Raw genomic sequence first — 143,307 nt, 5'->3', positions numbered from 1 at the left:
CAGGGAGATGTTCACACGCGGCTTGAACTCACCCCTGCCACTCAGGTTGCTCAGGTGGGTGCGCAGGTTGGGGACCGTCCAGCTCCAGGCCCCGCTCGCAGAACTGCCTTTGCACCTCCAGTCAAGGTCACTGACATGAGTTCAGGTTCTCCTCTTTTTTCCAACAGGCCTAAATCACCCAAGCAAAGAGGTGAATCCTCCCCAAATCGGAACTTGAGTGATTTTGCAACACCCGATTTAAGTTCTCTGCACTTGGTCCTTGTAGGCTCCCCCCCCCCCCCAGTGGGTATAAAACTATTTATTTATTTATTTATTTATTTATTTATTTATTTATTTATGATAGTCACACACACAGAGAGGGAGAGAGTCAGAGACATAGGCAGAGGGAGAAGCAGACTCCATGCACCGGGAGCCCGATGTGGGATTCGATCCCGGGTCTCCAGGATCGCGTCCTGGGCCAAAGGCAGGCGCCAAACCGCTGCGCCACCCAGGGATCCCAAACAATTATTTTATTAGTCGCCGACCACAAGTAATTCATTTTGCAACCACGACATCACCTACTGAGTCAGCTCCACCCCAAGCTCTGGGCTGCGTGACTTGGGGGCCACCTGCCTGCTTGTTTGCATGTGTGTGTGAGTGTGTGTGTATGTGTGAGTGTGTGTGGTAAAATACACGTAACATAAAGTTTACCATCGTAACTATATATTTTTTTAAAGATTTTTGTTCAAGGCACCTGGGCGGCTCAGATGGTTAAGCATGTTCTGCCTCTGGCTCAGGTCATGATCTCGGGGTCCTGGTATCGAGCCCTGAGGCCTGCTCCCTGCTCAGTGGGGAGTCGGCGTCTCCCTCCCCCTTCTCATGCTCTTTCTCTCTCTCAAAGAAATACATAAAATCTTTCTAAAAAAATAATAAAATCAGGGCAGCCCGGGGGGCTCAGCGGTTTAGCACTGCCTTCAGCCCAGGACGTGATCCTAGAGACCCGGGATCGAGTCCCACATCAGGTTCCCTGCATGGAGCCTGCTTCTCCCTCTGCCTGTGTCTCTGCCTCTCTCTGTGTCTCTCATAAATAAATAAATAAATAAATAAATAAATAAATCTAAAAAAAATAAAATCATCTATTTATGGACGGAAGCATTTAAACTATCCTGCATTTATTTACTTTTATTTTTATTTTCTTTTTACTATCCTGCATTTAAAGCACATTATTGATATTAGACTTTTTTCTTTTATTTCCCTGGACCCTCAAATAAGTAATAGTGACCTGGACTGTCGGACTCTGAGAGGCCCCTGACAGGCTCCCCTCCTGAAAACACGAGTCTCAGCTGCCATTGTCACGCCTCCGATCCCCTCTCTGCCCCTCCCCCCCTTCCCCAGCCCCTCTGTGCAGGCCTTCATTCTCTAAGACTCCTGGGCCCCCTTCATCTCCCATTACCTTGCCCCACTGCCCCACATCCACCATTTTTGTCCTCAAAGCTCTCTCTCTCTCTCAAATAAACTTTCCTCCCCAATCCAGATATCTACTTCCAACGGTCTGGAGTTGGTTCCCGGAAGACAGACTCCAAGATGAAAATCCATAGGCAGGAAGGAAGTGTATTGGGGAGGGCTCTTGGGATCAGCGTAAGTGAGGGAGGACGGGAGGAAGTAGACTTGGGCAGATGAAGGAACTGAATGGTCAACACAAAAGTCACCACCACTCTCATAAAGCGCTCTGGAATCCAGACGGTCTTCAGATTTGGGGGACCTGGCTCTGGTCTGTCTCTGAGGTGGATTGCCCAGGAAGGCCATGTGACCTTGGGCCTCTTCAGCTGAGGACAAATATGGAGAGGGATTCCGCTGGGAGCCCTCAGCCACAGACACTTCCAAGAATGAGGGAATGAGTGTTTTGGCCCAAAAAAGGGATCTGGGTGATGTGCCGCAGCATGTGGTACACCTGCCACCACTTGGACATCCTTGGGTAGCTCAAACTTGATATGCCCCAGACTGAACTGTCCCTGCTCCTTTTCTAGGTTCTCATGTTGTGGCCCAATTCCTAGACTTGTCAGGTCTGAGTCAGTTATCCCCCACTCTCCTTTTTTTTTTTTTTTTTATAATTTTTTTTTTTTTTTTTTTTTTTATGATAGTCACAGAGAGAGAGAGAGAGAGAGAGGCAGAGACACAGGCGGAGGAAGAAGCAGGCTCCATGCACCGGGAGCCCGATGTGGGATTCGATCCCGGGTCTCCAGGATCGCGTCCTGGGCCAAAGGCAGGCGCCAAACCGCTGCGCCACCCAGGGATCCCTCCCCCACTCTCCTTTACATCCAGCTGATACCTCATAGAGGGTGTTAGACTCGGCCTAAAGCCTCATGAACTCATCCCCATCTCCTCCTTCCCCATCACCACGGACCTGGCTGCTCGGGCCCCCACAACCTTGTTAGGGCACCGTACTTCAGTTATCTTTGAGTATATTTAGTGGAAAGAGCCATGTAGCTCAGAACAAGTGCTGCATGAAAGATTTATTGGGATGCTGTTAAAAAAATGAATGAGGGGCGCTCAGGTGGCTCAGTTGGTTAGATGTCCAACTCTTGATTTTGGCTCAGTTCATGATCTCAGGATTGTGGGATCGAGCCAGCCCCCCAGCCGCCTCCCCAGGCTCCATGGTCATTGGGGAATGTGGTTGAGATTCTTTCCCTCTGTTCTTCCTGACTTGTGCGCACTCGCATGCGTGCTCTCTCTCTCTCTGTCTCAAATAAATAAATCTTAAAAAAAAAAAAACCAGTGATTACTCGATCTCATTAAAAATCAGGAAGGAAGGAGAAAAGGAGGAAAATGAAAATAACAGTTTTCATAACATATTAATTCTAATATACATAATAATACAGAGTATATTTTGCTAGGTATATATACAGTTATATCTGATAACTATTGATTTTATATTTATTAAATTTGCAAAGAAGCCTTCATTTCTCAAGAGCAATAGAGACCCTTTGATCCAGAAATCCTGAGACTCTACCCCAAGCACATGGTTTGAAATATGAGGGGAAATATGAACAAAGATGTCAATTATAGCATTATTCGTGATGGTAAAAAAAAATTGGAAGGATCTTAATTATCTAACACTAGGGGATGAGTTAAGTATGTTGTGGTTTGTTCTATGTAACATGATAAAATTATCAAAACTAATGGTCAAACAGTCAATGTAACAGCATGGAAAATGATTACTGCAATGTTGAGTAAATAAAATTGGGATTCATCATGTTTACACATCATGGTTGTGATGATGTAGAAAATATGGTTGGGGAAACAATCTGAAAGAAAATACACCAGCATGCTGAGTCATTGTATTAGAACAGAAGAGTCATTCCTGGTAGCGTTAGCTCCTCTTCTTTCACCATAATCTCTTCCTCATCCTTGGAGATTGATATTATTTTCTTATATATACTAGAGGTGAAATTAGTGGGTTGTGGAATTATAGTAACTCTATTCCAACCTTTTGAGAAATCCCTAGATTGTTTTCAAAGTAGCTGCATTATATTACATCCCCACCAGCAGGTCATGAGTTTCAAGTTCTCCGCATCCTCACCAACACTACTTATTATCTGTTGTTTTGGTTATAACCATCCTTGTGGGTGTGAAGTAACATCTCTTTGTGGTCTGATTTGCATGTTCCTGAGGGCTAATGATGTTCACTATTATTCATTTGTAACTGAAAAGAATTTTTGAACAAAATAAAGTTGAAATGTTCCCGTTACAAAAGTAATTCATGCATATTATTAGATATTTTGGAAACAGATTTTTTAAAAAAAATTTAACTGCATCCAAACAGCACCATCTAGAGGGCATCAGTGTAAAAAGTTCAGTATTTCCTTTGATTTTTTTTTCTTTCTACTCTTTCTAAAATATGGCTGAAGTCACATGACGTTTGCAATTTTGCTTTAGGCATTTTTACCTAATACGATAAAATGGAAACTTTCCCATGACTGGGTGAACAATTTTCTTAGCCATTCCCTTTGATGGACCTTGGGCCTTTCCAGTTACGTATAATATTGTAAACAATGGAATAATACAGTGGTTTGATGCTGTTTTTTGATCTGTGTTCCATTTATCCAGTATGGCTGAGATCTTTGGGGGCAAAGAACCTGTTTTCTCTTCCCTTTCCATTCACTCACATCCTCCTGGGACATTACTTGGTACAGAGGACTTACTGAGTCTTCACTGCAGGACAGGCACTGCTCTGAGCACTTGACACACATCAATGCATTTAATCCTCACAATCTTCCCAGGACTAAGTAATACTATTATCATCTCTATTTTCTACGTGAGGAAGTTGAGGTAGAGAAATTCGCCCAAAGTCATCAGCAAGTAAAGCAAAGAGGTGGAATTTGAATCCAGGCAGCCTGGTTCCTGAATCTGAACTCTTAACCAGCAGCCAATACTGCTTCCCTGTGATGCTGGAGGCAGAGGGAACTGGTGATGGGAGACAGTCATCTGGGCTTTGGGGGCTGGTTGGTTTGATGTGTGAAACCTGGCACCCAAGCTTGTCTCTTAATTGGGAAGGGAGGGTGAGGAGGGCTTGGGGGAGGGAAGTGATTCAGATCCAACTCACAGGCCAGGCGCTTCCAAGTGTCTCCAGCCTCGCGCCTTTCCACTAGCCCACAAAGCGCCAGTGGTCTTTCTTGTTGCAAATCCCATCTTGTCACTTCCCTGCTCAAAGCTCTCTACCACCCTCAGGATAGAGACCCCAGCCCACACCCAGCGGCTGAGCTTCTCTCTAGCTCCATCTCTCTCCACTCTCCACCTGGCCTCTCTTCTCTGCCTTACCCACAGGCCCTACAAACCCCCACCACACCAGGTCTCACTCTCGTCCCTATTGGATTAGTACCCTGGACAGCTCTTTCTACCTCACCCGGATGACTTCGGCCCCCTCAAAGTCCGCTTCCTCGCTGCTTGCTTCTAGAAGGCATGCTCCGAACCCCTTGACTGGATTCTGTTCCACCTTCCCTCCACAGACCTCTACTTCTCTCTTATAATTGCTTTTCTTAAAAACAATACTTTTTTGTTATAGAAAATTCAAATATGAGAAAAACAAAAGGGATATGCTCACCCACAAACTCCAATTATCAGTTCACAGTCAAGCTGGTTTCACCCGAGCTTCCAACTACCTCCCTCCTCCTGTATTATCTTGAAGCAATTAATATAGAGCATTTTATTTCATCTGAAAACATTTAGCAAGCGTCTCTAGAAGATAAGGACTTTAAAAATCATAAGTACAGTATCATCATCATGCTTTTAAAAGCAAATTTTCTTTTTTCGTCTTTTTATTTTGAAAACTTTCAAACTACAGTAAAGTTGCAAGAGTAATTCAATGAACAAACCCTACGTTTCTCACCTCTTCACCAATTGTTAGCACCTTGCCACATTTGTTCTCTGAACCGCCTGACACTAAGCCACAAATATCCTGGTCCTTTATTCCTATACATTTCCGTGTATATTTCCCCCGAACAAGGAGATTCTTTTTTTTTTTAAGATTTATTTATTTATTTATGATAGACATAGAGAGAGAGAGGCAGAGACACAGGAGGAGGGAGAAGCAGGCTCCAAGCCAGGAGCCCGACGTGGGACTCAATCCCGGAACTCCAGGATCGCGCCCTGGGCCAAAGGCAGGCACTAAACTGCTGAGCCACCCAGGGATCCCCCAAGGAGATTCTTCTATGTAACCATAATACGCTTTTCATAGTCAAGAAATTTAAGAGGGATATGATAAAATATGTATAATGCAATACATGTTCACATTTTTGCCAAATGTCCCAAAGCTGTCTTTTACAGAATTTTTTTTCCAGTTCAGTATCTGACCCAGAATCATGCTTTGCATTTAGTTGTCTTTTTACCCCGTTTAATCTGGAACAGTTAATTCTTCTTTCGTGTCTTGACTTCAATGTTCCTAAAGAGTACCTGCCTGTTTCCTAGCCTGACCTTGAATTGGGGTTTGTCTGGTGCTTTCCATGCTAGTTCTGCACCCCTCAGGTCCTGCACCTTTGGTAGACGTGCTACCTAGGTGGCAGTGTGTCCTCGAGGCTTCATACCAGGGGGTGGAGGGCCATTTCTCTCACTACGATGATATTTTGATTGCTTGATTAAGGTGTCCTGTAATTGCTTTTAAGTGTTTAAATAATCTGGGGGTTTTTTGTTTGTTGTTTTCCTGCCAGACTGTGAGCTGCACAAGGGCAGAAGCCATGTCTAGATCTCCATCTCCATCTCTGGATCCACCAAGCAAAGCAGGTTTAAACTGGGGATGTGCACCTGCCCTGCCCCCCCTTCAGCCTCACAGAGCCTCTGCAAGGGACTGAGACCTCAGATGAAGAAAATGAGGTTTAGAAAGGGCCTGGCTCCCTAACACAGTGATTTCCTCCCACTTTCACCTCACCTGAACTGTCCCTCCCTTCTAAGACTCTCTCTAGGGCTGGCACCTGGGAAAAGCTCCCCCCCCCCCAGCCCCCCCCCCCAATAAAAATTGGTTTCAATGGAAACAGAAATTCCCCCAAAGAAGGAAATCACATTAGCTGTCCAGAGCCTAGGGGCTGGAGGAGAGAGGTGGGAGGCCCTATTTGCATTTTTTCCATTAGCAAGCTAGAGTCAGAGCTCGCTCGCCTGGGGAGATAATTTGAGAGGGAAATCTTTGCATATTTTATTTAAAAGCACGCTGCATTAGGCGGGTAATAATGCGGAGTGCGGCGATTAGGTGAGGCCTGCGGGCGCCGGGGGTGGGGTCTTTTCCTCCCTGGCTCCCACCATCCAGCCCACCCCCAAGTCCTGGAACCAGCCTCCTTGAAAGAACAGCCTCCTTAGGCCTCAGAGGCCAGTCGGGGCTCCAGCCTCAGTCGCCTGGACACTTTCTTGCTGAGTGAACCCAAGAGGAAGGGCTCCCAAACGGGGACACTGGCCCTGCGGTTCTCAGAGGCTGGGGTGGGGGTGGAGTGGGGGTGGGGTGGGGTGAGGGATGGGAGTGGGGGTGGAGTGGGGTGGGGGATGGGGTGGGGAGGGCAGTACCGGGCTCTAGGGGGGGCTCTGAAGATGTGAGAGAGGTGCGTGGGCTCAGCCACTGCGGGGGGCCCTAGTGGCACCTGGCGCCTGGGGACAGGATGCTAAAGCTGCCCGGCGCCGCGCAGACACCAGCCGCCCGGGGCACGCCGTCCCGGCGCGCATGAGCGAGCCTGGTCCCTAACTCCTGCCGGGGCTGCTAGGGCCTCTGCCCAGCCCTGCGGTCGCGCGTGGGCCGGAGGGGCGGGGGGGGGGGCTCCACGAGCTGTCCCACTCTGTGCAAGTCACTTCACCTCGCTGGAGTCTGTCCTTCCTCTTTTTTTTTTTTCTTTAAAGCTTTTATTTATCTGTTAGAGGGAGGGAGAGCGTGCAGGAGGGGGGCGGGAGGGTGCAGCCTCCCGCTGAGCTCACAGCCCTGCGCGGGGCTCCTCGCAGGGCCCCGGAATCATGACCTGAGTGGAGAGCAGATGCTTAACCCACTGACCCCCCGGGCGCCCCTACTGCCTCTTTTATTAAAAAGGCACAACAGTGTCTCCTCCTCGGCGAGAGCAACGGGGAGAGAGGAGGAAAAGGTTTAAAGTGGGGGGGGGCGCAGTAGGGGACGTGAGGAGCTCCTGGGGGTTAGTGACCCTTCTCCCCGCCCAGTTTGCGCGGCCAAGGCGACCCTAACCGGTCCCTGCTCACCAGGGGGGACTCATCAGGTCACAGGTCGGTTAACCCTGCTTGCCCTGGACCGTAGCTTCGCCGCCGGAGAACGGCCTTCGCTGCACCTGCCGAATACCAGAACCGGAGGCGACTTGAGACAATCTCAAATGTTATGAGGCGGCCCGGTGCTAGAGGTCCTGCGGGTCCAGCCGGGCCAGAGCAACCTGCCTTCTCCTCCCCCCCCCAACCCGCCTCGTTACCCTCCTCCGTTAGGTGAGGGCAGGGCCATTGACTCGCCTCCCCCAAAATGCATTTGCGTGCGTGCACCGCCCCCACCCCCCATGACCTAGAAGTTCTTCTAAAGAATTAGGGGAGTGTCTGTGCGTCTCACACAAAAAGAAGTCTCATTATGGAGAAGAAGGTGATGATTGCACCTGAGACAAATTGGGGGGAGGAGAGGGGTAGTGGGGAATCAATAAAAGAGCCTGTTCCTGTCTGCCTGAGTTTGGGGATAGGAAGGAATTCGGGGGGGGGGAGGCTGGGGGGCTCTATGGGTATCTGCCTTCTGCTTGGGTCAGGACCCCGAGGTCCTGGGATGCACATTGGGCTCCTTGCTCAGCAGGGAGTTTTCTCCTCCCTCTCCCTCTGCTCCTCCACCTGCTCAGGTTCCCTCCCTCCCTCTCTCTCTCTCTCTCTCTCTCTCTCTCTCTCTCTCAAATAAATACAATCTTTTTCTCCTAAGTCACTTAAATAAACAAAATCTAAGGAGGAAGAGGAGGGGGAGGGGAAGGTGGCTTGTGAGTCCTGGGAGGACCAGGCCCTCTGGGCCCAGGAAGCAGAATAAGTAGGACCTTCCCTTCCCTCCATTTTCCCCTAAGAAGGAGGAAACTGTCATTTAAAGCATTAACTGGGGGAATCCCTGGGTGGCTCAGCAGTTTGGCGCCGCCTTTGGCCCAGGGTGTGATCCTGGAGACCCGGGATCAGGTCCCACTTCGGGCTCCCTGTGTGGAGCCTGCTTCTCCCTCTGCCTGTGTCTCTGCCTCTCTCTCTCTCTGTGTGTCTCTCAAGAATAAATAAATAAAACCTTTTAAAAAAATAAAGCATTAACTGTATAAATAATAATAGTAAAGCATTAACTGTAGGGGCGCCTGGCTGGCTCAGTCAAAGAAAAAGTGACTCTTGATCTTGGGGTCATTAGTTCGAGACCCACATTCCGTGTACAGATTTCTAAAAATAAAGAAGTCTAAATTTTTTTAAAAAAATTTAGAGCATTAACTGCAAAAGTGTACCAGGAGGCAGACACCAGCTATCATTTCTCCCTCCCTCTTCCATTCCAATGGCAAGCTCCCCCTCTTCTCTGCTCAGAGCCACTTAGCCCCAGGTGGGCTGGTGGGGATGTTCCCTAACTTACAGAACCCTTTCTGAGTGCAGATGAGCCTGTTTCTCGGGCAAGGAGTGTGTAACCTCGCTTCTTCCTGCCCAGGGTTTGAGGGGGAAGGTGAGAATGCAGAATAGTTTGTGGGGTCCTACCAGCAATGGAACCCACATAAAGTAACTTCTGTTTATTCACCTGTAAAATGGGAAAATAGAGAAATGGCCCCTCGGAAGGCCTGAAAGACACCCATGCCCTTCATCTGCTCTTTATCTCTACCTTATTCCCACCCGCTTCTCTGTCCCACCCCCACTCCCATCTCCCCTCCTTCCCACCCTGTTCCCCAGCTCCTTCATTCACAAATATTCCACTTCCAGGAATCCTAAAAGTAGAACCTCCCATGGAAAGTATTCCCAACCTTGATGAATAAAAGCAACCTTCACTTTTCTTTTTAAAAGTTACTAATCAGATAAAAAAAATAAAAATAAAAAATAAAAATAAATAAAAAGTTACTAATCACAAACGATAAAGGTGACCATTTCAGTAGACTTCATTACAATGAATTTCAAAACAGCATAAAAGGGACACCTGGGTGTCAGCGGTTGAGCATCTGCCTTTGGCTCAGGGTGTGATCCTGGTCCCTGCATGGAGCCTGCTTCTCCCTCTGCCTGTGTCTCTGCCTCCCTCTGTGTCTCTCACAAATAATAAATAAAACCTTAAAATAAAAAAAGGTCAGCTTCTGAAATAACATTTGCTTCTAGAAAGGGTGAAAAATCATAGCAAGACCAATTAACAACAACAACAACAAAAACCACAATGCATTGGCCTGTAACAATTTTGCAATTTATAAAGCAATTTCAAGAGCACTTTTTTATACTTATAATAATCCTGTAAAGTAGATGATACTTGCTTTCTTACCCCCTTCTAACAGATGTGGGAGCTGAGGCTCCAAAAAATTAAATGACTTCGTCTCTTGGTCACAGGGCTAATGAGCTTGAGAACAGAATGGAAAGCTAGTTTTCTAAGGGCCACACAGAAGAGGAGGGGAACAGAGATGGGAAGGCCCGAGGGGCCTGCTCCAGGTGAATGGGATGAAACCAGACACCACCGAGTAAGTGGGGGTGGGAAAAATACACTCAGGACAGGATGCTAATGGCATTTGGGCGCGGAGACATGCACCTGCATGTTCTAGATGGAGCCTGTGTTGGGCTCTTGTGGGGCTAAATTCAGTCGACACCAAGCAGGCCCTTTTGAGGGACTTGTAGGCTCCCATGATGATACCCAACGACCCTGGTACAGAAGCCCTCTTTCCAGAGGACTGGCTTCTGGGGTGCCCAGGCTGCACCCATTACTACCCCATATGCCACCAAACCATGAAGGTGCTGGGTGCACCGCAGACAGGTATGCCTGGCGCACAGACGAGTGGGGTATTTTACCAACCGTAATACATGCCCCAGCATCCCAGGAAGTGACGTGATGCCAAACTGTTGAGAGTGAACATTTGTGACAGTTGTACAGACAAAGCCCCTTTCTGCACCGCAGTTGCTGGCTCAGAAGGACTCCTCTGTCTTTGGGGCAGTGGCCTGCTTCTGAACCCTCCGGGCCCCGGGCCTGGCTCCCCAGGGCGAGGCCCCTTCCCTGTTCCTACAATGCCCTTCCCCTCACCTTCTTTCACCCATTCTCCAGGTTGACACCAGCTCCTCTGTGAACTCTTTCTTGATTGGCCCTTACCTCCCTCATTGCGCTTTCCACCCCAGATACAATCAGTCTTTCCATTCTCCACATTCCCAAATCTGATCTCCGGAACACTCAGTCGATAAAGAGGATCTATGGAAAAAGGGTTCCCTGCTCAAATAGGTTTGAGAAGCCCTTTTCATACAGCGCTCTCTTCTCAGGAACTCATAAGACATGCGGGCACAGTAAAGGCCCTGAGGAGTCCTGCAGTAGAGGAGAAGAGGTCCAGTTTGCATGGTTAAAGCCGGTGTTTTCCAGGCCCCTGTGATCTCGGAAATCTTTTACTTCCTGTCTATTATTCTGGAAAGTGTTTCCATAGCCCTGTGTACACAGTCCTATTAGCACTTGTCACACTGCACTCTGATTACTTATATCTTGGCCTGCCTCCCTGGAGAGACTGTGACATCCCTGCGGCCGGGACTGTCTCTGCTCCACCTGAGTCCCCAGTGCCTAGCGGAGCCTGGTGCCTAGTAGACAGCAACAAATATTTATTCAATGCAGGGATTTCCTGTCTGGGACTAAGATGAGGACCTGAAGGCAGCTTCCAGGCAGTGCCTGGGAGGAGGTCTCTGGTGACAGTGGTGACGGGAGCAGGGTGACACAGATCCACTTGCAGACTGTGGGGTTCTAGGCCTTCTGGGGATATGATCCATCCTGAGGGGTCTGGGACAGAGGGTGTCCAGCATCTCTGGGGGTTCAAGCCCCTCAAGTGGCCTCTGGGGCTGCAGTGGCCCAGGAAGGGCAGGACCTTGTCCCCGCGCGGTGTGGGTAAGGCAGGGCCAGCTTCGGGCGGGGGGGGGGGGGGGGGGGGGGCGGGGGGGCGGGGGGGGGGGGTCCCTGACTCAGCCACTGCCCTGTGTAGCTCCCTAGACCCCGGGGCACTGAGGGCTGGTTCTGTGAGGAGTGAGGCCAGGCGGGGGATTTCATTCCTTCTCCTGAGAGGAATCAAAATCCCCGTGAGGGCTCTTGAGGGAGGTGTTTGTGGACCAACCGAGAACCTGCAGCCCAGCAGGCGCTGGGGAAGCAGGGAAGACCTGGCCTGGGGAGTCAGCGGAGAGCTGCAGGGGGCGGGGCGAGGGGAGCCCAGCAGGAGGGCCTGGTGAGGCCCTGGAGAGGAGGACCCATGCTGAAGGTGGGGAGGGGGGGGGACGGGCGGGGGAGGACAGGGGTGTGGGGAGCCCAGCAGGAGGGGCTGGAGAGGCCCTGGGGAGGAGGACCTGTGCTGAAGGTGGGGAGGAGGGAGAGGGGGGACAGGGGTGGGGGGAGCCCAGAGGAGGGGCTGGAGAGGCCCTGGGGAGGAGGGAGCGGCATCTGGTGACCCAGGGCCCAGGGTGGCTGGTGGGATGGGAGGCAGGCTCAGCTTGGGGCTGGGGGGGACTGGGTCCTGCGCACCTGGGGGTTGGGGCCTGAGGACGCGAGGCCGGAAGGGCGGCGCGGGGTCACCGGGAGGGGCCCCGGGGGAGGTGGAGAGCCCGGGTGCTGGGGGGGGGGCAGGGGGCCAGGGCCCGGCCGGGATGGGCGGTGGGGGGGGCGCCAGGGGCCGGGCCACCCCCGAGTTCTCACCTCCGCGCCCCAGCGGGGAGCCCCGCCCGCCCCGCTGCCCGGGTTAATTAGACAGCTTAGGGGCGCTGCCCCGCCGGCAGGGGCGCGGGGAGGGGCGTGGGGGACACGTGGGCGAGGGGCGGCAGCTGTCCCGCGGGGCCGCGACAAAGGGCCTGCTGGCTGCGGGGCCGGGGCCGAGCCATTTGAGCCATTTTCAAGCCTGTTGGGATTAGGCGCCGGCCCTGCCCCCCCCCCCCCCCCCCCCCCCCCCCCCCGCTTTGTGCTGGGGCGCGGGCTGGGGAGGGTGCCAGGTGTCGGGCCACCAGCCGTCTCTACCCCGCTGCTCTGCTCACATCCCATGGCCCCAGCTCTCCCTCCTCCCCGGTGGGGGGTGCAGGCATCCGGGGAGCCCCGACCCTATAGTGGGATGACCCCCCTTTCCTGGAGCGGTTAGAGGGACCTAAGCCCGAGCCCGGCGCAGGGGTGAGGTGGGCGGGAGAAGCCTCCTGGCCCAGGGTAGAAGCAGACCCCCTGAGGGGGGCACCTCTCCCAGGCCAGGCACTCTCTTTCCCCTGAGAGGGGGGAGCACGCATGCAAGGTCTGTGGCCAGAAGTGTGCATTTGTGAACGTGAGTGGGTTTGTGTGTGTGTGTGTGTGTGTGCTTGTGCATAGGTGTGTGCCTCTGGCCTCTATGTCTAGGGGCCGCCTGGGAGGTATGCACTTGTGTATGAGTGTGGGTTTGAGGTCTGGCTCAGACCCCAGAGCACCCCCATCCCCTGCTCCTCTGCTCAAGGCCACTTCATTAAACTCCAGGGGTCTGAGATTCCAGGCCCTTCAGCAACACTTTTCATAGACAGCGCATGGCCCAGCGGCTCCTGCTACCTCACGCCCCCATCCTCTCCAGCTCAGGAGCAGCTCCCAGTGGGTGGGCTGCTAAGGGCTCAGGTGTGAGCCCTTTCCATGTGTAAACTCCTTTATCTCTCACACAATCCTGTGAAAGTACAAATTATCCCCATTTGAGAGCTGACAAAAGTGAGGCACAGCTAGTAAGGGAGGATCCGAGACAAATGGGTCCAGTCTGCACTAGACATCACCATCCTCTGTGGCTCCAAACTTTTACTCCTTCTCTAGGCCCTTCTTCCTCCAGGGAGCCTTCCTGGATCAGGGGCTCACAGGTTTCACGGCTTCCTGGTCCTGTCACCTATTCACAGCGAGATTACGAGCCGCCAAAGGCTTATGGGGCCCGGAGACAGGTCCCAGGCTGCCACCAGGGGGGTGTTGGGCCTCCAGAGCCCCGCGGGGGTGGGGGGGGCGTCCCCAGCACGTGCTGCAGCCTCCTTATGCCCCCAACTCCTTAGGCTCCTCCCTGGTGCATGCTTCCGTCCCTGCACCCCAGGCTCTCACCGCATCTGCCACACATAAGGGCAACGACCTATTAGGAGACATTGTGGTCACAGAGCTGGGCCTCTGTCTCTCCCCGAGCACCCAGGCCAGACTTTCTCCCCACCAGACCCTTCCACGCCTCACCCTGTCCCTGGGGCCTGCTCAGGGGCGGCTGTGGCCCTGCCCCTGTGGGTCTGGGGGGTGCACCCCAGTTCGTCCCTCCTTCCTCCTACCAAGCAAGACTCCTCAGGGAGCCCCAGAAACCCGGTTAGACGTCCCCGCTCCTGGTCATGGGACTGGCTGGCTGGTGGGCGCGGGTGGCTAACTGGCTAATTCGGTCCCTAGAGCACAAGCCTTCCCTCCTGTCACAGTCCCAGGGACTAATCTCCACCCAGTGACTTTAAAACAACCTCCCAAGGAAAGAAGCTTCTGGCAGAGATCTGCAGAGGGGCCCGCTTCCCCTTCCGAGGCCCAGGGAAGCTTGCGTCACCCCTGGGGTGTTAGGCTCCTCTGTGCGCTCAGGCTAGGCCTGCTCAAGGGCGCAGCGGGTTCCACAGGCCCCCGGGCTTCTAATGCCCACGAAGCACCTCCAGGTTCATTTCCTCATTACAGTTGGCACCGTGAAGAGTCCGAGGCAGCCTAGAAGGCCTCTGGACCCTGTCTGCCCTACACCAGAAGTAGAGCAGAGGCGCCAGCACTTCCCGCCATCAGGCCTCCAGCCTACCTGCTGGGCGACGGCATCCACTGGGGTCCTGCCTCAGTTTCTCTGCCCCCACACTCTGCTGGCCTGGCTGCGGCTCTAACTCCCTGCTCTCCAGTTTCTCCTCTCACTTCCCCCCCACACCAGGGGCTGGACCGACAGGGGCCCCATGCAATTCACCACACTGGTTCCTTGGTCTGGCTTTATCTTTTTCTTGGTTCAGACAGCTTTTTTATGGAAAGGAATACTAGGCAGCTTTATTTTTAAAAAGCCTTTATTTTTTTAAAAATGCCTTTCAAATTTTAGACTCTAACTCCATAAGGAAAAATTTGATTTCTGTAAAAGAAACATTTAAGTGTGCATCACAAAAGCACTATTTATAACAACTCTCATTAATGCGGTTTACTATGTGCCAAGTAGAGTTCTGAGTGTTTTGCATATTATATATTCATCTAATCCTTGCAGCAACCCAATGAGGTAGCTGCTACTATTGTCCCCATTTTAAGATGAGGAAACTGAGGCACAGAGAAGTTAATTCACTGTGACAGAAAGCAACGGTGCCAGTATCCAAATCCAGGGCCTGTGCTCTTAACCCCTGCCTGTGCTCATGAAGAGCCTTCATACATTGAAGAAAGACCCCCTTCTAGAAATTCACTATCTTGTGCTCTGAGAGCTTGACTCTGTCTCCTTGTTAAGAATCTCCACAGTTAAAGTTGCTAACCTTAAAAATAAAACTGTCAGTTTTTTTCCCCAGAAAGACGGGCCTATTTGACAACAGCAAAGAATTGCCATTCAGAATAAACAAGCTTCAGCAAACCGTAGACAAGTTCAGAGACCCAAGGAGAAGAATGCTCCTTTATAGAAGAAAGGGGGGAGTTGGGTCAAGACCTGTTAGAAACAGATAATCCGTTGGCCTCACTCGGAAGCTTGAAGTGCAGTGGCAGCCACTGGCTGAGCGGTGACAGTCTCTCACTGGCTGGGCTGTTGCCAGACAAGGAGAAAACCTTTCTTCCTTCTGCTTGGGCAGCAAAGTATAGGCTTCTTCCTGTTGGGAAAGCCCGGTAGACCCTTCCTGTTGGTGATGGAATGGACTAGGAGAGATGGGGGGAGCTCCCCCTTCTGGCCTCCCTCCTCCATTTTATTTATTTATTTATTTATTTATTTATTTATTTATTTATTTTTAAAATATTTTATTTATTTATTCATGAGAGAGAGAGAGAGGCAGAGACACAGGCAGAGGGAGAACCGGAGAAGCAGGCTCCATGTAGGGAGCCCAACATGGGACTCGATCGTGGGACTCCAGGATTACATCCAGGGCCAAAGGCAGGTGCTAAACCACTGAGCCACCCAGGGATCCCCACCCTCCTCCAGTTGAAATGAGGTTTCCCTTATTTTTATTTTTTAAATATTTTATTTATTTATTTATTCATGAGAGACACGCAGAGAAAAACGCAGAAACACAGGCAGAGAGAGAAGCAGGCCTCCATGAAGGAAGCCGGATGTGGGACTAGATTTCGGGACTCCAGGATCATGCCCTGGGCTGAAGGCAGGCACTAAACCACTGAACTATCCAGGGATCCCTAAGGTTTCCTTTAATTCATTTTCAATTATTTCGGGATGCCTGGGTGCCTCAGTGGTTAAGCGTCTGCTTTTGGCCCAGGGAGTGATCCTGGAGTCCCGAAATCTAGTCCCACATCCGGCTTCCTTCATGGAGGCCTGCTTCTCTCTCTGCCTGTGTCTCTGCCTCTCTCTCTGTGTCTCTCATGAATAAATAAAATCTTAAAAAATTTTTTTTCAATCATTTGAATTTAGCTGTAGCTCTCTGCTGGAACATCATCCCTCAATAAGTGGAATTTGTTAAAATTGGTTCAATAATTTTGTTTAAATGGCAAATGTCAAGGTGACAAGAATTATTAAGAGTTACTAATACCTTGGGGCTCCTGGGTGACTCATTCTGTCGGTTGGCCGACTCTTGATTTCAGCTCAGGTCATAATCTCAGGGTCCTGGGACCAAGCCCCCATCAGGCTCTGCACTCGGTATGGAATTTGCCTAATATTCTCTCTCCCTTTCCCTCCTACTCTCTCTCTCAAATGGATAAATAAAATCTTTAACAACAACAGCAAAAAATACCTTGAGTCATTGTTTCAGTGAAAAGTACACTTTGTGAGGTTTATTTATTTATTTATTTATTTTTATTTTTTCTTTGTGAGATTTAAAATACATGTATCTTGTTGGGGAGAAGTATAGGGGAACATTAGATTTCTCTGAAATGTTTCAGTTTACATAAGTAGAACATAATTTTTATTTGTGTAATTAAAAAGCAATAAAATGTGCCTCTATTTAATCAATCAAAAAATGCCTTCATGGGATCCCTGGGTGGTGCAGCGGTTTGGCGCCTGCCTTTGGCCCAGGGTGCGATCCTGGAGACCCAGGATCGAATCCCACGTCGGGCTCCCGGTGCATGGAGCCTGCTTCTCCCTCTGCCTATGTCTCTGCCTCTCTCTCTCTCTCTCTGTGTGACTATCATAAATAAATTTTTTTAGAAATGCCTTCTGTGATAGGCAGCCTCAGTAATTGCTTCCTGGCGATTACAGCCTTATAGACCCTCCCTTTGAGTAACTTGCTTTTTTGAAAAAATTATTTATCTGAGAGAGAGAGAGAGAGAGAGAGCAAGAGCATGTGAGCAAACGTGGGTGAGTGTGAGGGAGGAGGGCCCGAGCGAGAGAATTTCAAGCAGACTCCCTGCTGAGCACGGTACCCACGTGGGGCCCCATTCCATGACCCATGAGCTCATGACCTGAGCTAAAATCCCGAGTTGGATGCTTAACCAACTGAGCCACCCAGCCACCCCTTGAGTATCTTGCTTTTAACCAATAGAATATGGCGACATTGAGAGGTCATCCCTTCCATGAGTAGGTTGCAGAAAATCCTGACCTCTGCTTGCTGTTGCTCCATCACCTTCTTGGCTTGCACACTTTGGTGGGCGAGCTGCTATGTTGGAAGAACCCATGTGGCAAGGAACTGAAAGTGACTTCTCTTGGAGAACTGAATGCTCCAACAAATAAGACCCCAGACCCTGGGCTGACACTTTGGCTGCAGCCTTATGAGAGATTCCTACAGAAATTGTGAGATAACAAATGTGTATTATTTTACGTCCCTAAGTTGTGGGGTAATTTGTTAGGCAGCAAGAGATACTTTATACAGATGAATTTTTGAGAAGCTAATTAATAAATCATCATACAAACCAATGTAAGACAGAAGGTCGGGTCTAGATTGGCACAGTGAGTCTCGGAAATCATACGCATGTACCTAACCCCATCTGTCAGAACCATCTGAGGAGCCTAACTCAGTCTTTTGCCCTGACTAGGGCACCCTTCAGGGAAGTGGTGGCTCTAGGGCAGGGTTGAGTAGGAGTGCTGTGGGGAGGGAGGGAGCATATGTATCCCTCACCATCGATGCCTACCACCCCCTATCTTCAGGCCCAAAGGTGCCTTAGGACAAGGGTAATCCCATAAGGTGCTGTCAGGCTGAGGCCAAGTCTCCTCCGTCAGACTGAGAGGCCTCTGAGTAGAAACTCCTTGCCACCCCCATCAGCCACAGCAGGCTGGATTCCTCCTCCCTGGTGGCTCCCCCTCCATCGGTCTCCTCGCTCCCAGCCCAGAACCCTGCTCATAAGGGCAATTCAGATGGTGTCGAAAAGGGGCCACCAGACACTGAGACACAAACTCAAGAAATGCATTTCGCTGCCCCAGTTTATTCACCCTGGCTTGGCCCAGAGACCAGGTTCATACTCAACATGCAAGGGTGAGACACAGAAGTCCCCAGGACCATTGCTTCAGCTTCAGTCCCAATACCCTTCACCCCCCCACACTTGTCAGGGATAGAACTCCTGAGAGGCAGGAAGAGTACCGGCATTTTGCAGACAGGGAGACTCAGCATCATGCCTCTGCTCATCCACCAGGATCCTGCATCCTCATGGCTCCCAAAAGCAAAGCAGAGGCCCCGGCTGCTTTAGTCCTTGGTTGTCCCCAGAATTCACCCACTCTCCGTTTCACGGGAGCCTGTCAACCACTGCTGAAAGGGCCATGCAGTGACCGAAGGGTGATGACCCAGTATCCTGAGAGTTTCCAGGGGCTGTGCTGATGCCGGCCCCCCTGCACGCCCTGGAAGGCCGACCACGGCTCCTCTGGGCCCAGGCAGCCCGACCGCAGGAAACAGGCCAACCGAATCTGACATCCCGCGTCGCTAAAGCCGGAGGGGGACAGCAAGTAGAGGCACAGAGACGAAAGGAAGCTTTCCTTCCCCGGCAGTCTTGGAACCCCTCGTCAGGCCCTCACAGGCGCATCAGCACATTCGCTGTCATCAGAAGCTTCTATCGATATGACCTGCAACAGCTCCTTGGACGTGGAGGACGTGGAGAAGCTGATTTGTCTCCAGGTGGTGGTTTAGAATCCACATTCTCCTAGTCCTCACAGGGTCTGCGGCTGTCATCTCCCCTCCCCATCTCCCCCCCCCATCTCCCCCATGCCCTGAGGCAGAGTCCAAGGGGAACAGTCCTTTATCTTCTCTGATCCCCATCCCCCCGTCCCTGCCCCAGTGGCCATCACCACCCCCAGCGCCCCTCCCTCATCCTAAGTCTCTACCAGTTGCCAAAACTGTGGCCAAAAAGCTGTGGCAGGCCGGAGCAGCCCCCACACCTCCCACAGCAACTCTACCATCGGGGGACAATGGCCCTAGTAGAGTGAAGTCAGGGGGAGAGAGCAGGGGGTGGCCTGGGAAATCTCAGGGGCCTGAGTCATCCACACCCGCACATATGACTGCAGGTGCCCCTCCTCCAGACCGATGGGACCCTGTGGAGAAAAGAAGGCTGGGGTTGGCTGGCGATGGGAAACACAGGGTGGGGAGGCCCCAGAGAAGCAACTGAGTACAGATCTGTAGACACCTGCTTAGGAGTTGGCCTGCAAACACGTGTGCTCCAACTACACACTTCCTGGGCCTGGCCCTGCACACGCAAAGGCACTTTCACATACACCCACCACAAGCCCACACACTCAAACTCACTCATCTACACACACACCTTTTGCATATATATCCTCGCTCACATACACATATGCACACGCATACCTGTTCACGCCTACATATACACACTCACACCTTCCTACACGCGTGCTGTACACACATGTGTATGCATTCACAAGTAGGCCTGCACCTAAGCTGGCTTTGTGGACACACGGTACACAGGTGCTGATTCACACAGGCCTGCCTGCATGTTAGCACATACGTCCTCACTTTCGCTTACCTGCACTCACGCCAGCCAAGGATCGTGTACTTACTTGTGCGCAACCCCACACATGCCTGCAAATATATCCATGTACCCCTGCCCCCCTGTGGAGGCACACCCTTAGCCCTGATCCTGGGGCCCGGATGGGGCCGCCCTCTGTTGGAGGCAGCGGATGAGCTCCTTCCGGTTGTCTAGGATGGTGTCGAAGCTCTCCTGCAGACGGGTCTGCTGGTCAACCAGCTGGTGCTGCAGGCCGCGGATCCACTGCAGCAGGGCCAGGCGACGGTACATCACCAAGTGCACATGGTGCTTCTCCTTCTCCTGCTCTTTGTAGCGCTCCTGAGCCTGCAGCTGCCGCACCGCCTGGGCCACGGAGGGCAGAAGAGGATCCTGAGGGCCTGGGCCCCGAGGGGTGCCGCAGGCAGGCTCAGGACTGCTGCCACGGCTGCCGGTGCTCAGGGAGCTGCTGGCGTAGCCGTTGTCCTCCAGCGGGGAGCAGACGGTGCTGGCCCCACTCATCTTCTCAAGCTCGGCCCTGGGGATCTCCGCACCCTCTGGTGGGCTGCGCACCTCCCCCTCGGCGAGTCCAGGGGCCTGGAAGGCCTGGTTGTCAGAGGGCAGCTCGGAAGAGCTCCTCATCAGCACGGGCTCCCCTTGGCCTGGCATCCCATGCCAATTCTCATTGGCGTCTTTGGCACTCGCCAAGAAGTTCAAGTTGCTGTCTGGCTGGAGCTCAGGCTGACATCCTCCAGGCGGGGCCCCGAGGAACTGGGCCCCCTCAGCTACCCCTGGCCGGATGGCAAACATCTGGTCTGCAAAGGTGAAGCAGGAGAATGAGTTAGAGTAGGACGGGGTCGGGGGTGGGGAATGGGGTGCCCCAAGTCGTGACAATTTAGCTGCCGGGGTGCGGGAGCAAGGCTGCGGGTGGGGGCCAGAGGCTCCACTTCAGTCCCTTTCCCTCTGACAACACCTCCCCTTGTGGCTCTCCTCCCCTGCCCTCTCTCTGTTGGCTCTGTCTCCAGCAGAGGCTCTTCTCAGCCCCCTGAGGCAGGTTGTCTGCCCAGGACCTCATCTTCTGCTGGAGCTTTAAGTACCATCAGGTGTTGGCGACTCTCAGATGTGTCTCCAAGCCCCGATCCAACTGCTATCCGACTCTGCAACCAACCACAGGCTCCCCCAATTCTGCATGTCCCAACCAGCTCTCCCTCTCCAGTGTCCTCAGCAAAATGGCCCACCCTCCATTCAGTCACCCTAGCCAGAAACCTACGTGCATCCTGGGCTCCTCACTCAGCTGCCTTCCCCCATCTCGCTGGCCACCAAATGCTGACAATTCTTCCTCTAAAAACCTGTGTGTCATGGCCAACATGCACATGACAAAATGCTCCACGTGGCTTGGCATCAGGGAAATACACATCAAAACCACAACGAGATCCCACCTCACACCGGTGAGAATGGCTAGAATGAACAAGACAGGAAACCACAAATGTTGGAGAGGATGTGGAGAAGGGGGGACCCCTCTTGCTCTGTTGGTGGGAATGGAACTGGTACAGCTACTCTGGAAAACTGTGTGGAGGGTCCTCAAGAAGTTATAAATAGAGCCACCCTATGACCCAGCAATTGCACTGCTGGGGATTTACCCCAAAGATAGTGATGTAGTGAAACTAAGGGACAGCTGCACCCCGATGTTTATAGCAGCAATGTCCACAGTAGCCACACTGTGGGAGGAGCCACGATGTCCATCAACAGACAATGGCTAAAGAAGACGTGGTATGCAGACAAGGGAATATGGCTCAGCCATCAGAAAGGATGAATACCCACCATTTACATCGACGTGGATGGAACTGGAGGGTGTTGTGCTGAGTGACATAAGTCAACCGGAGAAAGACAATCATCATATGGTTTCACTCGTATGCAGGGACCATAAGGGAAGGGGGGGAGACTGAGTGGGGAAGATTTAGGGAGGGAGACAAGCCATGAGAGAGACTCCTGACCCTGGGAAACACACAAAGGGGTGTGGAAGGGGAGGTGTGGGGGCATGGGGTCACTGGGTGACGAGCACTTGATGGGATGAGCACTGGGTGTTATACTTTATGTTGGCAAACTGAATTTAAATAAAATAAACAAAAATAAAAAATTGTATGTGTTCGCAGAGGTCAACCCTCACTTTCTCTTGGTTCAGGCCATTTCTTACCCGGACCTACTGACTGCCACAGCCTTTTCACTGATTTCTCTGCCTCCAGTGAAAAATGTAAACGTGGTTTGTGTAGCTCCGAGCACGCTCTCTAAACTGCTAACCGTCCAGGTGGCCTATGGGCTGCGCTTCTAGACCCTTGCTCACCCCTCCAGACCAGCCCCTTCCACTCTGCCCCCCTCACCACCCAGACTGCTCCGAATATGCCGTGAATATGCCGTCATCCTCATCCGCTTCGCAGGATTCCCTGGCCTCTGGTACCCCACCCTTCCCTTCCCCTGTAAGCTCCTCCCTTGTCCACCCAGCAAATTCCTTTCTGCACCTGAAAGCCCGGCCCTCCTCCCCGCCCCTCTCCAGGCTGCAGGGTCAGCCTCCCCCACCGCCCCAGCAAACAGAGACAAGCCCAGTTAGCCAGCTCCGCACCCCCCCCCCCCGGGGGTCCCCGCCGCACCCGAACACAGGGCTTGGTTTCGTGTCCCTGGAACATCGTTGATGGTCAGTAACTGCCTCTATTTAGTTGTCTCAGTTTTGGACAATCTGGAGCTAGCAGCCCGAGGGCAAGGCCCCCGGACACGTGGGTTCTTCTATGTGCCATTGTCCCAGGAGTCAGCGAAGCCGCACCAAGCAGGTGTCCGTCCTCGCACAGCTGCGAAGGGACTCAATGGGGGAGGAGGACTGCAGCCGGAAGAGGGAGCCAGCTGAGCAGGAGTCTCCAGCCCCCACCCCCATTGCCAAAAGCCTCTCTCCTGACCTTGTGCACGTCCCTCCACCTCTACTATCTTGTGACCCCCCCAGCTCGCCCCATCCCGAGGCCCCAGAGGGAGGGCGTATCACCCCACTCTTTCCTCCCCAATAACCACTTTTACCAAAATTAGGGTTTCAATTGACAAGAGGTTTCTGTCCACCGCGAATTGGCTGAATTGGCAAGGATTAGAAAGCTAGAGGATGATGGGCAGCCCAGGGCCTGACCCTGGAGACCTGGGGTCGAGTCCCACATCAGGCTCCCGGCGTGGAGCCTGCTTCTCCCTCTGCCTGTGTCTCTGCCTCTCTCTCTCTAAGAATGAATAAATAAATAAATAAATAAAAGAGGATGAGTGAGAATGAGGGCCAGTATAAGTACAGCGGGCACTAGGAGGTCTGTGTGGGTGGCAGGGCCCTCCTTACACCCGGGGGGGGTGTAGGATGGTGCCTTCGACCTAAGCCCCCGCCCCCAGCAGTCTTGGAGATCTTCGCCGCCCAAGGTTTTCTCTTTTCCTGGGCTGGGCAGGACCACGGGGGAGGCTGAGAGGCGGTGGCTGCAGTGCTAAGGCTCCCGGGGTTCTCAGAGATGGCAAGATGGGAACCCAGACAACCCAGGATCAGGCTTCCCTCCAAGCTAATCTGCCAGTCGGCGGGTGTGGGGGGGAGACAGGGGTGGGGGGACAGGCGCTGGGCTGGGGGCGGCCTCCCTTCCTGCCCCGCCCTGCGGGAGAGGGCCTCCCCGTGAGTCCGAGGAAAAAGACCACCCTTCCCGAAGCTTCCCGCGGGAGGCAGCCTGGCGGAGGCTGCGACCCCGCCCCCTGGGGCTGGGCCGCCAGCCTCCCCTCCCCACTCCTACCCCCTCCCTCCCCCTTCCTCCCCTACCCCCCTCCCGGAGCTGGGCCCCAGCCTCCCCTCCCCTCCCCGCCCCCCGCCTCACCCCAGGGCTGGACCCCCAGCCTCCCCTCCGCGCCCTCTCCCTCCCCACCCCGGGGCTGGGCCCCCAGCTTCCCCTTCCCTCCCTGCCCCCCCCACCCCGGGGCTGGACCCCAAGCCTCCCCTCCCTGCCCTCTCCCAACCCACCCCGGGGCTGGGTCCCCAGCCTCCCCTCTCCGCCCCCGCCCTCCCCTCCTCCCTCCTCCTCCTCCCACTCCCTCTCCATCCCTCCTCTCCCCCCCTCCCTCCATCCCCCTTCCCCCCACCCCGGGGCTGGGCCCCCAGTCTCCTCTCCCCTCCCCTCCTCTCCCCTCCCCTCCCCCAGACTCACGGCCTGGACGCGCGGCCGGCGCTGCAGGCTGTGCTCCCGGGCCGGGCGGCGGAGCTCGTCCCTCGGGGCTGGGGGCGCGGCGGGGGGCGGGGGTCCGGGGTCAGACCTGGGGGGCCCGCGGGGCCGGGCGCGGGGTGCGGGGCTGCGGGGCGGCGCGGCGGCGGCCCAGGCCGGGGCTCGGGAGGTGGGGGGCGGGGGCGGCGGCGTCAGCGCGGCGGGGCGGGGCGGCCCGGCCCACGTGGGCGGTTCGGGGTTCGGAGTTCGGGTTCGGCCGAGCAGCCCGCGCCCCGGAACCCACTCCCGCGCTGCCGCAGCCGGGCCGGGCCTCCCGCGCGGTGATGCACGGGCTGACTGCGCCCCCGGGTCCCTCGTCGCTGGCGTCACCGCAGATACAGGGACATCTTTCAAAAGGACGATGGGGTCACGTCAGCAGCCTCGCGGCAAAACCGGTCAGACCGGGTAAACCGAGGCGCAGCTCGGGCGGGCGGCAGGTGCGCGCCCGGTCCCTCTGCCTCGACCTCTCCTCCGCTCCCCACGTGCGCAGCCCTCTCCAGATAGACCCCTCTGACCTCCTGGGCCGCAGCTTGGGCCTCCTGGACCTCCTTCCTTTTTTTTTTTTTTTTTTAATTTTTTAAGTTGGATTTTTTTTTGACATTTTACTTATTTATTCATGAGAGACACAGAGAGAGAGAGAGAGAGAGAGAGGCAGAGACACAGGCAGAGGGAGAAGCAGGCTCTGTGCCCTGAGCTCTTCCCAGCTTCCACCTGCTGAGGCCTGCACCCCCTCACTCCCCTCTTCCCAGGAGGCCACGGGAAGGGTTGGGACCTGGTTTCCAATCCGAGAGGGTGGAGCTGGATGGAGTTGGTGCTGACTCTAATGACAAAAAAGCACTAGCAGGTGTTGGGGAAGTTCCAGCTCCTCAAAATAAGTCCCGGGACACATTTTGGCCTCTGGGCATCCATCTGAGATTCTAGGGGGTCCCTTCCATACCCCACTTTACCGAGCAAAGCAAGCAACTGGCTACACCTCCTTCATGTCCTCCCCTATTAAAAACAAAATAAAACTAATATAGATTCATCTTTAAATCCTAATACCTTTTAAAATACTCTTGTCTTTCCCTCATCTCTATGACTCCCTCCCCCCATCACCCCTCCATTGTTTGCTATTTTTCAGACCTCAGCCCCATTTCTACATCAGGTGCTGAAGCCTAAACTAGTCTTGTTTATTCCCTCACTCACTGCAAGCTCCCCTTGCCTTTAGCCAGGTGACCAAGGGGTCCTCGCTCCTAAAGCCACTCTGGGCCTCGGAGGTCTGGAGTCATGTGGGTCTTCCCGCACCATACAGCTGTGTCAGGTAGGTAGTTGTTCCGTGGGCCCAGGGCCACTCCCCCTGGCCTCTCCCGTGGATTCCATCTCTCCCAGATCTAACCGTGTGGCTCCAATGGAAGCCTGATGAGCCCAGGGATGGGACCCCCACTCCAGGTGGGTTAGTGTCCCTCTCTGGGACTTTCTGAAATAAAAGGAAGAAGAAGCGGGGAAGACATGAGGGCAGGGCTGCAGCAATCACAGTCCCTGTGTGGGAGTCAGTGGGCAGTAGGAGAAAATGATGCTCGCACATGGAAGTGGAGACAAAAGGTGGAAGTCCTGGTGATGTTCCGGTCCCTGCTTCCTGAGGCCTTTCTATATATTCCCATAAGGTCCCTCTTTCGCCAAGCCTAACTTGAGTGGAATTTCCTTCACTTGGCAATCAAAGAATCCTGAGTAACACAAGAGCACACGGTGCTCAAGGGGGTGCCCCATGGGTCCCTCTCATGGACCTCTCAGCCCTCATTCCAGGGTAGCCACTCTGCTTCCCCATGGGAGCCCTTATCAACCCAGCTTACACTGGGACCTTCTTTGAAATGCAGTGGAATCATGGGGGTGTCCTGTCCTTAGAGACATTTCCTCCAAGCCACTGAAACCTCCTGGTCTGTAGGGGCTACAATGGTGTAGGCAGGAAGCAAACTCTTGGAAAAAGTCATCAGGTACAACCACACGTACCTCTGCCTTTTCATACAGACTCTGGCTCCAGATGACGAAGAAGTCTATGCCGATTGTTGATGTAGAGTCTACTGTACTCTGTGGGGCAGCACACGGCCTGGCTCAGCTGACGCAGCCATTGGCCTTTGCAGTGTTCTAGAAAGCTACTCCTTCTAGAGAACACGATCTCTGCACAGTCGGGTAAATTCCAAGGGCATCGGATTGTGGTCTCTCTCCTTAGTCAAGGGTAAAGCTGTGGGACAGGCCAGCACCGTGTAGTTAGGGCCGCAGGTGCTCAGTGGTCCTGGGCAGTCCATCGTTTACAAAAGCCGGGAGCCTTGAGAACCAAAACCCCCAGGAAGGCAGGGCAGCCACGTCTGCGGGATCACAGACAAGCAGATGTACACGTGTGTGTGATTCATTCACCAGAAGATTCCACAGTCAGGATGCCGAGGCATCAGTCATTCGATGTTAAAAGCGAGCATCTGTGGCTGTGTCCCCCCGGCTACATAGATGGCAGGGGGCTTGATGGGCAGGGACACAGAAATCCCCAGAGATGGCCAGCAGCGGCCCGAATAGGCCAGCCTTGGGCAGTGGGGACAGGTCCTGGACAGGCAGGCAGATGTCAGAGCCAAGAGAGGCTAGCAGGGGGTAAGTAGCCAGATCCAGGTTCGAAGGGCCTAGAGTGTCAGGCAAGGGTGGGGAGGAGTATTTCTATCCCCGGAAATAGGATGGGAAATAGGATGGGAAATAGGATGGCGTAAGAGCTCCTCCTGTGGAGGGTGAGGGTAGGATTAAAGGGTTTCAACCTCCAGGACTTTACTCCTCTTATCCATTCACCCCCTGCAGCAGGGTGCTCACCTTTGTGGGGGGGGGGGGCTGTGCTGAGGGGGGACTGGGAGCAGAATCAGAACTGGCAGGTCCCCCCACAGCTCCAGGAGAAAGGAGGGAAGGAAAGGCTCCACAGAGGGCCTGCTTGAGCCAGGCTTTGAAGGATAAGCAGAAGCTCCCCAAGAGAGAGCAGCCAAGGCCCGGGAGACCACATGGTGTGTACACCCGAAGTGTGGCCAGGGTGGCCCGGGCGGGAGGGACGTGAGGGGAGGACGTGAGGCTACAGTGGGCCCAGGTGTGAGGGGCCTGGGCCCCCGTTCCTGCAGGCAGCAGGGGAATACCCCACAAGGCCGCAAGGATTCGGTGTCCCAGCAAAGGACAGGCATCTGTGGGGCGGGAAGCTGTTGCTTCCTGCCTTGTCCTGTTTCCCTGGGCCCCCATCACCCCCCTAGCCGCCCTGGGGATTCGGCAAATCAAAGCATTTTCAACTTTGCAGATTAAATCAAGACGATGTGCCTTGGACACGGTAAAAGCACTGTGATTGTGAACATCGCTCCTTGCACTCCCTGGCTAGGCCCGGCCGGGAGGACCGCTGGACCATCGATGTAGGATGTACCTACCGGGGGTCAGGAAGGCACATGAGAAGGAAGCTCTCAGTCCCCCCAATTAGCTCGTCCTGGGACAGAGGCCCACAGCGCTGGTGACCTCGTTGTTCACATCTCTCTGCTGCTTCTTAAAGCTACAGCGCTGCTCTCCTGTCAGGAAGCCGCTGTGTGATCACTTTAGGGAACTCCTGGCCACCTCTCTAACAAGGCTGTTTTCTCAGCTGTCAAGTGAGGGTCAGGTACCTCAGATCTGAAGTCTTAGGGCGCTTCTTTTTAAGCCTTGGAATCCACCCCACCCCCCAGAAAATCTATACAGTAAACCCAGACGGAGATCTTGTCCTCTCCCTGAACCTTCCAACCTAAATGGCTCCTGAGGAGGCTCCCCAAAAGCTTCTAAAGCTCCCCGGGGCACAATTTCAGATTCCGGGCCCCACAGGAACCAGGAGACCCGGCACTCACCACCCCTGCCTCCCCTGGGGCTGGGTAGTGGACACTCTCTCTTTAGGGCACCCCAGGGCTGACCGGCCTCTTGGGAACCCTGCTTCTGAGGGGGGGGGGGCGGGGGGCAGCCGGCCACATCCGAGGGCCCGTGGCTGTGGGAAATCCCAGAGCCCACGCAGAGGGGGCGAGCTGGAGAGGAGGGGAGGGCTGGGAGCGCTGGGAGGACAGGGTGCACGCTCCACGCCTCCCAGCAGCTGCGCGGGGCCCTAACCCCGGCCTCCCCCCGTTCATCAGCCGGTCTCGCAGGGCCTCTGGCGGGGGGGCGTGCAGCCACTTAGGCCCCTGAACAAAGGGCCTGGCTGGGTGTACTGGGCGCCAGCGGCCTGCGGGGGGGGTGGGGGGGGCTCAAGATTGGGGGGGCCGGAAGCGCTCCGCTCCAGCAGCGCTCAATGCTGGAGCGGGAGTTAGGCGTGGGGCGGCGGCAGCTGCGTCCCCCCTCCCCCGCCCCACAATGATTCTTTCACGCTGGGGGCACACACCGGAGGACCTGCGGGGGACGTGGCCCCGCTAGTCACTGAGTCAGGCGCCCGCAGCAGCTCAGAGCGTCCCTCCGACTCCTCGCTTGGTGCTCCCGCCGGCCCCCCTCCGACTCCTCGCGCAGTGCTCCTCTGACTCCTCGCGCAGTGCTCCCGCCGGCCCTCCTCTTCCCCGCCCGCTGGCAGGTCCAGGGCCCTGTGACCTCCAGAGACCTGAGGTTCGGGGGCGCGCTCTTTGAATTGGCTCCACCCAATGTCAGCAGCTCTCCCTCTGAAACCGTCCTGGTCAGGTTTTGCTCAAACCCATTGCACAGGCAGAGAAACTGACGCAGAAAAATAAATAAATAAATAAATAAATAAATAAATAAATAAATAAATAAATAATAAAAGGCGCGCAGCTTGACCGCAGGAGGACTGCCCCAGGGCAAGGGCTGGAGAAGAAGCCGGGCTTGGGGTTCAGCCTGGAACCAGCTGACGGATGAGGGGCCGCCCTGAAGTCTCACGTGGTGAGCTAAGGGCCACTAACCAAAGGGGTCCTACTTGCTGTCCAAGCTGCTCCCTTTAGTGCCATCCTCCAGCCACATCTGGCTGACTCCTGGAACGATCTGAGGGAGAAATCGGGGATCAGGGAGAGAATGAAGACAGCTAAGTAGAGGTGCTAAAACCACTAGGTTAAAAAACGTGTTGGGGGCTCCTGATGCAGGGTAGAGCCCACAACCCTTGATCTTGGGGTCATGCATTCAAGCCCCACGTTGGGGGGGGGGATAGATTGTACGTAAAAAAAAAATCTTTAAAAAATGGTGGTGGGTCAGTGGTTCTGAGAAGCTAAATTGTGCCAAGAATAAATTTGTTTTTGCCTTCTGGCCTCCACACCTCCTGTCGCCAAAGCCAGATCAAAAAAAAAAATCATAATAAATAAAACTAAAAATCAATAATGTTAGCAGAACAGGGAGAAGCAGATTGAAGTGACCATCCTCAGACAGCCCCAGGCCTCCTGGCCCCGAGCTCATAATTACCCTGTCACCCAGAAAACAAATCTATTGTGGGAGTTAAACGTGGAGAGGCGGGGGTCCTGGGCGAGGAGCTGGCCCCGCTGGGAGGGGAAGGGAGTGGGTGGGAAGACAGGTTGGCCTTGGGTGCTGGGGGGGGACGGGGAGGGGGGACACTAACCAAAAGTAAGGCCTTGAAAGTTTCCAAAAGTTTTTTTCAGACGGGAGGGTAGACACATTGAGGGAGGTGACGCTGCCTCGTAGGGGTCAGTAGTGGTGGGAAAGCAGGGGGACAAGTCCCCAGCCCTCTCCCACGCCCACAGGACGGCCTGCTGTGCTGCTGCTGCCCCCTGGTGGGCCCAAGCCACAGCAGCAACCCCTCCAATGCCAGAAACCTGGAAACACCAGGGAAGTCTGTCCTTTCCCAGGCTGAGGCCTAGGCCGCCAGGACTAGCAGGCTCCAGGGAGCGGACGCTGAGGCGGTTTACAGGCACGACACTCGCTGAGAAGTGCCCTGGGGTCAGGGGGGCTCAGTCGCTTGAGTGTCCGACTCTTGATTCCAGCTCAGGTCAGGGTCTCAGGGTTGTGGGATCGAGCCCCACATGGGGCTCTGTGTCCAGAGCGGAGGCTTCTTGTCCCTCTCCTTATGCTCCTTCCTCCGCTCTTCTCTCAAATAAATAACATTTTAAAAAAGGGGGGGGGCAACCTGGGTGGCTCAGTGGTTTGGCACCACCTTTGACCTAGGGTGTGATCCTGGAGACCTGGGATCGAGTCCCAAGTCAGGCTTGCTGCAGGGAGCCTGCTTCTCCCTCTGCCTGTGTCTCTGCCTCTCTCTTTCTGTGTCTCTCATGAATAAATAAAATCTTAAAAAATAAATAAATAAAAAATAAAAGAGATAGAGAGAGGGCCCTTGGGATCAACACTGGTGGAAGGGCTGGGAAAGAAGCTGAACAGCCATTCAGGGCCCCCAATAGCCTCGGCCAAGCCCTCCGGGAGCTCTGAAGTTGGACGGCCCCTCAGGATGGTCCCAGAAGGAGCAGACAGGGCCAGCCCTTCATCCCCCTGTCACTGGAGGGGAGGCCATGCTGCAAGGGCCCTGACCTCAGGCAAGGGGCTGCAGAGGCGGCACCCCCAGGGGCCAGCCCTGAAGTCTGTCTGCAGACGGTGCTTCCAGAAACTAGGCCAATGAGGTCTTCCTGGAAGGATGACAGGGCAGCGCACTGCACACAGCACCGATGCTCATTAAACACGTGCTGAATGAGCCGCCGGGTTAGACCATGCGTCAGGCTCCCGGGCACAGCCTGCGAGTCCATGATTCAAGCAAGCGGCCTTGGGAAACGGTCAAGGGAGCCTTGATGCTCGAGCCCATGGAGCCACTCGCTCAACCAACACTCGTGGGCTTTACGGCGTGCCAGGCCTGGAGGGAGGCGCTTTACCCACGTTTTTCTTATTTAATGCAACTGTGGGGCTACTATGAACTTAGATTATTCACATGAGATCAAGTTGTTCAGTGCCTTGCACGGGGCAATGACACTTTCAAAAACGACACAATGGGGGACGCGTGGGTGGCTCCGCAGTTGAGCATATGCCATTTGCCCAGGGCGTGACCCTGAGGTCCTGGGATTGAGTCCCACGTCGGGCTCCCTGCGTGGAGCCTGCTTCTCCCTCTGCCGGCGTCTCTGCCTCTGTGTGTGTGTATCTCATGAATAAATAAAATCTTTTAAAAAATAAATAAAAATAAATAAACGACACAATGGAACACGTGCTCTTGCTGCTGTCAAAGGTCCTTCAGACCACAAAGGAGTCTTGGCTTTGTGTGTGTGTGTGTGTGCACGCAGAGAGGACTCTGCCTCCAGCCAGATGCTTCCTCCCCCACAGGCAAGAGTCATGCCTCCGTGGCTTCTTGCTGCAATTCCTTTCTTTCTTTTTCTTTTTTTTAATAGCAGAAAAGTTTATTTCTCATTTTTGACATGATCTAGTGCAGTTTGGGCAGCTAGCCTGGGCAGCTTTCCACTAAGCCAGGGGTTAACAACATCTTTTTGATTTGTTTTAAGAATGTATTTATTTATTTATTTATTTATTTATTTATTTATTTATTTATAATATATATAATTTTTTTTTTTATTAAAGTGCAATTTGCCAACGTATAGTATGACTCCACTTCCTTTCTAAGCACCTTGCTGCTCCGGGGTCACAGGAGCACGGGCTTAAGCATTCCCAGTTGTAGCTGCCGAGCTAGCGCCTTCCCTAGGTATTTATTTATTTATTATTTATTTACTTATTTATTTATTTATTCATTTATTTATTTATTTATTTATCTTCCCTGAGTATTTAAAGAACACTCTTCACCCCCTGCTCTTCGGCCATCGGATCATTAGAAAGTCATGAAAGGATGAGTCTGCCCCTTGGTGTCCAACGTCCCCATGTACATGGTCATCTGCGGATCACTTTGATGGGACGGGTGGCGGAGGTTTCTGCTCCAGAAACTTCTCTGCACCCCGTACCTCTTACTAAGCTGGTTCTGTGGGAGGCGAGGGCTGGAGGGAGAGCCTGCTCTCTAACAGCCCTGCCGCCTTCTGTCCTTGGCCCATTGAGGCTCCCAGCCGCCAACATACACATGTTAGTTTTCTCACTTAGATTCCAGTCGTAAGGAACTTGAAGGAAAAAGAGTTGCGTGTGTGTGTGTGAAGGGGGAAGCTTGGATGTCATGGGGCAATCTCTGGGTCTGACCACAGTGCCCTCAATATTTCTCACCCCCCCGCCCCACACGCACACACACGTGCATACACAGGCCTTTCCTCCTGGGCCCCAGAACCTAATTTTTCACGTTTGGAAAACCCAGATGATTTTTGCCTGGGTCCATCTGGTTTTCCAAATAACCTGTCTTTTTGATAAATAACATAAGTTAAATTAGACAAGACAGAGAGAGGGGTCGGGCAGTGTGCAGTTTCCCCTTCCATCAGCCTCAGAGAGCAAAACCTTGGCCGTGCCCCCGCCACCAGGCCTGCCCCAGCGCTTGGCAGCTGTGGAGCAGGCCCAGGGGTCCCCCAGGCCGAGCAGGCCCCCCGCCAGCCACGGAGACTGCCCGGCGGGGCCGCTTGTCCCCAAGGAAGGGGGGCCGGGCGCTCCACCCGGGCTGCCCCCCTTCCTGGCCACAGCCAGCACCAGGCGCCAATCAATAAGCTGAAAATGAAACCGTTGAGGTGAGAGGAGAGGACGGAGGGGATGGGGACTCAGACCGACATGGCCCTCCCCGGGACGGAGACCCAAAGGCGACCCAGCCTGCTCGAAGCCAGGCCCGCCCACTTGGCCCCCAGGCCTGGCCCAGCTGCTTCCAGCCCGCAGGCCCAGCCAGGCTGGGGAGGGAGAGCGCCCACTCCACGAGTGCCCCACACCGTACCTCTGATCCCAAGTGCAACCCTGTGATCCAATCTCCTCCTTTCGCTCAGGGCTCCTTTTGGTGACAAAGTTCAGAGAGTGGCTTCTCCGAGGTTGTGCCACTTGCAGGCTGCAGAACGGGGACGGAAGGCTGCATACCGCTGCCGCTTCTATGTCCAGCCCACCCTGCAGAGCTTCCTCGTGGGCACTTCCGCTCCAAGCTTTTTTCTTCTTTTAAAGATTTTAATTACTCATGAGACACACACACACACACACACACACACACACACAGGCGGAGGGAGAAGCAGGCTCCCTGCGGGGAGCCCGATGCGGGACTCGATCCTGGGACCCCAGGGTCACACCCTGGGCCGAAGGCAGACGCTCCACCGCTGAGCCACCTGGGCCCCCCAACTCCAAGCTTTTCACCATTAGCTCTTCCAGGCTTCAAATCAATCACTCCTTGCTCTGTAAGTATTTATTGATTCTATGTGCCAGGTATGCTGCTACCTATAGTTTTGTTTTATATTTTTTTTAAATAAGACTATATTTTCATAATCTTATATTTTTTATATTTTAAAATATAATTTTATATTTTTATTTTTCTCTATATCCAACATGGGGCTCAAATTCACAACTCCAAGAGCCACATGTTCTATGGACTGAGCCAGCCAGGCACCCCTTTATGCTTTTTTTTTTTTTTTTAACAAAACAGATATGGTCAGTGGATCCGCTGACTGCACCAGCCAGGCCCCTCCCAAGGAAGATCACATTTTTAAGATCACATTTTTAAGATGTTTTTAAGATCTCACATTTGAGACACATAGGAGAGTACGCGCCTTTTAAGGAGTTGTCCACAAAGCATGATACAGTTGGGACGGTGGCGACTTCTTACGCTTGTGGAGCAGCACTTGACATAATGCATTCATGTTCATTTTCCAACTGAAGCCTCAAAGCAACCCTGAGACAGGCATGAATTACGGTCCTCATTTTATTTTTATTTATTTTTTTAAAGATTTTATTTATTTACTCATGAGAGAGAGAGAGAGAGAGAGAGAGAGAGAGAGGCAGAGACACAGGCAGAGGGAGAAGCAGGCTCCATGCAGGGAGCCCGACGTGGGACTTGATCCCAGCTCTCCAGGATCAGGCCCTGGGCCAAAGGTGGCGCCAAACCGCTGAGGCACCCGGGCTGCCCACGGTCCTCATTTTATAGCTATAAATGGAGGCTCGGAAAGGTGTGGTGTTATCCATTCAGTCTTCACTAGGCAACACTACCTTCCAGGCTGCCTATCAAGGAGTGAGTAGAGGGGGCATCTGACTGGCTCAATCGGTACAGCGTGCAACTCTTGATTTTGGGGTTGTAAGTTTGAGCCCCACAGAAGGGCATAGAGAATACTTAAAAATGTAAAAAATCCAAGACAAATGGGTAGACTACAAGGCAGAAACAGAATGGCATCTCAAGTGTGCTATGATCGGATGGTATCATGACACTCCTTCCAGAAATGAGCTCCGCATCCTGGGGCGAACGAGTCTTACGACAGGAAGCTTCAAGAGTTATTAAACACGTATAGGAGATAAAGAGCAAACATGCCCAGTGTGAAGCACGGGAGATTCTCAGAGGGTACAGTTTGTGGAGAAGCAGTTGAGATGAGGGATTGCAAGGGAGCTGAGCAGCTTGTCCCCACAGCTGCTTTGATGAACAGAACCTAATGCTTTATGCAACAGGCCGTAGGACGGTTTGTACAACTGTGGACTGAATTAATGAGATCAGAGACCTGTTCGCATGAAGTAAATACACGTGTCCCTACCCCGCGGCGTGGAGCTAGGAGGGGGTGAAAGGGCTGGCACGGAGCGAATCTATCTCACAGGCCACGAGCTCTTACCCCTCTGGGTACATCGGGTTCCAAGCTGGCAGAGCTGAGCCCTAGCAGGAGCTGCAGCAGCGGGCCCCGGGGCCTGTTTCATCAAAATGCAGCTGAAGCCGATGGCTCAACGTTTTGGGCGCAGGCATCTGGGTCAGGAGGCGACTCTCCACGTCAGTCCTGTTAGCAAGGTCAAGGCTCAGCTTGCCGTCTGACAGCTATACCGGCGAGGGGAAAAGTGACCCAGAGCTCAAGACCCAACTTCTCTTTCTCCAAAGACTACTTTCTTTCCAGAGCCCAGAGCCTAGGACAGAAACCATTTGCTCCCTGGAATTTCTTTTGCATTGCATTTCTTTTTTTAAAAAATATTTTATTTATGAGACACAAGAGAGAGAGAGGCAGAGACACAGGCAGAGGGAGAAGTAGCCTCCCTGCGGGGGGCCCGATGTGGACTCGATTCCTGAACCCTGGGGTCACGACCCGAGTCAAAGGCAGCCACCTAACCGCTGAGCCACCGAGGCACCCCCCTCGCACTGCTTTTCTTATCCTCAGTGGTCAATTCCAACCATCTTCTCCCTCTCTCCCCCCAGAAGGGATATGGGAAAGCAAGAGGGGAGAAATATGTCACCCTCCTTCCCAGTTCTGTGTGGCAAAGGCTGCCCACCTGGGACACCGTTTAGAAGGCTCCGGGGGAGGGGCAAAGCCCTCATCTTGGGCCCAAGGCTGCTGATCAAAGAGCTCTGACAACAGGTACCTTTCATGTAAACTCCCTGCTGAGAGGCCAGGGAGGGACAACTGCAGCAGGGGGCTTCCCTGGGGGAGGGGGGGCATGCAGCCTGAACATGAGGCTCATCAACATCAGACAGGCAATGACCTAAGAATGAGCACCCGATCTGGATGGCAAACCCTGCCTTCAGGCCTGGAGATTTATTGAAACACTACATACATATTAAAACATCTTTATATACATTTTCCCCTTTCCAAGATTACAAATATACAAATCCAAAGCATCTTGCGTATTAGAAACAATTGTAGAGAACCTACACCCTAACTGCAGCAATTACACTGGCGTTCCCTGTCTGCCAATAAAAAGCTGGCATGATTCGCCCAATTTCTCAAGTCCAGCTCCTGACGGCGAAACCACAGGATTCACATGGAACGTGTTTCCAAAGCAGCAGTGACACTCCGTTTGGGGCGTGGGGGGATGGAATCGGTCTAGAACTCTGAAAGCTTCATAATTGTTCGGAGAAAACTGGAACTGAGGGCAATTCTCTTCAACAACGTTTTGATCAACTCAATAGTGGTCTTCTTTCTAAATAAGTCACAAAGTATTGTGCTCGGACTGGTCAGGGCAATAGACCCAGGTGAATGCAATAAATAATGGTTATATTTCTGTCAGGAGGAGAAGGGAGTCCTTGAGCAACACTGCTGCACAGTGAGAATTTAGTTCCAGAAGAGAGCTCTCCCTGCCCCATGGAATATGTACTTGCACAGGCACCGGTGGGTGTAAACCCTTGTCTTCATCCTCATCGTCCAGAAAATCCGGGCCACGGTCTTTCTGCCTTGAGTACCAACGTGAGCCCTTACTCTCAGGGAAGCAAAGGTCAACCGGCAAGCTGCGGCTGCCTTAGGAAGAGGCAAACAGGGAAACAGAAGGGGCAAGACAAATATAACGGCCTGTCTCTTGGTTCCGAGGTCCTCCAAGACGCTCTCTTCCACGGAGTCCAGGTCACTGTGGGGCACATCTTCGGGTGTGAAGGATTCATTCCAGTATCGACATCCCTTGGGTTCTCTCATTTCCATAACGCCACGCTTTTTCCTCCTCCTCCTCCTCCTCCTCCAACCACCCCTTTCACAAGAAGTCTATCAACCCAGGAGGCTGCTAGGATAAAATGTCAGATATATAACGGAGGACGTGAGCCTTCACTCAAGCATCTATGCATTGATTTTGTAAACGCTGCAGAATTAAGGTTAGTGGCCAACCCGGGAAATAATACTAGGAAAGGAAAAAGATGTCCAGAGCCATGCAGTGGGAAGAGCTGGATGGAATCTCTGTCCATAACCTTAATGCGCGGACTATAAAGGAAGGGGAGGAGGGGAGATCAATCATCCCCACGGGCATCGATTCCAGCCTTCAACACCACAAACTTCTCAAAGTAGTCTCAACAGGTGCCAGCACCCTCGACGATGTTAACTTTCCAAGTATCTGAAGATGCTCTGCTTCAATCCTGAAGTGCTATCATCTGTCTTGAGGCGCTTAGGTGAAGGGGATGTCTTTAAAGATGGACCCCTTCTCCTTACCTGGAGAGCAGAGAAAGAGTCAGGACCAGCTCAAGACTCCCATACAAGTACTTAGGTTCAGTTAGCTCTTAAAGCACTCATAGTCAAATCACGGACATTTAGGAAAAAAAGAAATACGAACTTTTTAGGAAGCTTTCAACGCTGATGACCTCCTGGGGGTAGCAGTCCTCTTATATTTTATTGGGGAGTGCAAGAGTGAACACCACACCCTAAGCCTTTAAGCCAGAATCCTCGATCTATCTTATCTATCTAATTTTTTAAAGATTTTATTTATTTATTCATGAGAGACACAGAGAGAGAGACAGAGACAGAGGGATAAACAGTCTCCATGAAGGGAACCCGATGTGGGACTTGATCCCAGGATGGCAGGATCACACCCTGAGCCAAAGACACACACTCAATCGCTGAACCACCCAGGAGTCCCTAATTTTTTTTTTTTTTTTTTTTTTTTTTTTTTTTTGAGAATCTATCCATCAATCTTGCTGGGGACGGCCACATCAGTTCTCAAATTCCCTACCTGAGGTTTAGACGGTTCCTTCGCTGCCTCAGCCTTGACAGGAGAAAGTGTATGAAAGACAAAGTTTCTTAAATTTCGAGGTGCATTGGGGTTTGGGTCAGAGAGGGCAGCCAGTTTCTGAAGCACAGCTTTGGGCTGGTTTAGCAGGGAGCCTGTTTTCAGCTGAAGAGAGAAGAGTCATCAAATCCCAAATGCCAAGGGAAGAATGAGAAGTCCGTCCATCCCTCCCTGGCACCCCCAGATCCTGAGGGGACATATTCCTGCCCTACTCAAGCAGAAAGCAATAGCAGGTGCCCTTGACACCTACTGTCTCCTGTAGCTGCCTCCTCCCCCTAACGACAAAGTAACTCCTCCCTTAGCCTGACCTGGGCCCATGTAACCTCGCAGATCCTGACATCAGGGTATCCATGTCCCCAACCAACCTGGCGGGCACTCTCTGGCCTGATGGCTTCAAAGGGATTTCTGAGTAAAGACTTTGGTTCTTGAATAACCACAGTGCGATTGGCTGAAAAGACAAGAAAGGGAGGTTTGTTCTGGGCAGAGCTGGATAGAATTACCTTTAAATCTAAACAAGCTAAGAAGCCTCTAACTAAACTAATAAACTAAGGCTTAAGAACCCGGATTATTTTAGCATGGTGACTTGAAACTATAGTAAGGAGTGGCAGGAAGATAGACAACCAGCTTGAATGTTGACCATTAACAGTAATAAGCAAAAGCAAGCGTGGTAGGCTGAACACAGATGGTGTCTAAGAGCCCCATTCTGGAATTAGCGCCGGGTTCAATGTCCAGCTCTAACACAGTCTTGGGCAACCAAATAAATAAGCTAAAATTCCTACTCTGAGTTGCCTTAGAACCATCTACGTCTACTCACAAGTACAACGTCCACTGCCCAAAAGTCTAAGATCCAAGAACACTGTCCTTTTCCATCTTGGAGGGGCCTCTTTAGCACAATGTGAGACCAAGGCCCCGGCCTACAGGGCAACAGTCCCTGAGGCTGGAGTCACTTCCAAGGCTCCTGCATGAACCATCCAGGGGACTGGGCCCGGAGGAGGATGAGAGCTCACCATTTTTCTGTAGTGCTTTGGCTGTAACTTTCTTGGCCAGCATCATAAACTGACTGTCTTCCCCGATGTCTTCTTCTTCAGCTGCAATTTTCCCCTGCTCTGCCTGAAAATAAAAATCAGACCGCATTAACATCAGTCTACTGCACCCCCAAACGGTTAGCATGGCCTGGGTTGTAAAGCTAAGGTACCTGGGATAGCCTTGGTTTTCCCTTCTGCAACCTTTGTTGCTACAGACCAAAAAAAAGGATCTTGGACAAACAAACATGAATTGAACTGCCCGTCGTAATCTTCTCAGAACACAAAAGAAAACTCAAGGATTAAAAGGGACAGCAATATGCTGCCCAGGATCTTGAAACTATCCTGACAGGTGAGGTGAGTGGGTCCCCTCCTCCTCAGCAGCCAGGAACACAACAGAGGACTTCCTACCTGGTCCCGAAGCCACTGTTCTCGTTCAATTCGCTCCTTCCTCCAATGGGCTTCCGTCTCATCAAGCTGCTCTTCCATCTGATCATCATCAGAGTCTCTGTGGAACAAGTCCATCTGGGAAGCATCATCTAAAGCAAAGAGTCAAGGCCATGAGCATTCTGCAGTCTCCTAGGAGAAGGCGCTCGGACAGACGCAAGGGACTCATCATTCATCACACACCGACACAAGCTTTTCCGTTCACTAACAGAAAGTCACAGTTACAGCCAAGTCCTCCTCAGTAGCCTGCTGTGGTGTGGATTTCCACTTGTCGTCTTAGACAGGACACACACGTACACCGTACCATTTGTTTCTGAAAGCAATGACCAAGATACCTATGTTTTTCCATCGGAATTTCCTCATTCGGCCAGGACCGTCACTGTGCAGATCCCCATCGGCGAGGTACCTCTCTTGGTATAAACGTAGCTGTCGCTTATCATCATCCAACATCGTTTTCCTGTAGGAAAGATACAGGGTTCAAAGCCAGGACCATTCTGGCTGGTTGTGGAAACGTCCCATCACTCAGAAGGGCCTGCTGGGATACTGACATGTGTATTTTCTTGATTTGATTCTGTAGCTCCTCATCAGAAGGGAGTACTTCCTCAATTTCATCCTGTTCATATTCGTCGATATCTTCCCCATCATACTCATCTTCACTTCCCACATCACTCCCCGACACCTCTGCCTCATCCTCCAGGTACTTCTTCAATCTCCTAGGAAAGAATTTTGAAGATTAGAAACACAACAATGAATACAGACACAGACTATGGATGCAGTGAGAAAAGCAGAACACGGAGCCACTTAAATTTTAATGATACACTTCGGTAATACTTAAAGTCTATCATTTAATACACACCGTATGCCAATACCTATGCTTCCCAGGCTTCATGGCATTATCTCAGGAGGGAGGACTATTATTTCCCTTCAATTTACAGTTGAATGACAGAGACTCAGAGAGTAAATAAATGACCCAAAGTCACACAGCTAGGAGGTCAATTAGGTTCTCTAAAGCCAGAACTCTCAATCTCCTCTGTATATCTGGGACATACCTGCTGGAAAGTTCAGATTATTTTGTTCCGTATTTAAGCTCACCAGGATCGGGAGACAGGTTAGAGATGGTATGGTAATAGAAGGTAATAGCCTGGGATTTCTTAGCAGCTGCCAAGTCTTGACCCTCAAGTTAGAGGCACACCTGAGGCTCAGAGTAACTGGTAGGTAAAACCACTACTTCCTAAGTTTTTGTGACCTCAGTTCCTACTGAGAACAAATCTGCTGTCACTTTGGGTTCAAAGTCCTGTCATCTATCATCACAAGTGGCAAAAGTTTGATGGCTTTCTGAAGGATGATTTTTATCAAAGACTTACATTATTTTTTAAAAAGCTGAGTTCCTCTAAATGCTAGGGATCCCAGGGAGTTCCTTCGAGGGCTAAAAGCCACTGAATTCTCTAATCTTCTCATTTACCCACTTGGAACAGCACAACTTTTAGCTGCCATTCTTTCTAAGATTTCTTTTGGACAAAGGATTCTCCAGTTAAGTAAGGTTTAAGAACCACTACCTTAGAAAAATCTATAGATGACCCCAAGCTGTAAGAGACAGTTAATTTGACAGGTGACAAATTAGAACCCCAAACTGATCCTAATAGAATGGAATGACAGGCTAGAAACAATAATATAAAGCTAGTAGGGATCAATATGATATCCTATATGTGAATTCCAAAAGTCATCCGTGTACAATATAATAATGAATGCCTATTAAAATGGTCTTTATGAAACTTTTAATATCATGGGAAAATCATTATGGATATTCCAAGTGGGAAAGCAAGACGCAAAAATATACATACGAAAAAAAATTGCACAGATCTCAACTCTATGAAAACATATGCATAAAAGTGGTTATGGAGCAATCTACCATCCAAAGTTTCATTAGATACTTGGATGGTGAACACAGATGACTTTTTATTTGTAGCTTTATCTTCTTTTAAATATTCTAAAATAAGTGGTTTACTTTTATGAGAACAAAATATTAAAAAGGAATAAACGGGAGGTCATCTGCCTAAGACTAGGATGAGGAAAACCTGAAATGACAGTAATCCATAGGAAAAAAAACCCTATTCCTTAAAAAAGGAATTTTCATTGTCTACTAACTCCTCAAAATCTACAGCGACTCAGCTCTTAGGATCCCTGGTTACTTGACGAGTAGTATGCATCCAGAACAAGGACGTGGTTGTACCACCGTATACAGCAGGAGGTGGACCACACCTGAGGATGAAGAGAATATCCGGTATGTGAGGAGTCAGGAAGCAACGCCGTGTGAGAAATAGCTGAAGGAACCAGAGATATTTAGTACAGAACTCACCTAAGGAGTATATAACCATTTTTGAACACTCAAGAGATACCACGTGAAGGGGTGTATTGGATCTGTGTTGACTACAAAAAGCAACAGAACCGGCAGACTGAGGTAAACGGTGGCAAGCTACAACTCAACCATGAGAACTTTCTCCAGCAATGGGAGGAATGGACATAACACCTACATTTGCCTTCTCAACTTCTCAGACTGCTTCAGGACCTCTTCCTCGTCGTCATCTTCAGGGTCTTCCAATGCCAGATCTTCATTATCAGAGTTACTGGGTTCATCCTGAAAAATCAGGGAGTATCACACACAAAGTTAAGCTGAACAAAACGTGTCCTCAACTAAGACAGGATTTATGAACTTCTGCCCAAACATCTCAATCTAGGAAATGGCTTCTGATAACATGCCAAACTTAGAATCCTCGCCCACTCAGATCAGGAAAAAGACAAGACGGCAGCAGCAGTACCTGGAGTTCAGTTAGGATTACTTTGTTCCCTTCAAGACTCACCTCATCGCTATCCAACTCGTTATCTTTTGGGACAAGCTGAAAGTCTCCAAATTCTTCCTCTTCACCTTCTTCTTCCCTAAAGTACAAATCAAACCAATAGGTTGCTGAAACAAACTATGGGGAGTCAGCCAACTTACAAATTGAAAATATTTTACTAGCACCAAGCATCTCTTCAAGAGATAGGAAACAAGAGACCTTGCCTTTAGAAAAAAAATGTGATAAAATATACATAACACAATCATGTTGTGCAGTCAACCTCCAGAACTCTTCTCATCTTGCAAAACTTTTTATTTATTATTTATTATTTTAAGGCAGGGAGGGGCAGAGAGAGCATCTTAAGTACGCTCCATGCCCAGTGTGGAGCCCAACATAGGGCTTGATCGATCTCACAATCCTGAAATCATGACTTGAGCTGAAATCAAGAGTCAGACACTTAACTGAGCCACCCAGGTGCCCCAAAACTCTATACCCTTCATTTTTTATTTTTAAAAATATTTTATTTATTTATTCATGAGAGACACAGAGAGAGAGAGAGAGAGAGAGAGAGAGAGAGAGAGGCGCAGAGACACAGGCAGAGGGAGAAGCAGGCTCCACGCAGGGAGCCTGATGCGGGACCCGATCCCGGGTCTCCAGGATCATACCCCGGGCCGAACCCGGCACTAAATCGCTGGGCCACTGGGGCTGCCCAACTCTATACCCTTTAAACAACAATTCCCCACTTTTCCTTCCCCTCAGCTCCTGACAACTACCCTTCTACTTTCTCTATGAATTTGACTACTCTCAGTACCTCATCTAAGTGGAATCCTACAGTATTTGTATTTTGAGGACTGGCTTATTTCACCGAGCATAATGTCCTCAAGGCTCATCCATGTTGTTGCATGTGTCAGAATTTTATTCCTTTCTAAGGCTGAATAATCCATTTGTGTGTGTGTGTGTGTCCACCATATTTTGTTTATCTACTTGGGATGCTTCCACCTTTTGATTATTATGAATCATGCTACTATGAACATGGGTTTACAAATATCTGAGACTCTGTTATCACTGCTTTTGTGAATATGCTTGAATCATATCATATTGTTTTTAATTTTTTGAGGAACTGCCATTCCGATTTCTAGAGAAGCTTCCCACCAACTGTGGATAAGGGTTCCAATTTCTCCATATCCTCACAAAAACTTATTATTTTGTGTTTTTGTGGGGTTTTAAAAATTTTTTATAGTAGCCATCCTAATGGGTATGAGGTAGTATCTTACTGTGGTTTTGATTTGCATTTCCCTTGAACACTTTCATGTGCTTATTCTTTCCCTTAAAAAAGAGAGAGAGAGAGAGAGATGTTGTGTTTAATGGCGAAGCTTAGCACACTTTTAGCACCATATACGGCCTGAAGTTGAAGCAGCAGGGACAGGTAGGCGACTCCCATTAAGTCTCACATGGCAAAGAGGATGAGGAAGGCAACCAGCACACAGAAGAGCCCCGTGTCCTCAGGTCAAAGCCCAGAACGGCAGAGAAGAGCTGCTGCTTGAGAGACGGGTTCCTGGCACAGCCAATGATCAGGATGCCAAACACTGTTCCAATGCTAGCCCCTGAACCAGCCACACCAATAAATGTGGCTGCTATGGCAATATCCCAGGAGACGACACTGGTCTGGAACTCCATCGGGCTACCTGGAGTTGGGGAGCTGCTCTAGGATGGCTGTGTAGATGGGATCACTGGCCTACTCAAGGAGGCAGACACAGGCCTGATTGGGCCCCTGGTACAACCTGAGATCAGAGCCAGAGGAATGAGCCCCAGTGGGCTGCACTGTCTGCCTCCCAGCTTTAGCTCTAGGTCTCTATTCTTGGCTTTTTTTCCTTTTTCTAAAAGAATTTATTTATTTGAGAGAGAGAGAGAAAGCACAAGTGGGGGCAGAGGCAGAGGGAGCAGCCTCCCCACTGAGCAGGGAGCCCGATGTGGGGCCCGATCTCAGGACCCTGGGATCATGACGGACCCAAAGTCAGACACTTAACTGACTGAGCCACCCAGGCTCCCCATCTTCTTTCTTTCTTTAACCCTGTTTTCCACCGACTAAAGGAAAGCATTATAATTTCCTTACCTTGCAAACAAGACTCCAACGTATCGCAAGACTCCCAGACGGGATATAAAGCCCCTAAAATGGCTCATTATTGTGGACCTCAGGATTTTATCAGAAGACGAGGCCTTCCTAAGTTCCCTTCAATCACTGAGACTCACCTGTCTGTGGGGAAAGATCCTGAGCAAAGAGCAAGTGCTTCTTCCATGGGATCACCCAAGCTGCTCTCCTTCTCCGGCTTATTTAACTCTGATGGAGCCAGAGTGGAGGCATCTATATCACAACAAAGAAAAAGATTTGTCACCAAGAAATAACAGCTTTATCCTCTCTCCCCAGCCATCTATAGACACTCCAGCTCAATACAGTTCTAAGGTAAGCTTGCCAAAAAGAGCTTACCATCCATTCATTCAACAAATCCTTATTTAGTGCTTACTATGTGCCAGGCACCAGGGATACAGTAGTGAGCAAAACAAAAATCCCAGCTCCCACAGAGCTGACATTCTAGCCATCGGGGAGACAGAAACATGAAGATGAAAATAAGTAGGCATTTATAGGAAATTTACTATTACAAGAGCACTCTTCTAAGCTCTGCATACATATTAACCATAAATGAGAGATCGCATGGCAAAAACTGAAGCTTAAGTTGACATTTTACCACCTTAAGAAAGCAAAGGCTCTAAACATCAGGAAGCTAAGAATTCAACCTACACACAAGAATATGTCACACCCTTGTTTTCTGTGAACTTTTCACCCAAGGGTAACAGACTTCTTCTCAAGGACACTGACAAGATATTTGGTTGTGGCGAGCCTGACACTCTCTGTTGGCTATTTACCCTGAGAAGTGAATTTTCCTGAACAAAGATTCAGAAGTTCCTCCAGGTTTTCTTTCTTGTCGTTCTTCCTGGGCAGAGTCTTTTCAGTTTGAGATGTGAACTTTCCAGTACATAGATCCAGTAGCTCATCCATGTTAGCATCCATGGCATTCTCATCCATACTGGCCAATGGCAATCCAGGCTTCAAAGCTTGGTACTGATTTCTGTGGTTTCTAACATTTAAGAACCTACAAATGCAATGAAGAATATAAGAAATTCTCTAGGAGAAACAACAAAGTAGTGGCTAAAGAGGTTTTTTTTTTTTTTTAAAAGAAAGAGTGGGGGAAGGGGCAGAGGGAGGAGAGAGAAAATCTTAGGCAGGCTCCACACCCAAGACAGAGCCGAAGGCAGGGCTCGATCTCATGACCCTGACATCATGACCTGAGCCAAAATCAAGAGTTGGACATTTAATCGACTGAGCCACCCAAGCACTCTGGTATTTCTAATAAAACCAAACTTAAAAGCTGAATCTCAGGGGCACCTGGGTGGTTCAGTTGGTGAGGCGTCTGCCTTCAGCTCAGGTCACGATCTTGGAGTCCTGGGATCAGGCTACTTGCTTGGAGGAGAGTCTGCTTCTCCTTCTCCCTCTGCCCCTTCGCACTGCTCATATTCTCTCCCTCTCTCAAATAAATAAATAAAATCTTAAAAAAAAAAAAAAAAAAAAAGGCTGAATCTCAAACCAGCAAAGGATCCAAACTGCAGCCTTGTGATAATCTGAAGAGGGAGGGAGTTTAATAAAAGAATAAGTGCTATTTGAAAGGTAAAGGGTAAAGGATCATTTCTGCTTTCAGACAGTGTCAGTGTTATGGCCGTGCAACGTGCCACGGGTCTGTCAATCCCCAATCCACACAACAAGCCTAACACAGCAGGACAGGTCATCTGATGCCCTTACACGAGCTGTGCATTTCAAGTAAAGCAGAGATCAAAGGATCAGAATGTCAGGAAAGACTATTTACGTTTTACTTTCTGGAGAGCTTTTGTTCAAACTTGCAGAATGTAATCCTAATGGTCTGTACACCTTCTCTTTCTCAGAAGAAAGAGCACAGATGGAGTAACAGAAGCTCACTTTATTTTTAAACAAAATTAGGCAGTACCCAGCACCATCCCACCCACAGAAACATAAAACTACCTACCCATCTGCATCCAACAGTTGGCTCTGAGTGTCATCTTCTAAACAGAACTGGAAGTCTCCTGCTCCTAGGAAAAGTGTCTTAGGCTCTGGGGAGGCGTTATACAGATCCTGGGAATCCTCTACGGGAAGTGAAGGCTCAGACAGCTTTCCTGAACTCTGGCACCAAAACAAAACCAAACAAAAACAAAACATTTTATAATTGTCATTCACTGTCATGACAACAACAGAAGTTGCTATTTCCAAGATTTTATCTCTTCTCAAGCAATTGCAGCTGAGGAGGACAATGCATAGCCAAGAGAAGGATAAAGAAAAATATATTCAGGAAAGTAAGAACACTGGATGAGGCTTGTTTTTAATACACAAAGGGGGTGGTTTCTTTAAACTGAGCACACATAACGTGGTGGGAGTTGGTTGGCTCAGACGCATTTTATTTAGCAGTGTGGGAAGTAAAAGGGGGAGGAGATTAGAAGACCATTACCATCTTACCTTCGAAGCTGAGCTGACCAAACTGGCTCGAAATAGCCCAGGGGAGGGAGATCTGAATCCTCCCACTGCAGGGAAAAAACTGGTCCCCCGGCCTGTCTGTCTGTTGCAAGGCTGATAGGATGGAATCGTGGAGCCAATCAGCTCAAAGCTGCTATTGTGGCTGCTTTCCTTTGTTAGCAACGAGCATGAATCATCTTCATCTAAAGAAAGAGAAATAACTTTTAAGTGTATGATTCCAGAAATAAGGTGGATCTGTTTAGGAAAAAGAATTGAGAATGCAACTGTCAGGTAACATTCATAGGCAAACCCCTCAAGTTATGTGTCTAAAACATGAAGTTGAAGGTAAATTACAGTAGCAAGAGAGCATTATACAGTCAGGGTTTATCACTCTGAGCTACGTGACACCTGAAAGTTCCCAACTTTCTCTCACCTTGCCTAATGCCTATGATCACACTCCCCATCATCCAATCATGTCTACATCTTCTTTTTATCTACTGTAACATAAATGTTCTCACGGCTCAGTTAATCAACACACACTACTAAGGACATATTATATGTCCATGTTCAACTGTGAAGAAACGCAATACAAAATTTCAAAACCAGACCCGAGAAAAATCTTCTAATTCGTTAATTCCTTTCAGAAAAATTTTCTAACTCATAAATTCCTTTCATTGCCACAGGGAAGATGGAGAAAAGTCTGCTGGGTTCAAAAAAATGCAAATCTTATGGAATTGTAGGCCTTCAGTACCAAAACTAGAGGAGCTAAGAAAAGTCAAGTTCTGCATAAGAGTCATGACTTACCCAGTTTGCTAGACCTTTTGCCTGAGATTTCATCTGTTTCTGATTTTTCTTCACTAGGAAAGTAACTATGAAACAAGAAAGAAAATTGTTTACCTGTTTCTGCTACTTATTTTTTTTTAAAAGATTTATTTATTTGAGAGAGAGAGAGAGAAAGAGGGAGAAAGAGAGAGAGAATGCACACAAGTGAGGGAAGAGGAAGAGGAAGATTCTCAAACAGAATCTCCACTGAGCCTGGAGCGAGATATAGGCCTCGATCTCACCACCCATGAAGTCATGACCTGAGCTGCAGTCAAGAGTTGGACGCTTAACTGACTGAGCCACCCAGCCACTCCATGTCTCTGCTTCTTATGAGAGAGGCAAACCCAAGGGAGTCTTATCTTTCCCTTGAGAGAATTACTTACCCCATCTTAGAAGAGTTGTCCTTAAATAGAAGCAAGGTAGAATCAGATGACAGAGGCTTGGGGACAGAGAGGCCAATGGACTTGCTAATGTCACTACTGCCATCACTATTGTCTTTATCCATTTCTTTCTCTTCTTTGGTTTCTATTTCTTCACCACTGAGAAGGAATTCTGCATTCTTCACCAAACACATTGCCCCAAAACAGAAAGTCAAAAAATTTAAAAGCAAATAGGCTGTTAGCCTGACATACGGCTGCTTGGTTACAGTTCACATCTTAAAGCTCAAACGGTAGACCTGAAGGAAGCTTGGTGTAATCACTGTCAGTAACATAATTTTCCCTGACACTCCAGGAGCTCTTTTGTACTTATTTTACCTTTTACCCTCCTTAAATTGCTACGAGATTATGAAAGAAGACTGGGTTATCACTTTACCGAGGCAATGAGAGGTTAAACAAGTAGCCTGAGATTGCAGGACAACTAGTGGCCTCAGACCAAAAACAGGCTGTGACATGCTGCCCAGTTCAGCCCCTGCTTTCTTGCTTTACCCAGGGATAAACGTGAACCAACTCTTACAGTGACTGCAGAGTTCCAACAAAGGGGCTTATCTGTTTCATTATTATTTGTTTTTCTTAGTGGTTTTTTTCTTTTTATTATCTATCTTACCTAAGCAGAAAACAACACGATGGAAAAAGGGCAAGAGGCCCTTTTACAAATACCCTTCTCAGTGAAGAAAGAAAGAGACTCAGGAAGGTCTCAGCCTGCCTGAGAACTTATTCCAGACCTCAACCTGACCAAGGTTAAGACTGCTGTTCATTCTGAATAGAGAAAACTACATAAACAACGAAGATAAAAGTATCTATTAATATAAAGCCACTTCCATTTTAGCCTTAGATTTCAATAAGTAGACTAACAGGTAGAGCCAAAGGTAGAGCTCCGTGAACTGCAGGTAGCCAAAGGTGCTGACGGAACTGAATGCACTTGAACTTTGGTACATATGAGCTAGTTACGCAATCTCTGCCCCTGAAATCTCCTACACAATTCAACATACTTACTCTACTCTTATTCAAATCCGATTTTCTCTTTCCCTTATCTACCTTGACCAAGTAACAAAATTAAATAATTGTCAGAACCTCCTGATTGCCTTCTTCCTCCTCTTCTTCCTCTAAATCTCCCTCTTCCTCCTTTTCTTCCTCTAAATCTCCATCTTCCTCCTCTTCTCCATCTTCCTCCGATTCGTCCGTCATTTCTTCCTCCTCCTCCTCCTCTTCTTCAAATCCATCCTCATTGTCTAATTTAAATAAGGCTTGGCGCTTTTGGCGTTCCTCATGCCTACGGAGTTTCATCGCTTCCTGCAGTTTGGCTTTCAGCACCTGAAGCTTTTCACCTGAACAAAAATATGAAGAAACACGTTAGACATAATGACCGATTACCTACTGCAATCATGGAAGTGTGCATTTCAGGGAACTCCAGAAGTGTTGCAGTCACATCTTCAAAGGAAAATCAGAGACCTTAGTACTCTAAGCTTTTGTTATCTTAACAAATAAGATTATGAACTAAAGTGTAAAAGAGAACTTCCATAGTGATGTCCTACACCCTGGGTCAATAAACTGTACAGAAATTATAAAGTTATTAAAGAAGGCAAAAAAGGGGCGGAAGAGTAGGACTCTGAAAATCTCCGGCTCAGAAGCCATGAAGGACAACACTGATAAACTTGCCTGTATTAAAGAAAAGAAGAAACAATTCAAGAGTAAAATGGGCAAAGGGTATGTTCAAAGAAGAAACGAACATATGTGGTTAATAAACAAAAGTAATGCTTAACCTCATTTCTTTCTTAAGATTTTATTTTTAAGTAATCTTTATACCCAACATGGCACTTGAACTCACAACTGCAAGATCAAGAGTCACATGTTCCACCAACTGAGCCAGTTGGGCATCCCTCACCTTAGTTCTAATTAAAGAGATACAAATCAAAATAAGAGATCGCATTTTTTAAATATCTGGCAAAAATTAGGTTTGATAATATCTCTTGCTAAGAGGAAACTGGAACTCTTTTATACTGTGATTCAGCAGGTAAGTTGGTGCAGCTATTTTGGAGGACAATGGGATGCTATCTATCAAAATCTGACTCCATGATTCCACTGTAAGTAACTCTGCATCCACTACACCAACTACCTGATACTGAGGTGCAACACTGTATGAAATGCCAAACACTGGAATAAACAAGATGCCCAGTAACAGCAGTATGGTCAAACAAATCCTGTTACAGTAGCACAGGGGAATATTATGCGGCTGTTTTAAAAAAACCCTCAAAAGCAAAATAATGTGTATCTGAGCTCTGAAGTTAGGTACTATGGATAAGGCTGCTGGTTCTACTGCTTACGAGCTGTTTAATCTTGAGCAAGTTGTTTAAATGCTTTGCCTACCAGTTTCCTCATATATAAAATAAAGATACTAATATTATTTACAGTAAAGCACCTAGAGCAGTGCCTGGCGGAGAGTAAGTATCCAATGTCTATCCGTCTGTCTGTCTCTCTCTCTCTCTCTCTCACACACACACACACACACAATGGTGTATGCATATTAATTTTCTTCCTAGGACACAAGAAATGGTTAACAGCTGCCTTTAGGAAGACTAATGTTCCATTTCATACATTTTCCTCAGTGTCTCAATTTTTTCTATGTGACCTATTTATTGTACTTTCAAAGTGGGAGTGGGGACAACAGACATTGTTAAAACAAAAAAGCAGATTAGAAAGCAGAATGCATAATATGATCAACATTATTGTTTGTTTCTAAAAACATATATAGGGCAGCCTGGTGGCTCATCAGTTTAGCGCTGCCTTTGGCCCGGTGTGTGATCTTGGAGACCCGGGATCGAGTCCCACGTCGGGCTCCCTGCATGGAGCCTGCTTCTCCCTCTGCCTGTGTCTCTGCCTCTCTCTTTCTCTCTCTCTCTTTCATGAATAAATAAAATCTTTAAAAAATAAAAAAATAAAAAAAAACATATATATACATACATGCAAAGAGTTTTTTTTTAAAAGATTTTATTTATTTATTCATGAGAGACAGAGAGAGAGAGAGAGGGGGGAGGCAGAGACATGGGCAGAGGGAGAAGCAGGCTCCATGTAGGGAGCCCGACGTGGGACTCGATCCCGGGTCTCCATGATCATACCCTGGGCCAAAGGCAGGTGCTAAACCGCTGAGCCACCAGGGATCCCCCAAGATATCTTTTTTTTAAGACTTTATTTATTTATTCATGATAAACAGAGAGGCTGCCTGGGAGCCTGATGTGGGGACTCAATCCCGGAACCCTGGGATCATGACCTGAGTCAAAAGCAGACCCTCAACCACTGAGCCACCCAGGGGCCCTGCAGAAGGAGATTAAAAGGATACACAATAGGGATGCCTGGGTGGCTCAGTCGGTGAAGTGATAGACTCTTGATTTCAGCTCAGGTCATGATCTCACAATCGTGGGATCGAGCCCCCTGTGGGGCTCTGTGCTCAGCAAGAAGTCTGCTTGACATTCTCTCTCTCTTTGTCTCTGCCCCTTCCGCTGCTTGCACCCATGCTCTCTCTCAAATAAATAAAATTTTTTTAAAAAAGGATACACAATTATAGGTGCCTGTGATAGAGGATAGTAGAGTTTTTTCTTTATTCTTTCTTTGTATTTTCTTTTTTTTTTTTTAATTTTTTTTTATTTATTTATGATAGTCACACACAGAGAGAGAGAGAGAGAGAGAGGCAGAGACACAGGCAGAGGGAGAAGCAGGCTCCATGCACCGGGAGCCCGACGTGGGATTCGATCCCGGGTCTCCAGGATCGCGCCCTGGGCCAAAGGCAGGCGCCAAACCACTGCGCCACCCAGGGATCCCCTCTTTGTATTTTCTACAATGTTTATAGTTTTTTATCTTTTAATTAATTTTTAAAAATTATTTATTTTTACTTATTTTTTTTTAACAATTTTATTTATTTGAGAGAGATAGAGTAAGCACAGAGGGAGAGTGAGAGGGAAAAGCAGGCTCCCCACAGAGCAGGGAGCCTGATGAGGGATTCGATCCCAGGACCCCAGGATCATGACCTGAGCTGAAGGCAGACGCTCAACCACTGAGCCACCCAGGGGTCCCCACTATAGTGTCTTCAGTAGCCACAAAGATCATCAGTATACAAAGCATAAAGCAATCAAATAAACAAAAACATGAACCCAAATACCTGGCTTTGTGCGGCTTGTTCCATCCAGCTTCTCAGACGCCAAAGTCACAGGCACCACGTCTGCCTTCAGCTCTTCCTTCCCATCAGTGCCCAAGCCTTTCACTATGATGTTCACATTCACCTTCTGACCAGCCCTGGGTTTGACTGCTGGATTCGCATGCTTCCAGAAACGCTGCTTCAAGGCTTCCAGTTCTAGATCCAAACACCAACCAGTATGTCAGTTTTCCACGCTTAAACTCTTTCCTTTAAGATTCCAGTTAAGACTCATAGCTTAAGTTTTTAAGATCAACAAAGTTGTAGGGGGAAAAAAACATCCAAAGACACCAAAAACTCCTTTGCTACTAACACCTCTGTCAAATTCATGTAAGTTAACCCAGACTAATGAAATGTTGCAACTGTTCTTCCTCAAAAATCATTTTAGGGTAGAAATTTATAACTGATGTGTTTTTTTTTTTTTTTTTTAAATTTATGATAGTCACACAGAGAGAGAGAGGCAGAGACATAGGCAGAGGGAGAAGCAGGCTCCATGCACCGGGAGCCCGACGTGGGATTCGATCCCGGGTCTCCAGGATCGCGCCCTGGGCCAAAGGCAGGCACTAAACCGCTGCGCCACCCAGGGATCCCTATAACTGATGTTTCTAAATGTATGCAATGCTTTTTTTTTTTCTAAAGACTTTTAAGGGCAGCCTGGGTGGTTCAGCGGTTTAAGCGACGCCTTCAGTCCAGGGCCTGATCCTGGAGACCTGGGATCGAGTCCCACATCAGGCTCCCTGCGTGGAGCCTGCCTCTCCCTCTGCCTGTGACTCTGCCTCTCTCTCTGTCTCTCATGAATGAATGAATGAATGAAATTTATAAATAAATCTTAAAAAAAAGATTTTTAATTATTTATTTGATATAGAGAGAGGGAGCGTGAGCAAGCACAAGCAGTGGGGGTACAGCAGGCAGAGGGAGAGGAAGAAGCAGGCTTCCTGTAGAGCAGGGAGCTTGATGTGGGGCTCGATCCCAGGACTCCAAGATCATGATCTGAGCTGAAGGCAGATGCTTAACTGACTGAGCCACCCCAAGCACCCTAAATGTATGCAATTCTTGAAAAAAATATATTAAACTGGTAGGACCATTAATAATACCATAATTATTAATCATCCAATGGCTTAATTTTTCATAAGTTCCACCCTTTTAAAAAAAATTCCCTATTCTGAACATTTCACTATTTATTAGCAATCTTACTAAACACAGGGAAGGTCAATTAAAAAAAAAGGGGGGGGCAGCCCCGGTGGCGCAGCGGTTTAGCGCCACCTGCAGCCCAGGGCATGATCCTGGAGTCCTGGGATCGAGTCCCACGTCAGGCTCTCTGCATGGAGCCTGCTTCTCCCTCTACCTGTGTCTCTGCCTCTCTCTCTCTCTCTGCATCTCTATAAATAAATAAATAAAATCTTTAAAAAAATTTAAAAAATATATATATATTAAAAAAAAAGGAAAAAAATGACAATTCATCCAGTGATGTAACCTAGCAACAGGACTAGAAAAGTCTGTTGGTGAGACTGTTAAACTTGTACAATCAATATAATCAGAAAGGAAATTCTATTTACAGGTGGCCTCTATACCACACTTATCTTACGGAGGGGACTATATATACTGGGAGCAGTAGGTTCAGTGGTCCAACGGCAATAGTGCCTCTCCTCACTTCCCCATTGCTGTAATAGCTCAGAATTTCTTTCTCCTTTCTCCCTCAGCTAGCTGCTATCTGGCACCATCACCTGCTGCCTCTGTGGGAGACATCATATCACTGTGGGCTGTTTTAAGAGAGCTGACAGTTACAAACAGAAAAGATTCCTTTGGGGTCGAGGGATCCTGGATATTTTCACAAACTTTCTCTTCTATATAAGATGTCCAGAACACTCCACGTTTGGTTCTTTTTCTAAAATGCACTCGAATTGTATTTTAGTGGTTTTACAGTTACCAGCTAGATGTGGTACTTCCTTCCTTAAAAGGGAACAGAAGAAATGGAAGGAAACCTTTTCATTCTGAGTTCCTAGTATAATCAAGTAGCAAAAATCCAGCTCCAAAGGATGATATGTTTACCTAACAAACAAAAGTGTAAGGAGAGAAGATGTGAGTTTGCACCCGCATGGTGGTTCAGTGAGGCTGGAAGCAATGGCGGGATGGAAGTGGAAAGCCAACAGAAATAGGCAGGTCGTTATTGGCACTAACAGAATAAAACAAATGGATGTGGAGCAAGATTTGCTTGGGACCTAAAATAATAATGAGGCAGAGGAGTTGCCTTCATTCTTCTAGAGAAAGCCAGGGTCCTTAGAGCTCTTCCTCTCCAACACATCAGGACACCTGCTTTCCTTGCCCTTTACTACATGACTCAACCATCTTCCTCCTTGCCCTAGAAATCCTGCTCAGGTTCCTCTCCGTCCACCAGTCTTTTTCCAGGATCCATTCATGTCCTAACTGAAGGGTCTCTGCTCCAGCTTAGGTTTCCACCAGCAGCATGAATCTAAAACTATGCTCATCCCCATTGTTCTTAGTCCAGAAAAACAGAGGAATTAAGGGCAGAGATGATCCTCTACACTATTGCAGGCAGCAGGAGTTACACATTTCTAGTACCCCGATGTTTAGATCTACATGCGTTTTCTCATGGAAACCCTACTCTATGTGAGGTTAAGGAAACTAAGCTGTTCCTACTACTTTTATTCTTAACTCCTTCCAATGTGTCCACCATACTTGCCACCAGATTGACCTCCCCAAAATGAGTATCTGATTGGGTCATTTCCTTTGCTAAAAGTTTTTCAGTGGCCCTCTACTAACAAAAGGCAAAAGTCCAAGCTCCTACCATGGCCTCAAAGCCCTGTATGATCTGGCCTCCAGTTACCCATCCTCAATGCCTTTGCAATCTTCACTCCAGCTCACCAGAACACCCTGTACTTTCTCTTGTCATTGTTGGATCTTTTGTGGGTCTCTTCCCTCTGCCAGGAATGCCCTCCCTCACTTGTCTGCCTTGGTATCTCTACTAGGCTTTCAGGACTCAGCTCTGGTATCAGTTCCTTTCGGAAATGTTCCTGACTCCCCAAGAGACATTCCAAGTGAGGTACCCTTCCTCCAGGCTCAGAGAATACACGCATTTCCTATCCAATCGTGTAATGAATGCTCTGTTTGCCTGTCTGTCACTACTACCAGGCTTTAACTTCCTTGAGAGCAGGGACAATGTCTTGTATACAAAGCATCCGACACCATGCTAAATAAAGGTTTATTGCACAGATAAATAAAAGTTGATCCTAACTTCAGAAATATGGAACTGGCTGGTATGGAAATCCAACTTCGATGTCAAATACTATTTCTGAAGGAAAACATATTCCGACCTAAAAATAAATGCCTACTATGTGCCAGGCACTGTGCTAGTTCCCTATATAAGCCAAGTAATGTTGGAAAAATTACCCAGCCTCTCCAAGTCTCTGTCTCTTCACTGCAAAATAATACCTGGGGCTACGAGAATTAATAACAATAATAGAGAATCTATCAGTGTCTAATGTAGTAGGTACTCATGAAAAAGGTTTCTTCCCTTTCCTGTCTCAGTCCAGAACTGTTTAGAGAGCTTCAAGTCCCAAATAAAAAAAATCTCACAGTGTTTAGTATTGTTAAGTACTCAAGAAATGTTGCTTCCCCCTTTCTTACTCTGGAGCTGTTTAGATAACTCCCACACCACAAAACTTTCCCTCCGTGTTCCGGGCAACAGCTTATTTCCCTGCTTCTTTGCTAATGGAGCTACGTTAGTTCTGTTACACAAACCTTTCACTCCACGTCCTGCTCTGGTTAAACTGACTCACACATCCTCCCAATATGTACCATGCAGAGCTCTTCTTGTCCCTTCGAAGAGTGTCCTTCTCTCCACTTCCAAAAAGCCCACTCATTCAATCAACAGAATCTCTGGGCATAATTTACACACCAGATACTGTCGATGACAGAGCACCTGCCAACCATAAGCTGTTATGGTTACGATGTAAATAATTTCACTAATAATAGAAGTAGGAGCCACTATTTGAGTGCTTCCTTATGCATTTCTATGCCTTACTTCAACAAATCTTCACTATAGTCCTGTGAACTGGATTTTCTTTTTTCTTTCTTTCTTTTTTCCTTAAGGTGCCTCAGAGAGGTCAAATGGCACACTCAAGGTTAAACAATGAGTAGCACAGTCTAGATTCAAACCTTGGTCTTGCTACAGAGTCTAAGCTCTTATCACGCCATATGGCCTCAATGCAGAGGAGGGAACACCCAATTCCGCCTACTAATCAGGAAGTCTACCTAATATGGTAATATTTAAACTCTGTCTTGAAGGAGCATTCATTCATTCACTCATCCAATATAAACGCCTATAATATGTCATCCACTGTGGAAGTACTGGTGATAGAGTAGGGAATAAGCTAGAAGATCCCTATTCAAAGTATAAAAGGAAAGGCAGTGAACAAGTAATTACACCCACCTACTCTTCAAGCCTTCTTCTACCCACCTATTGGAAGAAACTAATCCTTCCTCTAAACTGCCCCAGCACTTTATTCTAAATGTTTCTTTTGGCAAAGACTACTTTTCCCTTTTGTTCATTTAATTTTTCCAATTATCAGTGACACACATTCATTATAGATGTCAATTTCCACCTTCTCTCTGGTATTACTGTTACTTGCATACTTATCTCCCATACGAGAGCGTAAGTAGCTTAAACGTACAATAAATGTCAGATTTCTCTTGGTATGCCCTACAACACCTTGCATGTCATGGATAATTTAATATTTGTTAAATAGTAGGGGAAAAAATAAGCTTTTTGCAAACAATTTACCAAACTAAAAGGTCTCCCTTTAATGGTGAAAACAATGAATAATGCTTTTTTGAATGTCATGCCATACACAACAGCCAATGCATCTCTTTTGTGTACTAACCTATCAACAAGCTTCCTGTTTTAAACAAGGTTGAGAACATTCTGATGGCCTGCCAGATTTATCTAAATAGAATTTTACCAATATCTGGTACAACTACAGCATAAGATCACATGTGGTTATCATTTCCTCCTGCGTTCTCTAGCCTCCACAGGAGCAAATACTAGAAAGCTGCCAGAATAAATTACTCTGGAGGCTCCCCCACAATTCAAAGGATTACCTCTGTTGGTTTCAGGTTCTTCAAGTATCACAAAGGAATCTTCATCAGCACCCAGCCGAGGTTTAATGGAAACATCTACTCCCAGTTGCTTAAGTCTATCCAGTGTGAACCTCCTCACTTTTTCAGGTTGCATAATTATGGATTTAGTTTGCTGCCTGGGCTCTTCCACCTTCTCATCTGCTTCTTCTGTTTTCTTCAGGCCTTCTTCTCCCTCCAGAGAATGAGGTTCAGGTGCCACAAGCCCTCCGGCCTGATACTCTTCATTGTCCTCATTCCCGAGGGAGCTGGATTCCTGCTGAGCCACGTAGCTGTCCTCAGGTGAAGGTCTGTCGTCACTCTGCTTCTGTTTCTCCTGAATTTCTTGCTCTTCACTTCCCATCACATCCTTACTGCAAGACTCCTCTGATCCAGTAGTGATCTGGGCTTCATTTGAAGCTGCAGGGAGTGCATTAATGTCCATTTCATATCCCGCACCTGTTGTCTGCTCAGAATCTTTGCTTTGGTGGTCATTATTCTTCTCGCTTGTATTTGTGGTGTCTATGGATGCTTTGTGATGGCTTGACTGATACTTAGATGACCTAGAGAAGGGAAAATGAGCTGACGTTGAAAATTATCCTAAGTGGGAAACTCTCATCTCAGTATATAATGATATTCAGCTAAATCAGTTTGATGAGTTAGGAATCTGAACTTTTTACACCAGATGTTTATTATAAAACTGAGTATTTGCAAAAATTATAATCACAAGGAAAGAGAGTTCTTACTTCAGTAGTGCCATGGCATTCCCCTGGCAAGTGGGTCGGGGTTTACGTTTGAAGAAATCATGAATGGTTTTATTCTCAGGCATATGATATGGAAGATTAAGCGCAGACTCTATAAAATCAAACAAAAGAAGCAAATAAATTTACTGTATATTCTGAAATGTCACTTCATATCCAGTTAACTAAACAGTACAGTGAAAGCCATCACCAGAAATAGAAAACAATCCTGGCTTTAATAGACAGGATTTTTTTTTTTTAAGATTTTATTTATTTATTCATGAGAGACAGAGAGAGAGAGAGAGAGAGGCAGAGACACAGGCAGAGGGAGAAACAGGCTCCATGCAGGGAGCCCGACATGGGACTCGATCCCGGGTCTCCAGGATCACGCCCTGGGCCAAAGGCAGGCGCCAAACCGCTGAGCCACCAGGGCTGCCCTAATAAAGACAGGATCTAAGTACAAAAGAACTCCCTGAAGACCGGTGGCTTTTAAATCTGGTTGTGAAATCAAACTGATCGTGAATGGCTCACTTGGTTAAGCATCTACCTTGGGCTCAGGTCATGATCTCAGGGTCCTGGGATCAAGCCCCGTGTTGGACTCCCTGCTCAGTGGAGAGTCTGCTTCTCCCTCCACCCCAACTCCGCCATTTGTGCACTCGCGCTCTAACAAAATCTTTAAAAAAATATTTTGCCACGGCCAAGTTGAGCCTACAAAGAAATATTGTGATTTGCCTCAAAGTTACTGTACTCGCTTACGTTACCTCGAACAAGGCGCTGAGTCTCACTATGCAGTCTTTTTAATGCTTCCTTACTTAATCGGGCTGCCTTCCTTTCCTTAAAGAAAACAAAAAATGAGACTACATTAATGCTATTATTCAGAAAGATATTCATCCTTCAAGAGTTTGCCCTTTCCAAGAAAAAGGATGGAGAGGGAAAAGCAAGCACTAATAGATTCAGTACAATATAAACTCAAAGATATCATTTATTTGTAGATCACATAGAATTAATTCAATACAGTCCATATTTGTGTCCCTACCACGTACAAAGCAATATCTTGGGCACCAGGAAACTGTGACAGATTTGATAAAATATTTATCCCTCAGAAATTCACCATCTCCTGGAGAAAGAAAATCAACATGACAATTGTACAGAGCTCTATCTCACCTTCCTTATGGTGCCTTTGGATAGCTCAGTCTCTTCTTCAAATGGATAGACTCCACTTTCCAAAGACAGTTCCTTTTCCTAAAAGAGAAGATTACAAGCTGAAAAATATGGACAAAAATTATACCTAAGGGGCGCCTGGGTGGCTCAGTCGGTTAAGCGACCAAGTCATGATTTTAGCTCAGGTCATGATCTCGTGGGTTATGGGATTCAGCCTTTGTGGGGCTCTGTGTTGAGCAGGGAGTCTGCTTGGCATTCTCTCTCTCTCCCCAGTCCCTCCCCCTACTCACTCGCTCTCTCAAGGAAATAAATCTTTAAAAACATTATTAAAAAAAAATTAAGCTGAAATAAGAGGAAATTGCCTACTCAAAAGATTGCTTTTGTATCCCAACATCACATCACGCTACATTAATAACAAGTCAATAATTATTAAATAGAAAGTTTTAAGCATATAGCATCCCGGGTTACCTAGATAGCTCAGTGGTTGAGCATCTGCCATTAGCTCAGGTTGTGATCCTGAGGTCCTGGGATCGAGTCCCACATCAGGCTCTCCAAAGGGAGCCTGCTTCTCCCTCTGCCTGTGTCTCTGCCTCTCTCGAGACATATTTAAAAATCTTATTTATTTATTTATTTATTTATTTATTTATTTATTTATTTATTTATTTATTTATGATAGACACAGAGAGAGAGAGAGGCAGAGACACAAACAGAGGGAGAAGCAGGCTCCATGCCAGGAGCCCAATGTGGGACTCGATCCCAGGTCTCCAGGATAGCGCCTGGGCCAAAGGCAGGCGCCAAACCGCTGAGTCACCCAGGGATCCCCATATTTAAAAATCTTTAAAAAAATAAACATATAGCATCCCTATAAAGCTTAGAAAAAACTCTGCTGCCTCAAATGGAGCTTGAGCTCTCATTTCTTACACTCCTTTATTATCTTTCCCAATAACTCCCAGGGAGCTAAAGATAATCTTAGCAAGAATAATTGTACTTCCAAACACTCGGGACAATGATGTTTCACTACTGATACCTTCCCAGAAACACTTTTTTTTTTTTTTTTTTAGATTTTATTTCTTTATTTGAGCACACGAGAGAGAACATGTGTGCACAAGCAAGGGGAGAGGCAGAGGGAAAGGGAGAAGCAGACTCCCCACTGAGCAGGGAGGACCATGCGGGACTGGATCCCAGGACCCTAAGATGATGACCTAAGCCAAAGGCAGGCAGTTAACCGACTGAACCACCCAGACGCCCCACCAGAAACACTTTAGGTTCATTTCTTAGAGGCCACAGGATAATAAAACTTATATCTCTGTCCCATTCATACCTGTTTCTTATACAATATAAAGGCTCACTTTTTTCCCCCTGACATTCCTATGAGGGTAGTCAAAATACTAGCTTCCACACAAGTTAGCACGTCTATCACTTGTACTGCCTAATTCCAAAATTAACGGCCAGAAAACTTAAATCAATTGCCACATGTTTTTCTTCAGTTAAAAAAAAAAAAACTTCCAACAGTAAATCAGAAAATAAAGCAAAGGTTAGAAGCAGTGAGTTAGCTCTTACGCAATCATCTTTTACTTGCCTTGTGCTTTTTTACTTTGTTTTTCACAGCTGCCCTTATTGATTCCAAAGACTCTTCGTCTTCCAATGCAGAGTTAGTTTCCTCCTCCTCCAACCCAGTTTCAAAAAGGTCTTTATCCACGAGAAGACAGCCACTATCATTAAATGGCTGTTTCACATCATCTTCCTGGATAATGCATAAAGAAAAAAGCTAAATCCAATCACTCAAACTCCAATATTCCACAATATAATAAGCTAATTTGGATCAGGCAATGAAAAGCCCATAGTACATCAATAGACAAATATATGGCATTTTGTTTTTTATTTATTTTATTATTATTTTTTAATATATGGCATTTTTGAACAGTCTCCTGGGCCCCTACCCACAGTCATCCTTTGAGGTCCATGCTGTGATTTTACTGCCCAAAACCAACTTAATAAACAGTATATATATTTTTTGCAAAATCAATTAAATACTTATTAAGCAACTACTTTATAAAACTTGAAGATGGTTTCTCTAGGCAGCAAACCAGACTTGACATATGGATGCCTAAAAAATTCTCCTCTGAAAGTTAATTTTCATCAAATCAGAAGCAGCAGTTATTCCATACGCTTGCAAAGAAAATCAGAAATCTACTTTATTTGGAAGTGTCCCCTATTTATCTAAAATGGAGAATGAGACCAGCAAGTTTTAAATTCCATTATCTCAATACTTGCAACGCAAAACAATCAACTCAAAGCTATATTCTGGGTGCAGAAACCTCAAGAACTAAAAGCAACTTGCTCTAAGATGTTAAGTTCATCCACCTTAGAAAGAACAAATTTGTTCTTTTAAACATACCTCACTTTTCATTTCCTTCTTTTTTAGCTGCCTGATTTTTTCCATCTTTTTTTCCTCTTTCTCAAGTCTTCTCTTTGATTTTACTTTTGCTTTTCCTTCAATTCCTTCTTTATCACGTTTGGGTTTTTTGGAAATCTTTCTGTCGACTGTGAAGTCCACAGAGTTTTCAGATTGGAGACTCTGCTCTAAGCAAGGCATCACCTGGGTTTCAAGATTTTCCTGATACAAAGACTCCTCGATGTCACTTTCAGCACTGTCTGCCAGAGTTTTGTAAATCCTTCTGACTTTTCCATTTTTTCCGGCATATAAATTCTCTTTATTTTCCTCCTCAACACTATCATAGGGAGTTTGCTCTGGGGAGGCATTTGTGTCCTCTCTCTCAGAATCACTGTCTTGTAGCACCTTCTTGCTTTTCAATTTCTTACTCGTGAATATCTCTTCATCTGAATCTGGAGGAAACAATTTTTTTTAGAGGTCTACTGTCATTCGGCCCTCCTCCTAGTCCCACTGCTCTTCAAAAATATCCAATTATCCAAGTGCTATGTCACCTTGTGAAATTATGTAACTACCACTAAGAACTGATTGTAGCAAAGCAAATCTAAAAATAGGTTTTGAAAAACATTTTCCCTAGAAAAATGTCTCTTACTGAGAAATGTAATTATATATATTTACAAAGTGTAAAGTTGTTCTAATTCTTCTGGCAGATGTTAAAAATCCTTTTATTAAAGGATGAATGCATGCAACAAGGCAATGTGGTAGCTTCTAGACATTTTATACATTTAATAACATAATAGAAATAGCTAATGTCAAAAGGCTACAAGCACTATTATTTTGTTTATATAATAAATAAGACAAATAATACGGTTAAGAATAATTTAACGAAACAAAAGGATAATGAAATTAATCCAGTCCACTTACAACCCAAGCTCCTACATTCTATTCTTAAAAATAAATCACTATTTACAAACCTCCATCACTCAAGGGCACAATTGTTTCACAGCTGCCTTGTCCACTGTCTGAAGGACTATTGGCTCCTTCCTGTGAAATGAGCTTTGGATCACTGATTTCTAGGTGAACCTAGAAAATGAGAACACACTTTGCATTAACTAGCTGATGACAAAAAGCTCTAAATATCTAATGATTCACAAATCATCATAGGACCATAAGACTCAAGTAAGGAAAAGACCAATACAATGGTTCAAAGAAGGGATGACATTAAGAATTACTGCACAAGGGGTGTCTGGCTGGTTTGGTTCAGTGGAACATAAGACTCTCAATCTTGGAATTGTGGGTTCAATCCCCAGGATGAGTGTAGAGATTACTTAAAAATAAAACCTTAGGGGCAGCCCGGGTGGCTCAGTGGTTCAGAGCCACCTTCAGCCCAGGGCGTGACCTCGGAGACCCAGGATCGAGTCCCACGTTGGGCTCCCTGCATGGAGCCTGCTTCTCCCTCTGCCTGTATCTCTGCGTCTCTATGAATAAATAAATAAAATCTTTTAAAAAATAAAATAAGGGGATCCCTGGGTGGCTCAGCGGTTTGGCGCCTGCCTTCAGCCCAGGGCATGATCCTGGAGTCCCGGGATCAAGACCCACATCGGGCTCCCTGCACGGAGCCTGCTTCTCCTTCTGCCTGTGTCTCTGCCTCTCTCTGTGTGTCTCTCATGAATAAATGAATGAATGAATGAATAAATAAATAAATAAATATTTAAAATAAATAAATAAATAAAATCTTTAAAAAAAGGAATTATTGAACAAAAAAATTCATTGTTCATCTTTGAAGAGTGCTACAGAATCAATGCTTTGAGTAAGGTACATAAACCAAAAGAATTAAGCATTTATTACACATTTTTTGTTTGAAATGTTTCTCAGTATATCCAAATGACATGTTAAATAACATCACAGAGATGCAATCCAGATGTGAAAAACTCTGTAGTACAAACTGTGGATTTCCTTAACAGTAAACTGCAAGAAAAAAAGACAAATGGGGAGATCTATATGGAGTTAAGATACACACACATCAACAATTGCAATATGCAGACTTTGGATCCTGATTCAAATAAACTGAAAGTATATGTATATGTGACTCAAAGAAATCTGAACACTAACTAGATATTTAGTATTAAACAACAATTGTGAATTTTTTAGGTGTAGTAATAATATTTGTGGTTATCTGTTTTGGGAAGTCCTTTATCGTAGAGATTAATAATGAAATATTTGTGGATGAAATGAGGTCTGAAATATGCTTCCAAATAATCCAGTGAGGGGGAAAGTGGGTGAGACTATAAATGAAACAAGACTGACATGATTTGATAACTTGAAGTTAGGTGATAGGTTCTTTTTACCAACTTTGCTGTGTTCATGTAGGTTTCAAATTTCCCAAATAAAACCATTTTAAAAGTCACAAATAAAAAACATGAGCAGGACGGTGTTAGGTGACTTGACTAGTTAGCAACCAGGCTGACCCTAGAGGCCAGATCTCCTACATACTTGGCTTTCTTTTCTTTTTTCTTTTTTTTTTTTTTTAAGATTTTATTTATTTATTCATGAGAGACAGAGAGAGACAGAGAGAGAGAGAGAGGCAGAGATACAGGCAGAGAGAGAAGCAGGCTCCATGCAGGGAGCCTGACGTGGGACTCGATCCCAGGTCTCCAGGGTCTTGCCCTAGGCTGAAGGCGGGCGCTAAATCCCTGAGCCACCGGGGCTGCCCATCCTTGGCTTTCTTAGGGCTCTGAATCCAATTAAGGGGGGGTGGGGTGTGCATGTGTGTAAATATTAACATCTGTACTGTAGTCGGGCAACTTCCCACCTTAATGATTTCTCAAACAACTATTAAATTGATTTAAATGTCTGGTACAGTTATTTGAATAATAACTAGGGTAACAGGCACTGAGGAGCCCCTGAGGATCATCACGCATGTGCTGAGTTCTCCCAACAACCTAAACAGTTAAGATTCTTTGTGGGTGCAGAAACTGAGTTTGGCAACCACATAACTCAGCACATGGTGATGCTCCTCATCACCGAATTCCGGGCAGTTTGTACCAATATCAGCAACAGCCACCGCCAGGAACAGGGTGAGGACAAAGTCCAGTCTCAAAACCTCGGTCATCAAGATTAATACCTTAGTGCAATATTTTTTTTTTGTCGTTATTTATTTATTTTACAATACTTTTTTCTAAAAATAAATGGAACTGGCAAGCTATGGCTCACGAGGTCAGCCAACCACTTTTGCTAAATTTTTTTTTTTTTTTGCTAATAAAATTTTTATTGAAACCAGGGCCAGGATTTAGGGGGAGGTGCAGAAGCGCAAGCGCAGGCAGGGGCTGGCTTGCTTGCTTGCTGTATCTAAGATTTTAAAATACTGGATTAGGGATCCCTGGGTGGTGCAGCGGTTTGGCGCCTGCCTTTGGCCCAGGGCGCGATCCTGGAGACCCAGGATCGAATCCCACGTCGGGCTCCCTGCATGGAGCCTGCTTCTCCCTTTGCCTGTGTCTCTGCCTCTCTCTCTCTCTCTATCATAAAAAATAAAATAAAATACTGGATTAAAACACTATCTCGATTACGGAGTTTTGGGTAGCCCTCTTAAAGGTGCCCCCAAGGCTGGTGACTCCCCTGGTCCCAGCCACACGACCTCAGAGCCCCAGCGCAGACCCCGCCTCCCGGAGGCCCCGCTCCGGAGCAGACCCCGCCTCCCACTTCCGGGGAACCGCGCCCCGCCCAGCAGCCCAGGTGCTTCTGCGCCTGCGCCGTCCTGTTGGGGGAAGGGAGACAGACGAGGAAGAGCCCCCGCAGCAGGAAACGCGCCGCAGGGGCGGCCGGGCGGGCGGAGGAGCTGCGGGGAGGCCGGCTGCGCTCGCCGCAGGAGTCAGGAGCGACGCGGCCAGCCCGGCGCCCGGCGGGAGCGGAGAGCCGCGAGCCCGCGGGGCCGTGGGAGCCTCCCAGCAGCCTGAGCGCGCCGCCGCCGCCGCGGGGCACGCCGGGAGCTGTAGTCCTCTCCGCCTCCGCGCTCCGCTCGGGCCGGCTCGACCCTTACCCATCCCCGCCCCTGGGCGCCGGGCCTCGGCAGCCGCGGACGACGGCCTGTGCACTAACTCACCTCAGAAACCACTTCGCCGGGCATGACTCCGGCCTCTCCCGCGCTGCGCTGTGACGGGGCAGGTCTCGCGTTCCCGTAGCGCGGGCGCAGCGGCTCCCGCAACGCTGTTCGAGCTTTCGCGCCCAGCCAGCGCGGAGGCCCCGCCCCAACGACCTGCACCAATCCGGAGGCGGCTTTCTGCGCGAGGCCACGCCCCCGAGCTGTCCTACCAATCAGGAAGCGGCGCCTGCCAGACTCGCAAATAGAACCCGGGTCGGCTTGGCGGGTCCCGGCTGCTCCAGTCCCTGCGAGCTCAGGGCGGCCGGTGCCCCGTCTGCGGGACGGTCGGGCCCTCTGGCCTTGCAAGGCCCTACCTGGGGAGCGGTGGCTTTGACCTTTGGCCCTTGCTGCAGCGCATGTTGAGGAGTAAGCCCTTCAAGCGGGAAGATCCCTGGGCCACTTCTAGAAGACACCTGCGGGGGTTTTCTCCGGGACCTCCATCCCGGGAGCAGCTGCGTCCCACTGCTCCTTGTACACGGAGCATTCACGCCCCTGAGCATCGACGAAAGTTCTATGGGCTTCTCAGATACCAAAGAATATCCTTGGATGGCCTTTACAATTTTATTTTTTTTTAAAGATTTTATTTATTTATTTATTCATGAAAGACACACAGAGAGAGAGAGGCAGAGACCCAGGCAGAGGGAGAAGCAGGATCCATGCAGGGAGCCCCACGTGGGACTCAATCCCGGGTCTCAAGGATCATGCCCTGGGCCAAAGGCAGGTGCTAAACCGCTAAGCCACCCAGGGATCCCCTATAATTTTATTTAAAGTTAATTTGAGGATGTAGGAAAATACCTACCCATCCACTCCTCGACTCCTCAGACAAGGCAGGAATGAAGAATAAAAGGTCTGGAGTCAGACTAATCCCAGACGATTCTAATTCCTTGTGACTATGCTGGTTACCGTCTTTTTGCCCCTCCAGGTCCATTCTCATTCCTTATCCTGCTCTGCCCAGGCCAGGCTGACCACTCCCGGCTGTACTACCCAAGCCCCCTTGCCCTCTGGCTTCCGGTTGAGTCAAGTTCCTGGAAGGGACTTTACAAGATGACTGTAAGCAGGAAGTCAGAGGGCACCAAGAAGGGAAGGCCGCAGTAGTTACCATCCTTCCCTACTTCACTCTCATGATCTTATCCATTGATAGGTGACCAACTCATCTGAATTTTCCCACGACTTTTCCAGTTTATTTTTTTTAAGATTTTATTTATTTATTCATGAGAAACACAGAGAGAGAGGCAGAGACACAGGCAGAGGGAGAAGCAGGCTCCATGCAGGGAGCCTGATGTGGGACTCGATCCTGGGACTCCAGGATCACGCCCTGAGCCAAAGGTAGATGCTCAACCACTGAGCCACCCAGGCATTCCACTTTCCCAGTTTTAGCGTTGAGAGTCCACCTCCCGAGAATCTCAGTCCCAGGCAAACCAGGATAGTTACCTTAACTCCTGGCTTCCTCTTCCAAGTTTCCAGCTTTAGCTGGATTCAGATAAAAATTCTCTTTCCTCATCTTTATTTCTTTACCTCCCCACCACTTCTCAACCCACTTTTTCTCCCCACATCAAGACCCCGCTATACATCCTCTTCTCTCCTATCCATCTAGCCACATTTTCACCCACTTTGCTATTTCTACACTGATGATTTCCAAATATACATTTATAGCGCTCCTCCTTCATATCTACAGGGCTAACATTTATCGGAGGCTTACCCTGAGACAGAAACGGTTGCAAGAATTTTGCAAACATCTTATTTAGTCTTCAGAATAAGTTTGTAAGGTAGGTAATGCTACTGTCTCTACTTTAGCGGGACAGTAAACCTTTAAAAGGCTAGTAACTGATGGAGCCAATATTCACACCCTGCTCAATCTGACTCCAGAGCTCATACTCTTCAGAGAGGCCTTGCCTGAGCCACACTCTCCACTATCTCTCCATCCCCTGCTCTGTTTTCCCCAATAACAAGTCTGCCTGAAATTTTATTTTTATCTATTTGTATATTGTTGCTCCAGGAGGTCAAATACTTTCCTTTACCACCATATCCTCACTATCTAGAATAGTTGGAGCATGATGAGAATGATCTGAAGAGCTGGTAACAAGGTTACTGAACCCCACTCACTCCCAGAGTTTCTGATTTAGTATGTCTGATGTGAGGCCCAAGAATTTTATTTTTTTTAATGTTTTATTTATTTATTCATAAGAGAGAGAGGGAGAGAGAGGCAGAGACACAAGTAGAGGGAGAAGCAGGCTCCATGCAGGGAGCCCGACGTGGGACTCGATCCCGGGTCTCCAGGATGGTGCCCTGGGCTGAAGGCGGCGCTAAACCACTGAGCCACCGGGGCTGCCCGAATTTTCTTTTTTTTTTTTTTTAAAGATTTTTTTAAAAATGTATTCATTTGAGAGAGAGAGCAAGAGAGCACAAGCTGCGGGGAAGGAGCAGAGGGAGAAGCAGGCTCCCTGGTGAGCAGGGATTTCCCCTATGCAGGGCTGGATCCAGCACCCCAGGATCATGACCTGAACCCAAGGCAGGTTCTCAACCGACTGAGCCACTCAGGTGCCCCCAACACCCGAGAATTTCCATTTCCAACAAGTTTCCAGATGATGCTTATATGCTGGTATGGAGACCACACTTTGAGAACCAAGGGCTTAAAACATACCTGGTTCATGATAGGGAAATCAATATTTCTTTTTTTTTTTTTAAGATTTATTTATTTATTTATGACAGACAGAGAAAGAGAGGCAGACACAGGAGGAGGGAGAAGCAGGCTCCATGCCGGGAGCCCGATGTGGGACTTGATCCCAGGACTCCAGGATCGCGCCCTGGGCCAAAGGCAGGCGCTAAACCGCTGAGCCACCCAGGGATCCCTGAAATCAATATTTCTTGAACTAATTTGGTCACGATAACTATATTATTCTTGAACACCCTTTGGAAGTGAGACAAGACTCTTATATTAGCATTTTCAGAAGTAATTAGCATTTTTCGCTTTGAAGAACACCTATTCAGTCACCAGAAAAACAAAGAAAGAGAGCTCCGATTTGGATAATGAGCAGAATGGTGAGTTGGAAAGGGGAAATCTTTTATCCTATATATTAACTTCCGCTAATCTAAAGCAAGTCTGTATTTGGACTTAGTGATCTTTATTCTCAATTTTGATCTTTGGCACCATAATCCATCACTCACCAATTTAGAAACCTGGGAGTCACATTGACTCCTCTCTGTCTCTTGACTCTCAAGGTGAGTCATCCAGCAAACTCTGTTTATGAAGCTGATGGCAGTAAGAGAAATCTCTGCAGTGTTCACTTCGTGGAGATTAGCCTGAACCTGTCCAATAAAGGGTTTTGTAAACTGAGACAAGTCGTTTAGTTTCTCAGAGCCTTGTTTTTATTATTTATAAGTAGAAAACACTGGCTGCAGTCCAATCAGATCAGATGGATTCTCAGTGGGCTTAATTGGCAGATCACCTGGACACTCGGTACAGGAAATATTTTGCAGTACTGACCACGCCTAATCTGGTCATAGGAATTAGGAAACGTTTTCGCCACTAAAATCTATCCTTATGTCACAGAAAATCAATATTTAAAAAAAAAAGGAATTCTGAGATTACATGTCTATGAAAAAATGCCACAGGATTTAACATTCCAAAGTTGTATTTATTTGCTCACTGGAAGACAAAAGCAGACTCCAAAGGCATATGGAAGTTTTGGAGGGAGAAAGTTAATTAAATTATATGTATTTTATTTTCACCTTTTCTACAAATTGAGAAAGCCTCCCATGTTAAAGTTTTAGTACTACTATTCCTCTGGAGTGTGAGAAATGGCTTGCTTTTCTCAAGTCCTGGACGGCTGAATCTTTATTCCTGGAGAAGCACTGCCACCAAGTGGCAGGCCTTCATCGTGTCAGTCCATCTATTGCCTGCAGCCACTCTATTCAAAAAAACCTTTTTTTTTTTTTCATTTTGAAATTATTCAAAGAGTTGTTTAACTTTTTTTTTGGTGCAGTGAAATACTTACATCTCCCAGAATCTGCTTTCAAAAATAATTTCATCCTGAAATTCCATACAGTTTAACCTTCTCCTGGGGAGGGCTGTGCTGTAAGGCCAGGGTTGTTTTTATGGCTTAATTTAAGTACCCCCCTGACCCTGAGAAAGGGCACAGGACCTGACACATGATGGGTGCTTACTAAATAATTGTTGAATGAATGAAATACTGAATGAATTAATTTAATGAATTAAAATACTGTGGCCTAAAAAACAGCAACAACAACAACAAAAAACCTATCAGGGCATTTTCCCAAGGCATGACAGCATACACACCATCAGCTATTTTGCATGCAGTGGCTCCTTGAGTGCAACTTTTGGCAAGCTCAAGTGTCTAGCAAATATTCCTCTGCTCCTTGAACAAACCTTGAGCATCTATTTTGAGCCTATCCTAAACACAGAGAATATAAAAATAAATAAAATACAGTCTTGTTCTCAGAGAACTTCCCATTGTTGGTTGGAGGCAGGCAAATAAGCACACATGTGTAGTTGTAGAAGTGCATAAGAGAGGGACGCCTGGTGACACAGCGGTTGAGCATCTGTCTACAGCCCAGGATGTGATCCTGGAGCCTGGGATCGAGTCCCACCCACATTGGGCTCCCGGCAAGGAACCCGCTTCTCCATCTATCTCTCTGCCTTTCTCTGTGTGTCTCTCATAAATCAATAAAAATATATTTTTTTAAAGTAGCGTGTATGAGTAGCTGTGGGGCCCCGAGAAAGGCCCCCGACTTTGCCTGGGGTAAGCCAGGGGGAGTTGACTACTGGACTGAGTTTCAAAGATGGATTGGGGTTCTCTAGGCTGGCATAGGGAGGAGAAGGCATTTCAGGTATGCGTAGGGGCTTGATAAAGCATGTTGTGTTTGGGGAACTGAAAGTAGGACAGTATGACTAGAGCCCAGGGTATGTGTTAGGGGGCAGGGGAATGGCCAGGATGAAGGCTGAGAGTTAAACAGGGAATGAAAAAATCTGGAATGCTATGCTTCCAATTCAGTTTTTAGACGATATAATCTGGGCATCTGGGGGTGGGGGTGAGGGTTGCAAAGAAGGAGAGCAACGTGGTTAGATACATGTTTGAGAAAGATTATTCTGGCAGGGTATGAAGGCTGGATTGGAAGGGAATTAGAGGCAGGGAGACCAGTTGTCTAGGTGGGAGATTATAGAGGCCTGAAATAGGTCAATGATAGTAACAATGGAGAGGAGATGGATTGGGAAAGAAGCAATTAGGAGGAGGGCTTGTTGGATGATTCACTTTGAGGGGCGAGGGACAGTAGAATCAATATGCTCCACATGACTCCCAGGTTTTCAGATAGGTGGCTGACCAATTACGGGGCCATTCATCAAAAGTAATAATATACATAACTAATTCCAAATAGAGGCTCACTTTACCTTGACCCCAAAGCTTGGTTAATATGTAGAGCAAAAGGTTTCCCCCTCTGTCCACACATCGTCCCAATTGGAGCTCTCTCTCTTAGCTTTCCTGGTGATTGAAGAAGTGCTCCCCAGGCACAGGTCCATCTCTCTGCTCCATTTCCAAATTGCTCTCCATGCACTACCCAGAACCTCAGCTCAGCAGCTTTTTGTTTCCTGCTCATATATTTTGTCCTTAATTTTCTTTCCTTTCTGGGGGAAATGTGTAAGAAAAATTCATCTGCTCTGCCTTATTATCCTTTTTCCTCAGGCTTTTGGCCTCCATTTTTGTAAAAACCAAATCTTTTCATGCCCCAACCCTTCCCTAAAGCCCTATAGACACTTAATGACTTGGTGGTATGAAGCGTTTATTGAGACATCAGTATCCTCAGCACTTGGTCAATTGTATCTCAATCACATATTCCTCAACCAGCCTAGGAAGACTCTGCCCATATATGTATGTCCAGGGAAGGGGATTCCATCACAGAAGGACAGAGAGGATCTGCTCCACTCCTGCTTTCTTTAAACTTGAGCACCTGCTTATGTGTAGGCAAATGCCAACTGCAGACATGTCAGATAATTTGACTATACCTAGGAATGTAGTAACTTATAGGAATGTAGTAACTCCTTCAAGCACAATATAGTTGGGGAAGAAACACTTCCTAAGACAAGAGGTGGTACTGGACAAACAACATCGTTCCCACTATAGGCCCAAAGGAATGGTTTTATTAGTGGCTAAATGTCAGTGAGAAACCCCGAAATGAGCATAGAGGAAAATTATTATTTTATTTTATTTTTAAAAATGTTTTATTTTTAGGTAATCTCTACACCCAACATGGGCATCAAACCTACAACCCTGAGAGCAAGACTCTCATGCTTTACTGACTAAGCCAGCCAGGTGCTCTGAAGGAGAATATTTTCGACAGGGAAGATGGAATGGGTAAGGGTGCTGAGATAGAAATGATGGTAAGATTTCCAGGGAATTGTTCCACCAGTGACTTCATGATGATGAAATGGAAGGTAGGGGGACACCTGGGTGGTTCAGGGGTTGAGCGTCTGGCTTCTGCTCAGGGTCTGATCCCCGTCAGGGGATCAAGTCCCATATCGGGTATCCTGTGGGGGATACTGCTTCTCTCTCTGCCTGTGTCTCAGCCTCTCTCTCTCTCTCTGTGTCTCTCATGAATAAATAAATAAAATCTTTAAAAAAAAAAAAAAGGAGTGGAAGGTAGGGAATAGGATGAGATTGTTGAATTAAATTCAACTCAAGGGGATCGCTGGGTGACTCAGCAGTTTGGCGCCTCCCTTTGACCCAGGTGAAGTCCTGGAGACCCAGGTGGAGTCCCTGCATGGAGCTTGCTTCTCCTTCTGCCTGTGTCTCTGCCTCTCTCTCCCTCTGTGTCTCTCATAAATAAGTGAATAAAATCTACATAAATAAATAAATAAATAAATAAATAAATAAATAAATAAACAAATAAATTCAACTCAAGAAGGATCTACAGAGTGTCTTTTTGGAGTCTGAATATCTGCAGGAAATATATGGAGAGAATGAGACAAGGTAACTTCCTTTGAGGATAAAGCACACAGAGCAGACTGTGATGAGTGCTGCAGGAAGGATAGGAAATCTGTGCCCCGGGAAGTGCCATCACAGGAGACCCCGAATATGAAGCATGGAACTTTAGACAGTCGTTGATTCATTCCACAAACCTTTACTGAGCATTGGGATGGATTGCTAGAATAATCACAGCTTTTTGTGTCCTCTCCCTTCCCCAGTGTGATTTTGCTATCCCTCCCACCTAATTCTTGGTCTCTTAAATCTGGGCTGTCCTTGTTACCTACAGTGATGAACAAAATACAGTGACAGTAACACGGTATATATAGCTTCTGAGGCTAAGCTTTAAAGAACTTTGCAGCTTTTATTTCCATAATCTTAGAACCCTGTGGCTACCATTTAAGAAACTCAAGGTATCTGGGCACCTGGGTGGCTCAGTGGTTGAGCATCTGCCTTCGGACCAGGTCGTGATCCTGGGGTCCTAGGACTGGGTCTTGAATGGGGCTCCCTACAGGGAGCCTCTTTCTCCCTCTGCCTGTGTCTCTGCCTCTCTCTCTGAGTCTTTCATGAATAAATAGTCTTTTAAAAAAAAACCAAACTCCTAAAAGAAAACACAGATGGTAAGCTCCTTGACATTGTTCTTGAAGATTTTTTGGATCAGACACCAAAACCAAAGGCAACAAAGGAAAAAATAAAGAAGAGGGACTACATCAAGCTAAAAACCTTCTGCAGGGGATCCCTGGGTGGCGCAGCGGTTTGGCGCCTGCCTTTGGCCCAGGGCGCGATCCTGGAGACCCGGGATCGAATCCCACGTCAGGCTCCCGGTGCATGGAGCCTGCTTCTCCCTCTGCCTGTGTCTCTGCCTCTCTCTATCTCTCTGTGACTATCATAAATAAATAAAAATTTTAAAAAATATATTAAAAAAATATATATATATATTAAAAAAAATAAAAACCTTCTGCATAGTAAAGGAAACCATCAACAAAATGAAAAGGCATTCTACTGACTGGGAGAAAATATTTACAAATCATATATCTATAAGTGGTTGGTATCCAAAATATATAAATATTTCATACAACTCAATATAAAGGCAAAACAAAAAATCCGATTAAGAAATGAGCAGAGGGGCACCTGGGTGGCTCAGTTGGTTGAGTGTCCAACTCTTGATTTTGGCCCAGGTCATGGTTTCAGAGTGGTGGGATCGAGCTCTGCGACAGGCTCTGCAATCAGTGAGGACTCTGCTTGAGATTCTCTCTCTCTCTCTCTTTCCCTCTGCCCCTTCCCCTGCTTATGCTTAATTAATTAATTAATTAATTAATTAAATCTTTTTTTAAAAATGAAAGAGGTTTCTACCTCTTTTTGTGTGTCTCTTGTGAATAAATAAGTAAAATATTTTAAAAAATAAAAAATAAAATAAAATAAAACAAATGAAAGAGGTGCCTCTGGTTGGCTTAATCATTGGAGCATGCAACTTTTGATCTCTGGGCTGTGAGTTTGAGCCCCACATGAAGTATAGAGATTACTTTTAAAATAAATTAAAGATTTTCAAAAATGAGCAGAGAATCTGAATTGACATTCTTCCAGAGAAGACATATAGATGGCCAACAGGTACACGAAAAGGTGCTCAACATCACTCATCATCAGGGAAATGCAAATCAAAACCACAATGAGATAAAACATCACACCTGTTAAAATGGCTCTCATCAGAAAGACAAGAAATAACAAGTGCTTGTGAGGATGTGGAGAAAAGGGAAACTGTGCACTGTTGGTGCAGCCACTTCCTCAAAAAATTAAAAATAGAACTACCATAATAGAACTAGCAATTCTACTTCTGGGTATTTATCTGAAGAGAATGAAAGCACTGACTTGAAAAGATATATGCACCCCCAGGTTCATGGCAGCATTATTTAGAATAGCCAAGACATGGAAACTAAGTATTCACTGATGGATGGATTTTAAAAATGTGATACACACACACACACACACACGCACACACACACACACACACACACACACACACTGGGATATTATTTGGCCGTAAAAAAAAGAATGAAATGTTGCCATTTGCAACACAGGTAGATCTACAGGGCATTATCCCAGGTGAAAAAAAGTCATACAGAGAAAAGCAAATACCATATTATCTCAGTTTTATGTGGATCTAAAAACAAATTCACAGATCTCATAGATACAGGGAATATATTGGTGTTTGTCTGAGGCGGGGGTGGGAGAGTGGAGAGTGTGTAAAATAGGAGAAGAAAGTCAAAAAGTACAAACTTCCAGTTATAAAATAAACTTAGGGATATAATGTGCATCATTGCGAGTGCATCACAGTGAGGGTATTTGCTAATCCTGTATTGCATAATTGAGAGCTGCTAAGAGAGTAGATCTTAAAAGTTCTCACCACAAGAAAAAAAAAGTAACTATGCATAGTGACAGACTGTGGTGATCATTTCAAAATATATGGTTGCTCCCTAACCATGTGGGGGATTAAGGGCACTGACCTCCCCATGCAGTCGAAAATCCATGTATGACTTTTGACTCCCCCCAAACTTAACTACAAATAGTACTATTGACCAAAAGCCTCAGCAATAACATAAACAGTACATTAACACATATGTCATATGGATTATATACTGTATTCTTCGAGATTTAATTAATGTATCTATTTGAGGGAGGAAGAGAGGTCAAGCAGGGAGAAGGGCAGAGGGAGAGATTCTCGAGCAGGCTCTGCACTGAGTGTGGAGCTGGAGCCTGTATATACTGTATTCTTCCAATAAAGCTAAAGAAAAGAAAATGTTACCAAGAAAATCATTAAAGATAATACATTTACAGTACTCTAGTGTAAAAAATGCACGTATAGGTGGACCCACACCGTTCAAACTCATGTTGTTCAAGAGTCAACTGTATACAAATATTGAATCATAACACTCTACACCTGAAACAAATATAATGTTATATGTCAGTTATATCTCAGTTTTTTAAAAGTTTATTAAAAAGAAGAAGTTAGAGCATGACAGGTGCTGTTGGGGGGGGATAAGGAGGAGAGCTGCTATTTTAGAAAAAATAAATCCTCTGTTTTGGGGTTTGTTTTTTTGAGAAAAAGGGGGAGGGGTGAGGGGAGAGAGGGGCCGAGGGAGAGGGAGAGAAGGAATCTTAAGCAGGCTCCACGCAGGGCATGGTCGACACGGAGCTTGATCTCACAATCCCGAGATCATGAATTGAGTTGAAGTCAAGTCAGGTGCTTGACTGACTGAGCCACCCAGACACCCCAGAAAAATAAATCCTTTAAAGAAAATCTGAGAATGTTCTAGAAAAGAGGCTTTCATGCTGATGATCCTCTACCAACTATCAGTAGTGTTTTCATTATCCTAACCCAGATCCTTACAACTGCATTAAATTCCACTTAATAGATTCATGGAAGAAACATTAGAAGTCAGTTCATCCTCTCTCCTCATGTAAGTAAACTGAGCGCTAGAGGAGGTGTTACGTTGTAGTTTACTTACGCTAAATACCATACTATATTACAGAATATAGAACATGACGTATGCTAATAGGTGTTAAAATATGTCAGACGAGAAAGTTTGATATACATGTGTATTTTTTTTTAAGATTTTACTTATTTATTCATGAGAGACACAGAGAGAGAAGCAGAGACACAGGCAGAGGGAGAAGCAGGCTCCATGCTGGGAGCCCGACATGGGACTTGATCCCAGGACCCCGGGGTCACGCCCTGAGCCAAAGGCAGATGCTCAACCCCTGAGCCACCCAGCTGCCCCTGATATATATGTGTATTAACTAGTTTTGGTGTAAACCTTGGAAGCTGGTAGTTAACACTGAAGTACCCTAATAAGAAATATACTTTAGGAATGTTTAGTTAGTATCCGAGAAATGCTAGTGATGAGTCTATATTCCAGCAGCAGTTATAAGAACTCCACCCCCATCTCCAATCAGCACTAGAAAGCTGTTAAATACGGGTAGATGATAGATCTTGCTCTTCATGGGTGAAATGAATGGTGTCAAGATACGGGATTTGGGTAGAAGTGTTGTACAAGCATTTCCCACTCTTGCCTAACCAAGATACAAGAATCCAGTGTGCCCAGCAACCAGATTCCTCTAGAGAGATTTTATGGGCTAGGACCTAATCAGTTCTTTTCTTCCCATTTGGTGGAGGATTGTGTTACCTGATTCGGACTAGCAGGTCAGATAAATCCTGCTACTAGAATATTTTCTTATTTACCCAAAGTAAACCTTTCATGCCAAGTGCTTGGCAAAGTGTCTAAAAAGATCAGGAGCTAGGACTTCAATGAGCTAACAAGTTGTATAACTGGTTTTGCCTGCTTATTAATAAATATTTGAGCATGTGGTGGATTTCAGTATGAGACTTGCTTGCATTGTAACACACCACTTGGTGGTAAGGTTTGAGGAAGGAACATGTGGGCGTCTCTTACTGGTGAAGGCTACTGATATCTGTCCCTCATCTTTGCAATAACAACCCCTTCAAGAAACCCCCACTCAATAATTAATAGTTTATTAACAGAATATAATTAATAAGTGAGCAAATTGGCTTAGGTCAATATGCAACAGAAGATGACTTGCCTAAGGTCACATAACAAATGGATTCTTGCCACCATCAAATACCAGTTTGGACCCGCATTATCAAAGAGAAGCCAACCAATGTTAAGTCAAGGTAGACTGTGTTTTAGGAAGTTCAGCTTGCTACAGTCTAGAGAATGGGCTGAGAAGAGAAAAGACTGGAGACAGGAATACCACTGACGAGATTGTTGCCATTGCCCGGGTAAGTAAGGCAGGAGTCAGAGGGAACAAGCCTGGGTGCTGGCATCAGAGAGATCCTCATTCCAGTACTGGCTCTCCCAGTTATCAGGCATGGAACTGCAGGGAAGCCACAGCTACTTACTTTTTCTCAGATTCAATCTTCCTCAAATGAAATGATGATCAAATGAAATGATATATGTTCAGACCCCTAACTCTCTGACTGGTATGCAGTAGGCACTAAATAGGTGCTAATTCCTTTCACTACCATTAAACAATCAAATGGAATGATGTAATGGATATAGAGAGACTAGTCTAAGCCTAAGCCCATATTACGTGGGCAATAATAGAAACTAAATTTGTGGCCCAAATCACCCTGACCTACTCTGTGCCCAAAGTTTCCAAATATTTTCCCTATATGACTTGGAGAATCCTTTTTTATGACTACCACCGCCTTTAAGATTTAAGATAATTGTATACATATTCCTCTCATGTGCTTATGATGGACACTGAAGGCTTGACAACACGGAGGAGTCAGTCTGAATTAGCCTCTTGGCAAGTAGGAAATGCCCCTATAGTCAGGTAGTTGGAAAATAGATGGATGGACCAGGTAGAAATATATCTGGTCCAGTTCTAGCCTCTGGAAAAAAAGAAAACAAGACATACTCTGGAAAACCAGAGGCACCAAGAACTCTAAGGAATGTGGTTTCTCCAGGGAAAAAATCACATCTCTCCTGAAATTCTGGTTCCAGAACCTAGAAAATTGCTATACATTTGATGATCTCACAATACTGTTGTTGAGAAGGAGAACTGGTAGTTTGAACACATATGTTTATCTCTTCTCCTTCTTGGAGCCCCACAAAAATGACAGCAAGTGAATAAAACCAGAATAAACCCACAAGTATAAAAAGAGTGGGAGAGGAGGCATCAGAGGATAAGAAGATGGAAAGCCAAGTGGCAAAATTAGCAGGGCTGAGAAAGCTGCATACCAAGTGTCTGCAGAGGTGGTGCTAATGAGAAGCAAGGCATTTCCTGCCACAGAAATCCAGCGAAATTCAAGTACTAGGGGACCCAGAAACCCAGGCACGAAGACCAGGGAGAAGAATCGGTTGAAAACAAGAGGATTGGATGAATCCTCTGTGACCCATTAGCCCTTCAGGTCCAGCTACAATCTTGCATCTGTGAGGTGACTGTCCCTCCCCAGCGGGGGTCTAGAGGTTTAGTCTGGGGAGCAATTGAACCAGAGGACTGCCTCACTAGAAAAAAGAAAATTCAGTGCAAGTCTATATACCATTGGAAGTCTATAGACTCCATCTGTTCTCACCCCATGTCTCCCAGTCTCTTTACTTGGTGACTAGGTTAATCCCTCCCAAGGTATGAAAATGGGGACATTTTCTCTGGAGAGACTGAACAGCCCAGAGACCTAACGTTGTAGCTGCTACTATTAAAGCCACCACCACCACAAAAAAAAAAAAAAAAAAAAAAAAAGCCACCAAACTCCACATGGAAATACAGAATTCTTTTTTTTTTTTTTTTTAAAGATTTTATTTATTTCTTCATGAGAGACACACAGAGAGGCAGAGACACAGGCAGAGGGAGAAGGAGGCTCCTCGAGCAGAGCCCGATGCGGGACTCGATCCTGGGACTCCGGGATCACATCCTGAAGCTGAAGGCAGAGGCTCAACCGCTGAGCCACCCAGGTGCCCCAGATACAGAATTCAAATAAACCTTTTAATACCTGAGTCTTCAAGGTGAGTGGACAACAGACAGCAGACATTTGATGAAAGCCCCCAAAATAAGTGAAGGAGACTAAAACAAACAAAAATAAGGGACTGATATAAAAAAAGGGAGGACTAATATAACACTTGCCTCCTTTCATTTCTGGGATTTCACGAACCCTTCTTCCCCTCCTACCTCTTTGACCATTTCTTCTCAATCTCCTTTGCTGGATATTCCTCATTTCCTTGACCTTTAAATGTTACAGTGCCCACGGCCCTATCAATCCCAGAATCTCTTTTCTTCTCCATCTACACTCATTCGCGGCTTTAAACAATATTCAAATACTGTTGACTCCCAAATATGTGTCTCTAGACCAATCTCTTCCCTGACTCCAAACTGCGTATCTCCATGTCTACTCAACCTCTCCACTTGGTGACCTAACAGGCACCTCAAAACTAATGGGTTCAAAATGTACTACTGGTCTTCACCCCAAGAATCTGCACCTGCCAAAGTCTTCCTCATCTTAGTAAATGTCCATTCATCAGATAAATATTAATAAATGTCTTTCCCAGCTCAAGCTGAAAACCTTGTGTGTTAGTTGGAATCTCCCCTAAGAGCAGACTCTGAGATAAGGATTCAGATACAAAGGGTTTATTTCACAGAAGCAGGAGCCACTAGGAGGAGAGTGGGGAAGTGATATGTGGAAGAGAAGGTGGCCAATGAAGATGTGTTGTTGAGCCAGCCACCACTGATTGGCTGGAGCTTAATCTTGCAGGAAATGGTATAAAACACATGTATCAGAATTACCCTGCCTGAGGGACAAAGGAGGTGGGGTATTTATACACCAACTCCTGTGAATTACTGATTGACATAGCTTTCCACAGGTAGGGTTAAGTTCCCATAACTTCTAGTCTCAGGGAGGAATTGTTAGGCTGGCTTTTCTTTTTCACTTCTGGGAAAGGCCTCAGGCACAGAGATGCAGACACCTCGGGTACTAACAGCTCTGAAACTTTGGAATTCTACTTAACGCTTCTCCTTCTTTTATACCCCACATTCAGTCATTCAGTTGACTAGCAAATTTTGTCTTCAAAACGCATCCAGAATCCACAGCTACCACCTGCTATGATTATATTTCCTTTCCGGCTTAACTTTTTTGTTCTTATTAGAGTTAATACTTGCCTTATTTTTATTTTTTAAAAGATTTTATTTATTTATTCATGAGAGACACAGAAAGAGAGAGGCAGAGACATAGGCAGGGGGAGAAGCAGGCTCCATGCAGGGAGCCCAACATGGGACTCGATCCCAGGGCCCCGGGGTCACGCCCTGAGCCAAAGGCAGACGCTTAACCTCTAAGCCACCCAGGCGGCCCTTTTTTTTTTTTTTTTTTTAAGATCTTATTTATTTATTCATGAGACACAGAGAGAGAGAGGTGAAGACAGGCAGAGGGAGAAGCAGGGTCCTTGCGGAGAGCCCAATGCAGGACTCAATCCCAGGATCCTGGGATCATGCCCTGATCCGAAGGCAGACGCTCAACCACTGAGCCACCCAGGTGCCCCAGATTTCTGCCATATAGTTAATTAACAGATCCATCACCTCACATATGAATTTGCATGTATATGAGAGAACATTTAAGATCTACTCTCTTAGCAAGTTTTATTTTTTTTAGAGGAGGCATGGGGAGGGGCAGAGGGAGAGGGGGAGAGAGATCCCCAAGCAGGCTCCACATCCAGGCCCAGTGTGAAGCCCGACCTGGGGCTCAATCTCACAATCCTGAGATGCTGACCTGAGCTGAAATAAAAAGTCGGACACTCAGCCTACTGAGCCCCCCAGGCACTCCATTAGCAAGTTTTAATTTATATAACCATGTTATCAACTGTAATCACCATGTTGTGCATTAGTTCATTAGACCTTATTCATTTTATGGCTGTAAGTTTGCTAACCTCTCCCTATTTCCCTCATCCCCCAGCCCCTCTAGTTTGAAATGCCATCTTTTTCAAGTACAAAATTCCAATTGTTGGTGAGAGAGAGAGAGAGGGAGAGGTGTCTTGGATGTTTTATTCCATAGTAAAAAATAAGGCAAAATTTTAACAAACAATGTAATATAAACTATATTGGGAAAAATGGAAGGAGGGAAGGGGGTATAGATAACAGTATTAAATTCACATCTTCCACAATAGTCATTACACTGTTTTAGTGATTAATTGGACACTATTATAAGCATATTACCTCAAAATACAGCAGTAAATATCCAAAGAAACACCCCCCCAAAAATTGAAAATGGTTGCCTTTGGGGAGGAAGACTCTTGAGATGTAGAGATATGGAACATCTAAACAATGGGCATACACTGCTTTAATAAAATTTCCATTCTGATTTTAGATGAGATGATGTTTCTATTTATGTTCCAAACTTTCTATAATTATCTTTCATTTTTTAACTCTTTATGTTAGTGTTATGCAAATACTTACATGAATACAATACCTTTATTTTAAACGTTCTATGAAAATGAATAGAATAAAATGTATAGTTCTCTTAGCTGCCTCCTAATTCCTTCATTAGAGGTAACCCACTATTAATATTTTATGTGTATAAATAATCCCTGACTTTTTTCTATGCATTTATAGCTGTACATATAATGTCTCATTAACATTAATGAGATGATATTGTGCATCTTACTCTGCAATTTGATTTTTTCATGGTAAAAATATATTTTTAGAGATCTTTCCATGCCAATACATATAGATGTATCTCATACATTTTAACTATTGCTTATTATTCTATAATAGAAATGTAACCCACTTTTTAACAATTCCCTTTGGTGGATGTTAAGGTTGTTTCTATTTTTTCCTGCTGTAATGAACAAACATCCTTGTACGTGTGTACAGAAATTCAAGTTTCTCAAAACAGAGACCAAGAATGGAATTAAGGGTTTGAGGGAAGGCATAATGAAATTTTTAGTAGACACTGCCTGGCTACCTTCCAAAGATGTTGTCCCAATTTACAACCCCACCAACACTGTTGGAGAATAGTAATTTCCCTCACTCTTACCAAATGGATGTAATCAATTTTTAAGATATTTTTCAAGTTAGGAATGTTTAAAATACCTCATTTTTGTACTTTGCTTTTCTCATTGCTGATGATTGCACATGTTCTTATATTTGTTAGCATTTGTATTTCTTCTGTGAGTTGCTAATTTTTCTACTGTATTGTTGGTTTTTTACGTTGGGTTCATAGGAGACCTTTATGGTTAATTTTATGGTGTTTTTTGTGAGAGGTTTTAGTTTTCCATGTTATTAAATCTGTCAGTCTTTTTCTGTATGTTTTCTAAATTTTGTATCTTGTTTAGGAATGCCTTCCTACCCCCTCAAAATTTGGAAATACTCTTTTTAAAAAAGATTTATTTATTTATTTTAGAAAGAGAGAGTGAGGAGAGGGGCAGAGGGAAGGTAAGTAGACTCTGCGCTGAGCATGGAGCCTGACGTGGGGCTCGATCCCAGGACCCTGAGATCATGACTCAAGCTGAAAACAAGAGTCAGACGCCTAAATGCCTGAGCCATCCAAGTGCCCCCAAATTTGGAAATATTCTAAAGTTTCTCGTATTATTTTGTGTTTGGAGTTTATTTATTTTAATCATGCTGGAATTTATTTTTGTGCATGGTGTGAGGAATGGTGGGAACCTATTATTATTCCCAAACGAATAGCCAGTTGTCCCAACGACACCTGTTACAGACATTATTTTCCCCTCTAATTTGAAATGCCATCTCTATCATATACTAAACTCCAATAAATAAATGGGGGGAGAAAATCTGGTCTTAAATACTTTATTCTTTTAAAAATATTCATCTATTCTTGGGCTAATAATATTCTCTTTGAATAATTATAGCTTCATAGCACATTTTGATATCTAATAGGGTAGGTCCTTGCTCCTATATGGTCAACATTTTTGGCTACTCTCACATGTTTAGATCAATCTGCCAAATTTCTTTTTTAAAAAGATCAATTTGGGGGCAGCCCAGATGGCTCAGCGGTTTGGCGCCACCTTTGGCCCGGGGCGTGGTCCTGGAGACCCGGGATCGGGTCCCACGTCGGGCTCCCTGCATGGAGACCCAGTATCAAGTCCCATGTCAGGCTCCCTGCATGGAATCTGCTTCTCCCTCTGCCTGTGTCTCTGCCTCTCTGTGTGTCTCTCATGAATAAATAAATAAAATATTTTTTAAAAAAAAGATCAATTTGTGTGGCAATGGGATCCTTAAAATAAATGGTCTCCAACCTGTCATTATTTATATAGATATTCTTTTACATCTCAGAGTAAAATTTCATAATTTTATTCATATAGGACCTACCCTATACATTTCTTGCTAAATTTATTTCTTGGTTTTTTACAGATTTTGTAGCAATTGTGAATTGATTCTCTTCTGTGACATATTCTTTTTCTTTTCTTAAAACCTTATTTATTTATTTGACAGACAGAGAGAGAGAGCACAAGCAGAGGGAGCAGGAGGCAGAGGGAGAGGAAGAAGAAGTCTCCCTGCTGAGCAAGGAACCCAATGCGGGCCTTAATACAGGACCCTGGGATCACGACCCAAGCCAAAGGCAGATGCTTAACTGACTGAGCCACCCAGGTGCCCCTCTGTGACATATTCTAATAAGTCATTGCTGGTCTACAGGAAAGCTATTGATTTCTATATGATAATTTTATATATAACCATTTTATTAACTTTCATTCATTCTAATAATTTTCGTTGGTTCATTTAGATTTTGTAGGCACTTTCTTCTTCAAATAATGCTTTGTGTTGTGTCTTTTTCCCCCAATATTTATACCTCATCTTTTCTTCTTAAAAAAGATTTTATTTATTTATTCATGAGAGACACAAAGAGAGGCAGAGACCAAAGACCTGCTGAGATACTTTCCCAGTTACTTTTTATACCCGTTCTTTGCATGCATAGCAGTTTGTGCATATTACAGTAACATGTTCAACGTAATAGGATGCAACTGCATTTAATATAAACTACTTAATTTAATAGACTACACCAGTATATAATATTTCCATATTTAACTCTGGATGATTGCCTTTATAGGGGTCATAGTGTGAGCATCCCCTTCTGGGCAACCTGCACTATATATGCAACATTTGCCTTTGGTTTCTGGTAGATACTTTTTTTTTTTTTTATGATAGTCATACAGAGAGAGAGAGAGAGAGGCAGAGACACAGGCAGAGGGAGAAGCAGGCTCCATGCACCGGGAGCCCAACGTGGGAGTCGATCCCGGGTCTCCAGGATCGCGCCCTGGGCCAAAGGCAGGCGCCAAACCGCTGCGCCACCCAGGGATCCCTCTGGTAGATACTTTTAATCACATTATGGAAATATAATAACAGCAAAAGTTACTATATATTTGTGTTACCGTTGAAAGTGCTTCATATATTAACTCATTTAGAAAATTTCCTTCTATTCCCAGCTTACTAATAGTCGTGTGTGTGTGTGTGTTCACAGGAGTGTGGGATTTTACTGAATGCTTTTGCAGCATCTATTGGGATAGTTGTAGGACTTTTCTCCTTTATTCTGCTACTCTAGGGAATGAAATCAACACCTCTAGTGTTAAATCAGAACCTCATGGAGTCTCTACCTGAGCAGCTGGACATGGCTGGAGAAAATCACACAACTGGGCTGTCTCAACTGGAATTTCTGACTACAAACCTTAAAGGGGACTCAGTGCTGCCCAGTAATGCTGCTATACTCCCCCTGGTATAGCTTTGTTTTCCCACTGGCCAGTATGACCTCTTCTGCTCGCTGCGAGCCTCCAACATACTCCACCCCCTTCACTTGCTATCTAGAACTCATTTTGAGAAAGTAGAGAGCACTCAGACTCATCTTCCTCCCATCGAATCTACCAACTTTTCTGATCTGCATCAACACCCGTATTCCCTGCTTCCTCACCTGGGTCTACACTCTTATCCCACATTGTCTTCCCAAGGATCAAATTCCTTCTTTCTGCTGTACCATCAGTTTCTCCTTCAGTACCAGGCCTTTCACATCACCAAGATCAAATGCCTTGGGATCTCTCATCTTTTTTTTTTTAATTTTTTTTAAGTTTATTTATGATAGTCACACACACACACACACACACACACAGAGAGAGAGAGAGAGAGAGAGAGGCAGAGACACAGGCAGAGGGAGAAGCAGGCTCCATGCACCGGGAGCCCGACGTGGGATTCGATCCCGGGTCTCCAGGATCGTGCCCTGGGCCAAAGGCAGGCGCCAAACCGCTGCGCCACCCAGGGATCCCTGGATCTCTCATCTTTAAACACACATACACAGAATTCTCCCTAGACAGCATATCTCTCTTCAGCTGACATTCCACCTACTCCTACTCATAGCAAAACGTATGGAAAGATCGTCTATACCTGCTTTCTGCTTCTTAACCTTTCATCATGATCCAACCAAACGTTTAACCTCTTCATGGAAATTGCTTTTGTCAAACTTACCATTGACCTCTAGTTTGCCAGGTGCACTTCTCTGTTCTTCTCATCTTACTTGACCTCTATGAAGCTTTCAACACGGTTAACCACTTCCTTCTTGAAACACTTATTTCTATTAGTTTTGATAATACACCACTCTCCTCATTTTCTTCTACCTCATTGGCTGAAGCTTCTCAGTCTCCTTTACTGGCTTCTTGTTAAGCCAACCTCCAAATATTGGAGTGACAAGGACTCCATTCTTTGCCTTCTTGTCTTCTCACTCCTTTGGTGATCTCATCCAACTCTAGTGATTTAGTCTTCTTTCTTTCTTTCTTTCTTTCTTTCTTTCTTTCTTTCTTTCTTAGAGCACAAGTGGGGGGAGGGGCAAAGGACAAGAGAGTGAGAGAATCTCAAGTAGACTTCCCATTGAGCCCAGAGCCTGACAGGGGCTCAATCCCAGGACCTTGAGATCATGACCTGAGCTGAAACCAAGAGTTGGTCTCTCAACCAACTTAGCCACCCAGGGACCCTGTCTTGTCTTGTCTTTTTTTTTTCTTCTCTCTTTCTTTCTTTCTCTCTCTTTCTTTCTTTCTTTCTTTCTTTCTTTCTTTCTTTCTTTCTTCTTTCTTTCTCTCTTTTTCACTCTTTCTTTCTTTTTCTCTGTACCCAACATGGCTCTTGAACTCGAGAACCCCCGATCCAGAGTTGTATGCTCCACCCACTGAGCCAGCTGGGCACCCCTCCAGTTGTTTGGTTTTCAACACCTGATGGGTGACAAAGATTCCCACTTTGACCAAGTTTTAGATATACTCCTCTAAGGCCTCTTTTGATTAGGCCTGTCCTAATCCTTGTGCCCTGTCCTCAGCCTGCCTAGCTAGTTTTAGCAAGAATGTTGCTAATCAGTTTAGTGAGAATCCTCCCACCCTTGACACCTGATCAAGTTCTCATCTCCAACCTTTATTTTTTTTTTGTCTTTTTTATTTTTTAAAGATTTTATTTATTTATTCATGAGAGACACACAGAAAGAGAGAGGCAGAGACACAGGCAGAGGGAGAAGCAGGCTCCCTGCAGGGAGCCCGACATGGGACTTGATCCCAGGACTCCAGGATCACACCCTGGGCCAAAGGTGGCACTACACCGCTGAACCACCGGGCTGCCCAAGTCCTTGGTTTGTCTTTAGCAAGCATCCTGTTATGCCAGTTTAGCGAGAATCCCCCTACCCTTGATGTCTCCTCATAATTTTCCACTAATTGACCCCCCTCACTCTCATTGGCTATAAAATCCCAGTTGTTTTGGCTGTATTTAAATTTGAGCTCAGACTCTCTCACCTGCTGCAATAGTTTTGAATAAAACCTGTCCTGTCATCTTTACAAATGTCCAGGGAATAATACTCTTTAACTTGGCTCCCAGCTTTTTTTAATTTTTATTTTTTGGCTTCCAATTTTGTATCTTCAGCCCAGACAAGGCCTCTAACCTCTAGACTTAAATATACTATTGCCTCTTTGACAGCCCCTCTCAGATTGCTAATTGGAATTTCAAACTAAACAGATCCAAAATAAAACGTTTGATGTTCCTCTCTCAGTTTTTTTTGTTTTTGTTTTTTTAAATAAGATCTAGGGCACCTGGGTGGCTCAGTGGGTTAAGCGTCTGACTCTTGATTTTGGCTCAGGTCATGATCTCGGGGTTGTGAGATAGAGCCCTACATCGGGCTCTGTGCTGGGCATGGAGTCTGCTTGGGATTCTCTCTCTCCCTCTGTCCTTCCCCCATCCACCTACTCTCACACTCTCTTGCTCACTCTCTTTCTCTCTCTCTCTCTCTCTCATACACACACATACACACACAAAGAGGTAGGATTTACATCTCCTCACTTTGAATATGCGTGGGTTGTGGCCACTTTTGGCTAACAGAATATGATAGAACCAATACTAAATAGCTTCTGAGGCCAAGTCATAAAAGGCCATGCAGCTTCCACTTTGCTCACAGGAACACTTTCTGGAAACTCTGAGCACCAATGTAGGAAGTCTGATTATCCTGGGGTCACCGTGGTAGAGAGGCCATATGTAGATGCTTTATTTATTTATTTTTAAAATATTTTTTTTCTTTATTTATTTATGATAGTCACAGAGAGAGAGAGAGAGAGGCAGAGACACAGGCAGAGGGAGAAGCAGGCTCCATGCACCGGGAGCCCGACGTGGGATTCGATCCCGGGTCTCCAGGATCGCGCCCTGGGCCAAAGGCAGGCGCCAAACCACTGCGCCACCCAGGGATCCCTGTAGATGCTTTAGTTAGCTGTCCCAGCCTGCAAGTACAAAGGCCCTATGCCATGTGCTAAATATTAGGGACACAGAAACAAATGAGGCAGGGTTCCTGCCTTCAATATTTCCTACTAGCTACAACTTCAAGAAGAGAATCTAATTGTCTTCTCCTTCCACCCCAATGCACGTTACTTTGATATTGTAGGGACTCCTCATTCTCCTATTCTTTTTCTTCCTCATGCTCTTCCTCTTTCCCCTTTGTTCTTCCTCGACTTCGTCCTCCACATTTTATATTTCCCCCAATCTTTTTAAAAAATTTTATTCATTTATTTATGAGAGACAGACACAGGCAGAGGGAGAAGCAGGCTCCATGCAGGGAGCCCGACATTGGACTCGATCCTGGGTCTCCTGGATCACACCCTGGGCTGAAGGCAGGTGCCAAACCACTGAGCAACCCAGGGATCCCCTATTTCCCCTGATCTGATTCTCCTTATTGCCTTCCTTTTCCTCCTTCTCCATACAACCCTTACATCATGTCTTCACTCATTTTTACTTGTAGGAGTGAGATTCAGAATTGAGAAAGGAAAGGAAAAGAAACTTCTCTCCTGCTGTTAAACTTCTCTATTGCTGGGTATCAGAAAACCCCAGAAGTCAATGGCATAAGGAAAGAACCATTCCGTAACAAGTGTTGGTGAGGATGTGGAGAAAAGGGAACCCTTGTGCACTGTTAGTGGGAATGCAAAACAGTGCAGCCACTGTGGAAAACAGTAATGAGTTTCTCAAAAAATTAAAAATAGAGGGCAGCCTGGGTGGCTCAGCAGTTTAATGCTGCCTTCAGCCCAGGGCCTGATGTTGGGGACCCGGGATGGGGTCCCACGTCGGGCTCCCTGCATGAAGCCTGCTTCTCCCTCTGCCTGTGTCTCTGCCTCTCTCTCTCTCTGTCTCTCATGAATAAATAAATAAAATCTTTAACAAAAAATTAAAAATAGAAATACCATATGATCCAACAATTCTACTTTTGGGTATTTATCTGAAGAAAGTGAAAACACTAACTCAAAAAGATATACAGGGCAGCCCGAGTGGCTCAGTGAAACTCTCTCTCTCTCTCTCTTGCTCATGAATAAATAAATAATATTTAAAAACAAAAACAAAAAGATATACACACACATACACATACCCCATACTCATTGCAGCATTATTAATTATACTCAAGATATGGAAGCAACCTAAGTGCCCACTGATGGAAGAATGGATACTTTGCATTGCATCCATTATCTTTTTCATTATATATTTATGTATTTATTTATTTCATTATATATAATAATATATAAATATATATTTCATTATATATGTAATTATGTTTACACACAATAGATATAATTCATATATAGTATATAAACATATGTGATTCATTATATATATTTATATACAGAATATATATACTGGAATATTATTCAGTGTCTAAAAAATCTTTATTTATTTATTTATTTTTAATACTTTTTTAAAAGATTTTATTTATTTATTCATAGAGACAGAGAGAGAGAGAGGCAGAGACACAAGCAGGCATCATACAGAGAGCCCGATGTGGGACTCGATCCAGGGTCTCCAGGATCATGCCCTGGGCTGCAGGCGACGCTAAACCGCTGCGCCACTGCGGCTGCCCAATCTTTTTTTTTTTAAGATTTTATTTATTTATTCATGAGAGGCAGAGACATAGGCAGAGGGAGAAGCAGGCTCCATGCAGGGAGCCCGATGTGGGACTCGATCCTGGAGCCAAAGGCAGATGCTCAACCACTGAGTCCCCCAGGCATCCCGAGTGTATAAAAAATCTTGCTACTTGCAACATGGATGGAACTTGAGGGCATCACACTAAGTGAAATAAGTCAGAGAAAAACTTTATAATTTGACTTATATATGGAATCTAAAGCAGGCAGATGAACAAAAACAAGAAAGAAACTCAGAGACAGAGAATACACTGGTGTTTGCCAGAAGTGGAGTGTGTGTGTGTGTGTGTGTGTGTGTGTGTGTGTGTGTGTGTGAGAGAGAAATGGGAAAAGGGGGCCAAAAGGTCCAAACTTCCAGTTATAAAACAAATAAGTCCTGGAGAATATAATGTACAGTGTGGCGCCTGTAGTTAATAATATTATATAGTATATTTGAAAGTTGCTAAGAGAGTGTATTTTAAAAGACCTCATCACAAGAAAATAATTTTTAACAATGTATGGTCACAGATGTTAACTAGACTTATTGTAGTGATTATTTTGCAATATATACTAATATTGAACACATTTTGTACACCTAAAACTAATATGTCATTTGTGAATTATATCTCAATTTTAAAAACAACATTTTTAAATGCCTATGAATTCTGTGGGTCAAGAATTCAGAAAAAATAGGGGCACCTGGGTGGATCAGTGGTTGAGCTTCTGCCTTCGGCTCAGGTCGTGATCCTGGAGACCCAGGATCGAATCCCACATCGGGCTCCCTGCATGGAGCCTGCTTCTCCCTCTGCCTGTGTCTCTGCTTCTCTCTGTGTGTCTCAAATAAATAAATAAATAAATAAATAAATAAATAAATAAATACAGTTTTTTTTTTTTTTAATTCAGAAAAAATAATAGTGGAGGGACACCTGGCTGGCTCAGTCAGTAGAGCATGTGACTCTCGATCTCGAGGTCATGATTTCAAGACCCACATTGGACATAAAATTTACTTTAAAAAAATAATACTAATGAAATAGTTGTCTTTGTTCTGTACTGTCTGGAACCTTAGCTAGCAAGACTCAAATCGAGGGGAGTGACTCATATGGCTGGTCCCTGGAATCATCTGGAAGATTTTTTACTATGTGTCTGGCACTTCAGCAGGAATAGGTAAAAAGTTGGTTTTAGCTGGAACAGAGCACCTACATATGGCCTCTCTGATGTGATGGCCTCAAGGTAGTCAGACTTCTGGTATGGCAGCTCTGGGCTATGAGAGAGAAGGTTCCAGCAAGCAAGGTAAAAACTACATGACCTTTTATGACCTAGCCATGGAAGCCACATGGTATCAATTCTGAAGTTGTCTACTGATCAAAGTGGTCACGAGCCCACATATATTGAAAGGGAGAGGACACAGACCCCACCTCTTAATGGGTGATAGGTCAGAGAATTTGTGGCCAAGTTTTTTATTTGTTTTGTTTTTTAAGATTTTATTTATTTATTTTAGAGAGAGGGTAAGTGGGAGGAGGAGCAGAGGAAGAGGGAGGAGAGAGAAGCAGACTCCCCACTGAGAATGGAGCCCGAGGCAGGGCTCATGACCCTGAGGTCATGACCTGAGTCAAAATCCAGAAATGGACACTTAACCAGCTAAGCCACTCAGAAGCCCCGTGGCCATGTTTTAAAGCCACCAGAAGTTCTCAGTTCAAATGTCAGCATATCAGAGAGGCTATCCCTTCCTGTTTCTAAAATTGTCACCCCTAGAATTGTCTACAACTCTCATCATGATTCGTAATTATCTTATTCTTTTGGCTCATTTTTTGTTTATTATGTCTCACTTCAAGACTGAACTGCATGAGGAGAGGAACCCCACTTCTTTGGCTCACCCTTGGATCCTGATTACCTAGCCCAGGGCTTGGCATAAATAAATCACACTATAGAATTGGAATTAAAATCTAGATTTATCTCATTCCCTAATTCATTCTTTTTATTTCATCTTGAAGGAGAGAAAAAAAAAATCAATTGTCCCAGTTAAAAAGTGTAGTAGAAACAAATGCTGAAAGTAAAAACATATTAGTTGATTTGTTGTCAAAGCCTCACGCACTGCCCTCCTTAGTAGCTCTGCCATCTCAGAGATGGCAAAATCAAATAGAGTTGCCAAGTCTCTCTGTTCCTGGCCCTAGATCATGAATATGTAGAAACCTGCCTGCTTGCAAAATACAAAAGAGGGACTTTTTTTTTTTTTTTTTTTAAGTTCCAGGAGGTATTTTATTGTTTGACTAACGGAACACACAAAACTGGGCAGAGAAGTCCCCACGGAAATGATTGGTCACGTTTCATTGTTGTTTGCCCTCTGATCCTTCATCTTCTAAGCATTTATTATTTTTCTTTTAAAGATATTAGATATTTATTTTTATCACAAATGCAATCCAAATATGAATGAATGAATGAATGAATGAATGAATAAATAAATAAATAAATAAATGTATTATTGTTTAACATCTGACCCCACCACGTTCCTTTAAATAACAAAAAGAGCTAACTGTCTCTTCAAAGCCTACGTGGCCATAGCTGTCCCGCCTATGGTTTAAAAAACAGACCTTCTGAAATCCCTTCTTGACCTACAGCTCCTCTGTTAAAGAAATCCTGGGAAAGTGGTCCTATTGATAATGTCGATAGTCTCCAAAAGGTGAGGATGGTAACTGTGCTGAAGGCAACAGAGAGGGGTCTTCAGCAAACTGAGGACCATTGGGAAATTGTGCAGAGGCAAATCTTGTCAACAAGATGCCAGCTCCTTCAATTAAAGCTGGGAGGACACCACCCATCACGGCTGACCCAACCATGACCACTGGTCCTGGTAAGGCACCACTTCTGATGGAGTTCCAGGGATCTTCTTTCCCTCTCACTTGAACCACACTGCAGTCAGTCATGAAAAATAAATCTCCTCAACTGCAAAGCTACCTCCCAACTGCGGAGCCCTGGTTTTAATAGCTGTCAAACTCTCTCATAGTCTGGGGTTTACTCCCACTGGAGAATTGTGAAAATCTTTGAGTGCTTGAAAGAAACCACCACCTATGCTACCCATGGTAAAAGCCCATCCACAATTCTCAAGGTCAAGGCTCTCACATATACTCCTCCATCTTGACTCCACCAGAAGAAAACACCCCTTCTTAAAGTTTTAATTAAAATTCCAGTTAGTTAGCTTTAGGTGTACAATATAGTGACTTTCATACCAGCACACCAGGTGCTTCTCATAGCAAGTGCAATCCTTGATCCCCATCACCTATTACACCCAATCTCCCAATCCCCCCACCCACTTCCCCTCTGGTAACCATTAGTTTGTTTAAAAAAGGGCTACTTCTTAAAGAGAGAGAGAGAGAGTCATTTCTATTCAACATTGTACTGGAGGTTTAGGGCATTGAGCAAGAATATAAAAGAAAGAGCATCCATATTGGAAAAGAAAAAGTTAAAACTATCTCTATTTGCAGCTAACATGATCTTATATATAAAGATGCTAAAAAACCCACAAACAAAAAAACTTAACTGCTACAGGTAATAAACAGATTCAGTAAGGCTGTAGATACAAGATAAATATAAAAAACAATTGTATTTTTACATATTAGCAATGAACAATCGAAAAACAAAATTAAGAAGATAATTCCATTGTTACTAGCACCAAAAAGGATAAAATACTCAAGAATAAATTTAACCAAAGAAGTATAAACTTTGCACCCTGAAAACTGCAAAACATTATTGAAAAAATTAAAGAAGACCTAAAGAGGGATCCCTGGGTGGAGCAGCGGTTTGGCGCCTGCCTTTGGCCCAGGGCGCGATCCTGGAGACCCGGGATCGAATCCCACATCAGGCTCCCGGTGCATGGAGCCTGCTTCTCCCTCCGCCTGTGTCTCTGCCTCTCTCTCTCTCTCTCTGTGACTATCGTAAATAAAAAAAATAAAAATAAAAAAAAATAAAGAAGACCTAAAGAAATGAAAACATATCCTACGTTTATGGATTCTAATATTTAATACTGTTAAAATGGCAATAATCCCCAAATTAATCTACAGATTGAATACAATTCCTATCAAAATTCCAACTGCTTAAAAAAAATTCCAACTGCTTTTTTTTTTTTTGCAGATGTGAACAAGCTGATCCTAAATTTCATCTGGAAATGCAAGAGACCCAGAATAACCAAAACAACCTTGAAAAAGAAGAACAAAGTTGGAGAATTGACACTTCCTGATCTCGAAACTACAAAGCTATAATAATCAAGACAGTGTGATACTAGCATAAGGAAAGACAAAGATCCACACAATAGAATTGAGAGTCCAAGAATAAACCCTTACATTTGCAGTTGATTGATTTTGACAGGGGTTGTAGACCATGGGGGAAAGAAGTCTTAAACAAATGGTGTAAATAAATAAAATCTTTAAAAAAAGGGGGGGGGGCAGCCCGGGTGGTTCAGCAGTTTAAGCGCTGCCTTTAGCCCAGGGCGTGATCCTGGAGACCCAGGATCGAGTCCCATGGCGGGCTCCCTGCATGGAGCCTGCTTCTCCCTCTGCCTGGGACTCTGCCTCTCTCTGTGTCTCTCAGAATAAATAAATAAAATATTTAAAAATAAAAAAAAATTTAAAAACTGGTCCTTGGACAACTGTGTATCTACATCCAAAAGAATGAATCTAGGGGATCCCTGGGTGGCGCAGCGGTTTGGCGCCTGCCTTTGGCCCAGGGCGCGATCCTGGAGACCCGGGATCGAGTCCCACATCGGGCTCCCGGTGCATGGAGCCTGCTTCTCCCTCTGCCTGTGTCTCTGCCTCTCTCTCTCTCTCTCTCTCTCTGTGACTATCATAAGTAAATAAAAAAAAATTAAAAAAAAAAAAAAAAAGAATGAATCTAAACCCTACCTCCCATCATATATAAAAGTAGACTCCAAATACATCAAAGACCTAAATGTAAGAGCTAAAAGTATAAAATGTTTAAATGCATAGGAATGAATCTTTATAACTTTGGATTAGTTTTCTTAGATATGATAACAAAAAAGATCCAGAGAAAAATTAGACTCTGTCTAAACTAAAAACTTTTGTGCTTCAGGAGCACCTGGGTGGCTCAGTCGATTGAGTATCCAATTCTTGATTTTGGCTCTGGTCATGGACTCAGAGTCCTGGGATCAAGCCCCATGGTCTCTGCACTCAGCAGGGAATCTGCTTGAGGATTTCTCTCCCACTCCCTCTGCCGCTGTCCACTCAAATGAATAAATAAATCTTTAAAAAAAATAGAAGACTTGAATCAACATTTCTCCAAAGAAGTCATACAAATGGACAATAAGTACATAAATAGATGCTCAGCACCATCTGTCCTTAGGGAACTGCAAATCAAATACACAATGAGATACCACCTCATACCCATTAGGATAGGTATAATTTTTTTAAAAACCTGAAATAGGGCAGCCCGGATGGCCCAGCGGTTTAGCGCCGCCTTCAGCCCAGGGCCTGATCCTGGGGACCTGGGATCGAGTCCCACGTCGGGCTCCCTGCGTGGAGCCTGCTTCTCCCTCTGCCTGTGTCTCTGCCTCTCTCTCTGTGTCTCTCATGAATGAATAAATAAATAAAATCTTAAAAAAAAATTTAAAAACCTGAAATAAAACAAATATTGGCAAGGATGTGGAGAAATTAGAGCCCTCACAAATTGCTGATGGGAATGTAAAATAGTGTTTCCGCTGTGGAAAACATTTCCTCAATAAGGTAAACATAGAGTTATCATATAAACTGGCAGTTCTACTTCTAGGTATATACCCGGAAGAACTGAAAAGTTCCATATTCACACAAAACTCATATGTACCCACACACAACCTTGCACCACAGAGATCATAGCAGCATTATTGTAGCCAAAAAATGGAAACAATCCAAAGGTCTATCAACTGATGACTGGGTCAACAAAATACGGTGTATACATATAATGGAATATTATTCAGTATTAAAAGCAATGGAGTGGTGGGGGCGCCTGGATGGCTCAGTCAGTTAAGCATCCAGCTCTTGATCTCAGCTCAGGTCTTGAGTTCAAGCCCTCTGTTGGGCTCTATGCTGGGCATGGAATCTACTTTAAAAAAGAAAAAAAAAAAGCAATGAAGTATTGATGCATGCTACACGGATACACCTTGAAAACACTGTGGTAAGAAAGAAACTAGATCCAAAAGAGGGACACCTGGGTGGCTCAGTGGTTGAGCGTCTACCTTCAGCTCAGATCATGATCCTGGAGACCCAGGATCGAGTGCCACGTCGGGCTCCCTGCATGGAGCCTGCTTCTCCCTCTGCCTGTGTCTCTGCCTCTCTCTTTCTGTGTGTCTCTCATGAATAAATAAAATCTTTAAAAAAAAAACATGCTGGAATTGGATAACAGTGATGATTGCACAGCCTTGCAAATGCACTAAAAACCACTGAAATTTTACACATTAAAATGGTGAATTTTATCATCTGTGAATTTTATCTCAATTAAAAAATGCAAAAGAGCAGAGCTGCCAGTAGAGGAGGAGCAGGTGGGCAGAAATCCCATTAGGATGCCAGGTGGTGTCTCTTGGCAAGGTAGTCTGGTTCGATAGTGTCCAAAGCAGGTCCGTGTCCTCCTCGGCCAGGTGGCTCCGCTTCAGCTCCCACTTAAGATTTCTGTCTGAATGAGGGGTTCCCCAGCTAAAAAAGAGTGAAAACCCTTTGCCCAACCGATCAACTGCCAAGAACTCCTCCCCAACTTCTAAGCTCCAGACTTGTGTGAGGCAGTGTGAGGAGAGGCTGGGGAGTCAAACATCAATAGAGGCCAGGGGCCCAGACAAGGGCTGGAGCGTCGCAGACAGCGCTGGTGGCTGGAGCCCGGCCTCCTGGCAGCGTGTCCGCTAGCGAGGCTCCCTCTGGCTTGGTCTGGTCTCAGAGGAGCATTGACACATTTGAGAGGTTTAGTTTCATTCATAAACCTTGACTGAGCATGTCCTGGCTCTCCCCCCGGGTGGTGAGCCAAGTCCCTGTCCTCAGGTGGCTCAGGCACAGGATGTGTAAACATGCTCAGTCCCTGATGGTTCTGCTCCCCCTCCTGGACTGAGCTGAGATTTTGGGTTTGCTGTCTTTCAAAGAAAGTAAGACAGTGGCAAGGGAGCAGCTTTTAGCCCGGGGAAAGAAGGAGGAAAATTAGTGCCTATTGGGCCAGACTCTGGAGCTTGCACATATGTGATTTAGCTTCCTCCCTACTGACTCCTTCAGCAGTCGGTGAAGGGACTTGTCCCGGGTGCTTGGAGCTAGTGTGCTGTAGAACGGAGACTGGAACCCAGGATCGTGGGATTTGCAAGTCTGTGCTCTGGAGAAGCTGGAAGTTCGCCCAGAGGTTTTCACCTTGGCCCCTCCATTGCACCATTTCTGGCTCCCACTATTCACACATTACTTGCTCATTCATTCATTCATTCATTCATCCCAGAAATTTCCCTGAGGAGTCATTTGGTGCCACATGTGTTAGGCAACAGACACGCAAACCTGGATACCCGAATAAATCCATTCAAGGATTTATAATGTTTTGGGAGCTAAGCCTGGGCTGAGACATAAGACCAGGGGCTGAGTTAATTATACCACCAAAGGAGGCCCTCTGGTGATTTGGCCAGATGGCAGGTGATTTTATTTTTTTTATTTTTATTTTTTAGATTTTATTTATTTGTTCATGAGAGACACACAGAGAGGCAGAGACACAGGCGGAGGGAGAAGCAGGCTCCCTGCAGGGAGCCCGAAGAGAGACTCGATCCCGGGACCCTGGGGTCACGCCCTGGGCCGAAGGCAGACGCTCAACTGCTAAACCCCCCAGGTGCCCCCAGCAAGTGGTTTTAATGTGAGAACGAGAACTCAAGGTTTGGGGCAATGGGGGCAACTCTATTGCTAATTCTCTAGCCACCACCCCCTGTCCCGTGGCTGTGCGGGGTGTGGAAGGGTGAGCTGCCATCGTTGGGGAGAGCTGGGGGGGAAGTGGTAATAGGGCCAGGGCTATTTCTCAGCCACAGCAGGAAGTGGGGGGGGCGGATTGCTGAAAGGGCTTCGGAGAGTTTCCTGACTATAGGGCTTTGGTTTGGGAGGGCTCAGTCAGAAGGGTCATTGGGAGGGGGGCGGGGGGCACCAGAGTGAGCTTGGGAAGGAGAATGTAGAGGATCAGAGCATCCAGAATGAGAGTGAGAGACGGGGCCTGAGGCTTTGCAGTCCTGGCCCAAGCTACAGGGTAAATACACTTCACGCTCCAGTTTCTGAGGCTATTTTTGGTGCAGGAAACAAGCTATCATCTTTGCTCAGGGTACCAAATAGAACATGGGGGAAATTTATTAGGAAGTGCAAGAGGGAACGTCAGCCTCCACTCAGGCTGGAGGCCATGGGCACTGCTTACACTACGGAAGGGACTTGGCCTGGGGTAGAGAAGGAGGCAGGCGGCTACTAGGTTTAACTCAAAGCCTGACCTCGAGTTGGTTTTTCTTATCCTCTTAGGTGCACACCAGTCTGCTCATCTAGTGGCTACTTCCTCCTCTCTGAGCTAGCTGTGCCCTCCTGCTGTTCCTAGTTAACAGCTGCCTTAGCAGAGAAGTGGCGTGGTGCTGCGGAGAGCACCCGGAATGCAGCATTGGTCCCTATAAGTCCCACTTCCATAGGCAGTTGGGGATGGAAGCAGCCAGAACTGGGATGCAGGATTTAGAACTCCAATTCTTTCCATCCTTCACTGCAGTATCATAAGACACACAGCCTGACTTCCTTAGCTTCCCTGAGCTTCAGTTGCCTTAAAAAATACCTATGTTGGGGCACCCGGAGGGCTCAGTGGTTGAGCGTCTTGTCTTCAGCTCAGGCCTGCTTCTCCCTCTGCCTGCGTCTCTGCCTTTCTCTGTGTCTCTCATGAATAAATCAATAAAATCCTTTTTATAAGCCCACCTTTTAGTAGTTGTGAGGATTAAATGACATGTGAAGCCTTGAATACGCCTGGCCATGGTGGGCCCCTAACATTTGTCATCCGGACGTGCAAAACTGACCTGGCTCTCTGGCTGTGCGTGGTAGGTAGATGCTCAAATGAGTATCTTATTATACATGTTACGTGCTGAACATATGAAACTCGGGTGTTGCAATCCTTACCGCCACTATCTCAGAATGTGACTGTACTTGGACACGGAGTCTCTAGAGGGGTGATCAAATTAAAATGACGTCTGTAAATTGGGCCCTCATCCAGCATGACTAGTGTCATGATAGGAAGAGAACATTTTGGCACAGATGTGGACAGAGGAATGATCACGTGAAGACACAGCGAGAAGACAGCCATGGACGAACAAAAAAAGAGAGATCTCAGAAGAAGCCAATCCTTGATCTTAGATGTCTAACTTCCAGAACTTCCAGAAAATTAATTTCTGTTGTTCAGTCCATCAGTGTGTGGTACTTTGTGATGGCCCTGCCCGCCAACTACAACAACACATACACATTGTGCCTTTTTAATCCGTGGGGGGTGGGGGTGGGGGGGTGGAAGGCTCCCTGGGTAGCTGATTAGAAACTGCTTCTCCGGGCAGCCGGAGGGGCTCAGCGGTTTAGTGCTGCCTTCGGCCCAGGGCATGATCCTGGAGACCTGGGATCGAGTCCTGCATGGAGCCTGCTTCTCTCTCTGCCTCTCTCTCTATCTCTCTGTCTCTGATAAATAAAATCTTAAAAAATAAGAAAAAAAGAAAGAATGAAAGAAAGAAAGAAAGAAAGAAAGAAAGAAAGAAAGAAAGAAAGAAAAGAAAGGAAGAAACTGCTTCTCCTGGGTAGCCCGGGTGACCCGGGATCGAGTCCCACATCCGGCTCCCTGCGTGGAGCCTGCTTCTCCCTCTGCCTGTGTCTCTGCCTCTGTGTCTATGAATAAATAAATAAAATCTTAAAAAATAAATAAAAGCTCTTAAAAAGAAAAAGAAACTGCTTCTCCGCCTGCAGAGCTGGGCTCTCCAACTGCACGTCGGGCTTAGAGCCCCAGGCGCGGGCCCCGCCGCCTCGCCCCGGGCGCTGCTCCCTCCCTCTGCGCTGCAAGCAGGTGTCCGGTGCCAAGCAAGCCTCGGCCTTCCCAGGTGGCCGGTCCCTTGCCGAGCCCAGGCGCTCCCGCGGCACGGGGCGCGCTCCCGGGGCGGGCAGGGCGGCTGGGTGAGCCTTGCGGGGACCCCGGCGGCCCCGGTCCCGGGACGGTAGACACGCGGGAGAAGGCAGGGGCGCCGGGCGGGAGGGAGGACCGGGAGGCCCTGGGCCCCGCGCGCCCGGACACCGGGCAGCGCCACCCGCGCGCGCCCCCGCCGCGTCCCCGGGGCCCGGCCCCCCGCCCCGCCCCCCGGGAGAGCCGGGACCCCGGGCCGCGCGCGCCCTGCGCCCCTCCCCGGCCGGAGGGTGCGCGCTCGCCCCGCCCCGCCCCGCCCCCGCCCCGCCCCCGCCCCGCCCCCGCTCCCGCTGGCGGCGGCGGCCGGGATTGTTTTTGTTGTCGCGGAGGCCGGAAGAGCCGCGGGAGCCGGGCCCCGCCGCCCCGCCCCGCCCCGCCCGGCCCGCGGCCCCGCGGCGCCCCCCCAGCGCCACTATTCCGGAGAGCGAGCGTTACGCGGCGGCGGCGGCGGGGCCCGGGGCGGGGGGCGCCGGGGAGCGGGGCGAGGCGGCCCCCGCCGCCGCCATGGACGCGCTGGGACCCGGTGAGGAGCGCGCTCGGTGGGGAGGCCGGGCGGGCCGGGGCGGGGGCGCGGGCCCGGGGGTGCCCGCCGCGGCGGCGTCGCGGAGCAGCGGGGCGCCCCAGGCCGAGGCGGGCGGGTCGGGGCCTGGGGGGCGCCAGGGGCGCGGCCTGGCCCTGCCCGCGAGGGTCCCCTCCCGCCGCCGCGCTGCTCGGGAGCCCTCACCCCCCCCCGTGGCTTCCTTGGCGCCCGTGCACCGACCCGAGCCCTCCGACAAGGAAGCGGAACTTGCCCCCAAACACTTCTCGTGCCCCCCCAAAGGCCACGGGGCAGAGAACCCCCCGCCTCTCGAAGGCCCCGGAGCCTCGGGAGCCCGGGCCCTGCGCCCCTGCAGCCTGCGCGGCAGCCCCCGAGGGAGCCGAGGGAGCCGGGTGGTGGGCGCGGGCCCGGCGGGCTCCTGGGCTCCCAAGTGCCCTAACTGGGTTAGAGACGTGGCCGTGAGGATTAGAGGAAGGAGAAAGTGCTTTGGCAACGTGATTCCCCATCTTCAGGAAGCGCCTCTGTGCACCTTCTCCAGGCCGCCCAGTTGCAGGCTGCCAGAAATGCCCTGCGGATGGGGAACCTGGGCCCCCCTCCTCAAACCCCAACAGGTTTCTAATGCCTCGGCTAAGCGGGGCAGGCTTTAGAGGCTACGATGCAATTAGCTGTAATATCAAACCTTATCTACATAGCGGATTTAGTGGTAGGGCGTTTAATGTTTTTTTTTTTGTTTTGTTTTGTTTTGTTTTTGTTTTTTTGAGTGCATAGAAAATTCAGTTTACCATTTGAGTTTGGAGACCTTGCAGGTCAGTTTTTACTTAGAACTTGCTTACATAACTGAATGTTGGAAGCCCACCTTAATTTGCTGCTTAAAGTATTTTTTAAAGGCCCCCACCATCAAATTTCATATGCCTTTTTTAAAAAAAAGATTTTATTTATTTATTCATGAGAGAGACACAGAGAGAGAGAGAGAGGCAGAGGGAGAAGCAGGCTCCATGCGGGGAGCCGGATGTGGGACTCCATCCCGGGTCTCCAGGATCACGCCCTGGGCTGAAGGCAGGTGCTAAACTGAGCCACCGGGGCTGCCCTCGTATGCCTTTTTAAAAAATATATTGGCCTTGTGACATTGGTAATATTTGATAAACCTCAATCCCAGTATTAGGCTGGGTTAACTTCTGCGGTGTCCCCCAGCCAAAGGCATGATCCTGTCTTTAGGAATGTAACAGACTTTTCTGTTCAATCTAGTAATTTAATAGTTGTATAACCTTGGGCAAGTTACTTAATTCCTTTGAACTTTCATTTCCTCATCTATAAAATGAGGGGAATAATAATTACCTGCTGCAAGATTGTTGTGAGAATGAAATGAGATAATGTACGTGAGGAGTCTTATTGTGGACACTAATGCATTGTAGATATTCAACAAATGTTTCTTTTTCCCTCCCGGTTAGTAATTCATAATTGAAGCAACTGTTGCACTTACGAGCTGATGCTGGAAGACACTCTGTAACTGTGTACACAAACTGTATTTCGTGGAAAAGATCAACCTGGTAGAGTTAGAACCATCCTAGAGACTTTTTTTTTTTTTTTTGGTTTGATTTTAGCATTTGCAGATTTGAACTTACCTCGCTCAGGATTGTGGAAAATTAATTCTCACTAACCACAGTGTTAAGACACAAGTGTATAAATCAAAATGTCACATAGATCTTTTCTGTTGACCGGAACATTTTCTTGTTTGCTGTCTAGCAAGCCCCTTTTCAGGTGTCACACTACCTCGGAAACCCAATTAATAATAAGCTTCTTGATGAGCATAGAATTGGAGCAAAGGGAGTCGGTAGTCTTGTGGGATATTTTATCCAGGCTGTTTTAGAACTTAGAGAAGGATTCCAGCTTTGTTGAAGCACACACAGCTCTGGTGCTTTGTGCCCTCCTCACTTGAATAATCACTGAAATATTCTTAGTCTCGATGTGCTTTCTCTATTTTGGTTTCTGACAATAATAACTTAGAAATACATTTAGTCAGATTATCATTTATTCTGGCTATATTAATGATAACTTTTTTTTTTTTACAGCGCTTTCATAGCTCTTAGCTCATTTGATCTTCTGTGAGATAAGCAAGGCAGCACCAGCACCAGATTCCAGATGAGTAAAAGAGATTCCCAGAGCTTTAGTGACTTTGTCAGGGTCTCAAGGTTGAGTGGTGAGATGCAGATGAGTCTGGGTCATCTGACCCCTAGTCTTGCCCTCCTCTTCATTTAAGGCTGACTTGATCCAGCCTGTTGAGTAATATTTGTTTCCTTTGTGGAAGATGTAATTTTCTGACTTTCTCACTAAATTTTGGAGAAAGGCCCAGGGACCTTTGAGCACTGACTCTAACATTTATGCAATCGTGAGAGCTGACGTTTATTCAGCACGTACTATTATGAGGCACCGTGTTAAGCTTAATGGATGCTCACAGTATCTCATGGGATCCTCACAATTGCTTTAGGAAATATCTGCTGTTCTTACCACACCTCCCATATTTTATAGATGAGGAACATTTTAGATGAAGGTTTTTCTAAATAAATCTCCTAATTCATTAATTTATTATTCAAAGAAATAACCACTCACCTTCTAACTTTTCTCTCTTACCAAACCACTCACCTTTGATACCACTTCTTTCATTTCCTCTGCTTCTGTCCCCTTGGTGTCAAGTACCAAAGGATTATGAAGTACATTGGGGGGGAAAAAAAGCACTGGGCTGGGAATCAGGAAACCTAAATTCTAGTCACAATTTAAAATCAAAGCCCTATGTCCTTGGGCAAGTCATCTGCTCCAAATTTCTGTTTCTGAATTTCTATCATAAAGCTGGATTTATGATACAATGATTGCCTAAATGTACCCAAGACCATGCAGGGCTGATTTGTTTAGATGATTTAATTGGGGTTAATTTGGTATGACTGTCACCTCTGATATTATTTATGATTTATCTCTTACCTTGTTTTTAAATGTCTTACCACACCTACAGCAGATCCCTTCTACACCAGAAGTGGAGCTCAACCCCAAGCAATCATATTTCTAGTGTAAATTGCGTGCCTTTTGCTTTAGTGAAAAATGATAGTCAATTCTTGGGTTTTAAGAATGACTGGGTTTCTGTTTAGTTTCTATCTGGGGCTGCTAAAAAGATGATGGTACAGGCATACTGGGCGATATTGTGGGTTCGGTTCCAGACCACCACAATAAAGCAAGTCCAATGAATTTTTCGGTTTCTCAGTGCATGTAAAAGTTATGTTTACAATATGCTGTAGGGATCCCTGGGTGGCGCAGCAGTTTAGCGCCTGCTTCGGCCCAGGGCGTGATCCTGGAGACCCGGGATCGAATCCCACGTCGGGCTCCCGGTGCATGGAGCCTGCTTCTCCCTCTGCCTGTGTCTTCTGCCTCTCTCTCTCTCTCTCTCTGTGTGTGTGTGTGACTATCATAAGTAAATAAAAATTTAAAAAATATTTTAAAAAAAACAATATGCTGTAGTCTCAGTGTACAATAGTATTATGTCTAAAAAATGTACATCCCTTAATTTAAAAATGATTTATTGCAGAAAAGTGCTAGCTGTCATCTGAGCTTTCAGTAAGTTATAATCTCTTTGTTGATGGGGGCTCTTGCTTTGGCTGCTGACAGATGAGGGTGATGTTGCTAAGTTTGAGGTGGCTATGGCAACTTTTAAAATGAGATCGCGATGAAGGTTGCCACATCAATTGACTCTTCCTTTTATGAATGATTTCCCTGCAGCATGCGGTGATGTTTGATAGCATTTTACCCACAATAGAACTTCTTTCACAATCGGAGTCAATCCTCTCAAACCCTGCCACCCCTTTGTCAACTAAGTTTGTGTGGTCTAGGTCTTTTGTTATCACTTCAACAATCTTCACAGCATCTTCACCAGGAATAGACTCCATCTCAAGAAACCACATTCTTTGCTCATCCACAGAAGCAGCTCTTCGTCCCTTAAGGTTTTATCATGAGATTGCAGCAATTTAGTCATATCTTCAGGCTCTACTTCTGATTCCAGTTCTCTGGGTGTTTGCACCACATCTGCAGTTACTTCCTCCCCTGAAGTCTTGAACCCCTCTCAGTCATCCAGGAGCCTTAGAATTGACTTCTTCCAAACTCCTGTTGGTGTAGGTATTTTGAACACTTCCCATGAATCATGAACGTTTTTCATAGTATCTAGAATGGTGAATCCTTTCCAAAAGGTTTTCTTTTTCTTTTTCTTTTTTTAAAGATTTATTTAGTCATGAGAGACACACAGAGAGAGGTAGAGACACAGGCAGGCAGAGGGAGAAGCAGGCTCTCTGCGAGGAGCCAGATGTGGGATCTGATCCCAGGACCCTGGGATTATGCCCTGAGCCAAAGGCTCAACCACGGAGCCACCCAGATGTCCCTCCAGAAGGTTTTCAATTCACTTTGACCAGATCCATCAGAGGAATCACTATCTATGACAGCTATAGCTTTTCTTTTTTCTTTCTTTCTTTTTTTTTTTTTTAGCTATAGCTTTTCAAAATGTGTTTCTCAAAGTCTTAAAAGTTGAAATTACTCCTTGATTTATGGGCTGCAGAATGGACGTTGTATTAGCAGGCATGAAAACCACACTAATCTTGTTGTTCACCTCTGTCAGAGCTCCTGGGTCATCAGGTGCATTGTTCATGAGCAGTAATATTTTGGAAGGAATCTTTTTTTTTTTTTTCTAAGCAGTAAATCTCAACAGTGGGCTTAAAGCATTTAATAAACCATGTTATATGGGACACCTGGGTGGCTCAGTGGTTGAGCGTCTGTCTTCGGCTCAGGGCATGGCCCCGGGGTCCCAGGATCGAATCCTACATCAGGCTACCCGCATGGAGCCTGCTTCTCCCTCTGCCTGTGTCTCTGCCTCTCTCTCTCCTGTCTCTCTCTCTCTCTCTGTCTCTCATTAATAAATAAATAAAATCTTTAAAAAATAGTCATAAACAGATATGCTGTCATCCAGGCTTTGTTGTTTCATTTGTAGAGCCCAGACAGTAGATTTAGTATAATTCTCAAGGACCCTAGGATTTTCAGAATGAAGATTGGCTTGAACTTAAATTCACCAGCTACATTAGCCATTCACAAGAACTGATCTGTCCTTTGAAGCTTTGAAGCCAAGCATTGACTTCTCTCCAGCTATGAAAGTCCTAGATGGTCTCTTCTTTCAATATAAGGCTGTTTCAATCACATTAAAAGTCTGTAGCCACCTTCATTAATTTATCTTAACTAGACCTTTTGGATAACTTGCTGTAGATTCTGTATCAGCACCTGCTGCTCCACCTTGCACTTTTATGTTCTAGAGATGGCTTCTTTCCTTAAACTTCATGAACTAACCTCTTCTAGCTTCAATTTTTTTTTCTTTTCAAAAAATATTTTGAGAGCAGCCCAGGTGGCTCAGAAGTTTAGTGCTGCCTTCAGCCCAGGGTATGACCCTGGAGACCCTGTATTGAGTCCCACATCGGGCTCCCTGCATGGAGACTGCTTCTCCCTCTGCCTGTGTCTCTGCCCCGCCCCCTCTCTTTCTGTGTCTCTCATGAATAAATAAATAAAATCTTTAAAAAAATATTTTGAGAGTGTGTGTGTGCGGGAGCAGAGAGAAAGGGAGAGAGAGAATCTCAAGCAGGCCCCACACAGCATAGAGCTTGATGGTGGCGGGGACGCAGGAGGAATGGATGGGGGCTCAACCTCACAACCCTGAGATCATGACCTGAGCCGAAATCAAGAGTCAGACACCCAACCGACTAAGCCACCCAGGTGCCCCTAGCTTCAAACTTTTCTTCTGCAGCTTCCTCACCTCTCTCAGCCTTCATAGAATTGAAGAGAGTTAGAGTTTTGCTCTGGGTTAAGCTTTGACTTAAGGGATTTTTGTGGCTTCTTTGATCTCTCCAGACCACTGAGACTTTCTCCTTATCAGTGATAAGATTGTTTCGCTTTCTTATCATTAATGTGTTCGCTGTAATAGCATTCTTAACTTCCTTCAGGAACTTTTCCATTATGTTCACAACTTGGCTGACTGGCGCAGGAGGCCTACTTTTGGTCCATCATGGCTTTAACGTGCCTTCCTCACTAAGCTTAATCATTTCTAGCTTTCGATTGAAAGTGAGAGACATGTGACTCTTCCTTTGAACACTTAAAGGCCATTGCAGGGTTATCAGTTGGCCTAGTTTCAGTATTGTGGTGTCTCAGAGACTAGGGAATCTCATGCTCGAGGAGAGGAAGAGAGACAGGGGAATGGCCAGGCACTGGAGCGGTCAGAACATACAACATTTGTGGATTAAGTTTGCTGTCTTATACGAGTACAGTTTGTGGCACCCCAAAACAATTACAATGGCAACTCAAAGACCACTGATCTCAGATCACCATAACAAGTATAATGGAAAAGTTTCAAGTATTGTGAGAATTACCAGAATGTTGTACAGAGACATGAAGTGAACAAATGCTGTATGAAAATAGCAGCAGTGGTCCTGCTCAATGCAGGGTTGCCACAAACCTTCAATTTGTAAAAAAAAAAAAAAAAAAAAAAAAAAAAAAAAAAAATCTGCAAAGCCCAATAAAGCAAAGTGCAATTAAATGAACTATGCTTGTATTTGCTTAGTTCAACATTTATTGAATTCCTACAATGTGCTAATTATTGAATCAGGTATTGAGGAGATAACGATGAACTGGAGATCCATTTCTTCTAAGAATATACAGTCTAGTGGATGAGACAATAATTAAAATGTTGTTTCCATGTACTTGTGCTAAGTGCTCCCTTATACAGAGGGTCTTGGGTACACCAAGGATGCACCTTCCAGTCTGGGGAATTCCAGAAATGCTTTCCAAAGGAAGTCACACCTAACCTGAGTTTTGAAGGATGAGTAGAATTTAGGGGGAAGAATGAACAATGAATTTAGTATGTGAGATTTTCAATAACTTTAAGACTTAGTACATGGAGATCTGTCAACACACATTTCATTAAAGTGTTTGCTTTAATTTTCTTAAGTGATATTGGACCAGAATAGCTTCTTGCTTCAAAGTTTTCTCTCCTTAGTGAATTGTCTTTGTTCTTGGTGAAATGCCATAGCAATAAGAACCTGCTATAACTTTCTTTGTAATCACATTTTACTCAACACCTATTTGTAGCAGAAAAGATGTTTATTTTTTAGGCCAGTGTCTACTTCATAAGAAAGATGAAGTAAGGTTTTTCTATAGTTAAGTATTTCCCAGTCTGTGTTTCCTCATATTCCTTATCTGCTGAATATTGGTAGATACTTGATTTGGGAAAGAGAGTGTATGTGTGTTTAGGGGGAAAAATAAGTTGGGTAAATGATTAGTTAAACAGATTTATGTATTATAAAGCTCATTAGAGAATTTAATAAAATAATGTACATTGGAATTTTGAGAAGGAGAGATAATACACAGTTTCTTTGGCTTATGAAATCTTGTCTTTTTGTAGAATATTTTATGAACCATCAATGGAATAATTTGGAATTGCTGCTGTATCTAGATCAGGGTTTCTTACGTTCAACACTATTGATACTTTGGATGGCTACTTCTTTGTAGGGAGCTGTCCTGTTCATTGTAGGATGGTTAGCTGGAGCCCTGGCCCCTACCCATTATATGTCAATAGCACCCTCTGGTGACAGCCAAAAATGTCTCCAGGCAATTGTCAGATGTTTCCTGGGGGACGGTATGTCCCCCAGGTTAAGAACCACTGGTGTAAACTAGAAGTTCTTTGAGGGCAGAAGCTCTTCAGAAGTTCCTGAATCTACAGCACAGACTAGGCATATAATAAGTGAATAAATGTTGAATAAGTAAACTAGACATTATGATCAAGAAATGTCACATTGTCCAGATTCTAAAAACATTAGATCATAAACAATAAAGTCTGACATTATTGGCATTGTTTCACTAAGTTAGCAAGTAAATTAATAAATATAGCTGCTTTTAATCTCCTCCTGCCTGTACAAATTTATAATATAGGCTAGTTTGTGAAGGATTAATGGATCTTCTCAAGCCTGAGCATGGCGATCGTCCCTAGAGCTTAGAGATGGTTCTATTTTAAAATGCATGTAATTTGGTGGTGCCCAGCTGGCCCAGTGGGTATAGCATGCAACTCTTGATCTCAGAGTTGTAAGTTTGAGCCCCACATTGAGTGTACATATTACTTAAAAATAAAATCTTTTTAAAAATACATATTATTTTGTAAGCCTAGCTAGAGATCTACTGATGCTCCTAAGAGGTTTTCTACAGGACCCTACATCTGAGAGGAGTTCATCATATTGTATATATAATTTTGATGTCCCCCAGATTCAAAATGATATCTGTATGGCAAAAATATTTGGAAATCTAGAACACCTTAGGTTAAGAGATATCACAAACTCTTTATATCAGGGTATGTTCAGTGAATAATCAGATCTCAATAATTGTATCTATTATTGTTATCATCATCATGATCACGAGGGAATATTTAATCCTTTATGGCCAAATAGCACATCAAATGTCTTTCAATCTCTTCAGGACCTCCAACCAGCCTGTTTCAGCCACCTCGTCGTCCTGGCCTTGGAACTGTTGGAAAACCAATTCGACTGTTAGCCAACCATTTTCAGGTTCAGATTCCTAAAATAGATGTATATCACTATGATGTGGATATTAAACCAGAAAAAAGGCCTCGGAGAGTCAACAGGTAAGGATTAGAAAAAGTAGACTTTTATACATTTAAAAGCATATATAACTTATTTATCATGTATATTCTCTAAATTTTTTCAACATGTAGGTTTTGTTTTGTCTCTAAGATGGTTGATAGCAGCTTTGTTGTATAATACTTGGTTATCCTCCACAGATTTTAGCAGGGTGCTGGATACATCATTGTTCGATGTGAATAAAAAAAGGCAAAAGTTTCTATCCTTGAGGAGCTTATATTCTAGTAGGGGAGAAGACCAAAAATAAATGAATAAGCACCCAAAACATATTACATGTTAGTTGGGGATAAGTGCTATGAAGAAAAATAAATCAGGGAAAGAAAATAGAAAATGAGGGTAGGGTGAGCCACTGAGGTACTTTTAATAATTTTTGGAGGTAGTGTCAACAAGATGTGCTGATGGATGGAACACAGGGTATGAGGGAAGAAATGAGTCAAGATGGATCCCAGGTTTTTGTCCTATGTAAGTGGAAAAATGGAGTTGCCATTTATTGGGATGGGGAAAACTCTGGGAGAAGTCAACAAGGCTGGCAGATCAGGAGACCTGTTTTGGACACGTTAGGGCTGAGATATCTATTAGACATCCTAGTGGAGATGTTGAGTGGGAAGTTGAATAGATGAGGTTGGATTCAGGGGAGAGGTCTAGGCTAGAGACAAATATTTGAGAGTCATCACCATGTTGGTGGTAAAGCCATGAGCTGGGTAAGATTGTATGTGGTTAGGAAAAAAAAGACTCCCAAGACTGAGTCCTGGGGCACTGCAGTATTTTAAAATTGGGGCGATGAGGAAGTATTAGCCAGGAGACTGGCATGGGGAGGCCATTGGGATAGGGGAGACCAAGACAGAGCAAGGAGGCAAGGAAAGATGTTTTAAGTTGGAAGAATTTATCATCTAGTATTCAAGGAGCACTGAATTTAGTATTGTGGAGCTCGCTGGAGACCTTGGTAAGAGTAGTTTTGGTGGAGGGAAGGTGGAGAAGGTTTAAGAGAGACAGGAAAAGAGCAGTTAGAGACAACTCCTTTAAAGGGATTTTGACACAAAAGGGGAACAGAGAAGTGGGATGTTCAAATGAGGAAGAAGTCAGGTCAGGGAAGTTTAATTATTTTGAAGGTGAGAGAAATTATAACACATCCGTATGCTGAAGGAAATAATCCAGTAAAGAGGAAAAATTTGATATAATTCAGGAAAGAGGAAAATTCTGGAGTCATATCCATGAGCACACCAGAGTCAGTGGGTTTATTGTATGACACGCACTGTTCTAAATATTCTGTGTGTCATTATTCACTTAACACAACAAACTTTTTGTGGTAGGTGTTAGGAGTATTATAATTTTACAAATGAAAAGAAACAGATATGTGGAAGATTCAGTACCTTGTCGAAGGTCATGTAGCTCTGGCACTTTAATTGCTGTGTGAAAAGGGGAAGATGACTTGCCTATTCTGAATTTTTTTTCCCCTTTTAATATGAAGGCACTTACCATCAGCCCGTTGGTCTCACAAAGATTAACTGAGAATAGAGGCGAAAATATCTCTTCACTATAAACTTACTTATGGTTATAATTTAAGAATGTAAGATGAAAAAAAAAAGAATGTAAGATGAGAAATTACTCTTCCAATATGAAAATGTATTGTCTTCAGTTAGCTTTTTAAAAATTGGTAATATATGATACTACATTTCTCCATCAGTTTTTTTCAGTTGCATGATTTATTTTATGAATGTGTATCTTTTCCGCAGATCTTATCTGCAGAACATTAATGTCTTAGCTAGTGGTGATAGATTTTGGCTTTTAAGATACAGTTCCCACAATGTAGACATTGGTAAGATGCAGAGTTTTCGTTGACTCTAGCGTTCTAAAATCTCACAGACTCAGATCTGTGCACCTTGAACCGTATACTCTAGTTACCCTACAACTGCCTTTAGTTCAGAGCCTGCATATGGTGTGGTCTGACGTAGTTACAAGAACACTTAGGTAATGCTATGCGTGCTTGACTGAATGAAAAATTCTAAAAAGGAAGGAACTACATTGGCAATCTTTATGGAATGAAGATATTTTACATTTTCTTCTTTACACTGCTCAGGAGCACTTTGGAATAAAACAAGACCATATAAAGAATAATAAACTGCCAGCATTAGGGCAAAGGGGGTTGACTTATTCCTTTGAATATATCTTAGATTCATTGGCCCTCACCATTTCTGAATTTCTGCCTACTTTTTTTTCCTGAAACCCTGATATTTGAGTGAGGATGTTTATTCGCTAACAAATTTATCGTGGTTCAATTGTGAATATTCATGCTAAAGTTAGATACCTAAGATAGATTATTCTCATAAGGCTACATTTGTCATAAGAGAGGATTATGAAAGGCAAGAGTTTGAGAAGATGCCATACATTTTATGCTCTCTTTTTATTCCCTGCTTTTCTTACCATCGCGTAGCTGCTTTTGTTCAGGGGTTGCTATCTTTCTTTAGTTGACCACTGTTGACTGTTTTTTCAATTACTGAAGCCAAGTGTGACTTTTGCTTTTTCTGAGTAGTTTTGAACTCCGTGTAGGTGATTGAGGGGATCATGATAGTTTCCTTACTGCTCACCATTTCCCAAAGCTAACTGCCACTCTCTCCATTACTGTTAAGAGAGGTAGTAGATACAATGGTGCGGCACTTCAAGATGCAGATATTTGGTGATCGGCAGCCTGGCTATGATGGCAAAAGAAACATGTACACAGCACACCCACTGCCAATTGGACGGGACAGGGTAAGTGTTAATAGCCAGGAACGCTTATTAGACTTAGGTCATTTGCATAGGACAGAAATGTTTCCCTTTATAAAGACAACTTAATTCTTAGAGCTGTTTCACACAGTGATGATAGATTTGTTATTGCATCCATATGCCCCTGTCCCCTTAGTGAATCCATAATTGAAGATGAGATGAGCATTAGTGGGAATCCCTGGGTGGCTCAGCGGTTTAGCATCTGCCTTCAGCCCAGGGCGTGATCCTGGAGTCCCGGGATCGAGTCCTGCATCAAGCTCCCTGCATGGAGCCTGCTTCTCCCTCTGCAGTATCTCTGCCTCTCTCTCTCTCTCTCTCTGTCTTTCATGAATAAATAAATAAAATCTTAAAAAAAAGAGATAGGCATTAGAATTTAAGTTGACTCTGATTATTAGATTAGGTTGATTACAGATATTTCAGGCTTGTCACATTGCTAATCTATGTGCTATGTGAATCTCAACAATGGAGCAAAAAATAAATAAAAATAAACAATGGAGCTTTTATAAATTATAGAAAATTATCTAACACCCTCTTATGAAAATATTCATAATGTCACAATAACTTATTTTTACAAATTTAGTTTTTAAATTAAAAAAGAAATATGTAAATATATACTCATTATAAACTTACTTAGACATCTAGAAATACTGTGATTTCCTGCCTCCCTACCTCCCTGCACCCCCCCATCCCATTTTCCTTTTTCAGAGGAAACTACTCTAATCATTTGGTATGTATCCTTCAGATATTTTTATGTGCATCAGCTATTTATACATATGCTTATGTATATTCTTATTTGCTTGCATATCATTCTATGATTTGCTTTCTCATTTAACAATATGTCTGGGAAATCTTTCCATTTCTCTACATTTCAATGTACCTTATTATTCAAATTCTTTTTTATTGTGGTTAAGTATGTACAACATAAAATTTACTGTTTTAACCATTTTTAAGTTTAAGTGTACAATTTGGGGGCGCCTGGGTGGCTCAGTGATTGAGCATCTGCCTTCGGCTCAGGTCGTAATCCTTGGGTCCCGGGATCAAGTCCCGCGTTAGGCTCCCTGTGGGGAGCCTGCTTCTGCCTCTGACTATATCTCTGCTTCTCTCTCTGTCTCTCATGAATAAATAAATTTTAAAAATCTTTAAAAAAAATAATGGGGCACCTGGGTGGTTCAGTGGTTGAATGTCTGCCTTTGGTTCAAGGTGTGATCCTTGGGTGCTGGGATCGAGTCCTGCATCAGGGTCCCCACAGGGAGCCAGCTTCTCTCTATGCTATGTCTCCACCTCTCTCTGTATCTCTCATGAATAAATAAATAAAATATTTTAAATGTACAATTCAGTGGCATTTAGCGTATTCACACTGTTGTGCAATTGTAACCACTATAGTTCTCTAAAACATTTTTATCATCCTAGACTGAAAGTACATATCCATTAGGCAATAAATTCTCCTCTTGCCTTCCCCCATGTCCTGGTATCCACTATTCTACCTTAGGTCTTGGGGCATCTGTGAGGCTGGGTTTAGCGTCTATCTCTTGTTTTGGGCTTAGGTCATGATCTCAGGGTTGTGAGATCGAGCCCTGTGTCGGGCTCCCACTGAGCATGGAGGCTGATTAAGATTCTCTCCCTCTCCCTTTGCCTCTGCCCTTTCTGTCCCTATAAATTTACTATTCTAAGTACTTCATGTAAGTGGAATCATACAATATTTGTCCCTCTGTGTCTGGCTTTTTCCACTTAGCATAATATTTTCAAAGGTTCATCCATGTTGTAGCATTCATCTTATATCCAAACTATTATGTAATAGTTCATATTAAATTATTCTTCTATTGATGGACACTTATGTTGTTTCCAATGTTTTGCAATTACAGAAAGTACTAAGATAAATATCCTTATGAATATACAATGTTGAATACTCCTGGGAGCTTTCTTTCATTCTCTGTAAATATGTGTATGTAAATACAATTTTTTTCCCCTTAGGTTGATATGGAAGTGACCCTTCCAGGTGAGGGTAAAGACCAAACCTTTAAAGTGTCTGTTCAGTGGGTATCAGTTGTAAGCCTTCAGTTGCTTTTAGAAGCTTTGGCTGGGCACTTGAATGAAGTCCCAGATGACTCAGTACAAGCACTTGATGTTATCACAAGACACCTTCCCTCCATGAGGTTAGTACCTAAGTTTGAGTTCATTCCCACAAATGTCAGATTGATTAATTTATTTGGTAGGTTCATTGGTGCCATTGAGAAGTTTCTGCATAAATCACAGTTCAAACTTAGTTTCAAGTTTGTTTAGAAAATTGAGAGTAAAATGAAAGACCTTTCGACTTTTTGATTGTGAAACATGCCAACTCATTCCTTCAGGTACACTCCGGTGGGTCGTTCTTTTTTCTCACCTCCCGAAGGTTATTACCACCCTCTGGGAGGGGGCAGAGAGGTCTGGTTTGGCTTTCATCAGTCTGTGAGACCTGCTATGTGGAATATGATGCTCAATATTGACGGTACAATAGAATTCTCTGTTTACTCTTTTTCCTTTTGGCTAGTTTTTGTGGTGCTTTCCCTTTCTCTGAACTGAAGCTAAGTACCCTTCCTCTCTGTTTGTTAGTGTCTGCAACTGCTTTCTACCGGGCTCAGCCTATCATTGAGTTCATGTGTGAGGTGTTAGACATTCAGAACATCAATGAACAGACCAAACCGCTAACAGATTCCCAGCGTGTCAAGTTTACCAAAGAAATCAGAGGTAGGTATTTACATTACAGCAGCCTCAGAAAGGCAGCTCAGCATGGTGCAAGGAGCAGGGTTTTGGAGTCTGACACACCTGGGTTTCCGTCCCATCCCAACCAGTTCTATCAGTGGGACCTCGGGTTAGTCCCTTAACCATCATGAGTCTTAATTTATTCATCTCTAAGTTAAAGATAATATGTATCTTTAAGTTTGTTGTGAGAATTAAATGCAGTGAGATATACAAGGCTTTTTGCCCAGTAGCTGGCACACATCAGGCACTCTTACCCCTACCCACTTAAAAACTTACATTTTATTTTGTTTATTTATTTATTTATTTATTTATTTATTTATTTTTATTATATTCTTTTGAACTTCCATTTTAATAAAATAACACAAGTTCCTTCTCCTTTGAAATTTATTTTCTTCTTATTATTAGGTACCTTCTCTCACTACAACATGAGCTTCATTAGGGCTGTCTCTAGACCCAATACTAAATACTAGAATAGTTGGTGTTTAGTAGATATTTATTGAACGAATTAATAATGTAGGTTGCACATCCTAAGTCCTCTGGGTTCTAAGATTTTCTTCTTAGCTGAGACTTTGCCTCTACATGATGAAATTGTTCCCATATCCTTGAAACTTTCATCCTGTGACAATGCCATGCCTTTCCGAAAACAACATTCGAGCCTGTTTTCATCACTATGATTTTAATTAATACCTGATGTTTTGACTTTTTTTTTTTTAATTTCAGGTCTTAAAGTTGAGGTGACCCACTGTGGACAAATGAAACGAAAATATCGAGTTTGTAATGTGACTAGACGGCCAGCCAGTCATCAAACGTATGTTAACCACATCTAAAATGGTACTGTTATATTTTTGGAAACAGATGAAGTAGCTCTAATCATTAGAGAAAATGGTAGCCCGTATTGCAAGTTTCAAAATCACTGAGGTCATCACTTTTAAGTACCCAAGCTTTAAAAAACGTTTTAAATATTTTTGATAGGGACATTTAAAAAACCTATTTCTTGCCTTTGATTCATTTCACTTCTTAAATGGAGGATGCCAACCACAGATCAACTTTTATATAACAATGTAGAGTCATCATTATGCATGTCCCAAGGGATCTGTTAAGTCCTATAAGTCATATAAGTCTGTCATGAGAAGATATTGCTTTGTGTTTTGTTTGGATTTTTCTCTTTTTTTGTAGCTAGCCGCCACTTCTTCCAGCTGGCAGTATGTATGGCATGCCTCCAGCAGCTACTCATTTCCATTTTCCAGTCTTATTTCTCTAGCCACCTAACTTCTGATCCACTGTGAACTATGCATAATGAGAAATATATATGAAAATGCTTTTAATTTACTGTATATGTAAGTTTTGTTCTTGTAAACAAGGTCTTTAAACTGATTTCTGACATAAATAAATATTGGCCCCTCCAAGTAAAGAGCATGAACTTAAATATATAAACTTTATATTATTTTGCTTAGAAGCTTTTTATTTGTTTGTTTATATTCTAATTTTTGCTTTAGATCCATGGTTCTCAATTTTTAAACTTAGTGTACATCAAAATCACTGGGAGGGCTTTGTTCTAGATAGAAGTTTTTGGGTGACCTCTGGATAAATGTGGCATATTAATTCAGTATGATTAGAATAAATTCTTTTGTATGAACCCATATGTACCTGATATGAATTTCTTAAGAGTTATAAAGTGATAGTCCATGTGTCTTTCATATCATAATATTGACTTCGTTCTCTAGGGGGAAAAAGTTACTGAAACCTTATGAAGTCACTATTGAGAAGTTTAGTTTTTGTTTCAAGAACTGTATCTTTTTCATTAATTACTTCACATAGCCTTGTAAGAATAATTACAGATTTATATAATCTTTGCATGAAAATTAAAAGCACGTATATTGGGCAGCCCGGGTGGCTCAGCGGTTTAGTGCTGCCTTCGGCCCAGGGCGTGATCCTGGAGACCCGGGATTGAGTCCCACGGCGGGCTCCCTGCGTGGAGCCTGCTTTCTGCCTCTGCCTGTGTCTCTGCCTCTCTCTGTGTGTGTCTCTCATGAGTAAATAAACAAAATCTTAAAAAAAAAAAAGCCTGTGTATTTAAATATTACATAGATGATCCTTGCTCTATTGTTATATTGTGGGACTGTAACAGTTAAGAAAGCAGATTAAAGTTATTATTATACCAAGTATCTGAGATAATTACCCACCTGAAAGAGCCAAAGACAGAGAATCTCTTAAATCATGCTCCCCAATTTATATCAAATATCCTGGCACAGACTCAGTTTCATGTATTTGGCCTTGTTGCCTGCAAATCCACATATATTTGTCCTGGTTTGGAATCTGGAAATGCAGTCCCAATAACTGTGTTACACTCATTTTACAAAAAGTTCTCTTAAGCAAATAAAACCCCTGTGTGGATGATCCCAAGTCATTATTTGATTTTAATCATTTAATAAGAAGCCAGCAAGAGATCATATATGTATCTGTAGGTGTTCACTGGCCTCTAGTGAGTTTGTATTTTCTGGTTCTCCTTTTAACTTTTTAAGTTTTAATATAATATTTTTTTCATCCTAGCATCCACAAAGATGGAAATTCCAAGAATCACTGTTCTCGTTAAATACTAAAATGACTTAAGTGAAACTGGTCAAATAAAGATTGACCTTTGTTTTTTAATGATCAAGGTAGAAAATGTTAGGTGTCTGTTTGCTTATTTAAGAAAAAAGGAAAAAAAAAAAAGAAAAAAGGAACCTTAAAAAAAAAAAAAAGAAGAACCTGAAGACATTTTTTTTTTTCTGAAGACATTTCTAAAAAGATATTCTCTCCCATAGTTTTCCCTTACAGCTGGAAAATGGTCAAGCTATGGAATGTACAGTAGCTCAATATTTTAAGCAGAAGTATAGTCTGCAGCTGAAATACCCACATCTTCCCTGTCTCCAAGTGGGACAAGAACAAAAACATACATATTTGCCACTTGAGGTAAGCTAAACTAAACTTTGTTTTGGGAAATCTGCCAATCTCTTGAATAAGTTTAAAAAAATCCAAAAAAAATTTTAAAAATCCTGTTCTAACTAGTGGTAGGAATTTAGTATGAATTTCTAAAATATTTTGGGCAGGAGCACCTCGGTGGCTCAGTCCATTGAGTATCTGACCTGGTTTCAGATGAGGTCATGATCTTGGGTTTGTGGGATCGAGCCTGCCCTGGGCTCTTGGCTCAGCAGGGAGTCTGCTTCTCTCCCTCTCCCTCTCCCTCTGCTGCTACCTCCCACTTGCATGTTTGCGTGTGTATGCACACTCTCCCCCTCTCTCTCTCTAATGAATAAATAAATCTTCAAAAAAAAATAAATAAGATATTTTAGGCAGATAGCTCCATTAGGTAATAGCATTTTCGTGTTTTGGGGGAATGGAAGGTACAGTTCAGCCAAGGCTTACAGTATTGAAACTCATCGCACAAATAAATTTCCCTTTGCTTCTCTGCAGGTCTGTAATATCGTGGCAGGACAGCGATGCATCAAGAAACTCACAGACAATCAGACTTCCACGATGATCAAAGCTACAGCCAGATCTGCTCCTGACAGACAGGAAGAAATCAGCAGACTGGTCAGTAAGGCCTGGTCTTCACGATCAGCTCACTTTCAGATGAGAAAACGAGACAGTGGAAAACTCCTGGTGGGACACAGTTACTCTTTGGTTTTTATATACGCAGGCTTTCCTGTTCTTTAGGTGAAGAGTAACAGCATGGTGGGTGGACCGGATCCATACCTTAAAGAATTTGGTATTGTTGTCCACAATGAAATGACAGAGCTGACAGGCAGGGTACTCCCAGCACCAATGCTGCAGTACGGAGGCCGGGTAAGCGTCTTACTCTGTTCAGTATGCTCCTTACAGTCGAAAAGACAATCATCCAGGGTTTCTCCTTTACACCACATCAAATCTCCCCATAGTTTGGCTCATTATTGCTTTTTGTCTTTTGGCTAATACCAAATAGAGTTTTGTTTAATCCCTCCTCAACAGTAAAATGGCCTTAGATTGTAATGTCTTTTCTCTTTTCTTTTGTTTCTTTTCTTTTTTTCTTTTTCTTTTTTTTTTTTTTAAAGAATAAAACGGTAGCCACACCCAACCAGGGTGTCTGGGACATGCGAGGAAAGCAGTTTTATGCTGGCATTGAAATTAAAGTTTGGGCAGTTGCTTGTTTTGCGCCTCAGAAACAATGTAGGGAAGATTTACTAAAGTGAGTATCTTCATGTTTTCAGCTTAGTAATATCCCTTCCAGATATGAAAATACCATCTTTATGTGAATGTGCTGTGTGCACTGGCACTAAATCCCTGACTCCTATAGTGATGCCATCTGGCTATAGGGAAAAAGACCTTGTATTACAGTAAATTGCAAACTTGGGAATGACATTCAAAATCTGACTCAATGTCCTTATATTTAGAGCAGAAATTTGTGATTAACAAGGCGGAAGCAGTGACAGTTGACAAACTCTTGAGTTCTTAGTGAAGCTTCCTTTGGTATTAATTGTATCTCTTCAGCTAAGATAAAAACTAGTCCATTTTTTTTAATCATTATAATTTGCTAGTGAGCTTGTTTTACTGCAGGGTCACTGACTGAGATCATTGGTTCGTGTCTTAAAGATGCAGCTATCTATAGAAAGGAAGTTAGTGAGAAGGGTGGAAAAAAATCAAGGCAGGAGAAGGGAACTGGATGAAAGAAAGGAATCTTACAAAATTTTGGCAAATGCATGAAAGAAATTATTCTGAAAGCTTTATGCATAGATTAAAGTAACTTTTCAAACCCAAAACGTGAAACTTCACAATGAATTTTGTTTTTTTTAAAGTGATGATTTCTTTTAATATTCTTAGTGAATTAAATCTGTTGCAAGTTTGAATGTAATCCTAAATATACCAATTTTGTGTTTCCATATTCTCAGAACACAAGCTTACCCAGCCATTCTTGTGCCTGGCTTACCAAAGTACACATTACCTGAGATTTTGACTTTGCTTTTCTTTAGTTCAGAATACTGACTTGAATGTTTAAAAAAAAAGAAAAAAATCTTTGAACAGAAATGCTATCCTAGTTCCTGGGGCCCAGTTGAGGCATAATTATTTAAAGTTTCAAAATGATGATATGATCACTTGCTAATATAGATTCTGGTGCATTATAATTACAGTGATGTAATTGCCAGCCCATCTTTGGCAGCCAGTTAAAGATTTTTTGTTTGTTTATTTTTAATTTTGGCTAAGAATGTACAGAACTGAAAGAAGTATCTTAGTGGAAAATATATGCTAGGCACATACTCTGAAATGAAAGCACTGTGCCATTGGTTCTATTTTAACAGGAGTTTTACTGACCAGCTCCGTAAAATCTCTAAGGATGCAGGGATGCCCATCCAGGGTCAGCCGTGTTTCTGCAAGTATGCACAAGGTGCAGACAGCGTGGAGCCCATGTTCAAACATCTGAAAATGACCTATGTGGGCCTACAGCTAATCGTGGTTATCTTGCCTGGGAAGACACCAGTGTATGGTATGGACACCTTTAATGTTGTATGAGGGATGATTTCAAGGAGTAGAAAAGGATAAGCTAGGTCATACTGTAGTCACAAACAACTCCAAACTCTCAGTGGCTCAAAGCATCAAAGATTTTTTTTTTTCTTCTACTGTGTGTCCTTTGAGGTGGACTGTGGCCTCTGTTTGATGCCATCGTGTCATTTTCACTCTGAGACCCAGGTTGGTAGAGCCATCACTATTTGGAATGTTGCTGGCCCCATGGCAGAGAGAAAAGAGAGCTCTGGAAGGCTCTTAACATTTGCAGCTTCTTGACCACAACCAGCCACCTGGCTCCTTCCCAACCTTTGTGCAGGAATCACTAATGGGGGCCGAGAAATGCAGTGGGAATGAGCATGGGGCAAGCGGTGTGATGCTACCATAGCCCTCAAAGGCAGGAAGACTCAGAATGTTTGGTGAAAAGTACTTAGGAATATCAGGGCGGGGAAGAGTGGGCGAGCCTACCCCTTCCAGAAATGAAGCTATTTAGTTTGTATGTAGTAGAACAAGAGTGATAGAAAGGTCTTCTGGCTATCACCTAAATAAAGGATTCAGGAACTACAGACCAGCTATTTGATCTTTATAAGATGTCTTCGCTGCCCTCTGTAGTAATTTCTCTTGTTACTGTCTGTTTACCTCTTGCATTTAGAGGAAAAAGAGGAGGTGGGTGGGAGAGAAATACTTAGAAGTCAAAGAGCTGATGTGTTACACTGAGAGAGAAGGCCAGGGAGATGGATTCCTTTGCCAGACCAGTCCTGTGGAAAAAGTAACCTCAAGGGATTGAGTTAGTGGTGGCAGGTAGCATCCAAGAGCAAAGGAAGTCGGCTACCTTCAGTGCCTGCAGGAGGGAAGAAAAGGGGAAATTGCCCTGGGGGCTTAGCAGGTGACACAACCACACCTAGCACAGTGTACAGTAGGTATAGGCATTCTGTAAATGTTTATTTTTTTTAATTATTTATTTATGATAGTCATACACACACAGAGAGAGAGAGAGAGGCAGAGACAAGGCAGAGACATAGGCAGAGGGAGAAGCAGGCTCCATGCACCGGGAGCCTGACGTGGGATTCGATCCCAGGTCTCCAGGATCCCGCCCTGGGCCAAAGGCAGGTGCCAAACCGCTGCGCCACCCAGGGATCCCCTCTGTAAATGTTTATGTGGGGATTTTTTTCCCCACATTTTTTAGATGATAGACTTTTTCCCTCTACTCTTAGTAATTAGGAGAATATTTCAACATTTTTAAATTAATGAATAAATTTATCCTTGTAGCGGAGGTGAAACGTGTTGGAGATACCCTCCTGGGTATGGCCACACAATGTGTCCAAGTAAAAAATGTGGTGAAGACCTCGCCCCAAACTCTTTCCAACCTTTGCCTGAAGATAAATGCAAAGCTCGGAGGAATTAACAACGTGCTCGTACCTCATCAAAGGTAAGATTCTGAACTCTGTTTTTCTCTACTTTGTTTTAAGATCAAATGTAATGTAACCTATAGTACAGCACACAAATCTCAAACGTGGATCTCAATTACTTTTTTCTTATGTGTATGTAAGCATTCATGTAGCCACTACTTAGGTGAAGATCTAGAATGTTTCCAGCACCGTGTCAGGCTTCCCTGTGGCCCCTCCCAATAGGTAACCCCCAAAGGTAACCACTATCACCATAGATTCGTTTTGCCTATTTTTGAACTTCATATAAATGGAACCAAACAACATGTAATATTTTGTGTCCATCTTCTTTCGCCCATCATTATGTGTCTGGAATTCATTCGTGTTACTGTATTTAAGTATAGTGTATTCTTTTTCATCATTGTGTATTATTTCATTATATGAATATACCACCAAATTTTAAACTATTGTACCATTGATGGATATTTTCGTACATTTATTATACAGCTTTTCTATGTTTTTTGGTGGACTTAAGTATTCTTTCTCCTGAGTATATATCCAAGAGTAGAATTGCTAAATTAGAGAGAGTACATACATACAGTCAGAAAGTTTTCCAGAGTGATTGCACCAGTTTACGTTCCCACGGAGAGTTCTAGTTGCTTCATATTCTTACCAACACTTGGTAGTATCAGTCCTTTTAACTTTAGCCATTTTGTTTGGGGGCAGTAGTATCTCCTTGTAGTTTTAATTTGCATTCCCCTGATAATGCATCATATTGAATACAATTTCACATGTTTATTGGCTATTCAGATATCCTCTTTTTTGACAGGCTTGTTCAGTTCTTGGCCATTTCTTAGTTTGTGTTGTCTTTTCATTCATTTGTATTTCCCTTATCTATTGAGATAATATCTGACTTGTTAATTCTAAAGTGTTTTCTTTTTTTTTTCTTTTTTCTTTTTTTTCTACAGTGTATTCATGTGAAATTCTCTATGCGAAAGTGATTTGAGAAATTTAGCTTAGGGCTGTGGTGTTCATCATTGCTATTCTGGACAAGATTATGAAACTGAGTGCCTTGCTCTTGTACAGTCATATTCCAGTACTTACTTTTGAATTAAATTATTTATTTTGAATAAAATTTATAGGTGACAAAATCCTTCCTACAAGATTGCTAGATGAGGTATACAGACCATAGGGGAAGTTGACCTAAATTCTGAAATCATTTCATTTGACTCCAAACATTTGAAACATAGCATAGTAGTTTAGAGTACATACCTCGGTGTCTGACTTCCTAGGTTTGGATTCCAGCTTTACTGCTTCCTAGTTTTGGGGGTATTTTTATTTTTTATTTTTTTATTTTTATTTTTTAATTTATTTTTAATTTTTAAAATTTTAAAATTTTTATTTATTTATTTTACTGCTTCCTAGTTATTGTAAGCTTGGGCAAGCTTCTTAATCTCTTCTGTCTCATTTTTTTCTATCTGAAAAATTGAAATAATAATTGTACCACCCTCATGGGATTGTTGTGATGACTAAATGAGTTACTACAAGGAAAGTGCTTAGCACAGTGACTGGTACATAGTATATGTAAGCTGTTATTCCATTTATGTGTATGTATGTTATAGATTTATGGTTGCTGCTGTACTGCTGTGTGCCAGGCCCATGTTGCCTCATGATACATACAGAGAAATATAACACAGCCTCTGCCCTCATGGAGGTGTCTATTTTTGAGTACCCATCATATGGGGTTTTCAGATTTAGGATGTCTCCTGTATTATGCTTTCAGAGTCAGTACTCAGTTCTAAATCCTACTGTTAAGAATTTACCAGAGAAGCATACATGATATTTTTCTCCTTGATTCCTAGACAAATCAGTGCCAAATTAATGTATTCATTCTTTCAATAAATGTTGTTTATTTATTTATATAAAAGATTTTTATTGAGAGAGAGAGAGAGAGCAAGCACAAGCAGGGAGAGAGGCAGAGGGAGAAGCAAACTCCCCCCTGAGCAGGGAGTCCAGTGCGGAGCTTGATCCCGGGACCCTGGGATCATGACCTGAGGTGAAGGCAGACACTTAACTGACCGAGCCACACAGGTGCCCCTCAACAAATATTTACTGAGTGTCCACTGTGAGCTAGTCAGTGTTCCAGGCACTTGGGATACTGCAGTGAATAAGACAAAACAAAATTCCTGCCCTTGTGGAACTTATATTCTTGTGTGTGTGTGTGTGAGTGTGTGCGTGTGTAGAAAATAAATACGAATTAAATTAAATGGAATGTCTAGCTGGCTCAGTCAGTGGAGTATATGACTCTTGATCTTGGGCTTGTGAGTTTGGGCCCCACATTGGGTGTAGAGATTACTAAAAATAAAATCTTTAACAAGGGGTAGTGGAAAGGGAGGTGGGCGGGGGGGTTGGGGTGACTGGGTGATGGGCACGGGGCGGGGGGCACTTGGCGGGATGAGCACTGGGTGTTTTGTTATATGTTGGCAAATTGAACTCCAATAAAAAATAAATAAATAAATAAATAAATAAAATCTTTAAAAAATAATTGAGTAGGGGCAGCTCTGGTGGTGCAGTGGTTTAGCACTGCCTGCAGCCCAGGGTGTGATCCTGGGGACCTGGGATCGAGTCCGACATCGGGCTCCCTACAGGGAGCCTGCTTCTCCCTCTGTCTGTGTCTCTGCCTCTCTCTCTCCGTGTCTCTCTGAATAAATAAGTGAAATCTTTAAAAAAAATAATAATTGAGTAAAATATGTGGTATAAGGGATGAATACTACATGTAAAAGTAAAATAGGAAAGTGGACAGACTCAATTCTCTTCTCTAGGCCTCACATCTTGAAGAGCATTGGGGGTTTTGACCCCATTCCATGTAAATTCTGCAATACTGTATCCATTGTAGCAATCCTAGGATCCCAAGAGAGTTTGTTCTAGGAAAGTCTTCCCTTTACACATAGAGATTTTGTTAAATTTGGCTCAGGTCCTCTTTTTAAATTCTTCCCTTTCTGAGGTGGCTCAGTGGTTGAACGTCTGACTTTGGTGCAGGGTATGATCCTGTGGTCTCGGGATCGAGTCCCACATCGGGCTCCCTGCATGGAGCCTGCTTCTCCTTCTGCCTGTGTCTCTGCCTCTCTCTGTGTGTGTCTCTCATGAATAAATAAATAAAATCTTTAAGAAAATAAAAGTAGGGATCCCTGGGTGGCGCAGCGGTTTGGCGCCTGCCTTTGGCCCAGGGCGCGATCCTGGAGACCCGGGATCGAATCCCACATCGGGCTCCCGGTGCATGGAGCCTGCTTCTCCCTCTGCCTGTGTCTCTGCCTCTCTCTCTCTCTCTCTCTCTGTGACTATCATAAATAAATTTAAAAAAAATTAAAAAAAAAAAAAAGAAAATAAAAGTAAAATAAATTCTTCCCTTCCTATTATAGAAGAACCATGTTGACTTGTGTGTGTGTGTTTTTTTTAATCATTTATTTGAAAGAGAGAGAGAGGCAGCAGGGGAAGGAGCAGTAGGAGAGGGAAAGAGAGACTCTCCAGCAGACTCCATGCTGAGCACAAAGCCCAACACAGGCCTTGATCCCAGTCCCTTGAGCCAAAACCAAGAGTTGGACACTCCACCAACTGAGCCATCCGGCGCCCCACCCATGTGGACTTCTTAAGTGAATTCCGATTCATTGCATGAGGGGCACAAACACTCAGTGGGCCTCAGAGTTCTCACCCAGTGTGAACAAGACCTTATTCTGTGGTGTAAAATTATATCTGATGAGCTTGAAAATACAGATTTTCACCTACATGTGTCAGTGTCAATGTCTCCTTCCATCTGAGCAGGCCCTCGGTGTTCCAGCAGCCTGTCATCTTCCTGGGAGCGGATGTCACACACCCCCCAGCCGGGGACGGAAAGAAGCCTTCCATTGCTGCTGTTGTTGGCAGTATGGACGGCCACCCTAGCCGGTACTGTGCTACTGTCCGGGTGCAGACCTCCCGCCAGGAGATCTCCCAGGAGCTCCTCTATAGCCAGGAGGTAATTCAGGACCTTACTAACATGGTTCGAGAGCTGCTGATCCAGTTCTACAAATCCACACGCTTCAAACCCACTCGGATCATCTACTACCGAGGAGGGGTATCGGAGGGACAAATGAAGCAGGTACTCGGATTACCCGCAGTTGCCTTGGGGGGTTTCTGGGTGTCTGATGGAGCTGCCACTCCAGGTAAACCAGATCTGGGAGATGCCAGGTGAGTTCGCAATTAAATGTCATTCTGTTTCTGACTCCTAGGTAGCCTGGCCAGAGCTCATAGCCATCCGGAAGGCATGTATTAGCTTGGAGGAAGACTACCGGCCAGGAATAACCTACATCGTGGTGCAGAAGAGACACCACACACGACTCTTCTGTGCAGATAAAACAGAAAGGGTAAGAAACCCGTAGGACCCTCACTGTCTGGTGCAAGCGAATATGTTTTCAAATGAGCTTACCTACAATTTGTTCCCTAAAACCAGAAGTGTAATAATAATAATAATTTAATAAATATACTCACTCCAGTTGAGCATAGATAATCACTTCTGAATAGTACAGGTTTTGAGAGTTAGTATATCTCTTGCGGGACAGAGTGCTGGCTTCTAGAGTTTTTTTTTTTTTTTTTTTAATTTTTATTTATTTATGTTAGTCACAGGGAGAGAGAGAGAGAGAGAGAGAGAGAGAGAGGCAGAGACAGAAGCAGGCTCCATGCACCGGGAGCCTGACGTGGGATTCGATCCCGGGTCTCCAGGATCGCGCCCTGGGCCAAAGGCAGGCGCCAAACCGCTGCGCCACCCAGGGATCCCTGGCTTCTAGAGTTTTAAGGGGGAGGGGGCCCCACAAACATGCCAAGATTATACTATGGTGATACAGGCAGACTCCAAATGGGTGGTTTATCTATTTGAACTTTATTTATCATTTGCTGCTTTTTTGCTACCAGTGCCTACGGCATGGTTCTAGAATATATAGAAGAATTTCTCTTCCAAATGGTTTATACCGTTACATAGATCAGTGCAGGGGATTCTTGGGGTACACTGAATGCTTTTAATGTCACACTTACTAACCATTAGGCAAGTTAACTTCTCTAAGCTGTAATGTTCTCATCTGTAAAATGTAGTCAGAAGAATACCTATCTCACAGGGTTGTTAGAAGGATTAAAGTAATAAATGAATATTAATTTGGAGTTCAACTCCCAGCATTTGACTAAGAGGCATTTTGTATAATTGATTTATAGTCTGTGATTTATGTGTAACCTTGCTAAATTATAAATACATAATATTGGATGACTTTGCTTCTATGATATTTTCTATGACATTATTTCATCTTTTCCAAGCCCTCCCTGATCCACCCTCAAGAGACTAGTACTTTCTGTTGTTTAATCTTGTCATCTTGTGGGTCCCTCCCATTATTTTCTAGTCCGCCCTTAGTTTTTGTCTCCAATCCAAGGCTGAGCTGTTTTCTCTTTGAAACTTCGGAACACTAAGGTTTTCTCCTTGGGCTCCAGTTCCACCAGTCAGCTCAGGTTCCAAGTGTTGTCTTCTGAATTGCCCAAATCCCGACTCAGTAGTACTTCTGAGACCTCCACTAATACAAATTCTCCAAACTCTTGCCCGAGCTCTGGTCACAGAACACCCTGCCACCTCTCCATCCCTCCATCAAATTGCTGTCCGTGTAGCTCTTGGAACTGGATTATCTTCCTAAAGCCCAGGCTACCTCATCATTTTGTCCTTTACCATTCTCTGTCACTCCTAACCTTCCAGAGGCTGATAATCCCAGTCCTTGGTCTCCCCCACTCCCTTGACACTTACCAACATCTCCAGTTCTCTACTCATGCCTCTTGCCAATCTCCAACTCGGGATCAGTCCACTTACCCATTTCCTTTGCTTCAACTCTTAGGCCAATGGACACTACTGTGGAAGAAAGTCATTGAATGATGAATTGATATTGCAGACTCATGATGACAGATCTCAGGCAGCCTTTGACGCTGCAGTTTCTCCATTTGTCCAGTTCCCCATAGCATGTATACCAAACCTTCACTCCTGAATTCCTCAGCCTGATAAAGCAACACTTTATCTTGCCAGCAATAGAACAACCTTCTATTTCCCCAGAAAACAACATCTAGAAGCCATGAGGTGTTTTTTTTTAAAGATTTTATTTATTTATTCATAAGAGACAGAGACAGAGATGCAGAGGGGGAAGCAGGCTCCATGCAGGGAGCCCGATGTGGGACTTGATCCTGGGGCCCCAGGATCACGCCCTGGGCTGAAGGCAGGAGCTAAACCACTGAGCCACCCAGGCTGCCCTAGAAGCCATGAGTTGTATCAGCTTCCTCTCTTCTACATTTTTTTTAAAAAGATTTATTTAGCTATTTTAGTGTGAGAGAGAGTGCGAGCTGCAGGAAGGGCAGAGGGGGAGAGAGAGGGAAGCTGACTTCCCGCTGAACGTGGGGCTTGATGCCGGACTTGATCTCAGGACCCTGAGATCATGACCTGAGCCGAAATTAAGAGTCAGATGCGTAACCAACTGAGCCACCCAGGTACCCCTATCTCCTCCGCTTTCCAGTGTAGTAAAATGTGTTTTCTCCTCTCCTTCCTCTCACATCTCAGAGCCTAATCTTTCCCCCTATGCTCTTGCTCCTAAAGGAACACTTCAGTAATTACCATTGGTTTTCAAAGCTCCAGTTCCTTCTCCTTACCCTCTAAAGTCCCTCAACTCCTCCTAGATCTGCTCCCTCCAGTAAGCTTCCCTTTACCCTGTTTCTCCCTCAGTCTGCCTGCCACCTTCTCTTTCTTTTCTTTCATGACCAAATTTTTAGAAGAAAAATGACTTGACTTTCCATTGGCATCAATTCTCTGTAGCCTGACTTCAGTTCCAAAGATTCTGCTGAAGTTGCTCGAGCAGTGACCTCATTTCAAATCTAGTGATACCTTGTCAGGTCCTTACACTGACCTCTTCGCCTGAGCAATAATATGATTTGCCCAATTCACTACCCTCCTTTATAATCAGACTCTCTTTGACTCTTCCTCCTCCTCTGTCCATTAAATGCTGATATTTCCAGGCATTTCGTACTTTTCTCTTCCTCTTCTGAATTTCTCAAACTCTCTAGTTTCGCCTACTTTTCTGCATTCACTGATCTGCTTATAGAGTCCTAAATTTGTGTTCCCAACTGCAAACATTTCTGTGCAGTTCCTGAGCTGCACCCCTGATTGTCTACCAGACGTATTTACTCAGATGCTCCGTAGACATTGTATCAGCGAGATAGGCTAGGCCCTCCAAAGTCGTAGGGGCTCACAAAGATACATTTCTTGCTCATGTTCTCTGTGGCTCTGCTGCAGCTATGACCCTGCTGTCCTCCTTTTGGAACCTAGGCTGACAGAGAAGAGTCTATCTGGAAACTCACCAGTCATTATAGCAGAGGGAAAGAAGGATCCACACAAGCCCTATGTTGGCTCTTAAAGCTTGTGCCCAGGAGTTACACATTTCAGGCCACACTTGATCAGCCAAAGTGAGTTACATGGCCACTCCTGAGTTAATTGGGTGGGGATGTATAATCCAACCCCAGGGAGGGGCACAGTAATATTTGGCACTAGTCCTACAATCTACCACAGGCATTTCAAGCAAAACACGTCTAAACCTTCTCCTTTTTGTTTCATCCTCATCCAAAGTCTATTCTTCCCTCAGTTTTCCTTTTTTTTTTTTTTTTTCAGATTTTATTTATTTATTCATGAGAGACAGAGAGAGGCAGAGACACAGGCAGAGGGAGAAGCAGGCTCCCTGTGGGGAGCCCGATGCAGGACTTGATCCTGGGACCCCAGGGTCACGACCTGAGCCCAAGGCAGACGCTCACCTGCTGAGCCACCCAGGCGCCCCCAGTTTTCCTTTTTTTTTCTATGACTTGGCATCATCGGCCATTAAGTCAACCAAGCTAGAAACTTCAAGGTTGTCTTTAATTCTGCCCCTTTCCTGTGGTCGAAGAGTCTTCTGAGCTCTGCCCTGAAATGTCTTGTCTCAGTTCTTCCTCTTGCGTGTTCCCTCTGTCCTGGGCAGAGCCTCCTGTATTGCTGGAGACCCCTGATGGTCTCCCCATTGGCATCACAGGTGTGCCCTTCACAGATGTGCCCTCCACTTGCTGTCAGGGCTACATTAAAAAAAATACAGATTTCAGGGTGCCTGGCTGGCTCAGTCAATAGAGCATGTCACCCTTGATCTCAGGGTTGTGAGTTCAAGCCCCACTTTGGGTGTAGAGCTTACTTAAAAAAAAATACACATCTGGGCAGCCTGGGTGGCTCAGGGGTTTAGCGCCGCCTTTGGCCCAAGGCATGATCCTGGGGTCCCGGGATCGAGTCCCACGTTGGGCTCCCGGCATGGAGCCTGCTTCTCCCTCTGCCTGTGTCTCTGCCTCTCTCTGTGTGTCTCTCATGAATAAATAAATAAAATCTTAAAAAAAAATTACACACCTTACCTTGCCACTCCATTATTAAGAAACCTACACATATCCCCCATTGCCTACCAAATACTTCCCTTTGGTGTTCAATGTTTTCCTAAGGTACCCGAAACATCACATATAGTTTCAGCCTTCTACAATGCCCTCATACACACTTTCCATTTCCCATGTATATTGTGGATTTGAATCCCTGGGATGACCACATCCATCCCACTCTTTCTGCCCCCCCCTCCTGTTCTTATTAAGGAGTAATATAGAGAACAGTAAAATACAACCTTTTTAGTGTATTGTTCTGTAAGTTGTGACAAATGGATGTGGTTGTGTAGCCACCATATCTATGAAGACATGGACAATCCCATCATGCACACACATTCTGCTGAGCCCTCTGCAGTCAACCCTTTCCCTCACCTGTACAGCCCCTAGCAACCACTGACAGGTGCTCTGTCCTTACAGTTTTGTTTTTTCCAGAATGACATATATGTGGGAGACCATAGCCTTTGGTCTGGCTTCTTCTACTTAGCATAATGCATTTGAGGTTCGTCCAAGTTTATTGTGCATATCTCCAGTTTATTCCTTTTTGTTCCTTAGTATTTCATCATATGGATAAACCACAACTAGTTTATCTATTCCTGACTTTAGGGGATTTGAGGAGTATTTCTGGTTTTCATCCCATCCCCCTCTTTCAACTCTGCTTATCCTATAAAGGATGGCTCAACTATTTCCTCCCGCCAGCTTGTTCGAGTGCCTTCCATAATGCCCTTATCACAGTGCATTGCAGTTCATTGTAGATGGTGTTCATGAAGGACAGGAGTGCAAGTTCATTAGTTCTCTCCATGCCTCTATCTCTCATCCCCAACATCTGCCGCAGAGCCCTCCACATGGGCGTTCAAGCAGTAATTGTTGAAATGAACGTGCCTGGATCCCTTTTTCCTCAAGGCATCACCTCCATCGTTCTCACCTATAGATTCTAAGAGATTTGTTTTAAAAAGGATTCCAGGGGATCCCTGGGTGGCTCAGTGGTTTAGCGCCTGCTTTCTGCCCAGGGTGCGATCCTGGAGTCCTGGGATTGAGTCCCGCGTCGGGCTCCCGGCCTGGAGCCTAATTCTCCCTCTGCCTGTGTCTCTGCCTCTCTCTCTCTCTCTCTCTCTCTCTCTCTCTCTCTCTGTGTGTCTATCATAAATAAATAAATAAATCTTAAGAAAAAAATAAAATAAAATAAAAAGGATTCCATGGGGCAGCCCCGGTGGCTCAGTGGTTTAGTGCCGCCTTCAGCCTAGAGCATGATCCTGGAGACCCGGGATCGAGTCCCACGTTGGGCTCCCTGCATGGGCCTGCTTCTCCTTCTGCCTATGTCTCTCATGAATAAATGAAATCTTTAAAAAGTAAATAAATAAAAATAAAAAGGATTCCATGTTGGGACATGGGGCTGGCTCAGTTGGTAACTCTTGATTCTCTGGGTTATGAGCTCAAGCCCCACACTGGGCATAGCAATTACTTAAAAATAAAAATAAAATTGCCTAGTGGCTCAGTTGGTTAAGCGTCCAACTCTTGATCTCAGCTCCAGTTTTTATTTCAAGCTTGTGAGTTCCAGCCCTACGATGGCACCACACTGAGCATAGAGCCTACTTTAAAAATTAATTAATTAATTAATTAGTATATTTAAAAAAAGGATTCTATGGTCAAATAAGTTTGGAAAATACTATATACTCCATCTCCCTCTTAAAGATTATACATGATCGAATAAAGGTTCTGAGAAGTCATACAGTAGAAAAACTTTTTTTTTTTTCAATGAAAAACCTTTTTAACTTAGGTTCAACTCGGTATTTCTCAAATCTCTTTGACCATAAAATATCTAAACTTATCCTGCGGAACTCATGTTACTGAAGAACACACTTTGGGAAATAATGTCAGAACTATTATAACTCCGTTACATTTCCTCTTGTCCAGCTAGGTCCCCTAGTCCACATTTGAATTTGATGGAATGAGACTTTCCTGTACTCATAGAGGTTCCTGTAGCGTTGGCTACAAGTCAGCCGAGCATAATGGTAGTTAGAATGGATCCAAATAAACTCCCATCAAATTCCTGTCTCTATACAAAATAAACTTCCTCATATGGAACCCTGCTGTATAGCACAAGAAGGAGAAAGTGAACCAAATAGCCAGGTGTAGTTCCTTTTCTTGTAAATGCATTTCTGAAGTTCCCTTCTCTGCTTTCCTAGAAGTTTGATTGCAGCATTTTGGCTGCAAGTGAACCTTACAATTTAGAATTTTAAAAGTGTAAATGAGGGGCGCCTGAGTGGCTCAGTGGGTTAAGCGTCCACCTTCAGCTCAGGTCATGATCTCAGGGTCCTGGGATCAAACCCCACATTGGGCAACCTGCTCAGTGGGGAGTCTGCTTCTTCCTCTGCCCCGCCCCCTGTCTCTCTCTCTCTCTCTCTCCCTCTCTCTCATGCTCTCTCTCTGTCAAATAAATAAATAAAATCTTTAAAAAAATAAAGTGTAAATGATCATCACCTAGTTTTATAGCTGATTAGATTAAGACCTGAAGATATTATGCTTTGTTAAGGTTAACATCAGGGGCAGCTGGGTGGCTCAGTTGTTGAGCGTCTGCCTTTGGCTCAGGGCGTGATCCTGGGGTCCTGGGATCAAGTCCAGCATCGGGCTCCCTGCATGGAGCCTGCTTCTCCCTCTGCCTGTGTCTCTGCCCTTCTCTCTGTGTCTTTCATGAATAAATAAAATCTTTAAGAAAAAAAAGAAAAAGAATAAGGTGATTGGGCTAAGAAACACTACAGAAAAATTCAACATGTTGAATTAAACTAATTTCCAAAACTTCACTTAAGAGCAGTTTGCTAACTTGTTACCAATTAATAAATAAAAGAAAAATATGACCTGGCCTGAGCCCTGTCTGACATTTTGGTGACTAATTATGCCTCCTCCCCCCCTTTTTTTTTGGTAGGTGGGGAAAAGTGGCAACGTACCAGCAGGCACTACAGTGGACAGTACCATCACACATCCTTCAGAGTTTGACTTTTACCTCTGTAGTCATGCAGGAATTCAGGTAATTTAGAAGCTGGTTCAGATCTTTGACTTGATAAGGAGATGTTTGCAAATTCAGCAACTGGCTTGACTAGACTTGTTATTCAACACTCTGCATCACTTTGTTAATTTAATGCTTGTATTCTAGAACTATTATCTTTCGGTCTGCTTGTAGGTGTGCTAGGCAGGAATATTTCTGAATTGAAGGAGTAGATTTCAACGTTTCTCTCCTTTCAGAGAGCGAACCCATGTCAGAAACATATTAATCATAAAAGTCTCTCTCCAGGGAACCAGCCGTCCTTCACATTACCAGGTCTTGTGGGATGACAACTGCTTCACTGCAGATGAGCTCCAGCTACTAACTTACCAGCTATGTCACACGTATGTGCGGTGCACACGCTCGGTCTCCATTCCAGCCCCTGCATATTATGCCCGGCTTGTAGCATTCAGGGCAAGGTATCATCTGGTGGATAAAGATCATGACAGGTAAGTTTCTCAGCCACAATGAAATCTCTTTTTGCCTGAATTAGCAACGTGTTTAAAAAAAAAAAAAAAAAAAGAGCTACTGTAGAGAAGTTTTTGGAGGAGCTAAACTTCCTTTTAGGGTTTAAATTTCAAGAAGTGAATAAAATTGAATGTGCCTTTGAGAGCTTATAATGTGACTTCTGGTTCTAGAAGTGCTCAGGCCTGCTCATACTTGCATGGTGTGCCTATCTATATAGTCTGCCCAAGGAAAAAAGTCTAATTTGGAGTTGCCTGTGGTTTTCCCAAAGAGCCAAATGCATTCAGTTCTGCACAGGCCACCCCAAAGGTGGCCCCCACAGTGCTCTGACTCTGGTCTGCGTAGTCACAGGCCTGTGGATTCCACTTCATGCAAGGGGAAGTCCTGCACAGTTCACTTGGCTTTCAGAACACTTTGGAGGAATGCACTGGAGTGAATCTGGGGCATCTGTGTGGGAGAGGAGGGGTGCCAGATGATTGTCACCCCCAAATAGGGATCTCAGAAGCATCAGACATTTTGACCTGTTACCGAGCACTATTAAAGCTGAACAAGCTCTCTGCATTAATTTTCTTTTCCAAATGACCATCTGTGAAGTGTAGCGGTTTCTGGGCTCTTCCCCAAGTCTGAATTCAGCTGCTAAATAGTAGACATTCCATCGCAAGTCTATTTCTGTAAGGGTTGAAAATACACTATTATGGAAAATGCCCAGCTGTGGCTTTATACCTTCCATTCTGTAATATACCTTCATCCATTCAACACATTTATTAGGCATTGACTGTGTGCCCAGCACTGTGCTCAATTCTAAAAATACAAAGATGAGAAAGACCTATTTCCTGGGATTTTCTGTTTCAGAATGGCAGACGATATGGGCAAACAGCACCGACAATTAGGCCAAGGCCGTATAGGTGAAGGTGCAGTGGGACGTTAGAAGAAAGGTTGTTAGAGAAGATTTCATAGCTGGATGGGTGGGATTTGGCTCTAGAAAGAAGAGAAAAGGATTTTCCAGGCAGAGGGTACAATGGACATAAAGAGAAAGCAAGCAACATGTTTAGACAATAGCAAGTTTTCTTTGGCTGGAGCACACGAAAGGGGAAGAGCGGGCCTAAAGCTGGAAAAAGTATGTTAGAGCAAAGTTGTTCTTTGTTAAATGTAAAAAGCTGCTTTGGAGATAAAGCAGACAGTCCTTAGCCATTAACTGGGCATGAGTGGGAGAGAAGAGGATGAAGTAAAAGATGACGAAGCTTGTGAGCTTAGATGGTAAGAGCAATAATAATTTAAGTAGTAAAATAATTAAGCAGCAAAAGTAACCACTGAAGTCAGAAGAGGGATGGTGACTTACAGTTTGCCAAACCCTTTATATCATAGTAGCCTGAGGACATATGTTCAGAAGTTATTACCATTATCTTAAAAGACCAAAGTTCAAAGGAGATGTTCCCTCTCCGAGGTCATGTCACTAGTGAGGAGTAGATGAGGGGAGACTCACAGCGTAGTAACATTGCACAGCCAACGTAGAACGTTCCAGCACTATGCCAGGCACGGAAATTCATTCAACCAATGGTTACTGAGACTACACTATGTGCTGGGTGCTAAGGGCTCAGGGGTAAGACCAACAAAGTCACTGCTTTCTTGGAGTTTACACTTCCTGGGGGGAAATACATAACCATCCAATTAATAGCTTAATTTCACACGCGTTGAGTACCACGCAAGATAAGTGGAGGATTCTGTGAAAGTATGTCTCAGGTGGCTGTGACCTGAACTTGGGAAGCAGGGAAGATTTCTTTGGGGAAAATGCCATTTGACTGTAGCCTAAAGGACAAGTAGGCATTAGCCACACATAAAAGTAGAACTCCTAACGTAAGCACTGTTAAGGATTTGGGTGTTTGTAGACATCATTTGATTTATTTACTGCAACAGCCCATCCAATAAGTCATATGCATTTTTCATTTGAGCAAACTCATGTTTAGAGAGACACAACAAATTTTTTAAAGAGCCTGAGATCTCGAATCCAGTAGTTTGTGCTATGTGAAATATGTGAAATTTGAAGTGGTCTCTTGTTTGTTACACTTGGGGTTTTTTGTTTTCTTTTTTTGTTTTTGTTTTTTTTTTTTGCATTCTTCTCTTTACAGCGCGGAAGGCAGTCATGTGTCAGGACAGAGCAATGGCCGGGATCCTCAGGCCTTGGCCAAGGCTGTGCAGATCCACCATGATACCCAGCACACGATGTATTTTGCCTGAGAGTCTCGGAAAAAGAACTCAACCAATCTGGCACCCCACGCAGCCTCGAAATGTTTCAAATGCCTACCGCCTCTGAGAGAGCCAAGTTGACTTCAGGTGGTCCTCTACCAGCAGCTTGGAATAGTTGCACTGAATCTATACTTCGCAGCACTGTCTGATGCATCAACAAAATTGAGCCATTTTTTAAAAAGTAATAGATACTTCTAGATTGTCTTTTCTGATGCACTGGACTGAATTTTTACCTCATCTTGCAAAGGCTGATCGGCCTGAACTTCCTTAAGGACTTTACGAGAAAGGTTTCTATGGAATATTTTGCTAGCTGTGGTGTTCACCGCATCCCTCTAGTCTTAGAAGATTATTCCTTGTTTTCTGTATCCATTGAGTGGGGTGTTTGCATAAGTGGGAAAGAAAAACCAAACAATCTACTTAAGTTCAGCGTAACTTTCTAATTCTGTGGGTCCATAGACTTTTTAATGGAGATTTCTGACTTCACCACTGTAAATGCCTTTAATGAGCATTAATTTTTGAAAGTTTTACAGTTTTATTAGTTTTCCTACTTCATCTTCTTGATATCTACAGACTTGTGCTGGTGCAAGAACAGGCTGCCAGGCAATTGCACTATATTTGGCTGCAAATCCAGACAGGCAGTTCTCTTATTTGGTTGACTTTTGTGAATGTGTAGCACAAAGAGATGTAATGCATGTCACGATGACAAAATAACACTGCCATGGTAAGAGTACTCATGTTTCCCACCTCTCTGGAAAAAAAAAAAAAACTTTTAGTATTTTTCAAAGTTTTCAAAAGTGCCCATTTTATGCTGCTGTGTGGTTTGTTAGATCTAAATGATTTTTAAACTTTTCTCATAGAAAATTAACTTTGGCAATAAACATTTTTTAAGGTCCCTTCTCTTCCTCCCCCAACAATGTAGTTTTTTAGATGAGATTTCAGTATGATTTTATCAGCTATTTCTTATAGATCATAATCTGGCAATTTCTGAAATTGGTCAGAAAAGACATATATTTCCATGACTTTTTAAAGAATTATTTTTATCTGTCTTATAGTCACAGTTGGTGTCCTGTCACTTTGTTTTAAAATAAGCTAGAACCAGGATGCTTCCTTATCGGATAGGCTTTGCCAATCCTCAAAGTACATTGAGCGATGCTGCAACCTGCACAAATGTACCAGCATTTAAAACTTTTTTTCCCGGGAATCAAGGTTACTCACACAATTATGTGCAGTGCAATTTTTTTTTTTTCCTTCTCTTTCAACCTGAGATGTACTTGGTGGGGTTTCCTTCCTTTCCCTAAACTAAAATTGCTTAGAAGAGGTTGATTTTTCTGAATAGATTCTAGATTCCGCTCGCAAGGAGACGGGTTCCTTTCTTGTCCAAAAAAAGGGAGCTGATCTAAAGCAAGCATCAGTTGAAAATGTAGGGAAAAATGTATTTTGTATTTAGTGTAGATACCACTTTGTGAATGGACAGCAGTTACATAGAGTCTTGGTAGTTCCAGCCAGTGTTTCCCAGCCCCAATTGTACTGACTTGTGATTCTCTAATCCTGGAACCTCAGAAGTGAGAGCTGGAGAAGGGGATCAAAGCCCCAGAGCCGCCCTCCGTGTGGCTGAGGAAGGTGCTGGGGGAAGAGACAGACACAATGTGGGAAAACCACTTTGCCCCCCTGTCTGGAGACTGCTGGTGGGGAAACACTGGATCTGATGGTGAAGGGTGTTTGCTTGAAATCTGTAGCTGGTCCAGATCGCTCGAACTAGCCTTCTCAAAATCCCAGCAATACAAAGCACTGTTTTTCTTCGGTCTTTTAAAGAAGCTTGTAAATACGTTGAAGTTTACATTTCCACGTGCCGTAGGTCAGCGGCGCCCCCCCCCCCCCCCCCCCCCCCCCCCCCCCCCCCCGCACCGTGTTTGCTTTAGAAGGTCCGCAGAGTCCCGTAGCTCATTCCGACGACTGCAGCCGCGTGCAGCGGGCCCCAAGCAAGGTCTGTAACCGAGGCACATCTGAGGCAGGAGTGAAGAGACGGCAGGTGTTCATTGCTTAAGATTTTCCTTTTCTGCAAATACCTCACGTGGATACTACGAATCAGGACCTGTTGGTGAGGGGCTGGCTGCTGCTTTTGCTCACATTTGTTCAGGGAGAGCTCAGAAAATACCCTTCAGCTTGGTCCCCCTGGGCCCAGGAGGTGGAAGCTTCTTTCGGAGGAGCAGGACTTGCCGGGGTTCAGGATGTGCAGAGCCCTTGGCCAGCGGGCACCCCACCTGCACTCGAGGGCCTCGGGCCTGCTTGTTAATGCACAGAAGTGTCAGTTCTCACCCTGTCCTGTCCTGCGTGCAGCAGGGAGTGACACGGAGGGCCACGGAGCCCGGATTGGCTTGCCGGGCCATGGCCTGAATGCTTGACCTTGAACTCTACAGCTCGTACAACCTCAGTCAGTCCTGTACACTGGGCCGAATCAGTGTGGTGGTGGAGGAAAAGCCGGGAGGCCTATTTTTATAGGAAACAGTACTTTTAAGGGGGCAGATGCTCTCATTTTGGATGAAAGGAAAGAAATATGGAAGAACTAGGATTATTGGGGAAAAAAAACAAAACAAAAACCTGCTGAGGGGGTGAATCTTTAAGAGGTAATCACTATAGAGTCGGAGCTGCAGCAATACTGTTGCAAGCGAGTCTAAATGCATAGTTGCAATTTGGCTTGACAGCTGCAATACCCTAACCCCTCGGGGCCGACTGAATCGTCATGCATGTGTCAATCAATGGGAGGTGTGCATTCTCTAGAAGTAGGTTTAGGCTGTTTGTCTGTTGGTTTTCGTTTGAATTTTTTTTTTTTTAATGCAGCCTGGTTAGGCCCTGTCACGTGGTGTGAAAGATTGAAACGTAGCAATGCTAAAGAGTAACCGTTAGGGAATAAGGTGTGGGGACATTAAGAGAGTGGTGACGATCCAAACGTTGAACCGATTACGTGGTGTGGTGGTGGTTGTTGAAGCTGCTGAACCCTCGGGGTTTCTAAAGTGAACTAGCTGACTTAAAGCACCCAGAGCCTGGGCACGCAGAACATGTTCATTCTTACTGTAAATTCTATTTGCTGCTTCCAAAGGTGATGATTTACAAGCAGACACGTGTTCTGTATGGCCTGTACTTTAGGATCCGGTGCCCAGTCTGTGTCGGAGCTCACCACCTGGCTCCCCTACCTACTCTTGCTGTGGGAAAAGGCAACCCACTGCCTAAGGAGGCCCACTCTCTCCGCTCTGCCCCAGTGACCCTTTGTGGATGTGCTGTAAGATTTTCTTGCTCAATAGCAAGGTGTTGGGAGCTCTGCTTTCATTTTAAGAAAGTGGAGGCTGAGGGCATTGTATGAATACTGCTTCAACTCCGAGGATTTTTCCTTATAAAATTAAAGGGAAGATCTTGTTATCGATTAACCATTTTCTTATCCCTTGCTATTGACATTCATGCTCTTTCTATGTCTAGTGGCTGAAAATGTTTGCATTTGTTCATTTGACTAATGGTGTAATTTTGGTTTCTATATTGTTAGACCTGTAATGTTTTAAAATGTATTTTATTAACTTTGGACTGGATGTATGTCTCTAGCAATACGAGGTACTTTCTAAACTATTAAGGGAGGGGTGATATCCTCATGTTGAGATAAGATGATGGTTGTTTAAATTTTGCAATTTTTTTTTTTTGGCCTGCAGGGATATTTTGTGTTCATGTGTCCAAAAGAGAATAAATTGGCATTCTTGTGCCAAAAGTTGTTTTTCTTGTCAATTGTCTAATACATACGGAGTATACTGTACTGGTAACACACATGGTCGCTTTTCAAAAAGTACCCTCAATTTAAGAAATTTGAGAAAGAACAGAGAGAAAACTTTGTGTTTTTAACTCCTGGGTCTCCCTAGCTTTAGGAATTGATATTTGGGGATTTTGGAAGAGCTTCTCAGCAAAATGTCATATATGAAAACTTTTACAAGATTCATCAGGGTTCTGGGTATAGCTCTCAATGGGAAAATCTATTTAAGTGAAGTTTTGAGGAAAAACCTGCAGTCTCCAGAGGGGAGTATGGCCACATACTTTCAAGACTGACTTCTCCAGAGGAGGCTATGCCTCAATTCACCCAACCTGGGGCTATCCAGTGTCAGGTCTTTAAAAAATTCTCACCACGTGAGGGTGAGTCATGGCAGGGATAATACAGAGGTTTGCATGATATGGCACTTATCCTCAGGTAATTCATGGTTGACCAGGGGAGCACATTTTGCCTACAACTACCTTTACTACAGGTAGTTGTTTTTTCCATCAGCACAATATTTCTCCCTCTGTATTTTTTTAAAGATTTATTTATTTATTCATGATAGACAGAGAGAGAGAGAGAGAGAGAGAGAGAGGCAGAGACACAGGAGGAGGGAGAAGCAGGCTTCATGCAGGGAGCCCGACGTGGGACTTGATTCCGGGACTCCAGGATCGCGCCCTGGGCCAAAGGCAGGCGCTAAACTGCTGAGCCACCCAGGGATCTTCTCTCCCTCTGTATTTATCCATTGTCAAACATTTATCACAAACCCAATACATGCCAAGTTCTGCCTAGGTGCTGGGAACATAGAAGAGTAAAATCTAGGGGTGCCTGGGTGGCCCAGTCACTTAGGCATCTGCCTTCAGCTTGGGTCATGATCCCAGGGCCCTGGGATCATGCCCCACATCCAGGCTCCTGCTCCTGCTCCTGCTACATAGGGAGCCTGCTTCTCCTTCTCCCTCTGCCTGCCCCTCCACCTGCGTGTGCTCTCTCTCTCTCTCTCTCTGTCAAATAATTAAATAAAATCTAAAAAAAAAAAAAAAAAAAAAAAAAAGAATTGGGACACCTGAGCGGCTCAGCAGTTGAGTGTCTGCCTTTGACTCAGGGGGTGATCCTGGGGTCCTGGGATCGAGTCCCATATCGGGCTCCTGTGGAGAGCCTGCTTCTCCCTCTGCCTATGTCTCTGTCTCTCTGTCTCTCATAAATAAATAAATAAAATATTTTTTTAAAAAGTAAAATCTTGATCCTTCAAAGAGTTCATTCTAATGTGGCATGGAGTGGAGAGGCAGTGAGATTTACATTATCTGAGTGCCTAGTATAACCAGTCAATTTATATTGATGTCTTTAATCCCAGCCACAGTCCTTTGAGGTTGACAATGGTGTCCCCTTTTTAAAGACGAGTCTGCTTCAAAGAAGTTAAACAACACGGTTTCTGGATGACATAGCTAGAACTGAGCCCAGGCCCGTCTAACTATTATTCCTGCGGTTGAGCACAAAATAATGGAAGGGGAAACAACTTCTGCCGTGGGGAGTCAGGAAAGACTTTACAGTGGTGGGGAGTTTGGGGGTAGGTGAGCAGGAGTTGGCAAGGTGAAGGAGGAGAGGATGAGGGGATGCTAAACACACTATTCCCAGATAGTTGATTGTGGTAGCTACAATTTTTGTCTATCCAAATGCTTCCCCTTATTCTTCCTTTGGGTGATGGAATATCTCTTACGGGAATCACATTATTTTGTGTTTCAGGTGAGTCCAAATGACCTTCCCACCTTGTCCCCCACCATGTGTGTCATGGTCATGTCTATCCTTGAATCAGTCACTGGGGGAAGTGCACCAGCTAGAAATACATGTCCACTCCTGTGAGTCTCTGTGTGTGTGTGTGTGTGTGTGTGTGTGTGTGTGTGTCTGTGTGTCTCTGTGTGTGTCTGTGTGTGTGCGGCCAGCAAGTAGGGAAGGCACAGACTGGTCAACACTGTTGTAAGCCATATGCCTGTCTCTCCACCTCTTGGCTCTGGTTTCTTCTAAACTGCCTTTATTCTCCAGAGGCTCGTGGCAAATATTTAAGGAGAAAAGGGACACAAGCAGATGAGGAAAGGAGCAACTATATTACAAATTGGAGAAGAGAAAATAAGTGAGTCTAACAAACATTTCTGGAACTCCTATTATGCAGGAGGAACTATAAAGATAAAAGACACAAATTATTTATTTTTTTTAATTTTTTTAAAATTTATTTACGATAGTCACACACAGAGAGAGAGGCAGAGACATAGCAGAGGGAGAAGCAGGCTCCATGCACCGGAGCCTGACGTGGGATTCGATCCCGGGTCTCCAGGATCGCGCCCTGGGCCAAAGGCAGGCGCCAAACCGCTGCGCCACCCAGGGATCCCAAGACACAAGTTCTGACCATGGAAAGTTTCTTTTGTAAACTTGGGGCCACATATGCGACAAGGTGGCTTTGAGAGTTAAGTGCCATGAGAAATATATACACAGAACCATGGGATCACTTGGAGAGTTTCCTAACAGAGACAGGAGATGAAGGAAGGTTTCTTAGAGGAAGTGATGACTGGGCTGTCCTATAAAGAATAAATAGGAGGGACGCCTGGGTGGCTCAGTGGTTTGGGTGTCTGCCTTCTGCTCAGGTCATGATCCTGGGATCTGGGATCAAGTCCCGCATTGGGCTCCCTGCATGGAGCCTGCTTCTCCCTCTGCCTGTGCCTCTGTGTCTCTCATGAATGAATAAATAAAATATTTTTTTAAAAAAAGAATAAATATGAAATGTTATCAATGAACAAGGTGGAAAAAGACATTCTGAGAATTCTCATCATGGGCAAAGTCATAGAAAAAAAAGAGACCATGACTTATCTGGATGAATCACAAGTGATTTCAGTACTCTTAGATTATAAGGGGTGAGGGAGGAAGAGGAGATGATGAGGCTGGATGACGGACTCAAACATTAGTTCCTGACAGGACAGAACTTGGATGGCATGCCAAGAGGGCTAGAGGGTCCCTAAGTGCAGGCGTGTAGCACAGTCTGACCCATGTCAGCTAAGCCAGCAGTAGTGTTGTGGGGTAGGTTGAAGCTGAAGGGAGGTTAGAGTTTTATTGTAACAGCCCAAGCAAAAGATGAGGAGGCTTGTACTTGAGCAGTGATAGTGCAGTTGGAGAGAAGGAATGGACTCAAGAGATACTCAGAAAATAGAAGCAGAACTTCTTGAAGGTGGATATGGAGAATGAGGGGAAGGAAGCAGATTCATTAGGGCTCCCAGGTTTCTGGCTGGGGTAGCTGGAATGACAATGATACCCCTCGGAGAATGAATGCAGAAGAAGAAGAAGAAGCAAATTTGTGCTTTGTGGAAAGGAGGAAGGTGGTAAGTTTGATTTTGGGCAAATTGGATTTGAAGATGGTGCATGTGGACTGGAGAAAGAGTGTGGGAGCCATCAGCATATTGGTGGTGCATAAGACCATTCACGTATGTGTTCAGGGAGATTATTCAGGGCAAGAAGAAATGGAAAAATATGGATTCCCAAGAAAGTCAAATATTTACAGGGTAGACATAGGAAGAGGCATGTCTGAGGGAGAATAAGAAATGCACAAAGAAACAGAAGAGAACCAGTTGTCCTAGAAACCAAAGGAAAACATTTCACTAAGTATACGTAGGATAGGGAGTTGCTGTGTGGCACTGGACAAGTGACTTAACTTTTTCTAACCTCAGTTTTCTCATTCACAAAGCAGGGGTGGTACTAGAACTTACCTCTTGGGGTTTTAAGTATTAAATGAGATAATATAGGTAAAGTCTTGGAGCCATTTAGATACAAGCTACAAAGAAGGAAGTGGTTCAACCATCCAATATCGTATAGCAAGACAAAATCTGAAAAGTGCCCATCAGAATTTGTAGCACAGAGGTCATGGGTGACTGTGGTGGGTGCACCATCTGAGGGCAGAGGGGGCTGTTTGTTGGAGGGAGAACTGGAAGGAATTGGGGGGAATGAGATTTAATATACAAGTTGGAAAAAACTGGGAAAGGGGGGAAGCCTTACTGTATGGTCTTCTGTAACTATTTTGAAATATAATAAAGTATCCAGCTCAAATTTTCACCATGAAGCAAACACATTCATGTAACTCCTACCCATATTTCAAAACAGAAGTTTCCTGGTGCCCCAGAAGCCTCACAGGACGCCTTCCTAGTCATTACCTGAGCCCACTCTCCCCAAAGATAATCATTATCTTGACTTAGGTAGTTCTGCTTGTTTTGGAATTCATAAAAATGGAATCATTTGGGATGTATTCTTTTGTTTCTGGCTTCTTTTGCTCAGTTATGCATTT

General features: G+C 45.2%; 3 protein-coding genes and 2 pseudogenes across 6 annotated transcripts; 1 reads left to right on the top strand and 4 right to left on the bottom strand.

The window, feature by feature from the left end:
- Nucleotides 1–18,125: 18,125 nt before the first annotated feature.
- C10H1orf216 (chromosome 10 C1orf216 homolog) lies at nucleotides 18,126–24,051 on the bottom strand. 4 transcript variants are annotated; one of them, XM_072723857.1, is made up of 3 exons: nucleotides 23,869–24,051; nucleotides 20,940–21,127; nucleotides 18,126–20,484 (listed from the first exon to the last, which is right to left on the bottom strand). In XM_072723857.1, the coding sequence occupies exon 3, from the start codon at nucleotides 20,477–20,479 to the stop codon at nucleotides 19,793–19,795; it is 687 nt and encodes a 228-aa protein (XP_072579958.1). In that variant the 5' UTR covers nucleotides 20,480–20,484; nucleotides 20,940–21,127; nucleotides 23,869–24,051; the 3' UTR covers nucleotides 18,126–19,792. The 4 variants fall into 4 exon arrangements, with proteins under 4 accessions (XP_072579958.1, XP_072579957.1, XP_072579959.1 ...); XM_072723856.1 differs by lacking the exon at nucleotides 20,940–21,127 and having other exon boundaries at nucleotides 23,869–24,048; XM_072723858.1 differs by lacking the exons at nucleotides 20,940–21,127; nucleotides 23,869–24,051 and adding an exon at nucleotides 22,315–23,368.
- An 11,369-nt stretch (nucleotides 24,052–35,420) lies between these two features.
- Nucleotides 35,421–65,401, bottom strand: CLSPN (claspin). The gene is made up of 25 exons (XM_025991760.2): nucleotides 65,251–65,401; nucleotides 62,126–62,234; nucleotides 61,158–61,606; nucleotides 60,339–60,503; nucleotides 58,763–58,840; nucleotides 58,360–58,432; nucleotides 57,605–57,713; nucleotides 56,844–57,421; nucleotides 51,693–51,884; nucleotides 48,614–48,867; nucleotides 47,486–47,661; nucleotides 47,085–47,149; nucleotides 46,284–46,483; nucleotides 45,799–45,953; nucleotides 44,627–44,853; nucleotides 43,955–44,066; nucleotides 41,729–41,804; nucleotides 41,402–41,505; nucleotides 39,419–39,583; nucleotides 39,206–39,327; nucleotides 38,835–38,962; nucleotides 38,409–38,511; nucleotides 37,767–37,849; nucleotides 37,345–37,506; nucleotides 35,421–36,827 (listed from the first exon to the last, which is right to left on the bottom strand). The coding sequence occupies exons 1-25, from the start codon at nucleotides 65,272–65,274 to the stop codon at nucleotides 36,717–36,719; spliced, it is 4,020 nt and encodes a 1,339-aa protein (XP_025847545.1). The 5' UTR covers nucleotides 65,275–65,401; the 3' UTR covers nucleotides 35,421–36,716.
- On the bottom strand, nucleotides 43,152–43,885 carry LOC112914920 (ATP synthase F(0) complex subunit C1, mitochondrial pseudogene; annotated as a pseudogene).
- Nucleotides 65,402–91,815: 26,414 nt separating the features above from the next.
- LOC112914941 (mitochondrial import inner membrane translocase subunit Tim17-A pseudogene) lies at nucleotides 91,816–99,825 on the bottom strand (annotated as a pseudogene).
- Nucleotides 99,699–138,956, top strand: LOC112914685 (protein argonaute-4). Its single transcript, XM_072723855.1, has 18 exons — nucleotides 99,699–99,842; nucleotides 108,390–108,555; nucleotides 111,199–111,319; nucleotides 113,306–113,487; nucleotides 113,683–113,819; nucleotides 113,924–114,058; nucleotides 114,794–114,881; nucleotides 116,878–117,025; nucleotides 117,527–117,646; nucleotides 117,770–117,898; nucleotides 118,144–118,277; nucleotides 119,386–119,570; nucleotides 120,857–121,016; nucleotides 124,792–125,107; nucleotides 125,238–125,372; nucleotides 132,377–132,478; nucleotides 132,743–132,942; nucleotides 135,085–138,956. Exons 1-18 carry the CDS (start codon nucleotides 99,824–99,826, stop codon nucleotides 135,191–135,193), a joined length of 2,586 nt encoding a protein of 861 aa, XP_072579956.1. The 5' UTR covers nucleotides 99,699–99,823; the 3' UTR covers nucleotides 135,194–138,956.
- The last annotated feature ends 4,351 nt before the right edge of the window (nucleotides 138,957–143,307 follow it).

Source organism: Vulpes vulpes, chromosome 10 (genome assembly GCF_048418805.1).
Source record: "Vulpes vulpes isolate BD-2025 chromosome 10, VulVul3, whole genome shotgun sequence".
NCBI lineage: Eukaryota > Metazoa > Chordata > Mammalia > Carnivora > Canidae > Vulpes > Vulpes vulpes.
Note: the sequence above shows the minus strand (reverse complement) of the source record. Positions and strands in the feature narration are given on the sequence as shown.

Coding starts and splice junctions, on each gene's coding strand:
- CLSPN (XM_025991760.2), bottom strand. CDS start 65,274: ATGCCCGGCGAAGTGGTTTCTGAG. Junction 58,841..60,338: donor ACAAAGTAAAAAAGCACAAG/GCAAGTAAAAGA, acceptor CTTCTCTTTTAG/GAAAAGGAACTGTCTTTGGA. Junction 57,422..57,604: donor AATGCCATGGCACTACTGAA/GTAAGAACTCTC, acceptor TCCCTTCTCTAG/GTCATCTAAGTATCAGTCAA.
- C10H1orf216 (XM_072723857.1), bottom strand. CDS start 20,479: ATGTTTGCCATCCGGCCAGGGGTAGCTGAGGGGGCCCAGTTCCTCGGG.
- LOC112914685 (XM_072723855.1), top strand. Junction 113,820..113,923: donor TATGATGCTCAATATTGACG/GTACAATAGAAT, acceptor TCTGTTTGTTAG/TGTCTGCAACTGCTTTCTAC. Junction 125,108..125,237: donor CGGAGGGACAAATGAAGCAG/GTACTCGGATTA, acceptor TCTGACTCCTAG/GTAGCCTGGCCAGAGCTCAT.